General features: G+C 43.7%; 5 protein-coding genes and 1 long non-coding RNA gene across 10 annotated transcripts; 2 read left to right on the top strand and 4 right to left on the bottom strand.

Moving 5' to 3' along the window:
• Positions 1 to 3,237: 3,237 nt before the first annotated feature.
• On the bottom strand, positions 3,238 to 20,211 carry DCAF13 (DDB1 and CUL4 associated factor 13). Its single transcript, XM_081116869.1, has 11 exons — positions 19,888 to 20,211; positions 16,556 to 16,755; positions 15,877 to 15,984; positions 15,046 to 15,135; positions 13,384 to 13,539; positions 10,571 to 10,648; positions 8,743 to 8,825; positions 8,460 to 8,624; positions 5,557 to 5,692; positions 4,265 to 4,428; positions 3,238 to 3,413 (listed from the first exon to the last, which is right to left on the bottom strand). The coding sequence occupies exons 1-11, from the start codon at positions 20,066 to 20,068 to the stop codon at positions 3,326 to 3,328; spliced, it is 1,449 nt and encodes a 482-aa protein (XP_080972995.1). The 5' UTR covers positions 20,069 to 20,211; the 3' UTR covers positions 3,238 to 3,325.
• An 85-nt stretch (positions 20,212 to 20,296) lies between these two features.
• SLC25A32 (solute carrier family 25 member 32) lies at positions 20,297 to 30,240 on the top strand. The gene is made up of 7 exons (XM_081116870.1): positions 20,297 to 20,627; positions 23,731 to 23,881; positions 25,497 to 25,582; positions 26,713 to 26,873; positions 27,237 to 27,350; positions 27,680 to 27,825; positions 28,945 to 30,240. The coding sequence occupies exons 1-7, from the start codon at positions 20,474 to 20,476 to the stop codon at positions 29,078 to 29,080; spliced, it is 948 nt and encodes a 315-aa protein (XP_080972996.1). The 5' UTR covers positions 20,297 to 20,473; the 3' UTR covers positions 29,081 to 30,240.
• A 4,506-nt stretch (positions 30,241 to 34,746) lies between these two features.
• Positions 34,747 to 39,962, bottom strand: CTHRC1 (collagen triple helix repeat containing 1). Its single transcript, XM_081116860.1, has 4 exons — positions 39,649 to 39,962; positions 36,739 to 36,960; positions 36,133 to 36,349; positions 34,747 to 35,287 (listed from the first exon to the last, which is right to left on the bottom strand). Exons 1-4 carry the CDS (start codon positions 39,790 to 39,792, stop codon positions 35,145 to 35,147), a joined length of 726 nt encoding a protein of 241 aa, XP_080972986.1. The 5' UTR covers positions 39,793 to 39,962; the 3' UTR covers positions 34,747 to 35,144.
• Positions 39,963 to 52,072: 12,110 nt separating this feature from the next.
• FZD6 (frizzled class receptor 6) lies at positions 52,073 to 70,209 on the bottom strand. Of its 4 annotated transcripts, none has more exons than XM_081116253.1 (7): positions 70,099 to 70,209; positions 68,863 to 69,195; positions 61,921 to 62,117; positions 58,964 to 59,981; positions 56,207 to 56,355; positions 54,627 to 55,055; positions 52,073 to 53,531 (listed from the first exon to the last, which is right to left on the bottom strand). In XM_081116253.1, exons 2-7 carry the CDS (start codon positions 69,037 to 69,039, stop codon positions 53,363 to 53,365), a joined length of 2,139 nt encoding a protein of 712 aa, XP_080972379.1. In that variant the 5' UTR covers positions 69,040 to 69,195; positions 70,099 to 70,209; the 3' UTR covers positions 52,073 to 53,362. The 4 variants fall into 4 exon arrangements, with proteins under 4 accessions (XP_080972379.1, XP_080972380.1, XP_080972381.1 ...); XM_081116254.1 differs by lacking the exon at positions 70,099 to 70,209 and adding an exon at positions 69,899 to 70,018; XM_081116255.1 differs by lacking the exons at positions 61,921 to 62,117; positions 70,099 to 70,209 and having other exon boundaries at positions 52,074 to 53,531; positions 68,863 to 68,952.
• Positions 70,210 to 70,353: 144 nt separating this feature from the next.
• Positions 70,354 to 80,046, top strand: LOC308546827. Of its 2 annotated transcripts, none has more exons than XR_013997398.1 (3): positions 70,354 to 70,520; positions 77,950 to 78,089; positions 79,846 to 80,046. It is a non-coding gene; the product is annotated as an uncharacterized lncRNA (long non-coding RNA). The 2 variants fall into 2 exon arrangements; XR_013997399.1 differs by lacking the exon at positions 79,846 to 80,046 and adding an exon at positions 78,183 to 78,712 and having other exon boundaries at positions 70,409 to 70,520.
• A 13,327-nt stretch (positions 80,047 to 93,373) lies between these two features.
• Positions 93,374 to 117,837, bottom strand: BAALC (BAALC binder of MAP3K1 and KLF4). The gene is made up of 3 exons (XM_081116248.1): positions 117,596 to 117,837; positions 102,381 to 102,547; positions 93,374 to 95,617 (listed from the first exon to the last, which is right to left on the bottom strand). The coding sequence occupies exons 1-3, from the start codon at positions 117,717 to 117,719 to the stop codon at positions 95,507 to 95,509; spliced, it is 402 nt and encodes a 133-aa protein (XP_080972374.1). The 5' UTR covers positions 117,720 to 117,837; the 3' UTR covers positions 93,374 to 95,506.
• Positions 117,838 to 121,896: the final 4,059 nt, after the last annotated feature.

Raw genomic sequence — 121,896 nt, 5'->3', positions numbered from 1 at the left:
TTTCATAGAGATTTCGTAACAATCAGAGGCTGATAAAACAGAAGGTCATCTTTTCACAACTGCCACAATAAAGGACAGCCAAAGAGGCAGAACTAAGAACCTAACATCGGAACCCAGAGAAAGGAGACCTACTAGCTTCCAAACTCGGAAAATAGCCCATAATTGGCGAGCTTACTGTGCTGGGTACTGGAGAAAGTCTTTTACATACTTTATTGTCACTGAAATCTCACAACCATCCTGTGCAGCTCTTACTGCAGTTTGCAGATAAGGAGAGGTTTGTGAAAATCGCCCAGTGAAGGTTAGGTCCCTTCTCTGCTGTGCTCCACTATGATGATTCTAACAAATAATAACCACTCAGCCATCCTTGATTTCCTGCCACAAATATTTAATGTGTAACTATTGAGTGCTAGGTATTGTGCTGTCCGTCGGGCAAACCAAAATAAACAAGACCAACACGAGCCCTACGCTCACAAGGTTAACGTTCCTAGTTTAATTGTGGCACAGAGGCTGTGTTTAAGAAGTGATCATGGCAATAGGTGCACAACGTGTTATATACCAGGTGCTGTTCTACGATTTTGACATTTGTTGATTGATTTAATTCTCCCAAGAACCTACCACTTTACAGATGCGGAAACTGAGTCAAGGATGGAGACAGAGTCGTTTACCCAAGGTCCCACTCCTTGTGATGTTCAAAGTCAGAATTTGAACCCAAGCCACCTAACTTGGGGGACTGTGACCTTACCTACTGTCCTATTCTAAAATTACTTACTGAAGTAGCTTAATTAGAGGCCTCTCTCCCGGACTCCCAGGTTTGTGGAATGTTAACTGCAGAATATATTTCTCTGAGAGTTTGTAATGAGGAAACAATGAAAGGAAGGACATCTCTGAAAAAGGAAGGAAGGAAGGAAGGAAGGAAGGAAGGAAGGAAGGAAGGAGGGAGGGAGGGAGGGAGGGAGGGAGGGAGGGAGGGAGGGAGGGAGGGAGGGAGGGAGGGAGGGAGGGAGGGGGGAGGGAGGGACGGAGGGAGGGACGGAGGGAGGGACGGAGGGAGGGAAGGAAGGAGGGGGAGTTCTGTGGGATGTGAGAGGTTGAGGAGCAGGGAACCCAGCTGACAAGACAGGCAAGGTCCATGCGCGCTTAGAGCTTACAGTTGGCGGAGAAGTGCTCCGGGGTACGCAGGGAGGGACCACCTGCCCTGTGCAGTCGGGGAGGTTTTCTCTGAGATGTTTGAGACCTGAAGACAGAGGGACAAGCCCTGAGGGCAGAGGAACAATCTGCAGAAATCTTGAGGCAGGAGGAAGCACAGGGTGACGAAGGAGCTGGGAGAAGTCACCTTGGCTGAGCAGATGGAGCCGAAGCGGGGCAGAGCGCGGGGGCCTGGGCCAGCTGAGAACTCCGGTCCTGTCTCCAGAGGCAACAGGAAGCTACTGAAAGGCTGTTAAGCGCAGCAGGGACATGATGAACTTGGCCTTTTAAAAAGATGATTCTGGCCGAAGAGTAGAGCGCAAATTAAAAGGGGGAGAAATTCATGTAAAAATGCCACTTTTCGTGCAACGTAGAGGCCACTGTGAGTGGGCCTGACAGTGCGCTGGGCTGAGGTGCCGGTGGCGGGGAAGGGGAGGAGAGATCTCCAGACAATCGGGGATACTGAGGAAGCGACGGCTGATGAAAGCTCAGGGAGGAGCCAACACCCAAAAGCTGAAATTCAGCGTCGGGCAATCATCAAATGAATTAGGCGGCCTCGCTAGCTGCTAGCTCGTTGCAGGGCAGGTGGGAGCCCAGGGGGGTGCGGGAGGGCAGGGTGGCCACAGGAGGCAGGGGCTGACACCCAGGGTAAGAGCAGGAGGCCAGTGTTGGTGGGCCTGGGAGGTCTGCCAGCTGCGGAGGCTCCTGAAGCTCCTTTGGTACTTTTCAAAGCACTTCTTAACTATTTTTTACTAAAATTCACTTTAGATATCTGGTGTAGACTTACTGCTGAAGACAGAGTTTGAATATTTTTAAATGGAGAAGTTATTAGTCAATTCATACATTAAAATCATGTTACTATTTTCTTTATAAACACAAATCTACTCTGAGCCAAGGTCTCCTTATTGTCATCACTACCAACATCAGGACTCTTCCACTGCAGGGGCAGTCCCCAAGCCACCTAAAATCGCCTTACAAATGTTTATTGTTAAGACCACAGTACGACTCTTGGAATATAATTCCTAACAGAGCAAGTTACAAATTGTGGGTAAGTTCCCAAACCAGCTCATAAGAGTTTATTTTAAGCCTTCATATAGCTAGAATGGGAATCTGCATAAATCATGTTGAAGAGATCCAGCCATCCACTCAACAAACTCAGCTGAGCACCTATGACACAACAGGTTCTGTTTATATGTTGAGAAAACAATAAACAACACAAAGTTCCTTGCAGTCTAGCTGAAAATAAGGGACTGAGGATAAAAAGTTGTGACAAGAAATAATTTAGCAGAAATGGATCAAAGTTACAATTCTGAGAAAAAAGGATGTTTTATTATTGTGACTTGACCATAAATTATAATTATCATTTATGAAAGTTACATAAATGCAGGCTGATCTTAAAAACCTCAAAAAGTCAAATATAAAGTACAGAAAATAAATTCATTTGAAAAATGTACTGATATAATTCTTCAACATGTTACGTAAAATCCTAGGAGGAATCATTGCAATAATTATTCAAAGTAGTATTAAAGGTAACACAAGAGATGTTTGGTCTTAAATGTTAATTTACATGCATAGTATCTACAATAATAGATCAGAGTGAAAGTATATTTGCAATTTCTAACAGAAAAAGTTAGTTTGCAAATACTCTGTATTCTTCAATGAAATAAGAAAGCAGATCAAGGATAAAATGTTACATAGCTTTATCAACCAGGCCACCTTTGAAAGGCAATTTTGCAGGGTAGCTAAAATGAGCAATGGTAAAGCTCTACACATATAAATAAACTGTCTGTTTCACTAGAGCCAGTGCAGCTGACCCTTAAACAAACGCAGGGGTTGGGGTGCTGACCCCATGAGCAGTCAAAAATCCTCATATAACTTCGGTCGGCCCTCCGCACTCGTGGATTCCCAACCTCAAATAGAAAATAATGTTTTGATCCAAGGCTGGTTGAATCCATGGATGCACAACCTGGGACTGCAAAGGAAAACAACTGTATATTTACTAAAAAAAAAAATCCACATATAAGTGGATCCGGCCAGTTCAAACCCATGATGTTCAAGATTAATTGTATTTTTATTTGTAGAGTTTGTGAATCAAAATGTAACAAATGTTGTAAGTCAGTATTGGTAGGAACACCAAATATTATTTCACAACTGCCACTATGTGTTTCTTCTTCTCTGACACGATCGGCACAGACCCAGGCTTGCTATGTTTGAGACGATTCACTTCCCTGGAAATAAGACAAAATACATAAAATGTAAGCAAGTTTACGAGAAACCATCTTGACCAAAGAAAACTTTCTCAGAAAAATCACAAACCATTTTCTTTCACTGGAAAACCACTTATTGGAAAAGAAAAGTCTTCACAATGACATTAGGTAAAAAGTACCTAAAATAAACCTGTTAACCTAATTACTTGCTACTTCTCTTATTATAAAGCAGTGTCCTTCATAAGTTTAAAAATGTGCCACAGTTGTTAAAATACTTAAAAGGGACTCAAGCCCAACATCTGCCCAAAAATAATCATTTGTATAGTTTAATTTTAAAACAAGAGCTCCATTTCAGAATTCCTATTAATACCTTGCAAGAATTCAAGAACTGCAAAGAGAAGAATCCCACAGAGGAAACAGTGGTGATGAGTTCGGCTTTAGAGTCAAAATGTTAGATTCCAGATGTCATGATGAAGCACATTAGAAAAATTTTTATTTACGCAATGTGCACTAGGAGTTCTCTGCATTCTATATCTTGGAAAATATACAACACCTCTTAATTCTAGCTACATCATTTTTTAAAAACATTTTCTATTTACAATAGTCTTCTAGTATAGGAAGCAGCATTTTCGTACTTTGATAAAAGTCATTTTCACTGCCTGCCCTTTAAACATATTCTCAAAAATAGGTATTAGAAATTCTCACAATCTTATATGATTGTTGCTCTCCCTTTTATAAGGGGAAAAAACACATCAAAATATCTCAAATGTATAATAGCACGTAAACGATTCCCTTGAAAGGCTGGTTTTTGGTGACACGGGGGGTGAGTTAGAAAAAGGTACTGAGTTAGAGTCAAATGCCCCAAAACGTACTTCCGCCGCCGAGCCTCTCTCATGACGCGCTGCTCTTGGATCTGGCTGTAGATTGGTTTTGGCAGATGTCGGTGGCGAGCGATGCGTTTTATGTGAGGATGATGCTGAAATTTCTCCTTCAACTTCTGGTTATAATCTTTGGCTGCCTTTTCTCGTGACGTAAGCTGGGAAAAAATGCATTTTGATATTTAAATAAATGGTGTGTTCTTTGTTTTGCTTCAGTATAACAAAGCTAGGGAAACCCAAAATGTCCCAAAACTACACTCTTATGACATGCAACCCAAACTGCCAATGTAATCCTACCCTTTGCGAGGCTGTTAGCAGGACCAGCTCTGCGAGCACCGGCTCTCCTTCAGGCAGCACGCCCGCAATGTAAAAATGCCACCAGTGGAAAGCAGCAGTGCTTGTGGGCGAGGGGTTATGCAGACCACTGAGCTGCGCCTTCCCGAGGCATAACTAACAGAACCGCCTAAATTAATCACTCAGGGGTTTTCTTTCTGTACAAATTACTACTGAGACAAAAAAGTGTTCGATTCTGTACTAACTAGCACTTGTTTAACAGTGTTAAGGATGGTAAGCTTTAAAGGAACATTTAACGATGAACTGCACCTCGGTAGAGTGTACTACTTAGCAATCATTACACCTAAAAAAGAATTCTCTCTAATTACTGCTTATCATCTTGTGATTCTCCTACCAGGGCGAGGCAGAAATAACTCTCCCTAACCCTTCCTTCTTAAACTTAGTATGTTTCTGACATAAACACTCTGTATGTGTGTTAGATAAAACATGAGACATTTAGAAAAACATCAAGAGCAAAAATAGCCGCAAGTGCACAACCCAAAGGTAGCTAGCCAATGATAATATTTGTTATATTTTCACTGAATCTTTTTTAAAGTCTGAAGCTTTCTGTATTTTTTTAAAGTTAAGTGTTCACTGTGTCTTTAATATTAAGACCTGCGGACTTTAACCTGCCAGATAACTACCAGGAGAAACAGGTGTTGTAAGTTCTGAGCTTCTAGTCCCTACATTTTCTCTCCCTACCTCAAGGGAAACACAAAGAATCAAGAAGTCTCAAATATTATCAAACATCTGACGATGCCTCTGCCATGAAAAAAAGTAAATCTCAATACAACCTTGTCTGCTTTGGTGCTAACGTTTCTTTTTATTATAACTATGCCAATTTGATCAAAATACCTAAAACATTTCAAATAAATTCTCTTTACAATATAATGGTATCCAATAAAATTAGAAACTAGTTTTACTTGACAATAAAAGAAAATGAGGTCTCTTACCACACCCAATTTTTCAGAAGCATTAGCTTTCCATAGACGAATGTTCATTTCATCAGATCCACACATAATATACTTGCTGTCAGAAGTCCATTTGACACAGATAACATGCTGCATTCTCTTTGTGTGATATACTTCCCTATAGGAGAGCAATGAAGTTAAAACTCCTAGGATTCTGGTAAAGGTTTTCCTGAACCACTGCTTAGCAAGTCTCAGAATACCATTTTGAGCCCTAAGAGAGTGTAAGAGAAACTCAAATTCATTTTAATGTATTTTTATTGAACCAAATTGACAAGAGTCTATGCTAAGTGCTAAGGAATTAAAAATTATTCCTGTCCTCAGAGAAGTTACAGTGCAATAAGAAAAATATAAACAAACCAACCAAAACTAGATGCCCAGAGAAGTTCACAAAATAACTGAAGGCAGCTCCGGCTGGTTTGGCTCAGTAGTTAGAGCATCCGCCCGCAGACTGAGCATCGAGGGTTCAATTCCCAGCAAGGGCACAGACCTGGGTTGCAGGTTTGTTCCCTGGCCCTGGTTGGGGCGCCCGCAGGAGGCAACCAATCAATGTGTCTCTCTCACATCGATGTTTGTCTCTCTCCTCCTCCCTCCCTTCCACTCTCTCTGAAAAGCAATAGAAAAAATATCCTAGGGTGAGGGTTAACAAAAGAAAGAAGGAAAGGGGAGGGGAGGGGAGGGGAGGGGAGGGGAGGGGAGGGGAGGGGAGGGGAGGGGAGGGGAGGGGAGGGGAGGGGAGGGGAGGGGAGGGGAGGGGAGGGGAGGGGAGGGGAGGGGAGGGGAGGGGAGGGGAGGGGAGGAAGAATGAAGGCGTATAACACAAATAAAATATGTTGAAGCTGAAGAATTTTGTAACAAAAAATTGATTGTTTTTAAAATGCCTCCACCTACCCTCCAAATCAATTCTGGCCAATCATCATACTTTTCTTTTTACATTTTACAGGAAAACAAAATAAATGTGATGGCGTTCGAAGAGCACATCCTGATATGTTGATCCTAATATCTGATTTTTGTTTTGGTCCAACTGTTTAAAAAGCTTAATTAATTGAGGTGAGAGTTGATTTAACATGGTGAAAAGGGAGGGCTATAGAAGTGTCTGACGAGTTGAGGTAAGAATCACTCAATAAATGGAGATGTCAAATATCATACCTATTTGGAAAGGCTGTGAAACATGCTAAGTGAATTCACAGAAGATACTGTATTGGGAAGTGTGAAGAGCATTAAAAAGCAAGTAAAAGACAAAGTCAGAAAAAATAAAAATATGAGACTTCTGGAAAAATACATGTTCCTATCTGGATTTAAAATGATTCAAAATGCAGACTATTTAAGAGGAAGGAAGGAAGCTCAGCAAGCTGCACAGTAGGAGAAAACCTACACATGGAGACCAAGACAACCAGAGTTCACTCTGTAGAAGTATCTCTGAAGTACACTCACAAAATGAGTCTTTTACACTGTTCCTAACAGATATGTTTTGAGCTCTTAAATGAACATGTACATAAACCATAATAAATTTACTTCTAAAAGTCAGGAAATGGTTAGAAAGAATATCCTATAAAATGAAAAATAGATGAGATAGACTTTTTCTTCTCGCCATGCTCTGCTTTTACAAGAAACAATTCTTATCCTCTCTACATTTTAAAAAAATATGCTTTTATTGATTTTAGAGAAAGGGAGAGAAAAATATCAATGGGCTGCCTCCTGCACGCCCCCTACTGGGGATCCAGCTGGCAACCCGGGCATGTGCCCTGACTGGAATCGAGCCAGGGACCTACTGATAATTGGGACGATGCTCAGCCCACTGCGCTACACCGGCCAGGGCTAATCCATACATATGTAAGAGGCCTCTTTTCTCCCACAGCCACATAATGAATTTAAATTTTAGGAAATTCAATCAGGCTTTGGTGATCATTAAAAAATAACCTGTTCATGTATTAGACCGGTCAAATCCAATGGTTAGTCACTTAACGAACTTAGAATCCTCCTTACTGGTAAACTAGGCAGAGTTCTTAATTTCTAGATATGTTTATGTTTGTACATATGACAGAAATTAATTGCTCCATGTGAATGGAACTGATTTACTTGAGAATGTGCATCGCCCACCTCTTGATAATTCCAGGGCCACACCTACAAAGTACGGAATAGAGGGAGACTGATATTTTGCTCTTTTGTATTTTTACCTCAGTGTATAAAAGCTGAATTTGAATAAATAAAAAAATAACAAAATGTAAGGATTATTGATTACTCTTAAACTGTTATTAGGGAAAAACTTACATAAGTTCTTGATTATCAAATTAAAAATTTCTGAAAGTTTAATATTTTGGTATAACAATGGAATATGTCATTTTATACATTTGTTCAAACTGACAGAAGGTACAACACCAAGAGCAAACCCTAAGGTAAACTACAGATTTCGGGTGACTATGACGTGCCAATGTAGGTTCACGCGTGGTAACAAATGCACCACTCTGGTGAGTGATGGCGACAGTGGGGGAGGCCGTGCATGTACGGGTAGGCGGTGTACGGGAAATCTCTGTACCTTACTCTCAATTTTGTTATAAACCTAAAACTGCTCTTAAAAAAATAAAGTATTTATTTTTAAAAGTTTACTATAAAACTTTAAAATAATTCTAAAATAAAAGGCTTTGCCCTGAGGCAAACACTAAAATTTCACATCAACAAATTATATAAAGACAATACCCCGTTTAATGAAAGAAACTACACAGCAGTTTCACCCATAGATGGATGATACAATGAAAGTTAACTCCAAGTCACAAAACCAGGGTGTAAGCCCCATCATATACACACAACCAACCTTCCAACAAAGATAAATGATGACCCAGACATGGAAAATTCAAATAAAAATAAGTGGTTTATTGGTAGTGACATACCTGCTTCTACTTTTGTCCACAGGAAAGATTCGAATAGATTTATCAAAACTAGCAGACACAAACTCTTTCCCAGTGGGAGAGTAATCCACATCAAGCACCGCAGATACGTGATCCATGTGCACCATTACAGGAGTGTCCAGGGCACGCATATCAAAAGTATATAAGCTGTAAAAGGATTTTTAATTATGTCATACAAATTTCTATAAAACAAATATGCAGTACTAAGAGACACTGGTGAAAGTAACACCACTAGCTAAATAAGTTTTAAAAAAGGAAAACTTACTTGTAATCTTCATTTGCTGCAGTGAAAATGAAAGCTTCCATAGGGTTCCAACAAATTGTATTTGTTCTCATATCTAAGATGACCTGAGAAAGGAAGCATACACTAACCTATTACTATGAAATCAATTCCCTCTAAAATGAATACACTTCCCATTTCATCTGCTTTCTTTTTTTCATTGACTTAAGCAAATACTTAGTAAATACCTATTATGTGTTCAGTGGCTGGCTCAATACAACAGGAAAAGAAATCAATAACTGTTTCCTGAATACACAGGCAGTGCAGTAAATACTGAAAATATACAAACGTGTAATAAATGGTCCTCTGGCCTCAAATAACCTACAGTTTAATCAGGAAAATGAGACATGATTGAAGCTGACCTGCGAAGAACCAGTACATTACAGAGCTTCTCAACAGGAACATTCTGGGTAGGAAAATCTTTTGCTGTGTGTGACTGTCCACTGTAGAGGCTTAGCCTCTCAGGCACCTGCCCACTAAATGCCAGTAGCAGTCCCTCAAATGCCCCTCCCACACTTCCAAAAATATACTTGGTAGGGGAGGGCAATCCGACTGAGGACTATAAATGTAGGAGAGAAAAGATGAAAGAAATACTGATGGTCCAGTAGAAAAAACAGAGAGACAAAAGAAAATAGCATCTCCTCATTCATCAAGGCGACCTGCATGGGACAAACCCTATTTATATGTTGCCTTACTGACTGAAACAAATAAATGGAATTCATATTGGGACCAGATTTTGGAGAGCCTTGAAAATCAGGCTAGGCTCTTTTCTTCAACCTAAAAGTAAAGGAACACCATTCAAAAATTGAGAACGCAGGGGCAGAGGGGGCAGAAACTACTACTTACTAAACTACTACTTCATGTTAGCATTCTGCTAACTGCGTAAAATATCATGTTTTATTCTCACCGATGTACTGCAAGGTTATTAATATCACCCTTTTACAGGAAAGACACAGATCAAGTTACCTGCTTAAAGTCTAAAACCCAAGTTCATGTAGGATCTTCCCTCTATATGACATGAATGAGTGAAATGATTAAAGTGGTACTTTGGAAAGGTTACCATATTTATCAAGGTCAGATTGCAAAGAATATACTCTACTTCTAGTATTTCTAAATTTATTACATGTTATAAAAATGATTTAGGAACAACAAAAATATTAAAAGCACTTCTTTTGCATGTGGATCATGATAATGAACTCATGGTTCATCAATGAACTGGTGGTGGAACTGGATGCTCACAATTCCTACATTAGCACTCTTCTTTTTACGGACAGTATTTCTCTTCGGTTAGAGTTAGCCTACGGTTCTGTGAGCTTTGGATCTAACTCGTGGAATGACTGCTTAGCACTGTTGGGAAATCTGTCACCTTGCACAGAATAGTGTTTGTCCAAACAAAATGCGAAACTAGTACCTATCAGCACGTAACTAAACAAATAAAGCTGGTTATGTAAATTAGTTATAAAACTTTCTGGAATACTATGGTGTCATGTGATAATCATGGGGCCTGAAGTAAAGAGATGCAATACTTTTAATTAAAGGCCTTTCCATTTAAAAAGTACTGACTAGATGCCCCAAATTTACTGGCATTATGGAAGAAACAATGAAGCCTAGGATATAGTACCTAATGGAAATAAGGGTCTCTAAAAGTACCAGGGAGCCGAGAGAACGCCACCATGATCACTTTGGGTTCTAATAGCATCTCTATGAAAAATATTTTTTAATACGGAAGAAACAGTTGCTGTTTATTTTGTCGCTCAATTTACAGTGGAATGCGTGAACAATCGTATAAAGCAGAAGACAAACTGTAACTCACCTTTTTCAGAGGAGTAGCTTGCCTCATATCATACAGTACTATATTCCTGTCAGAAGCACAGCTTCCCAAGAGAAATGTCTAAAAATAAGTATAACAATCACCAGTTAAAAGCCAGGCTTGGCAGCAAACCCTGTCCATTCAGTGAACAAATCATTTAATTACCCTTGATGTTTATGTTTAGGATACAAAGTTAGAACATCAGAGTCCATTTTAAGAGGATACGATGAATCACTCTTAACCTTAGCAGCCTAAATATTTTCATTGTTAAACCCCCATGGACATGTTTTAGATGCCAGCAACCATGGTGTACAAGTAACTTTGTATTCCATTTTGCAACAGAACATATTCTACTAATTCATGCTTCAACTTAGACCTATTTTCTGTTTTTCAGTATTATAAGTAACACTTAAGTAAACACTTTCATACACTTAGCTCTTTTTTTCCTAAGGATAAAATTTCAGTAGTGGCATTACTGAATAAAAAAACATTAAAAAATTTAAGGCTTTTGACATTTAAGGCTAATCATTTTCCAGAGAGTTGTACAATATACAATGCACTGTGAGAATATGTCGATTTTACTACAACCAGGTAGCATTAGGTAGTGTCATTTAGAAGTTAATATCTGCATGGCAATATATTCTAATTATGTAAGTTATCTTATTAGTATTTAAACATGTCCTCGATATATTAGCTCTCTGTATAAATTAGGTCTATCCTTTGTTTAATTGTTTCATGATGTTTCAAATATTTAATTGTAAATCAGTTATAAACTTGCGAGGTACTTACATAACCCTTGGCATTTGGTGAAAATAAGCCCTCTAGCTAGCACTGGAGCCCCGAGCCCCACCCTTTGTAGCACACTCCTCCTCTCTCAGGGTTCCTGACGCTAATCACTCTTGGCTTCTGCCTACTAATTGCTTCATACAGCGAGTGTAAGAGGAACAAGACTTATTTACTAAATATCTGTAGGGCCAGCTCCTACTACATGTGTGTGCAAAGTTCAAATAAAGTATCATCATGACCTCCAAAACACTCTTTTTAAATCACTTTCTCTCTGAGACTTTCTCCTAGTTAGTGACTCCTCTCAACCTTTCTTCGTGTCTCCTTATGTCATCTTAAGGTCTGACCAGGCTCCATTTCTAAATATGAAGACTTTGATCTGAGCAGAGCAGATATTCTACCTGGACTGAAAACTGACTTTCACGCTGTAAAATGTGTCAATGCTTAATATAAACTTTTAGCTTTATTACAATTCTAGGCTTCAATATTTTAACTGAGAATGTATTATTAATAACTAGAGGAGACAAATACACTCCATTTGTTCACAGCGACATGCCCTTTCCATTAAGTTTAATACAGGAAAAGAGACATGCACACCATTTGTTTTTACCACTAAGTCCATAAGGTTTAAAAAGAAGCCGCACACACAGCTGAACAAATAGAGTTGTTACACACGCAAGTGTGAAAAACATGGTCATGGTCATGGTTGTAGGTCATCACTAATAATTATAACTTTAGAATTGCCCATCAGTTCTTCCGACACAGGTGTTCACCAAAACAGAGAAGCAAAAGATCTTCCCACAGAGAATCACTGTCTGATCTTTTTTTAAATAGTAAGAACGTCACCATCTTAAATTTGGATAGTACCTTTTAAAAATATTCACACACATTATCACATTTTAAACTGACAACAAACCTGTGAAGTACACTAAAGATATATAATTAACCTTATTTTAAAAATAAAGAAACAAATATAGATAAAAAGTCTGGATTGTATAAGGTCAAAGGCATGTGCAAGGAACGTTGGCAGTGGGTATGTGCTGGGGCAGGAAGAGGGGCCTCTGACTGACTTCTCAGCAGCACCTCAAAGCCAGGCTCACATCATACAGCAGCACCTCATGTTCCAAAACATCACACAAACAATTTTTATACCTTGCTATTTTGACTTGGCCTTTCTACCCTCCTTTTGCCAGCTGTGGGTCTCTCAGAGTATAAAACTTGCATCTCAGGGTTTTCTCTTATACTATCTAACATAATAATATCCTGATAACTTCTAAAATCAGCTTACACATGCAGCAATTTCCTTTCCTTTCTATAGGAAAAAGCATTTTACTGAGTCTCCTGGGCAATGAGTTCACCTATTATTATACATCCAGAGAAGGCTCAGGGAAAGATCTGGAGGCCAAGGGCTAGCCTAGCCTTCAGGGCAGCCTCCCTTCCCAAATTCGGACCTGACAGTAAGTAATAGCCAATCTCCAACTCTTTCCTTAGACCTGGAAGGAATGAGGAATCACAACTCATACTTCTTACAAAAGAAAAATATAACTAACTAATTATCATGCAAGAAAATATCTTACGTGCTATAATCAAGCACTTGTGCCCTTATCAATTACAAATAAAGAAAACAATGCTCAATTCTCTTCCTTCTGACGTCCAAGAGAGTTAAAATTTAACATTTTCCTGAAGGTAAAATGACATAACCTGCAGTAGATGAGTGCTGAAAATACCAGTAAAACTTAAGTGTCACAGTACAGCATCTGCTTGAACTCTACCCCAATGAGCACATGCACACACGCTCCTCTGACACTGCTTAATACCAGTACCTGGGACTAAACTCGGGCAAGTATGCTGAGATCTGACCAAAGATGTCAGAACTCAGATATAATTTGGAAAATTGACCAAATGCCAGAAACACAATAAAAACTCAGAGAAGTATTATATCACATTTAAAAGTTTCCTACACAGAGATGAAATTATTAAATAATAAGAAAACAATAAACAAAAAATATCTCAAAAAAAACACACCACATTACCTCAATTGGGTTAAATTTAACACTACTTATACTGTCAAATCCCCAGGTCATTGAACATATAGGACTGGTTTTCTGTTCATCCCAAATGTCTACTTGCTGTCCACATGTGGCAAAAATAGCTTCTTTCCAGTGATGATCAATTCCTGTATACACTGTCTTTAAAAGCAAAGAGATTGTTACAGATGGGTCTTGTCTACAGAATATTTTAATATATTTATCTATCCTCTCATTTTTTTGGAGAAAATCCCTGTTCACAAAGAAACTTCTCTAAAGCCCTTACTTAAAGGAGAGAATAGTACCATAAGGAACAACGTGTCTCAGCACACATTCTGGGAATAAAGAAAATGTTAACATGGGATGCATTTAGTTAAGTTTGAAAACAGATCACTGAAGCAGTTTTAAAATCATCATTGGCTATTGAAGGATCTAATGAAATACAAAGGTAATTTCTAAAAAACTTCATTCCACATTTACCACGTAAAGTAATGACTCCCAGGACAGAAAAATAGATACCAACAACTGGATTAAAATTTAGACAGAAAAATAAAATCAGTGCTAATATTGTTAAAAGCAATAAAATCTCATAAATTTGATTATCCACTTAAATATGTGATTAATCTATTCAGGTCCAGATTAAAGTATACCTTTGTACTATAAGGTAAAAATTGCTTGAAAAGCAAATTAGAGGAAAATATTTGGCCAATACTTTATGCTTTTAAGAACTGTTAGCAGCATCTGCAGGTTTCTAATTATTTCCTGTTCATGAAAGCAAGGCCTACAAACTTTTCCACAATTAGAATTAATTGTCCTACCACAGAGGTAGGGGTAAGACTAAATATTTCAAAAATCTTTTGGAATTTCTAGAGAAAAAGCATTTTACAACCATGAAACCAACTTTGTTTCAGGAGTTACTATTTTTTTTTTTACCACCTGCAAGTTATTTCCATCTCATACTCATACCCCACCTCCATGTCCCTTTAAGAACATTTAGAACTTCTTGAAACCTGAAAAGCAGAACCTAAATATATACTAACTATAACAGTGAAACGACAAAGTGAGTTTAAAAATGCATACATTTAAAGATTAAACCTAATTTTAGAATTTTGCTTACTACACAATGTAAGCATTATCAAATATGGGTAGCCAAACATTCTGAATTATACTTAAGTTATATAACTAAACTATATCATCTGATTTGCAGAATGTCATAGAAAATGTAAATGAGATTTATATAAAAAGCATCATCATATTATTACATTTCTTCATTTCCTAAAGGAGTCTTTCAACTAAGACATTCTGAGCGTTGTGTAAGATCTATGGTAAATCTGACAGAAGCTTGGAGCCTTATTTCCTCTGATCTTTTTGCCTTATAGATGTCCCCCCAGGGCCTTGCTAGAGAAAATGTTCCATTGCATCCTCCAGCTAACAACAGAAATTAAACCGACAACAACAAACACTTTTGTTGAATTTGAAGAACTGTTCAAATTCGTTAGCTGCAAAGGAACACTGCTGCATTAAACATTGCTTAAAATAGGTCACTTATTACAGCCTAAAGTCTTTGCTTTCTTATTTACACCTTTTTTGGAAATTAAAATTATGAAATAATTTGAAAAAGAAAGAAGAATTTTAATGGACAAAGTATGGGTCAACTTATTTTTGTACCTTTCCTAATATTGTATGCAATGGTTCTTCCTCTTCTCCAAAGCCTGGTCCATCCATTTTCCACTGCTTCACAGTTTTGTCATCACCGACCTAAAAATATTTATTATGGGATGATAATGAACAACAGTTACAACTTTTCAACCTGCCAACATATACATCAAACTATAAACACTCCAGTTTTAAAAAGAACACATACAATATTCGGCCAGTATCGTAATTATTGATGCATTTATTTCTCACCTTGTTATAGTAAAGATTTGTAACACATATAGCACATAAAGCTAAAAATAAAATAGCATGAGTAGAGCAAAATAAAATGAGTAGGAACAAAGTTAGGTCACATATAATGGCAAAAAAATGCACATTGCAACAGGATGGCATTTCAAATTAGAGAGAAACGTACACTTAAAAATGGTTACAATGGTAAACTTTCTGTTCTGTGTATCTTACCTCCCCCTACAAGCAGTGATTTACTTCTTCAGTGATTTCCAACTATCTGACACAATACAACTTACTCATCCCTAGCACTGGAAATCCTCCAGAATAAACTGAACTACCTTTCTAGCCTAACCTTGCATTAATCCCACTTCTCAGTGTTCTATAGGATATTAATTCACTATTACATTAAGAAATTATTTTAAAAAATCAAAAAGCATTGGGAAGGCTGGATTACATAAAGAAAACCAGTACTTTTCAAGGTTTTAGTAAGTTATTTTGCATTGTGAAACTCCAAAAGAGTCTTGGAAGAAATACATGAACACAGAAAATATTCAATTAGCTCAGTCTTATACATGTTGAAAAGAGTTAATAACTTAATTGTATTATACTTACAGTAAAAAAAGAACTCCCACAAAAACGAGTACATATTCCTCGTACAAAACCTTCATGTGCTTGTATTGTACGGATACAGTTTCGTTTGGTCAAGTTCCAAATTCTGACCTATGATAAAGTATACCAGGAAATTTTAGTAAACTGCAAATATAAAATGTTCAGGCACAGGAGTACTACATTCCAAGAAAAATAAATTCAACACTGAAAAAGCTATGAATTATTCTACCAGGCAGCTAAAAACAAAATCCTCTGGATTAAAATAATGCAATAATTAAGGCTAAGTATACCAACAAGCAGAACATTCAATCTGTTAAATACTCTGCTGATTCTAGTTTAAAGTGTTTCAAAGCTTGCTTTCTTTGCCGGAGTGGGAAATAATTAAGTGTTGAATCATTAATAACATCCTGTTATTAATAAGACTCACACTGAAATATCTTTATTATAAACATGTTTTATTACTTACTATCAAGTTAAGCCTTAAGCCACTACATTTTTAATTTCTTGGGTTTAGATAAGAAACTACAGAAATTACTAATTCAGTTTTGAGAATTAAAAGAAAACAGAACATATAAAAATGAAATCAAAGCAATTAAACCCAGAGTAACTCAAAGCTAAAGGAAGAACATTAGTAATATAATTGTTTTTAGTTTAAAATACCAATGTTTAGAGTGACACTTGCCTCTCCATCACATGCCCCAGAAAGGACAGTAGCCAGGCTCTTTGGATGCTTTGCCAAGCAATTGACTCCATCTCGGTGACCATCCAGAGAAGCAAGGAATGGCTTTGCAAATACCCGTTCCAGTTTGGTAGCATTTAAAGCTCTTACATATTCTCGTGGGACCTCAAAAGGATGTAAGGTAGGATCATAGTTTCTTGGAACTGAAATAAGAATGACTCCTCTTAATAAAACAATTCACATTTAATATTTCCTGTGGTCTTCATCAGCTAATCATTCAATTTGTTATTCAGCAGGGATCCTGTTCTATGCCTAGCACTGTGAAGAATACAAAAGAGCAGACCTTTTGTCCAGAAACCTTTCCAAAATGGCCCAAAAATCATGGAATGCATATATTTTGCAAAATAATTAGACCCCATATATAACACAGCTTTTCCTTTTATATGTCCTACTATACCCTTCAACCGGTTGTGAGCTTTCACTGGCAGGGCTTCCACTACATTCCTCACTTGTACCCCTCATGCCTAGCACAGTGCCTGGCACAAAACAAGTACATGACAAACGTTTGCCTGACTGAGCGCTAAACAACCTATGCGGCAGGAAACACTGTTAATCTCCGGTGCTAATCACTATAGTGACAGGCATGCACTGTTGTGATTATGATTACGGCTATTTATTGAGCACTTTTCATATTTGTTTACCTACTTAAAAAGAGTTTACCATGTGCCAGGCACTATTGCAAATACCTTATATTAACTCATTTACTCTCCACAGCACCCTATGGGTTAGGTTCTAAAATTGTTTTCCATCTTATAGATGGGAAAATTGAGGCACAGAGTGGTAACTTTTCTATGAAATGATGGAGTGAAGATTCAAACCAAGGAAGTCTGGCTCCAGAATCAATGTTCTTAACTATTATGCTATGCTGCCAAACAGGCTGTCTCAGTTAATAACTGCTTAGGAAATCATTCTAAGCCCACATGTCTACAAAACTCTCAATGTCTAAATGTAAACGTATCTTCGGGACTGAGGGGGACCAGAGAGAGAGAGAAATGTGAGAGAGAAACACTGATCTGTTGCCTCCCGCATGCACCCTAACCAGGGATCAGGCCCACAACCTGGGAATGTGCCCTGACTGGGAATGGAACCTGCCACCTTTTGGTCTGCAGGATGACGCTCCAACCAACTGAGCCACACAACAACCGAAGCTGATGTCTCTTCTTTCTGACTCCCTCCTAATAACGGTACTGTGGATAAAAAGGGGGGTTCTACAGAAAGTAACCTCACAAGGTGATCTGATCATAAATTCCCAAATGGGCAGGTCATGGAGTCACACCCCAGGCATATAACTTCTTCAGTAAAACGTTCATCTTTGCCTTAAGCAAGCCCTGTCCATTGTTTCTGTGCATCTAGGTTAACACACCTTTTAAATAAGCATAACCACCCCCAAGAGAGCACAAAATCTTTTTTAAATGTATAAAAGAAACTGCAAAACTGTAATTCTCCAGAGTATTTGAAATCTTGCTTCCCGGCAATCATCGTCAGTTTGGCTCAAATAAATTCTTATAAAAATTCTCTACAGTTTTGGAAGTTTCTTACATCGATAGTACTGTATCCAACATTCAATCAAGCTTAAAGGTCAGTCATTCTTATGTATTCCATCTTCCATATTACCCAGTGCCAAAATGTAAAGTCCTACTTAGACTCTCTCGGAAATACTTCTTATTCTTCCTTCCATCTCTTTTCCTACCTCTAGTAACTTAGTTTTAGTCCTTATTACTTTATATTTGAACTATAGTGATATCATCACTACTCTATTTGGTAGCAGTTTACACTAACACCAGATAAATCATTTTAAAACACAGCTTTTTACATGTCACTCCCATGCTCAAAAACTTTCAAGGCTCCCTACAGTGGTAGTCTTCAAATTCTTTTGATTGTGTGCCCCATTAGTAACAGAGTTTTTGACCAGATCTCTCATGGCATATTTTTATGTAATTTTTTCTCACATGTCTGTATTTTAACCAACTGTATCAAAAGAACCAACAGAGTTTTAAAAATACAGATTCTCTGATGCCCACCCCCAAGTCAATGACTGAAAATACTCAGATACGTATATGAACACTGCACAAAATAACAGCTAAACAAGAATAAAGGAAGGTAACAAATGTCTTCCTCATTTTGTTTCACAGAGCTCCAATATTTCTATTTTTCCACTTTGCTATTAACACTTCCACCATAAAGTATAAAGAAATAGAAAGATATATAAATACGACGCTTAACAAGATCAGACGACTAATCATCTCCTAACACGGAGATTCTAGGACAAGCCAGTCATTCACTCATTCCCACATTAAGAGAATGCCTGAAATGCACCCGGACTGGCAAGGTAAATACAAGCTACTCCTGAGAAAGGTAGTAACTGGCAACACGAGAGAGGAAGATGAGAGGCCAGGTTCAAGAAACAGAGATGATGTCAAATTCAAGTGACATAACTAATGCATGTCAGAAACATTATTACTTAACCTGTAAACATCTTGTGAGTAGACACTTAGTTCTGAGCAATGCTCATCCATATGCTAACCTCTACTACTCACTCAAAATAATGAACTATTGCTCCAGTCTCATCTTCTGTCACTGATCCCTTAGTCAAACTCCGACGACATGACCCCCACGTTCGTTTCTGCCTTAAGGCCTCTGACCTTGTGAATTCTCTTCACTTGTAACAGTCTGTTAACAATGGTTGGTCCCCTGTCCTTCGGATGTCATGAGCAAGTATGCACTTCATAAGCGGTCAGCGTGTTAACAGGGGAACAGATACGGATAAATAAAACTCATTAATTTCATTTTAACCATATCCAATTCCAAGAGTTGTTCGTAGAGAAAACCCATGGCTTTGTTTCACCTTAGTCTCTTCCTAGGGGGAGACGTTACGTAATTTTAAGTAGTAAAGCGGCCAGAAGTTAGAGCAGCACTAAGATATGAAAAAGCCAGTTTAATTGCTAAATCCTTCAACCCACGAGTTTGGGTCATTCAAGTTGCCCTTGTCAACAACAGGAACCTGAGAACAATCTCAGAGCAGCAGCTGGGGGGGGGGGGGGGGCCAAAGCATCCTCCATATAGCTAACTTCCCCACTACCCACCAGACAAAGGGCTTTCAAAAAGGACTTCAAGAGAGGTTATCTGCTACCCAGTCCCGTCACGCCCTGAACTGGAAAAAGTCAGCGTTGGCGAAAGAGTAGGGCAACGAGCCTACAGCCAGCCTCCCGCCAGCTTTCCTCGGGGGCAGCCCGGGCCGGGCCCAAGGCTGCCGGGCTCCCGCGCACTGGCCTCACCTCTCTGCAAGTCCAACTTGGTCTCGCGGACATAGTGGTCCGGGTTCCGGCTCAGCATCTTCACCTTCATCGCGGCGGCCGGCGTCTCACCGACTCCACGAGCCTCGGCCTCCGGGTTCCAGTTACCGCCCCCTCCCCTGGCACATGCCACTTCCGCTTCTTCCAGACTACTTCCTGTCATGTGACTTCCACGGCCCGGAAGCCGGCCGCCGGGGCTGAGCGCGCCCAGCGGCGCGCCGTAGTCGCCGACACGGGTCGGCCCGGAGCGGTCCTGTGCGCTCCAGTCCGCGTCCGGGTGCCCCAGCTGTGGGCGGGGCGGGGCAGGGCGGGGACTCGGCGGAGGCGGCGCCCCACCGCCTGCGTGCTCTTCGCCCGCGCGACGTGCGGCTGACCCCTCCCCCGTCACGTCCCGTTAGCTGCTGGGTCTCCCCGCTTCGCGCGTCCCGGTCCGCGCGCGGGTCCCGGAAGCGGGCTAGCGCCCCAGTGTCCCTGCTTCAGGGTGGTGACCGTCGCCACGGCGGGGGCCACCGCCTCGCCTCCCACCTCTGCGGCCCTAGGCGCTGTGGTGTCAGGAGGCCCCGAGCCAATGACGAGCCAAAACCAGCCGGTGCCCGGGTCGTCGGTGTGGAGCACGGTGTTCCGCCACGTCCGGTACGAGAACCTGGTGGCGGGTGTGAGCGGCGGGGTGCTGTCCAACCTCGCGCTGCACCCGCTGGACCTGGTGAAGATCCGCTTTGCCGGTGAGAGCCCGCCCTGACCCCGGGCCCCTTCCCTCGCTGGCACCCCGAGCTGGGTGAAAAAGATGCAGAAGGAGGCCCGGGTCTCCCCTGCTCCTTCCACACCAAGCGGGGAGCGTCGCAGCAGGTTGCTCGCGGTCCGGGCGCACCTGGAACTGGACTTGAGGAAAAGGGGGGGCCTGGTAAAGGGATCTGGCCGCGGTCGCCTGGGTTCCCCAAGACTAAGGGATGGGGGGGGGCATGAGTACCAAAGTCCTCACTGGTGTAGAATGCGGGACTCAAGCTGGTTTGTAAAATAAAGGGATTGTCAAGTTTGGGGCTGAGCAAAAACACGGGCAAAACATCCGGGGTTGAAGGTGCTTGGAAACCTCGGGGCGGCCACGTGTTCGGCGGCGCGGGGGGCGGGGGGGCGAGCGCCCGCGGGGGGCCGGCGCCGGCGGGTCCCAGGCAGGGCTCCTGAAGGTTGGTGTTTCAGCGTTTGTAGCGTGATCCAAGGGCCTGGGCAGGAATAGGCAGCCAGAATCCAAGCACTGTTTCTATTTATCCTCATGGGAGAGTATTATGTTTATTGATTTCAGATAGAGAGGAAGGGGGGGGAGAGAGGAACGTCCACGCGAGAGACACACGGAGTGACGGCCTCCCGGCCGCGCCCCCAGGGGCCTGAACCTGCACCTAGGTTTGTGCCCCGAGGGGGAGTGAACTCACCGCCTTCCCGGGTGCTGGGCCAGGCAGTTTTTGTCCAGGAACCGAAGCGATGTCAGTGGAGAAAACGGTTAAGGAATGGTGCGGTGGCCCAGTGAGTTTGAGAGCGTGCGGGAAGCCTTCCGTGCCTGCGGGAAGGGGACTCGTGGCCCCTGAGAAGGCTGGTGACCTGGATGGAATGGGGGAGCCTTAGGGCTGAGGGGACCGATGAGGCCAGTGAAATCGGAGAGCAGGACAAAGGTAAAGATCTAGGAGATGAAGCAGGGCTTTGTAGTCATACGGCCCGCAGTGTGGGCCGTGAGGTGGTGATAGAAAAGAGGAAATTTTGGCAAAATGGGCAACTGAAATCAAAATAGTTGTTTGGCCGTTAGCCTTGAAGCTGTAGTTTTTATGCTTTAGTAAAATTAAATGCTTGTAACAAAATCGTGGTATCTAGCGACAGGGGCATTAGTCTTGAATGTACCGTTAAATAAGACCTGGCCTTCTAGTGAGCCAAATGCAAGTTAAAACTCAAAGGTGTCCAGAGTGGTGGGAAAATTAGACATCACTTCATGTGAGAAATGACTGGAGGAACTAGTTTAGCTTGGTGGGGGGGATGGAGGAGCAGGGGATGGAGTCTAAGGTATTTAGGGAACTGTCAAGTGGGAAAGGGGGCCGCCTTATTTGATCTAAAGGGCAGACAGAAAGAAGTTGGGTGGAAATACAGGGAAGCAGATGTTGGCCTCGCAAAGTGGAGGTGCTCAGAAATGAAACCAGTGATGACTAGAAGTGTTCAGGGGCTGGATGACAGAGGTTAGATATTTTTGTATCGGGGGAGAAGACTGGGTAAGGTGATCACTGAGACTTCTGTCTTCTAACTTGAAGATATGCAGTTGTCCCTCAGTATCTGCAGGGGATTGGTTCCAGGATATCTCCCCCCACACACACTCGAACCCCCTATGGATACCAAAGTCCCCAGAGGCTTGAGTCCCTTATATAAAATGATGTAGTATTTGCATGTAACCTATGCACAGCCTCTTCATGTATGTTAAATCATCTCTAGATTACTGATTAATAATAGTTGTTACACTATCGCTTAGGGAATAATGACAAGAAAGCAAGTCTGTACATCTTCAGTACAGATGCTACCATTGTAGGCCTAATCACATAGGACATGTCAGCAACAACGCAGCTTTTTTTTTCTTAAATATTTTTGATCCTGGTTGGTTGAATCTGTGGGTGCAGAGGGTGGACTGGAATTTTAAATCATCAGAAATGATGAGAGAGCCCCAACAAAGAATACTATAAATGGGGTATAAAAATAGTAATTTTCTAAAATAACCTGGACACCTAATAATCCACATATTAATCAAGGAACCAAAATGTAGAGTCTAGTAACAAGAATAGTATACAGTTGAGTTTGGGTATAGTATTGCAAGAGCTAGTAGCATAAATTAGTACTTATTGAATGATTGCTACGTGCCAGGCAGGATTTTAAGGACTTTATATGCAATCCTCTGTACTTTCTAGAATTAAGTTCTATTATTTTTCTCATTTTGTGAATGAGAAAACTCAGTTGTGGAGTAATCAAGTAACTTACTCAGGGTTACACAGGAAGTGTTAGAATTGAGAGTCAAACCCAGTAAGTCTGACTCCACAGCATATGCTGTTAGTTTGAATCCATAGGTGGGTAGTTTGGTATAGCTAAAGGGTAAAATGCTAAAGGTGGGAATGAACACGATTCCAGAAAGTTAAGAAGCTCCCAGATGGACACATCCTTTATGCCATGTAGAAACGGAAGCCAGGTAGGGGTATTAGGAATGAGATCAGGACTAGAGATGTAGGAACTGTAGCATAGGGACAGCAATTTAAGCTACTAATTGAGAAACCATCCCAGTTGAGTGGAAAGGATGCTGATAAAAATCAGCATTTGAAAGGTGGGCAGAAGACAAGGAGGCTGCAAAGAAAATTTAGTGGCCAAAGAAGGAATACGAGGAAGAGCAGGAGAGGATGGTGTGCAGCTAGCCAACAACAGTGTTTGAGGAGGTAAACAATGGCAGGTGCTGCTGCAGCGTTAGTAAGTTTATTCTTTGAATAATATTTTTGATCATCTGAATCCTTATTCTTGGATATCTGTAACAAAAACAGAACTTGGGTTGAAACCTATTTACTTAAGAGGCTTTTTGATTATTTATTTAAGAGCTGCTACTCCAGCACTTCCTACAATATTATTTGAGTGCTCAGTGTGCCTTCAGTAAAAACTTGAATAAATTCACGAATGTGTTTTTTTAAATATTAAAGAATCCTGGAAAATAATTTCCTCTACCTAAATGTTTTTTTCTTCTGAATTTTATCTCCTTTATATGACTGTGTGATATCTGTTTATATGTGATTCTCTCATCTGACTTTGTGTCTTTTATTGCAGTGAGTGATGGATTGGAACTGAGACCGAAATATAAAGGAATTGTGCATTGCTTGACTACCATTTGGAAACTTGATGGAGTACGGGGACTTTACCAAGGAGTAACCCCAAATGTGTGGGGTGCAGGTTTATCCTGGGGACTCTACTTTTTCTTGTGAGTAGATCTATACCAACTAATAAAGCAAGATGAGTCATTTAATCAGTTTCTCTGAATCTGAAGGGTCAGAAAGAACAAAATGGCTTATTTCATTCTCTGTTAGCTGTTATCAGAGGCTTTTGTTCTGAAAGGAAGTTCTTAATAGGAAGAAGGCAAAGAGATGAAATAAAGAAATTCTTATAGAAGCCATTCTTGGAGGTGAATTCAGGAAAATGGCTACCAAAACACACTTGATGCACAGTGAAGTTGGAAAAGCAGAAGAGAACAGATCATGGGGTTCCTGTAAGAATGCGTACCACAGGAAAATCACTGCTGGAAACAGAAAGCAAAAGCCAGTGCATAACCAAAAGAATTTGAAGCATGTCCCTCCTTACGTATGATTTGACCTACTTCATCACTTTCCTAGCCCATTCATTTCCTTTCTCCTTAACTTGTAAGATATGTCACCATTTGAAATAACTGCTGTTACATGCTTACTGAAGAAGCCATAGAAAGCACCTATGGCAGGGACATTCAACCTGTTGAGTGTACAAGAGTGTGGGAACAAAGCGTCATCTCACTGCAGTGGAGGAGTATGTGCTGCTTTAAGTGAAAGCAAAATAAAATTCAGCTTTAGTATTGTTTAAATATTTTTTATTTTCAGTTTTAAGATAGAAGAGTGAAACGATATGTATAATGTTCATGCTATTATGAATTTCAGAGTTGTGTAGGTCCTCCAAAGAGTTTTTAAGGACAAGCCATATAAGGTTTGTGTGTTGAAAAATTTTTATAAGAAAACAGTACATTCCATTTTAAAATGGTATTGGTAAACCTTGGAAAGATTTATTTCACTGAAGTCTTTTCAAGAGAAAGTGGAAATCGGAGTTAGAGAATATAGGCTGACTTGACTCCCCTGCTCAGGAACACATTATGGTTTTCTATTTTCTGTCAAATAAAGTCCAGATGTCAGCCTGCCACTCACATGTGGCTCAGTTTTCCCTGCCTTCCCATTCATCCTTATTAACTTTTGCTCATGCTCATCTGTTCCCCTGTTGTGACTATACCTGTCTCTTCATTCTCAGCCAATGCCACTTTCTACACAAAGCCTTCTGTGATCTCAGTCATAATTTCTCAATCCCTTAGGATGGTTCTGTGTTATCTTTTATGTTTGTTTGTGTGCTGCCTGTGGTCCTCGTTAGTCTGCTGGGAAGGATCCATTGAGAGTTTATCTTTTTATCTGCTAGACTTGCCAACCATGGTGCCCAAACAGATGTTCAGCTCATATTTGTTAGGTGCCTTTTTTGGTCCCTTTTGCCTTGTCTGGCCAATCACTGTACCACCACTGCACCTTCCCCCTCCTACTTTTCCCTGTTGTTTTTATTAACTGATGAGTGTGATTAAAATATTTACATATGTATTCTAGCCGTATATATTTGGGGGGAGGAGAGGCATAATCTTAACAGTGAACCATTCCAGCAAATTCATTCTAGAAAAAGGTTTCATTTTGTCGCTGCATTATGCGCTGACTTACCTGTGAGGCATTATTTGTTAAGTTACACACCATTTTAAAACAGACTTTACCGCTTTATAATACCTGCTCAAATATTAAACTGCTTATATTTTATTCTTTTAGTTACAATGCCATCAAATCATACAAGACAGAAGGAAGAGCTGAACGGTTAGAGGCAACAGAATATCTCATCTCAGCTGCCGAAGCTGGTAGGACAGTGTGTGAAATTTAAAACATCAGATTTTCACTTTTGTTTTATTTATGTGCCTTTTTTCCTTTGAACACCAGAGTTTAAATATGCTTATCTAACTACTAATCAGTAGTCACGTGAAATTTCTTAAAAAGCAGGTATTATTATTATTATGTATAGATTTCAAGGATTCTGCTTGTCACCAAGGTAGTAAAATTTAGGAAAATTATAAGTCTCTGATAGTTTAAATGATTCAGTATAGTGTTTCTTCAATTAAAGTATAATTTCAGTTTTCAAATTATACAATTTAGTAGCCTTGTTTAATTGCCTCATGTGTGTATAATACTCAGAAGGGAAAAATAAAGTAAGGCCTGTACGTCTTTAAAACTCCTACTTTGATACTTTTCATGCCTTACTTTCTTAATATTGATTTTTAAGGCAAGAATTATCTTACTCATTTTTGAATACCTAGCTGCTAGCAGAGATCTGAATCACATGGGAAAAATAAATATTTGTTGAATAAAGGGCTACTTAGGAAGCTCAGCAAATGAGAAACTTACCCAGACTGGGTTTTTTTACAAAATTGTCACTTTCTGTAAAGAACATAAAATGATACTTTTATACTGTATAGTTCTTTAATTTGGGGGGTGTCGTCGCTACCTTGAATGGACTTGGCAAGATTGTGGTGAAGTTGAGGTGGATATACGTGTGCACATGCACACGTTACTGACGTGCCGGGCTCCTGGGCCTCTCCTAAACTTCCACCCCTCTGGGTTATACTGTGCCCTACTCCTGAGTGTCTGCATCTCCTCATCAGAGTGCTTCCTGGGACTTCCATCTGCTCTCTTACACCAGGTCTCATCGTCTAGGAGCTGGGACATCTTTACCCTCACACCTCAGAGGGAAGGTGTTTCACATTTCCGTCTCCCTTTTAATTTACCTCTCACTAATCACATGAGGACTTTTTCATGACCACCAAAAACTATGTGCTTTTTAGCCCTAACAATGCTTCAGAGACCGCATCTCACTGTTGCAGGTGCATACCCTGGGCAACCCCATTTTTGATACAAGTGGACTGTTCTTAATTTGGATTGTCATGAGTGAAAAAGTACCTGTATGCTGAGTAATTGTATTTAAATCTGCTTTTAGGAGCCATGACTCTCTGCATTACAAACCCATTATGGGTAGCAAAAACTCGCCTTATGTTACAGTACGATGGTGTTGTTAACTCCCCACAGCGGCAATATAAAGGAATGTTTGATACACTTATGAAAATATATAAGTATGAAGGTGTGCGTGGATTGTATAAGGTAATGAATTATTATCAATACATTTTTAATAACTGACCATTGTCATTTCCCTTGTCTCTACTGTCCGAGTTCTGAATGACCTATACTCAGTTCTAAAAAGAAGCCAAACTTAGGCAAGAAATAATTTAATGAAAAGTGAAATCTAGTTTACAGTATTGGACTTGTACTTTAAGCTGTGTGTCCCCATTACCGTAAGATGGATTATCATAACACGGGTGTGAGAACTGTCTAAAACTTTGTCGAGTAACCATTTCACTTAAGTCACGCATTGAGGTCACCCATTCCTTAATCCCCTCCCTGGAAACTGTATTCCTTTGGGAATTTGCTTAGTTTAGCTTTTTTTTTTTAATTGTTTCGTTTTAGGGGTTTGTTCCTGGGTTGTTTGGAACATCACACGGTGCCCTTCAGTTTATGGCATATGAGTTGTTGAAGTTGAAATACAACCAGCATATCAATAGATTACCAGAAGCCCAGTTGGTAAGATGATTCCTGAAAAAAATGTATTATTTACTTTTATGGGCTATAATATATGGAGATCTTGTCATGTTTACTTTGGGAGTATTGTTGTGGTGATGAGTACTGACTCTGCCACTAATTTATCTTATAGTTAAACATTTTATAGGCTAATGATACACAAATATTAAAAATAGAATGCCTTAATTGCTCAAAGTTTGTGTTAAGAGGGGAAATAGTATTTTTCACTTGCAGATCTATTTAAATGTTTGTTTTCCTATATAATTTATAAGTTTACATTTTTCAAGAAATCCTGCCTAAAGAAAGACACATGTTTTGTTTTGTTGTTTTAGAGCACTGTAGAATATATATCGGTTGCAGCACTATCCAAAATATTTGCTGTAGCAGCAACATACCCATATCAAGTTGTGAGAGCTCGTCTTCAGGATCAGCACATGTCTTACAAGGGTGTGTTGGATGTAATCACAAGGACGTGGAGGTGAGAACATGTAGTGTATCACAATGGCTCTTAGGGAGGCACCTTGCAAATCACACTGGCCAGCTGACATTTGTTTTTAGCCAAGGCCAGTGTGGTGTGGTGAAAGCATGGCTGGTGGCCCCTGCTTCTCCATTTCCCATTTACTACATGTAGGAGCATGAACTTCATCTCTCTAAGGCTTGATTTGTAAAATTAGGATATCTATGCTGACAAGGTTGTTAAAATCAACTGAGATCTGTGAAAGTGCTTTGACAAATTAATAAAACAAAATCTAGATGTTATAAAATATTTGAATGGCCTTGAATATAGGAAGTCTTTAAAAGACTTGGTTTAATACAATTAAGAAGGCCCCACACCTGCTACGGGCACCATCACTTTTACAAATATAGCAGGTCCTCGAATAACATCATTTCATTATAATATTGATGAGATGCTATACAACTTTCATTCTTGTTTATATCAATTAGCCTATGGTTTTGTTACACGGCATTTTGCTTAAAGTCATAGAACCGATCATTTACATTAAACGAGGACTTAACTGCACTAGTCTCCGCATGTGAAGAAATGCTTGTTTGTTGGCATGGGAATAAACTGTTATAGGTAGGTAGACATCCCCATATTTATCTTTAATTCTAAAAGGCCAGAGCAGAATATTTAGAATGTTTAAGTTCAATTTAGTAAATGTTTATCAGGAACCTAAGTGACAAATTCCAAGGCCATATTCCTATTCTAGGCAGTAAGGATGTAGTTTTATTTTGGTATGTGCTATATTTATGTTGTTTTGCATTTATATAATATATGAGGTTTTTGATGCCTACATTAGATCAGTTAATACTCCTGCATGTTTATACCTTTAAAGGCATTTGAAAGATGGTTATCGTTAAGTTACTTCTCAGTTCAGTTTTGAGGTTTCCCTACCCACTGTTCCCCAGCCAGCCCATGAAAGGAAGGTAAGCCCCTACAAATGGCGCATAAACTACATTACTTCAGGACATTGAAAACATGGTTTAATCGCTATGAGGTTTGACTGCTGGCTCAATGCCCTGTGTCAGTTAAACTTTTGTATCTTCCTCCTGGCTATATAGGAAATTAAGCATCTATCTGTTTTTCCCTCTAAAGGAAAGAAGGCATTGGTGGATTTTACAAAGGAATTGCTCCCAATTTGATTAGAGTGACTCCAGCCTGCTGTATTACCTTTGTGGTATATGAAAATGTGTCACATTTCTTATTTGACCTTAAAGAAGAGAAAAAGTAAGCTAAAAGAAGAAAAGTCCGGGACATCTGCCCAAGGCAGCAACACGCTCCCTTGTGTTTGAAATGTAAAACTCAAAATACTACACAGCAACATGGCTCATCATCAAAAGTGGTCTATAATCATTAGGGGTCAAAAAACTGCTAAGTCTTCACAATGTTTTTCGGCTTTTTTGCCTTCCCCATGTATGTGGAACTTGACTATCTCTGCCTGAACTATCTGCCGTCAATACAACAGTAAAGCTGACATAAAATGGAGAGTTTCATAAATTTCTCCATTTCACTGTTCAAGTAGAAGCTGATTTGCAGCATTTGCTAAATGGATTAGGTGAATGTACTTCTTTTCCTGAACTCATTTGCCTGAATTAGCTTTAAAATTAGCCTCTGTGCCATAGCAAGAAAATGGCTTCCTGTAAGAATGGCATCACTGTTTCTCGGGTAGATTAAACTTTAAGGATTTGCTGGAAAAGATGTTGCCCAAATCCAGACCATTTTAGAACTGGGAAATTTTGGTGAGAAAAATAATTTACTTTAAATGTGCGTTAGTTTTAATTTAGTTGGAATAATGAACTAGAGAAATTTGAGAAGTTATGTACTTCTCCCAATTTGAGAAATATCTGACATCTGTTGTCATTCCATCACTGATTTTATTGCCAGAGGTTTGTTTTTCCATAATTTAAATTGTAATCCTGGATCCCATTATTTTTTGGCATGGGCACCTAAGTGTCTTTTACATTTATAAAATCAACTAGAATCCAGCTGTGTCAGCCCTTATTTAGCATATAAATCACTTACTGGAGTTGTCAGTAGATCACCTTATACAGATACTGGGATGACTGGGATGTGTTTGTTGACAAACTGCATGGAGCTGAGAAACTTTAATTTCCTACTTCAGTTTTCGTATATATGGGCCCAGATCCCAAATAAATGACTAATCTACATTGGTTACTCAAATTCAGGTTCAAGTACAAATTACATTAATAGCCTTTCTTGGTTTTACTTTTATGAGTCATTGTAAATGTCTATAAATATAAAAAGTTCTGCCCCAAAAGGATGCCAGAATAATGCTAATATTTTTATTTATCATAAATATCCATGACTGCTATTGCACTACCATCTATTTGCTGTAAATAAAATGTGGTTTTGAAAGCCATATTTAAACAATCCTTTGAAAATAGATCTATTTTTTATATCTCAAAAATGGCATTGTTTTAAAAATAAAGGTGAAATGATAAGTACCTAATTATATTTACTATAGTTTCTTGTAACATGCCCAGGAATACTTTATAAATTAAATATGATGTGTTTTTCATACTATGATTATACTATAATTCATATGAAATCCTCACCATATGGAGAGACGAGCTACAGTCACTACTTGGAGTTTTGGAGATAGTGTCATTATTTGAATGCCTCCTATGTACCCCAAATTAATAAAACATAATTTCTGTCCTTTAAGAGCATATAAGCTTGCAGAATAAATAAGTAAACATTAAATAACAGTAATTCTAAGTTAAGAACATGCAAGAAAATTTCTGCAAAGCCCTATAAGAGGTCAGAAAATTCATTTCACTTCAACAAGTAGTTATGAGCTCCTGCCCTGTACCAGGTGTGTTACCAAGCATTGAGGATATAGTAATAAATAAGCCAGGCAACATTCCTGTCCTCAGAACTTTCATTTTAGTGTGAATGCCAGAAACCATACAAATTTAAGCATAATATCATTTCAGGTATAAAATGCTATAAATAAAACTAAAGCAGGGTGGGCAACCCACACCTGCTCCTGGCTGGGCTATGAGTGCACCAGCCCTGTAAAAGGTATCTGGGTGGGTCATCAACAGAATCTACAAATAAGGATATTGAAAGTACATAGGCATAGGATTACTGATGGATTAAATGGGTTAACCCAAGTAAAGTGCTTAGCACAGTCTCTGGGCTAGTAAACATCATCAGGGGCCAGCCCTAGGCCGTGGTAAGGGGTTTAGACTGCACGAGAGATCGTTCTAGTGGTTATGTGGAGAAACAAGCAGGAGACGGGCAAGAAGCAGGATACTAGTTAGGCTAGTTAGGAATCTGGTGGTAGTGTGGACCTGGCTGATGGAGGTAGTTTATAGCCTGGGGGGGACTAAAATAGGGTCCATGGAGGGGAAAACATTTAAGCTGTGCCTTGAAGGAAGATATTTCACAAGGTACCTTGGAACCATGGGGGAAAAGCACAGGTGACATGTCTTGAGCAGTGAGTTCACAATGAGGTAATGGAAGACGAAGCTGAAAGGTTACGACTAGAACAAAGCTCTCAAAGCTTTACTAAGCCTGTTTGGGTGTTTTGATGGATATAGAGAAGTGAGAGAAATTAATGGAACAGAGAGATATGGCTACATCTTGGGGGTGACAAAGGAAGACCAATCAGATAGGAGGAGCACGCTCAGAAAGAAGGGGTTATCAACCATGTAAATGTTTCAGTAGGATGAAGATCAATGCCACTGATAACTAGATTCAGATTATAGAGGCTGGAGACAGAATGCAAGCAGCGACCCAGGTGGGGCAGACTGCACGTGTTCATCTCACTGGGACTGCTTTCTTGGATTTCAGCAGGTAAAGGAGACGTAAAGAGCTTTAGCTTGGAAACGTGCTGGGAGTCTAGGAAGGCGTGGAAGTGGCGGGGAGGGCAAAGGGAGAAGCAGAGCATGATTGCAGGGAGAATGTGTGAAGATTTAAGGTAAGGTGGCAACAAAGCTTTCTGGAGCCGGGCACCAGAGAAAGAACCTGTGGCAGGCTATGGTCCAAGACCATGGACGCGGTGCCTGTGAGAAGACTATTACGTTTCAATATGTGCTTTTATTTTTTAAGAGTTTTCTTTTTTTTAGTTGAATTTGTTGGGGTGACCTTGGTAAATAAAATTATACAGGTTTCAAGGATACAGTTCTACAGCACATCCTCTGTGTATTGCATTGTGTGTTTACCACCGTAAGTCAAGTCTCCTTCCATCGCCATTTGTCCCCCCTTTACCTTCTACTTCCCCCTATAACTCCCTTTCCTCTTCATGTTGGTTTTTAAACACCGCACTAGAAAAGAACATCAACTAAAAGGTATTTTTGAGTTCACAGGGCATCAGAGAGAAATTTCTTTTGAACGTGGACACTTAACTGAATATAAAATCATCCAGATAAAGTGTGTATCACCACTTACATAGCAAAGTCTTTTTAGTGATTATACAATTACTCTATTGTAGAAATAAAGTACCAGGAAATGATTTAACTTTTATGTCTGTTTTCTAAAAATGTGTTAGGTAACATAGAGAATGTGTGTGAGGCAAGTTTTGGGTTAAAGTCTTAGATTTCTTTCTAAATGAGTAAGTAGGAAATAGACTGGAAGTACCTATAATGAATGCCTGTTATTGGCTGCCCAGCATCTATTTCTCTTCCTAGTAGCCCGAATTTCTTTTCAGAACCTACCTCCTCCCTTCATTCTCACCTTCGTGACTGAGATGGAATGGGCCTCACCTGCCCCAGAGGAGGGCCCTGGAAAGCAGAGCCAAGCTGGATGTGCCACCTCTATTCATAATGAATGGTTTGGAATTGACAGTTACCGAGGCTGGTCCAGCCAGACCGACTCTTAGAGACATCACTTTCTGAGTATACTTTCTGAGTATACTGAGTATACTGATTACTTTCTGAGTATATAGATTCTTTGCTGTTTTATGAATGAGGGTTCATATGGAAGCTGAGTCGTCAGAGGGGTTGATTGAGCCTCTTATCGGCTCCAAATTCATTCTGCTCTGGGATAATAAACCGGACTCTAGGCATTTCTCCTTTGGACTGAGCACATTAAGTAGAGGATACTGGAGGGACATTGCAGGAGGCAAGAAGCTTCTCCCGGCTTCAGTGTACTGAAATTTCTTCTTGCTCTTGCTGCGTGATGTCAGTGGCGGTGTATGTGTAAGTGTGTGGACCCTGATGGTGCTTTGCTCTGTTTGCGAACCCACAATGCACAGGCCCTCGACTGCCTCACAGCCCCAGCCTCTGTCCTTAATCCCACTCACTATTTATCAAAAAATTCACCCATCTCGGTTAACTTCCACCTGTCTCCAACATTTTCTCATCTAGACCCCCTCCCACCCACTTTTCATGTCCACATTATTTTGAAGCAAATTCCAGACACCATATCACTTTACCTTAAATATTTCAGTATTTCTAAAAGATAAGCACTATTTAAAAAACAGTATCATCACACCAAAAAAAGGTAATTTTTAATATTAAATATCTCATGTTCAAATGTCTTAAACTAAACCATCCAAATAAAGTCCAAAACACTGAAATGAGTTGATATATTAAGTCTCTTTTACTCCATTTTTTTTTTCTTTCTCTTTTCTTGCAATTTGTTGAAGAAACCAAGCTGTCTTTTGAGTTTCCCAGTCTATTTGCTGATTATAACCTTGGCATATCAATTAACATTTTCTTCTATCCCCTTTATTTCCCAAAACTTAGTGTTTATATCTGGAGACTAAATCAGACCCAGATTTGATTGTTTCTTGGCAAAACTACTTCTTGGGTAGTACTATGTACTTTCACTAGGCTTCATATAGTCTGGTCTTCCTTTCTTTTTGGAATGTTATCAGTCATTGATGATCATTGTTAGATCCCTTAATTCATGAGGACTTATACACATACACATTTCTATAAGGAAAAATTTCCCTTCATCAACAATTTAGTTATCCAGAGATATGGTTCATATAGAGAAAGCAGAATAAATACTTGGGTTTTTTTTATGTATCAATTTTCAAACTAACAATTTGGTTTGCTGGTGTCCTCCAAGTTAACCAATGAATTTTTCATTAATATCATTATGAACTCATGCATTTAAACATATTTGGTGTGTTTTGAACCATTACAGCTATTACCTTTATTAATGCTGAAGTTGTATCGTCTTTGCCAGTGGGAACCAATTCGAGTTGGCTCTTGGATCCTTGTGAGTTCTTTGCTAGTTGCCTTGTTTTCCAGTAGGCCACGATGTTCCGGGCTCATACTGTGCATTTCCTGCCCCAGAGCTGAAACCCCCCATTAATTCATGGAGCCTTAGTTCCTTCCCGTAGGAAATGGTATGTAAAAATCACAATCTGGGCATTACTTAATTGGTCATTATTTATAGGCCTTTTCAGTAAACAAAGCTAGAGTTTATTGTTATTGTCTTATAGCTTAAGATAAAGCACTTTATGAATTCATATTGATACTACCAACTCAAGCGCAGGATTTACTTAAATTTATCACTCTTATACCTGTACTTCCTTCATCGTGAATGCTTTCTGAGCACCTCAACCCGAATTGATAGATCTTCCTTTGAATTACACTGCCCCCTTCAACAACTGTCATGGCAATCAACATATAGTCTTTCATTTACTCTTATTTCTATTTATATCTTATCTTCCCTACTGAGTTATTTGAGGCAAGAATTCACGTCTTTTTACTCTCTGTTAAATAAAGATAAAATTCCTAAAGTGCTAGTGTATTTCCTTTCTATTCGTATCCCTCAAGATATGGAGCATTACTACACACATACTTTATATAGAATATACCATTTTAAAATGAATGAATACAAAATTAGGTTTATACTCCACTTTTCAGATATGAACTATTAGACACTCTAACGTTAGTAGGAAATAGGCTAAAGATATTAAAGTTGTTTGAAATAAGATTTATTTCACAGATATAGAACAGTTTTGAACATTTACAACTTGTACAAAGACTGGTAGCTTTTCTATTTTAAAAAAGTGCTATACTAAGGGAATAGGAAAAATTAAAGACCACAACGACATCCTAAATTACAGGCTCAGGGGATGGGACTATGAGGAAAGTACATATTCTCTTCAACTACAAAATCCTCAGACCATCCTCGATGGGAGGAAAATGAGTCATACTGGATTTTAAAACTGTGTGAAGTCACACTTGGGTCTGTAAACACACTTAGCTTTGTTTTTCATTCAGATGTGTACCTAAAAATTACATAGCATGTCACTAAAATTAACTTTTCAAAAGTATACTAAAAAAGAGGTAGGGGAGGAGAATGAAAGTTTATTTTGGCAGTTCTTCGATAATGATGCGCGACACCGAATTCCACCCGGTAGAGGCATCTCCTTTGGGGTAATCCGAACAAGTACCCACCCAGATAGCAACGTCCACTAAGCCGGCACCAATTCCTTCACAAAGTCCTTCCACTGCAAAACAAAGAGGAGAGGTCCACCTTTCTTTAGCAAACAAAACCTTTAGTTAAATTTTGTTACTTTAACAAGCTAGAGAATAAATCTACTTAATGTACAGTGAATTAAAATTCTGATACTTGATAAGTGTTTTGTAAAATTAAAGTCTGTTTTTCTTAGCACATAATTCTTTTTAAAAGACAATACATATCCATTCTATGATATAAGCTTCGCAGGCATTTTTCTTACAGGTTTTAACCATAAAACCAGAATGTGTTTCATTACAGAGATGACCTAAAACAAATAAGCAATTTATTTGACTAAACAAAGGGAAGCCTACACTTTTAAAAGCCAAGACTTTGATTTGCAAGTCTTTTTAATTTTTTAAATTTTTATTGAATTTATTGGGGTGACATTGGTCAATAAAATTACATAGGTTTCAAGTGTACAATTCCATAATATATCAGGCCCATTAAGTTGGACTCCCTAGGGGCGTGGTAACCAGGCCTGGGGCTGTTTTAAAGTTCCCCCAGGGAGCCCAGTTGTGTAGCCAAGGCTGACACCCACTCCTCTAGGGCATTACTGGCTGTTTTGCCATTTCATCTAACTTAGTGTCTTTCAACCTCGAGGATCTTTCTTTAAAAATACAGTATTACCCCCAGAGATTGTGACTTAGTTGGTCAGAGGTGGGACCCAGGCATCGGAATATTTTTTTAGAGATCCATTTCAAGAAATTCTGAAATGCAACCCGGGTGGAGCATCATGGACTAAAAACTGGGTGTCCTAGTGACACGTGACAGCGGACTCAGGACTAATCTTTGTCTCTAAAGAGCTGAGATGCGAGACGTCACTATTCTACATACCAGAAGAAGTGCGATGAATGTTAATTGTCGAATTGAGCTCAGGGCTTCCTTGGTCCAGATAAATGATGGCTTCGATGGGGAGCGGGCCGGAGCACTCGGCGCCGTTGAAGGTGAAATACCAGCGCTGGCAGCAGGCGCTCCTGCACTTGAGCCGGAGGGAGCCGCTGAACAGCACCCGCAGAGCACTGTTCGAGCGCATCTTCGTGAAGGTGCACTCCTGCCACAGACCCCCACGGCTCCCGTCAGCGTTTCCGAGTCGATTACAAACATGCTTTCAAATTGGGCTGTGAACCTGAACTAGCCCCGACCCCAAACAACATCCTAAAAGCTTAACTTTTACAGAGGGAAAAAGATTTTCTGCAAGACAGGTAGGAGGCTCTGATAGGAGGAACCCGAGAAACGCCAAATTATGGCATTCTTAGAATTACTCACCCCACCGAAGGTATCTTTCAGTTTTACCCAAAACAGCTTTAGTATGTAGACCAAACCAATCTACATATTTACCTTTTTTTTTTCTTTTCTTTTTTTCATCCCACTGAGCAACAGCAGCCAGGATTAAAAACCCTTGTTTTGCTTCAACTTTAAAATAATTCAGATTTCACTTACGGCAATTTTCCCAAGATCGATGCCATAATTCAGGGAATTCCACGAACACTGCTTGTAGTTGGGTGTCCAGGACTCCTCGAAGGTTTCCCTCAGGCACTCCCCCTTTTCGCCTTTGAATCCATCGCGACCTGGGATCCCAGGGGTCCCGGGGATGCCGTTGGCCCCAGGGCTCCCGTCTCGGCCAGGGACGCCCGCGGGCCCTTGCAAGCACATCCCGTTGTACTGCAGGGAAGAGGGATGGGCAGAGACGCACCACTTGAGCTCCAAAGACTCGACGGATTAGAACCACACTGATCTTGAGTCCTTGGAGGCCGGAGTCCTTCCTTCCATCCCACTTGCTCATGTTCTGGATGACTTACTATAGGGAACCAACTTTAAAATTATTTCTAAAATACTGCGATTTCTTTCCTTTTCTTTTAATCACACAGACTTTACATTTTCTACGTGGAGGGCAAGTCCCTGGGGTAACCCGTCTGACCGCCACCCCACTCCTCCATAAATGGCCTTATTGCAGGTGATCCTTATATCTCTAATGTTTGCCAATCAATTTGCTTTTCACACCACCAACTGGATTTTTGTTTTGAGGCACGATTTTTTTACTTTGACCAGTGCTCTTTTCCCGATTATAAGTGGAAAGGGGACACTGCTACTTATTTACTGCCAGAGAAAGACTAAGAAAAGCAACAAAATTGCAAAAGTATTAAAAAACATGCTAAAGTATAAAATATTCTAAAACAGTCTAGTTCATTTTAGACCTAATTTTCATTTTAGTAATTTCATTCACTTACAGTAGCAGATACATGTAATGTTTGGACATAGATTTCAAGTGAAACAGGAGAAACAATAAGACGTCTGGTATTCTTTGATTTCTTTACTATTATTCCCCTCAAAACAAGATGCTACACAAAGTTGTATTTTCATATGTGTATCGGTAGTTCTCAACTGGGGCCACTCTTTCCTTCAGGATACCTGCGATGGCTGGAGACATTTTTGGTTGTCACAAGTTGGGAGGAGGGACTTCTCTTAGCATCTAATGAGTAGAGGCCAGGGATGCTGCTAAATATGCTACAATGCACAGGGCAGTCCCCACAACAAAGAATTATCTAGCCCAAAATGTCTATAGTGTCATGGTTGAGAATTTTTATTCACCTTTTAATCTAAAAACTGCATTTCTGAGACCACATAACTTTATTGAATTTGGTCTCACGGGTATTACATCTGTCTTCTTTCACTTCAAAACGCTAACTCAGCACATGTTTAATATCTACCAGGTAGTGGTAAGGTAAACATATGTGGAATGAACCCGTTTCTTTCACTGGACCGGCCACCAGGGGGCAGAACTTGCTGGAAGCCTGAAAGAAATGCTTTGAAAGATCCTGTACAAAGAAGTTGCTTTATAGAATCTGTTGAAACTTTCTATGTGGACCTTTTTTCCCCCCCTGTAAAACCAGATCCAAGTTACAGGATGCACCTGAGCCTGGCTGCACACAGTAAGCTTTTCCAAGTCGGGCTAGAGTTGTGGGAAACCGCAGGTACTGTAAATCTTCGGAGGGAAAGAAAAAAATTGCTAGCTTTATGGGGAAAAGGGTTATTTTGTATATCGCAACTACAAATTCACAAAATGCTAACTTCACATGAACCACACTCAACTGGTACCATTTAAAACAATTTAGATACTTAAAATAGAACTGCGGCCCTGAACACATATTCTGCTTTTGTGGAGCAAAGTTGCACAGCACATCACCAAAAAGCGCTGTGTGAAATGCAAGACTTTTTTCCCAGGGCTTTTGAATCTGGTTTACAACTAACTGCCAGGGAGCTTGGTTTATTAGCTCAGTTTACAAGGGGAGCTTAACATATTCAAAACATTGAAAAAAAAAAAAAAGGTCCCTTCATGTCCTGCAAAGCCTATAAACCATATTTGTGTGCAATTAAGATTAACTTAAGGACTGAAGATATGTGCCAAGGAGTATGGTAGTTGTGAAAGGATCACTCTTGCCCTCCCCTGGGTTTGTTGACTTTTAGAGGGAAGGAGCTTTAAGCAAACACACTTTCCCATAGATCAGCCCCTCGGAGAGCACTTGGGCTATTGACTGGCTCTCCTGGAAACTGTCTTCTCAGCTCAACGGGGATGCTCTTACCCGGTGACCACAGCCAAGGCCCAGGGTGCCTGAAAGGACTCCTGCCTCCCTGTCTAGACAGAACAATGAAGCGGGTCCTCGGAGGGTCAGCACTGGGGCCTTCACCTTCCCTTCTGGCCATAAACCCTCCAAACCGTCCCTGGCCCCAGCTGTGGCCGTCCAACAAAGTAAATTGCAGCCCATACGCCCTCGGAGGAGGGCCCAACGTGACTCAGTCTTCAAGTTACAAAGCGTCGGATGGAGGCTCCGTGCTCCCTCCTGCGGGCAGACGTGGCCACCAGTCCCAACAAAGGACACGTTGCACGTCCCTGGCCCAGCCCACCCGGGGGTCAGCGGGCCCAGGCCACCCGGGGGTCAGCGGGCCCAGCCCACCCGGGGGTCAGCGGGCCCAGGCCACCCGGGGGTCAGCCGGCCCAGCGTCTCCCAAGCAGCCCCCAGGCCAACGTTCTTCATTCTGCGCTCACTGCTGCTCCAAGCCTGTCCATCCCTACCTGGGGGGGGGGGGGAGAAGGACAGAAACTATTGGGCAAATCCCTGTACTTTGGGGCGTCCCACCGTTGGAGGTCGCATCTCCGCTCAGCCCACGACCCCCCTCATTCTGGTCTCCCCGGCGAGCCCCGGGACACTGCAGGCACAGCCGGGGCCTTCCTTACACGTGACTCGGACAAAGCAGGAACCCAGGCGCGCGGGTCACACACACGCCCCGTCGTACAGCTGGACGGGCACTGGCCCCGCGAGCCCGCGGGCCGGCCCGGCTCCCCGCACTCACCAGGTCCACCACCTCCCGCGGCCGCAGCAGCGCCTTCTGCTTCACCTTGGGGGTCTCGGAGGCGCCCGACGGCAGGCGCAGCACCAGGAGCAGCAGGAGCCCGAGGAGCCGGGGCGCGCGGGCGGCGGGGCCCTGGGGGCGCATGGCGCGCGGCGGCCCGGGGCCCGGGCGGGACGGGCCGGGACGCGCGGAGCGGGAGCCGGAGGAGCCGGAGGAGCCGGAGGAGCCGGAGGAGCCGGAGGAGCCGGAGGAGCCGGAGCCCGGGCGCGATGAGAGTCTGGCCCCGCCGCGTTCCCCGGCGGCTCCGGCCGCATCAATGCGCCTTTCACCCGCGCGCCTCCCCGCCTCCGCCCCTCTCCCGCCCCACCCCTGGGCGCCCGAGTTTCCGTCCGGCCATAGGCTGGAGCCCCCACCCCGAGCCCGACGTGGGCGGGCCGAGAGCCCGGAGCCGGCCCTCCTCCCGGCCCGGACCAGCCGCCCAGGACCCCGGGATGCGCCCAGCGCCGGGAGCGCCTGCGGCGGAGGCGGGCGAGGTGGCCGTCGGGGCGCCTGGAGGGGAGACTTCGGGGACCCAAGTGGAGCTGCTGCCGCCTAAATGAACACTGTAGAGGCGCGCGCCTTCACGTGGGTCCAGAGACCGCCTTCAAGGGTTGTCAAACCCTGGCACCTTCAGGAAACTATTTGGGAAGGTGACTTTTTGGGGGGGAGGGGGCGGAGAACCATAGGTGTCATCAGGTTCTCCCTGGGGCCCAGGACCCAAATGATTAAGAAACGTGGTTTAGTAATAGGCGCCAACACTTGTTAAGCTCCAGGAACTACTGGCCTTTTACGCGTACTCTGTCCTTTGGGACGATGGGGTGGGGACGGCACCTCCTCACTCTGCGCCTTGGACAGATGGGGAAACTGATGCTCAGGGAGGTTAAGCAGCGTTCCGCGGTAGACGTTCACTTTAGAGGAATCACTCTTGATGTCTGGTGGATATATTTTTCTAACCCCTCTGTCCCCCTTTCCTTCCCCCTCTCCTTTATCCATCCTGGAAGAAAGCGTCCCCGGGAACCCAGGCCACTCGCCAGGTAGGGTCAGGGGCTCCTTTACGCACCACCGGCTGGCATCTGGCAGGACAGAAGTCTTGCCACACCTGTTAACATCCTGAAGGTTCCTGGCAGAATGGCACTGCTGCTGAGGTCAAACTCAACTCAGCAGGGTTCCATTTGGAGGCCCAGCCAGGTTTCTGGAAGTTATAGTGGGCTCAACAGATGGCTATTGGAGAGAAGGAGCAGTTTGGCAGGGGAGCAGGTCCGTTCTAGGAATGCTCACTCCTGGGCCAGTGCCTCTCCACAGGTAAATTTCATTCCCGTTTATTAGAAGATGCAAATATACAAATGGTTCTATCTCTCATGCATCAGTTGCTGATGAATTTCAAAGTATCCCATAGTCATTGCCTGCCAGTCAAAAATTTGGTGTTGCTATGTTTGTAAATAGTATTTATGCAATTATTTGACATCATACTTGCTATTATTTTCTAAAAACGAGCAAAAAGAAGGAAATGAAAAGTAGTGATATAAATGATAAGAGCTCATAAACTTACTGAAATTAAGGTAGAAGAACCTATGTGTCAGCCAAGGTCCAATCAGAGTAACATAGACCGTGCTAGACATTTCAACAAGAGGAGACTGAATACAGGAGATTGGTTACCTAGATGCGGGAAGCCAGGATGCTGAGGTAAACCAGGTGATTACTGAAAGAAGCTACCACCCCTAGGGCTGGAACCCAAAAGAGAAGAGGTGTCTTTAGGGGAGGTCCTAGAAGCTAGAGCTTGGGGGAAGTCCCATCCACATTTCAGGGTGCACAGTTGGTTCTCCGACTTCGGGTTGGAGCACCAAGTACACAGTATTCAGACTACCAAGGAGTCCCGGGCAGCTGGTACCCCTGAGGGGTGTAGCACAGCTGCTGCAAAAGCTGAAACTATCCTCTGCTTAGTGACTTACTAAGTACTTTTACCTGATAAAGTGCTCTCTCTCTACATATTAGCTTTTTAAAAATTATTATTATAGAAGTAGGGGCTTTCATGTAAAGTTAAGGATCTGTATCATTCCATGTATCATTCAGGATCTGATTAGGAGACAGAAACCACTGAGTGTTTCAAACAGAAGGAATTTAACGTAGGAAATTGAGTATAAAACCTAGAAGCTCAGCAGGCGACAATGAAGCAACCCAAAACTATCCATAGCTGGAAGCGGCTACCACCGTCCTTAACCGGAGAGAGACAGGTGACCAGTCAAAGCTGGAATCATATTGGGCTTGTCCAATGGAAGCTGGAGCCACGAGAGAGAAGAAGCCACCGCCAGAGAAGGAAGACCAGCCCTAACTTGGCTTCTCCGCTCTTCCCACCCTCCAATCTCTGATTAGCCAAAGGCAGCTAGAGGCCCCTGAAACGAGCCTGGGGACAGCCTGGGAGGTTAGTCAGCCCTTATGATGCAAATCAGAGCAGCAGAAGCACGAAGGATGGGTCTGGGGGCAGAGAGTACTGATCAGTCCTGCTATGGGGGACCTGAATTTCTCCCTCCACTGGCTCTTGCTCACGCCCAGTCAGCTCTAAAGCCCAGCAGTGCAGTGGCTTCGTCTGCATTCCTATACACCTAAATCACCAGAGCGTTCAGACTGGTCCTAAATGGTTAATCTACCCACACCCTACGCTAATAAGCATTAAGTATACAGCACACTTGCCATCTCATGAGTGAGTGGAATTTTTACAGTTCTAAGGAAAATAACAGTTGAGGGGAAATTATAGAACCTAAATAAACGTCATTCATGAAAGATGAGTGCAAGTCCCTCGATGTGACCACGGCCAGCACATCTTACATGCAGCCCTTGTTAGCTGGCCTTGTTATACAGCTGGAAGCTGGCTCCTTTGCGGTGCTCCGGGGCAAGCACTGGTCTGCGTTAGACCCAGAAGAGTGACATTTCATTTCTTCAAAATCATCGCCTGCTACGTGCTTTCTGCTTGGCTGGTCTTTCATTTCCCGTCGAATTTCTTCCTTTCTCTTAAGTTCCGCAAAGCTGTGCACTCTGTCCCCCCTTCATTACGCCCTGTGTACAGAGGCTTTGAAATCAGCATCCTCTGAACAGGCTCTGCATTGTAAGAAGTCCTCAGGAAATTGTTCACCATGGCGATCTGTGTTTGAAAACCGTCAAGATTAAAGACATTTCTGGGCAGTTCAGATGACTCCTTGCAGCCTGCATGTCTCTCTCAAGGCACAAAGAATGCCTGTTTTATGATAAAAGAAAGCCAAAATAAGCAGGATATTTGGAATTACATCTTAAAACATTTAGGTTTATGAAATATATCTGGCTCTCCCATCCCCCTAAACCATGGTTTCTTGTTATGTCCCCCCCGACAGCGCCTCCTGACAATTACAGATGTGATAATATTTTTGATATAAAGTCAGGTCATGGCAATAGAAATTACAACAAGCCAATAATATTAATCTCCTCCCTCACCTACCAGAGTTTTTATTAAATGACAAAGCAAGCTGAATGTAATTTCACCTCTTCCCAAACCGTCCAATAGAGAATGCTAAACAGTGACAAAATGGGACTCGACTGGTGACAGGAGGGAGAAAAAGGTCAAAAGGTTTGGATTCAAAACAAGAAATGGGTAACTATCCAAAGAAAAAAAGCAAGAGCTCATGGAATAATTTGTTATAATTATGGCATAGAAGTTACTGGTTTGAAGACTTGCCAACCACTGTGTATAAAATTAAAATTAAGTCTAAGAAAACTTCCTCCCCATGTTCCTTACCATGACTTGAAAATATCCCTTTGGCAATATTATCAGATACTTTGGCAGTATTATCAGAAACACCCTCTCGCTACCTTTACCTTTTCACTCTTGGCTAGATTAATGATTCCTATTTTTATGGACACCATTGACCCCCTAATTTATGTATGGCGTCTATAGAATGCATGCTTTGCAATTTATAGATGACCCAAAGCCAGAAGAATTAGCTCAAGCTGCTTGCACCAAAGCCAGAGGGGAAAGATCTGCTTGGTGGCAGTTTCGGAGAAAAAGATCAGGGTGGAGAGGTCTGGGGGTGGGGGGCAAGGGGGAGCAGGGCGAATATTGAATTAGCCACTTGCTAAATGAAAACCAAAGAATTGTCATGCAGAAGAAAGTCACCTGAGATTGAATAAGGGGAGATGAAAATTCTCACTATCCTTTAAACAGATATAAACATCTGCTGGCCTCAACCATACACAAATTTTCTTTTGGATCTTAAATTTGGTGCCTAGGTGCTGCTATCAGTTCTATGTGACTCAAATACCAGGGGTGATAAGAGATGCCCTGGAGCTTGGTCCCCTCATGGTTTCATTGTGACATTTCTTCATCAGGTAACTGTAGTCCTTGGCATGGGCCTTAAATTTTTTTATTGAGATATAATTGACATATAATTTATATTACTTTCAGGTGTGCAACATAGTGGTTAAATATGTGTATATATTGTTAGATGATCATAATAAGTCACTCATCACCTCTCATAAAATAACATTTAAATGTATGCATATAGAAAATTTGAGTTTTAATTAGAGTAAAAATAGTTTCATAGGAAGTACTTAGAAGGGAGACCACACATTTGGCGATTAACCTTTTATGTCCTTTAGTGTTGTCAATTTTTTTTCATTGCTATATTTTTGGTTTCCCCAAAGAATGCCAACATGGCAGGGATTGTATCTGACATTTCTACGTATCTTCCACAATACTTAAAACAATGTGTTGGGTATATGTTAAATAATGTGTATTGCATTGAACTGAAATTCTAGCCTTGCCTTCGTATGAGTTTCAGAGCATCTAGAACAGATGGATAGAGTCAGGTTGGAAAGAGGATTGATCTCTTTAGAAATCTGTCACCAAAACGAAGTTAAAAGTTTGGCTCAACAATAGGAAAACAAATAACACGATTTAAAAAAATGAGCCAAAGAGCTGAACAGATACCTCACCAAAGATGTTCAGATGGCAAATAAGCATATAAAAGTTCATTATATATTTGAAAGTTGCTAAGAGAGTAAATTTTAAGTTTTCATCACAGGAAAAAAAAATTGTAGCTAGGTATGGTGATGAATGTTAACTAGACATTGTGGTGATCATTGCAAAATATATACAAATACCAAATCATTATGTTGTATACCTGAAACTAATATAATGTTGTATGTCAATTACACTCAATTAAAATAAATAAAGATATGGTAACAAAGGTTTTTAAAAAAGCATATGTAAAGGTGCTTCACATCATACATAATTAGGGAATTGCATATTAAAACAGCTATGAGATGCCATGGCATACCTATTAGAATGGCCAAAATGCAGAACACTGACACCACCAAATGCTGACGATGTTGTGGAGCAACAGGAACTCTCATTTGCTGATGGTGGAATACAAATGGTACAGCCACCTTGGAAGACAGTTTGGTGGTTTCTTACAAAACTAAACATACTCTTACCATATGACCCAGCAATTACGCTCCTTGGTATTTGCATGAGTTGAAATGAGTTGAAATCTATGTCCACACAAACACCTGCACACGCCTATTTATAGCAGCTTTATTTATAATTGCCCAAACTTGGAAGCAACCAAGATGTCTTCAGTAGGTAGATAAAAGTAAACTGTAGTATGTAGACAATAGAATGTTATTCAGCACTAAGATTTGGAGGAAAATTAAATGCATATTATTAACTGAAAGAAGTCAATCTGAAAAGGCTACAAACTACAGTATGATTTCAACTATAAGTCATTCTGGAAAAGGCAAAACTATGGAGACAGTAAAAAGGTCAGTGATTGCCAGGGCTGGGGGGAGGGGGATGAGTGCACAAAGCACAGAATTTTTAGGACTGTGAAACTACTCTGTATGTTACCACAATGCTGGATAGATGCCATTATATATTTGTCAACTCGTAGGCTGCACAACACCAAAAGTGAACCCTAGTGTGTATAGACTTTGGGTGATAATGACGTGTCTCTGTAGGTTCATCAATTTTAACAAATATACCAGTCTGGTGAGTGATGGTTGATGAAGGGTAGGCTATGCCTGTGTAGGCCAGGAGGTGCAGTGTATGGGAAATCTCTGTACTTTCCATTCATTTTTGCTGTGAACTTAAAACTGCTTTAAAAAATAAAGTCTGTTTTTTTCAAAGAATCGGGTATAATTGGGTGAAATAGTACAGTGTTGACTGAGGCCCCCATAAGGTCATGGCTCTGGGTCAGTGTTTGAGCAAAGGCTTCCTAGAATTACCATTTCCCTCATAGCAAAAATCATTTTGGCTGTGGCACTATGCAAAAAAAAATTTTTTTAAAAATCCGTGGCATTTCTCTAAGTATAAAAGAGTATGGGAACTCAGGTCATAACCAAAAGCTTTAAACCCTTTGTTCTGGAGGCTCAGTATCTGTTTCATTTGCCATCACCAGCACTCAGACTGGGAAAAGCTTTCAGCTTATCGCTTATTTTCCTGCTGCGCCACCATTCCTCCATGAGAGCAGAATTTCCAAGGATTTCATACTGAAGGTTGAAGTCTCTGTAGGCACAGATCACATTTCCCCAGCCAGATGGTTACTGCTGCGTCCCTGCTGACTCTCAGCCGTCAGATGCACTCACTCCCCATAAATCCCACCATGTCCTTTCGCTCTGCAGAATAAACAAGCTCAAGTTCAGGCTTCCTTGGATGGAATGATGCAGCTCTACTTGAGGTCATCAGAGGGTCTGAGATGCACATTTTTATAATGTTTCAACAAACATTTGTTGAATGTCTTTTATGTGACAAACACCCTGTGTTGGGGGCTGTGTATCATCACCCCCAAGGAATTGATTGTGATATCCGTTGAGATGAACAGAGAAGTCAACTCAATGTGGCTTACCAAGAAGACATATTTTTTCTCTTAACAGGAAGCTCAGAGGGAGGCAGTGACTGAACCACATCATCAAGGATCCAAAGTTGTTCTATCTTTATGTTCTGCCACTCTTAGGGTTTTGGCTTTGTCCCCATGTCATCATCCCGCCTAGGGAGACAGCCCCTCCAGGTGTCCCTGATGGATATGACAACGTCTAGAAAAGAGCAGGACCATCTCTTGTGGTATCTTCTTGTTAAGAGGAAGATAACCTTTTCCAGCAGCTCCCTGGCCAAAAGGGAGTCACATACCCAAACCTAAAATAATTCTTCACCAGGGGAAGATGACCGCAGAGACTTAAGCAAATCCCCAGGAGACTCCAAGCAGAATAGAACTGCTGCTTTTGCAGACTGGGGTTCTGGAGTGCAGAAAGGTGGGGGGAATGGGTGCTGAGTCGGCACCAACAGCCTCGGCTGAGGACAGAGACGTGTAACAGGAAGTTAGAAATAACTGTTTCTTTTTCTCAGAACTTCGGATGAACCCAGGCCATACCCACCCATTCTACGGAGATTCTAGACGTGCCTGTGCCACCTTTTGACCCCCCAGCATCACTCATCACCTAGAAGATGCACTCTGTGAACCCATTTCCTTCTGGTTTCCTCCGCTGGGCATGATTATTTGAGATCCATTTATTATTGCGAGTATCAGTAGTTCGTGTCTTGTTATCACGGAGCAAAATCCCATAGTTTGTTCATCCATTTATCTGAGAAGTTCACGCCCCATCAGCATTTACAGTTCAGGGTGAGGACGTGTATCGGCTCCTTTCTAGAGAGCAGGGTTTGACCCTGGGGGCTGGGGCTTTGGGATGACCCCCAAAGCCAGGAATGTGCTGAGAGGCGATGACAGTGTGCCAGTGAGCACCCCCCGGATTTTCCTGGGGGCTCCTGGGGATTCCCTAGGAAGCTGAGGAAGAGCAGTGCCCACCCTCCATAATTTATGACCAGACTGCTTTTGTTCTTTATTTCTTGGACTTTGCATCAGAAGCAAGAATCCAAGTTACACCAGGGGCGGCTGCAAAGATATTTTCCCCGTCTACCAGACAGAGTCCTGGAAAACAGAAGGCCGAGGAGACAGGGAGGTTCCCCTCCTGTTGAGCCCCACAGGGTGCATTACTAGCAAACTCTTGGCCATGAAGTTAGGAGTCAAGTCCAGTAGATCTAATTCAATTCCAATTTTCTGTTGGAATTATAGTAATCCTAGACCTCAGCACGTCCAGAACTGTGAGCTAAACATTGAATTCCTCAGTATATTTAACTCATGTGGTTATGAGTCATTTTTAATACGTTCAACAGATATGCTGGTTTCCAAGCTGCATATCCAAAGTAAGGGTTTTAATTGTTTTCCTTAGTGATTTGCTCATGTCTGCATACCAGCCGTCAGGCCTGGCTGACCAAAGCCATCTTGAAATATTTAACTTAGGATTCAGTATAGGACTAAAACATCAAATATTACAAAGATCTCTATCCAGAGACCCAGATCATTCATCAAAGTTAAGTTCCAAACCAAGTTACAGTAGGAGGTAAAGTCAACCATGTACTTTATACATTATGTTCTATATGGAATGAATGAAATTTTACATTTCATGTAGGACATTTTTATGCATGTAGGAACAAGTTTAGTGTATCTTTTACAAATCTGGCAGGGAAGGAAATATTTACCTGGTGGGCAATACTTTTGAAAATTCTAGAATAATATTGAAGATACCCAGATTCATAAGGCTGCTTATCTTCATATTGATGTATACCTTAAACTGCAATGTGCCTGCATTTACTTGGAATGTCAAATTAAGCAAGTAATAGAAGTTTGCAGAACAAGTTGTTCTTTCTTACCACTTTGAGCAGCCCTCCCCACACACACACAAGTTTGGAGGTAGGTGGGAAATAGCATATGTTCATTTTGAAATTAAACAATATAGAAATTCATAAAGCAGAAAGTGAAAGATTTCCCTGTTATTAAACCTGACTGCATTCTCACACCTCTAAAATGGTTATTGCGCATAGTTTTGTACATATGTTGTTAGTCATTAAAAATACACACACAGCAGTATTTGAATATAAATTAAATAGGATTACTATATACATATGTGATGTTGTGCCTTATAAGAAATATATATTACAGTTTTGGACTTTACATTCATTGATCGATTTTGAGTTAATTTTTGTGAAGGGTGTGATGTCTGTGTCTAGATTTATTTTTTTGCATGTGAATGTCCAGTTGTTCCAGCACCACTTGTTGTGAGTTTTTTCAATCTTTACTTTTTACTTTTTCCCCCCAATCAACTGTGATTAGTAACACAGGGTTAAAAACAAAGCACAACCTGTTGTTCTCCATTTGATTTCTCAATAAATTTACCCAAAATCTCTATGGCTTGCCTGAGTAATTCCTCGTTTCACTTCACCTCCCCCGATTTTTGAGACTGTATGCCAATTTTTTGTGTTTGGGGGTCCCTAATATAAGAAACCTATGTCTGAAAGCAATTGAGACATTGACACAAGAGTCAGGTGGGTGAAAATAAGCCTCCTGCTTTTGTTAATGTTAAACCTGGTCCTGGAGAGTGTGAGCCAGATGGGCCTGCTTGTGCTCTTTTCCTCCGAATCTTCCCAAGTCTGGACCTTAGATAGAACAAGTCCCCCAGGGGCAAACTCTCAGTGCTGGGGTCAAATCAACAGGTGAACTGAAGAGAAAGACATAGGCCCAGAGGTTCTCAAAACACATGTGGTGACTGCCAACTAAAGAGAAAGTGGTTTGGGGGACAGAAAGCACAGGCTTCGGAAACACAGGGAGCTGGAACTGGATGAACCGGCGGCCTCTGGGGACCTCAGTGGTGTGGGCCGCCCCTCCCTGCGGGTGTGTGGCTCATATTAGTGAAGCAATGACCATCGATCCCAGACCCTCTCAGGCAGATGTGGCTGGACCCACTGAGTCACCACTAGCTAGACATGTGCTTAGTCGATTTTCCTTTTTAAAAAATGAGTTCTTAATCACACCATGTGATATAGTAATAGATCTTCCTTATAAAAAATTTAAGCCTCACATATCAGACAAAAGTCTGCCTTGGTCATTGCTACCCCGCTGATTCCCACCACAGAGATGAGCTGTTCTACCGCATTTCCCGCTCCTCCACTCCATAAAGCAAGCGTCCGGGCCTCTCCGTGCCTTTGGGGCTGGCCTGGAAAGCCCTGCCCGAGCCTGGGGACTCCGACCAAGAGGCAGTGATGCCTATCAGTGGAGGAAACACAGGCCTGTTTTGTTTCACTGCTTTTTATCCGCCCACAGTCTGGGACGAGGTGAGCCCTGGGGACAGGGGCCATGCTCTCCCCCGGGAACCCCGCCAGAGGTGGCGGTGGCACTTCCAGGGCGGGCCAGGCTTTGCAGGGCCCCACTCTGTTTGCAGGCTCCGAGGGCTTTCTTAGGGACAGGGTCCAGGGGGCCCCGACTGGCCGTTCCCGGGGACTACCCCCACCGGGGGCTCATACTTTGCTGGGGAATTCTTCCAGGTAAAGCCTGGAGACTACGTATTGATTTCTATCTTTCTCGATAGTGAAATGAATTAGATGCCAGCCTAGGCCCTGCAGGAAATAAACCCACAAACTAGACAGTTTTCATTTAGTTAGCACTCGGGAAAATAAGAGGGAGAAATACTAAGATTAAGATATTTTATTTTGAGTTTAGGAAAATCTTTTCTTTTTCTTTGATTTGAAAGAGAGAGAGGAAGGGGGGGAGAGAAACATCTATTGAACCTGAAACCTCGGTGTATCAGGGCAATGTGCTAACCCACTGGGCTACCCGGCCAGGGTAGGAAAATCTTTTTTTAAAATCTATATTGATTTTGTGCCTCTCTCCTCAGAATATTCTAAATGTAATCGTATACCCAAGTAATAAACACAGGGTTTAGTAGAGTCTCGGCAGCGGAAGCGAAACCAAGAAAGTAGGAAACACAGCGTGTTTAATGTATCAGATGAGTGACGGCGTGTGCCTTTGGACAGCAATTTATCTGGAAAACTTTCTCTAAGATGCTTCTACTGAAACTCAAGTAGGCGCGCCCTCTCTCCTCCCCTCCTCTTGTGTGGAAGATTCGAAAACCTATTAGAAAATTTTCCTGATTTTCCCCTTTTTCCTTCTAAAGATGGAAATTACAAGCAGATCAGTCTGCTGAACTTCGCTCATTCTCGCGGGCCGTCTCTCATTTCTTTTCCTTTCTAACCGGTACTTCGCACTTGCCTCTCATACTTTCTTGCCACTTCCATGTGTTTCTGCTCTCGGGTGGCGGCCACGCCACTCGCCGGCCCCTTTGCACTGGGCTTCCCGGGGGGCCCAGTGCCTCTGGGAGCCTTGGGCCAGCCCGCTGACCATTTCTCCTTCCGTCGCACTTGCCACCGTGCGTTAAGGGAACTGCGTTCTTTTGCACATGACGGGCCCCAGCAGCTCCTGCGAAAACCTTCGGCATCTGTAACTTGAAGCCTCCCATCTGCACTCCGGGCAGCGAGGCACGAACGACGGTGCTCTCCACGCAGAGCAGGGGCGCAGGGCTTCCGTGGGCATGAAGAACTGTCCTTGTTTCCTGGGAGCTGCGGTGCCCGCGCCTTGGCAGGGCTCAAACTGGAAACGCCCGCCAGGGGCACGTTTCTGAGACGGGGAGGGAAGGAGGCACTAGAGCTGCGATTCTGATGACGGGGGCAGCTACAGGGTGTTTCTGGTCCGGCTTCTTGAGGAAAAGTCGGGGGAAGATTTCCTCAGGACCATGAGCAGCAGAGCAGTAAGGGACCCAGCAGGCCCTTCTGGAAGGGACCCAACAGGTCCTTCTGGAAGGGACCCAACAGGTCCTTCTGGAAGGCGGCGTCTCATAAAACTAGTGAGGGTGTGCAGCCACCTTCCAAACTGCAACGCTGCTTGGTCACATCTTTACTGCTGTGTAGCTGCGCAATGCTGACGCCAGCCTTGTTATTATAGATGTAAATATGGGGTGTAATTTAGGTTCAAATTTCTTGGTTAAAGAATGCTATAAAATTTGTATAAACGTTAATGTCACTGCCTCTGAAATAGCAGATTTGTTTTGCATCAAAGACTCCGGTCCCATGCAAAAGGAAAACTGGTATTTTCTTTTGAGTTGAATGGTATTTTTGAAGTTTGCTGTTAAAAATAAATACTTTTAAAATTCAAGCTTACTGATTACAAATAGTATGCCCATGGTTGAGAAATCATTTAAAACATACAGCAGAGAGAATACGGTGAACAGTAATGTAATAACTATGTATGGTGTCGGATGGGTACTAGATTTATCTGGGAAATCACATCATAAGATATATAAATGTCTGATCACTAGGTTGTACACCTGAAACTAATAATATTGTATGTGAACTGTAACTGAAAAATAATTATTTAAAAATAAAATGAAAAGCTTCTGGCTTATTAGTCATTGAGCCACTGATCTGAAAAATTATACCACTTCCTGGGCCAGGACCATAATATATAACACGGAACACTCTTATATGAAGAAAATTTTATTACTGAAAAGATCACATAAAACAAAGTTTTTGTATACAAAGTTACCAAATGTGGAAAAGCTAATATTTACATTTTCCATACAGTACATGATATTTTTGTGTGCTTTAACAGAAGGCTGAATAGAAAAAAAACCAAAAGCATCAGAAAACTTGTTCAAGGAATAATACTTAATTAGAAACAATATTAAGAAAATTCTTTAGTATTTTAAAGTATGTTATATGAAAGACATTTTATTTATCAGGACTATAGCTTTTCCACTTGATTGGCACTAATATTGCTAACACACTTTTTAATGCTCAGCGAAGTCCTAATTAGCTGCAGAAATGAATTCTACGTAATATCTGAGAAAGATAACTGCACAAACACAAAGCATCTGTAGTATTCTGTTAAAAGACAAAAGTTAAAACAAAAGTATAAGCAACTGTAAATGGTCATAATACAATCTTGGGTGGTCATGAAACATTAAAAAAAAAAAATCAACTGCACTTGGCCTAATTTATAAAAGAGTAACATTTCACCTACTAATTCTTTAGAACATTTTTAAAATACAGAAGGATCAGCAAGCAATATAACACAACCAACATTAACTCTTTCCAAAAGCACCTTATTTCAGTTGTGTAATAGAGCTGTGAAATTCCTAAAATAATGAGACTTATAAAATTCACACACTGAAGTAGATTTTTTAGTTGAATTCCCATTATAATGCCTTCTGGTGTGCCAACTGTTTTTTATACTACAAAAGAACACAATTTTTCAATTTTCTTAGAAATTCAGTGTAAAAGCTACCAAAGTAGTGTGAAAATATCAGACTAATATAATAAAATATTTGAGTAGATTTTCCAGGATTTCTAAAAAAAGTTCAAGTACATATAAACTTATTTTCAAACGTATAAAAAAAGATAAAAGGATAAGTTTTAAATACTTCAGCAAAGAAAAATCTTGATTTTATATCATAAAAGTGAAATAGTATTGTATACCTTAAAATATTTTAATAAGAGTAGAATCTTCATAAATAAAAAAAGGAAGATTCCTCTAATTCCCTTCTCCCACACAATTTAAAAAATATTAACCTGCACGTTTCTGTTTTTCAGGTATACTGTCATTAACCTCTGTGTGAAATGAATCGTATTATTCTCAGCATCTTGTTTCCAGTGTAACAGCAGGCCATGGAAATTTAAGTAGAAAAGAAGACTCTAACAGTGGTTCTTATAAGACAGTGTACTGGTCTCCAGTGTAACACAAATCCGCTTCTTTAAGGGATAACCTGGTTTTCAAGTATCTGAGTGGCTGCCAGAGCCCTGCTCTTTCCTAACTCCCGCAGCCAAGTGAACGAGCGGTGATGTGGAGTCTTTCGGGCTGCTTGGCTCTAAAGGGCTGGGAACCTCCAAGTTCTTGCTCTGCACCAGGCCAGTTTCAGTAGCATCACTTTTTGGAGTCACCCTAGGTGAAGAACAAAAGTTGACATACATACAAGCACAAATGTGATGCCAGATGTCCTCATAACTGCTATGCACTTTCATGAGTTTTACTTCCAACCAGTGTCCACTTTTGTCATAGGATAATTAACTAAAACTCCTTATGTCTACTCTAACGCCTCAAAATACAAATACTTTATTTTCAAATAAGTTTTCTAACTTTGGAAACTGTCAAGCACCACCCATGCACAGGCTGAGCGTGGTGTCTCGCAGGGAATACAATTAGACGGGATTCCTGCCCTCAAGTTAGCAAATTTTACTGATTTCCCACCATGGATCAGACACATGGAAGCGTGGAGGTTGGGAATACAAAGACAGGACCTCAGCTCTGCCTTTAAGGAGTTTTCAAATGTAGCAGAGGATAAGGCAAGTATCTAACTACAATCCAACTGCTGCAGGAGCACAGAGGTGCATTTGGCCTAGTCTGGAACGGGAGGTGGGACAACCCTGAGACCTTCAGGTAGTTGTCAGCACTCTGACTAATTTCATGTGTACCTGTGCCTGATCACCTATGGCTACATGGAAAAACTCATTCGAGATAACATCAATATCCTTTCATGCTCGAAAATAAAAACATCTTATAATCATCTTTGTCTGAACTGACAGGTACCTTTTAGACACTATCGTAATGCAGTATAATTAAAACTTAGCCTGAAGATGGCGGCGAAGAAGCTGGAAGTTACCCTCGCCTCCTCCCAGGACCAAACTGGAATTACAACTAAAATATAGAACCATCAGCCTTAATAAAACTTAGCCTACATTTCTGATAAATCTTAAACATTTACCTAAATATACATGCAGCTCTTAACAATGACCACAGAAACGAACATCACTGTGCTGCTTGAACTACATATGAAGGCTCTTCGCCAAGCTAAGAATTACACTGCAAGAGCGTATTTTTAGGCTGAACTTCAACTTCTTAACGCCAAACTTCCTTGGATCAGGTGCATAAACCCGTCGCCTCATAGAATGCTTTCTTTCCAAACATGCTACGCTTCAATGAACAATGTACACTGCAGTCTGCAGAACAGTCATGATTTAAGACCAAACGAGCGCTCACCTCCCCTCACTCCGCGCACTTTCAGATACGCTGCTCCTATCGGTGGCGCCGCCCACCCGGCCTTGCCTGTGGGCCTGCTCCCCGCACAGTTTGGAGCTGGATACTGCTGGGGAGGCAGGCTCCCCGCAGTCCTGTTCTCTTGATTTGGGGGTGCTCACTCCGTCTCCTCTCACTTCCCTCACGGTCGTTTCTGGAGAGGTTGGGATTTCTGTCAAAGTTTCTTGTCCTAAGTAATCGTGGTTCGTGATGGCCACTGCAGAAGTGCTGTGGTTTGCCGAGGTTCCTGTGCTGGTTCCCATGGATTTGGAAATGACCTTTAGCTTATGTGAACTCGGCTTGTAGTGCTTCTTTTTGTGTTTAACTTTAGAATTGTGCTTTAAGAAAAACTCACATGACTCCTGTAGTACTCGTCGACTTTCACTGATGGGACTGTAAGAAAATCCAAGGACAGGATTTATGTATCAATGTTAAGTGTTATAGCAGAAGCCAAAAAGCGTATCACATAGCTGTGCTAAAAGTCCTTATTCAATAAAGTTAAAAATTATACAAGATTTATATTATTTACAAAATCTGGGATCATAAATACTATGAGATACAAGTAGACTGCTAAGAAGTGAAATCTTTTCTGTATACACTGTTAGTTGCTTTTATCAGCATAAATAGTAGACTGATAAAAAATTAAATGGGCAAAATCAAATCATATGTAAGTATATCAAATATCAAAGTAAACCAGAGGAGAGAGGACACAGAACATGATTAGTGGTCTTTGCTTAAATTCAATTGTTTTCTTTTTAACATTAAAGTTAGCAAGTTATACTGAAGTCAGTGTGGGTATATAAATATGGAACAGACATATAAGAAGAGTGCAAAAATTTAAAGTCCAGTTAAATACAATTCTTCAGATTGCAAAAACTTATTTGTGAAAAAGTCTACAGTTCTGAAATTTTTAGCACAAAAAAGTTCATTAATCAAACCAACAGGGATCGGTTTAAAAAACTCTCTTGTACACTTGATAGTACAGAGTACACAATGTATGTAAATAACTAAAGTGAACTATTCACTCATAAATGTAAATCTACTATATTGTTCTAGAATATTTCTTAAGTTTGAATTTTTACCATATTAGGCAAGATAAGTAAGGGAAATTTTAAGTCAACACTGTGTGTAATAAAACTTAAAGGTAAACAGTGATCGTAACACATCACATCTAAAGCATACTTTATAGATTTCCTTACATATACTTGATCCCATTTAATCTTTTAACATTGACAAAAAAGGAAAAAGTTCTTAAAAGTGCTACACCCAAAATAATGAATCCAATGAAAGCAGTAAGAATACTGGATATATTATAGGCCAGGGAAAGAAAATACGTATTTATAAATCTTTCATTCACATTTCAAGAGACTAGTGTATGTCAAAGACGATTATAATGAGTGCCAGAGCAAAGCATCTCTCTCCATGAGGTTTCCAAACTCGAAACACCTGGTATAATAAAGCTCCAGAACAATGACTCCAATAGTTCTTTGGTATTTGAACTATTTCTTTTTAAGACAGTGTCAGATAATTTGATAGGTTCTTACTCTCTCTTGCGATTACGTTTAAAAAACACAGCCCATTCTGTGCATGTCTTTTTGCTTCCAACCCAGAAGACAGCAGAGATGCCAACAATTAACGTCATCAGATATTTTATCATAAATAAGGCCAATTCTGGTCGAGTTTCTGCTTTTGCCTGTAAAAAAAATGTCAAACAATAAAAATGTCAGTGATACAGTCTAAGTGGAGAGAAGTCTATATAGTCGAAGTAAAACTAACAAAAAATATAAATCTTCAGTGTTTTTTATAAAATATTTGATACGACATATTATATAATGAATAGTGCTTTAAGTGTAATACATTCTTAACTTCTGAACAAATAACCTTATATATGTGTCAAAATATATAGCTAGAAAGGGGAAAATACTTAAATATATTTAGGAAGGATGTCCTTCCTAATCTTGGCTTGATTTCCTGAACTTTTTCCCCCCAAATATTTGCCTCTAAATATTTATCTTTTTCCTTCATTTTAATCTACCACAAACACACACACATTTAACTCCTTATAACAATATACTATTTTAGAATCTTTACACATTGTTGGTGTTTATGTTATAAAAACCTGATTTGTTAGAGCAAAATAAATATCATTCAAGTGAAAATTTCATAAAAATTCATACTTTTTTAAGTATAAACTTTCAAATATTTTTATATGTTATACAGGTGTCAAAAAACTATGCATTTCATAGTATATCTTGCTTTTTTCACTTACTAATATTTCTTGGAGACCATTCTTTATTGGTAGAAATAGAGCTCTTTATTTTAAAGGCTGTTCCATTGTGTGAACCATAATTTATTCAAGTACCCTTATTAATGGATATTTAGGTTATTTTCAACCTACTGCCATTGCAAATACTGTTTCAGTGACTATCTCTGTATGTATGCAATCACTCACATTTGCGAGCAGATTCTTCAATAAATTCCCATAAGGGCAGGATGAGAGAGTATGTGCATTTTAAATGATAGATACTGTCAAATGCTTTCCACAGAAGGTTGAACTAATTAAATAAAAAAGTCTGAGAATGTGTATTGTGCTAGTTTCACCAACACAGTGGCTATAAGACCTTCAGATGTTTGCCATGTCATAAGTAGGCATATGATTTTATTATAATTTTTTGTTGCTGTTGTTAATCCTCACTGGAGGATATTTTTTCCCATTGATTTTCAGAGAGAGAGGGAGGGAGGGAGGGAGGGAGAGAAACATCAATTGGTTGCCTCCAACATGCACCCCGACAAGGAAGGGGATCGAACCTGCAACCCAGGTGCATGGCCTTGACCGGGAATCAAACCTGCGACCCTTCAGGGCTCAGGTCGACACTCTAACTGCTGAGCGACACCAGCCAGGGCTTATTATAATTTTAATTTGCATTTCTCTTATAACATTTTGTACCTATTAGAGGGTTCCTTTTCTGTGAACCCTCTAACTTTCATTTTTATACCAGATTGTTACATTTTTCTTATAAATCTACAGGAAGTTTTTATAAATTAAGGAAATTAGCCTTTCAACTATGGTGTGATGTGTGAATCAATTTTCCCAGTTGGTTTTCTGACTTTGATTATGGCGGAGTTTTTTACCATGCAAAAAAAATTTTTAATAGTCAAATTTAGCAATCTTTTCTATTTCCTGAATTTTATATCATACTTATAAAGTCCTCCACTTTAAGTTTAGAATTTTCTCATTTTATCTTCTAATACTCTACAGTTTCTTTCTTTACATGAAACATAATTTTTAAAAATCATAGATCTTACAATTTTTGGCAGTATTTAATAGTTGTATTTTCCTTTAGTTTGCTGTAAATACTGAGGCATATAGGAAACGTTCACTATATCAGGATAGCTTTAAGACATAGCTCCCCTATTAAATACATAGTAAAAAGAACCTATTGATAACAGACTTTGGACAGTATGTAAGGCAAGTAAAACTTTTATTCCCACCCATCAGTATTTAAATAAGTTCCACTCTGTCAAAATGTAGTAACTTCCTAGAATATAAATTATGTAAAATAATTCAGCCCATATAGTGCCTGATTTGATACACTATGATGATAGTACTCATAATCAATATAACTTACATAATACCATATAAAAATATCCAAGAAAAATGTATAAAATCTATTAAAAACAAAAAATTTTCCATTAAAAAAAACCTCAACTAAAATGCTTAAAAGTTTTTCTATCTTCAGAAATTTACTTCTTTGATCTCAAAAATACCTCCTTTATGCTAATCATAAACATCAGGAACATATGAAATGCATTTTGTTTCTATTGTACTTTTTTCGGTTAAGAAATGACAGGAGGGTTTAGGCAAAAATCAAGTTCCGTTTTTATAAGCAAATAGTCTGCAAAAAATTATAAGATAATATGATCAAATTAAATATACCCAAATAAAGTTTTCCCCTATTAACTGAAGAATTTAAAACAACTCTCAATTCAAAAGTTAACTTCTTTCTCCCTATGACAAGACCTGTTCTTCTAAGTCTTTTCTTCATTATTATTAATCTGCCTCTGCAACCCCATGTAATTTTTAAAAGAATAGTTAAAGGAGGCACTTTTACTATTGCAACAAACTAAAAACCTTAAGACACTTATCCCAGTTTCAACTGATGCACAGGGAATTAATCCTATGTCTACTGGATTTCTCATCTGAAGTCTTAATTTATGTTCATAATTAATTCACGGATATTTCAGGAAACATTTTCTATGTTAAAATTAAATCATGAAACAATACAAATGATAGCTTTTACCTGATAAGGACAGGGGATATGGTACTGACGACAATGGTCAGAGACCCAAGTTATCTCCCAGGTAATCCTGTTCACTTGCTCATAGACGTAACACCCAAGAAGTGTCACTAATGGCACAAGATACAGGCCACTGAAGACTCCAATTCGAATCATAAATTTCTTTAGTTTCTCTTGGTTACGGCCATCGTGCTGTATCACTTGTCGAACGTGATTTAAGGAAATGATGCCAGCTAAAAGAAGAGATAGCCCGACAAACACACAAAGGCACAGTGGCAAGAGTACAAAGTAGCGAGAAGCATCCAGGTCATAAAGGCCGACAAAGCAAACCCCACTAATGTTGTCTCCCTCAACTTTGTTCATGGCAAGAAGCATAACAGTCAGAAAACCTGGTATTCCCCACGCAACAGCATGAAACCACACCGCTTTCTGTTCAATGGCTTCACAGCTCCACTTTCTTCCTGCAGCTAAGAACCAAGTAATGGTAAGAATCACCCACCACACAGTGCCGGCCATTGTGAAAAAATACAAAAACATAAACAAAACGGTGCAGGCCTTATTTTGGGAGCCTAGAACAACTGTATCACCAACGCCTAGCTTCTCATCTGCTTTATTGCAGGCTGTGCTATTGCCTAGCAAGAATCCAATAAAATACATCAGAGATACAATGCTGTAACAGACAGAGTAATATATAATTGGTCTCTCTGGGTATCTGAATCTTTTAACATCGATTAAAAAAGTAAGAAATGTGAACAGAGTTGCACAGAGACAAAATATTGAAACTATTCCTATAAAACTTTTTGCAAACTCTAGCTCATCGCTTTTAAAGTACATGTTGGGGCATGGAGGTGCACACTGGTCAATTCCCAGGAACTTATACCCTTGTCCCCCAGAAGTCTTAAGATGCCTTGGACACCAAATTCCAATGTCTCTTTGGACTTGTTCTGTTTTCTTCTGAGGACCAAGAAACTCTGTTTGTGGATCAAGAGTTACAGGAAAAGTCTCATCACAATACTGTAATCTGTAAAGATTATAAAAATTAAATATATAAAGTCAACATTTTTTGAGTCAATATTTTAATGCTATGCTTTCCAACTACAAAATATTTCCTTATGCATTCATAACTGATGGGAAGCACACAAACCTATAGAGATTACAGGTTAGAGTGGGGTAGAAAGTTTTGATATTAACTGAAAGTTTGTGGTTGTTCATGAGGCCTTAACACACTAACATATACTAAATACAAGGCAAACGAACATAAAAATTCCCTTACTTGGAAATCAATCCATTTAAGAATAATGTCTGCTCTCAAGACTAAATATTTAAGAAAAAATTATCTTGCTTGGTACTCTCTCACATCAATGTTTCCCTCCCTCCCTCCCTCTCTGAAAAGCAATGGGAAAAATATTCTCAAGTGAGGATTTAAAAAAAATGAGTGGAGGTTTTAACGAGAAAGCATTTTAAATATGCTTAGGTAAGAACAGAAAATAATAAAGTGTATGCCCATAAAACAAACACTCAGAATCTACCAACTTTTCCAAAACTTAGTATTATGTCAGTTTTGCTTTATCTTTTAAAATAAAGCAACATAACATTATAGATAAAGTCGGAACCCTTTTCTATTTTCCTTTCTCTCCTCAGAAATATTCATTATCACAAGTTCAGTTCTTCTCATGTATCTTTTAGTATTCTTACTACGCTATTTTCTAACTATAATGTTGCACAGTTGTTTCACAGGTTTTGAACTTTATATAGATGACATCATGCTGTATATATCATACTATAACTTCCTTTTTTTACTTAACACTGTAATTTTTAGGTTTATCTACACTGAAAGACATGGACCAACTGCACTCATTTCGTCAACTGTATAGTAGCATTCTAGCGTGTAAATATATCACCATTTACTAATTTTTACAACAGAATTTTTTTTTTCATTTAAAAAACTAGGAATGATGCTACAATCAATATGTATGATTCCTTGGTGTAAAAGTCTCTGTGAAAGGTTTCCTAGGTTGTAGGGTATGAGCATCTTCAACTTGACTGTATACAGTTGACCCTTGAACAATACGGGTTTGAACTGCATGGGTCCACTTATACGCAGGGGTGTTTTTTCAATAAGTCCTTTAAGTGTGTTTTCTCTTCCTTACGATTTTAATAACATCTTTTCTCTAGCTTGCTTTATTATAAGAATACAGTATATAACACATACAACATATAGAACAGCTGTTAAATGACTGTTTATGTTATTAGTAAGGCTCCCGGTCAACAGTAGGCTATTAGTAGTTAAGTTTTTGGGGAGTCAAAAGTTTTGCACAGATTTTCAACTGCATGGAGGTCAGTATCCCTCACCCCTGGATTGTTCAAGGGCAACTGTATTACTCAATTGTTCTTGAAAATAATTATTAATCTACCAGAAATGTATGAGTTCCATAAAGTTCCTTCAGTCTACAGACAAACAAAAAGGTAGCCAGCTTCCTTCCCAGATTGGTTATGAGTTCTCATTGTATCAGTATATTTCAAATTACAAGCTACCATTGTCCAGAGAAAAGGAAACAAAAATAATTAATCAACACCAACGTGCAACAAGGTCAGTGAATTGATGATAAGGTTCATTTCCCCCAGGTAAGGTCAAAGGCACCATGCATGTTCTCATGGAACTATGCAACTCTGCTTTCTTATACCTAAGCACAGCTGTAAATTTGCATTTCTTTGCATAATTATACTTGATTCCTCTCCATTCCTTCCCCCCACTGTAAATTGCCTGAGAATCAGAACCAAGTCTGGTTTTGCTCACCACTGTGCCCACTACACTCATCACCCCACGCCTGGCATATATTAAGGTGTAATACACATTTGTTGAATCAAACAATGAAAACCTGTCCTCTAACATTCTGGAACGCTAACACCAATATAAAAATGCCATTATCATTAGTGGTTTTCCGTTGAAAACAATTTACCTGTCACATTTAAGTTCCTCAGGCCATTGGATCCCAAAAGTGTCAATTAATTTTTTGCAATCAGAATATACTTTCTCACAAATTCTACGACAAGGTGGAACCACATGAATTTGCTCTGTGCAGGTTGGTACAAAAGCTTTGCAAAGGAAAGTTTCAACATTTGGTGAACATTCCAGATTTGCAAGAGGATGAAAGAGCTATTAAGAAAAACAGCAAGATAAGGTTAGAAAACTTTTTAATAACAAATGGAGAAATTAATTCATTTACGGCTTAAAGTATATACATTTTCACTTATACTCCAAAAGAATCTTTAAACATCACTCTCAATACAATCAAATTTTGAGATCATTTTGTTTAGTCTGTTAGATGTTGGATCCTGCAGACACAATGCAATATTATTTTACTCAATACATTTTTTAGAAGACATGCTTAAAGCAAATCAAAAGCATGAGTTGATTGCTAGGTAAAAATAAATTATACAAACGTCCAATTTATAAGTATATGCTGAAATACCCGAGCACTGTACTGAGTATTCTGGAGAGTAAGCAATTTGGGGGACAGAGGAAACAGCATGAAAAAGACCAAGAGCATGGTGCATTCAGGGCAAGAAGTTCAGTGCCTGGAATGGAAGGTCAGAGGCGTAATCAAGGTCAGACTAGAGAGAGGGGCTGGAGAAGTATGCTGGACCTGGTAATGGAGGGCACGAAGGACATGCTAAGTTTCTTGGATTTTAAAATAAAGGCATGAAATATTGGAGAGTTTTAAGCAGGAAGGAACTCTAGAGTCTGACAGCTGAGTGTGCATCCTAGGTACACAGAAAACCCTCAAATTACAATGAGAAAAAGGTAATCCAATTTCTCACTGACATCCCCAAATCTTGTCTGAGAATTTAAGTGCCCTGATCTAATGCTACTTTTAACAATACTGTAGCATAATAAATCAGAGCTCTGATGTATTCAACACTTACCATAAGCGAGGCCCTGTGCTTTTTCATATACCAATTCTTTTTACAACAACTTAAAACATCAATGCTTTTGAGATTCTACCATTCAACAATAACTAAAAGAGTCCTGTTGATTATAGGTTTAATGCTCAGCGAATTAAAACACAGGAAATGGCAAGTCCCTGGAAGAAATCTATGGTAGTTACCTATTAGTACCAGCAGGGACAAAGAAGAGGGCAATTAAAACGGCCACTGATACCTCCATTCTGAAAAGTAGACAGAGCCAAACTATGATAAATAGACAATGAGAACCAAAAAAGTGGAGCATTTTGTATAATCCTTGACTGGAAATAATGCCAGCATTATAATTCTGGTTATAGCTCTGCACTAACTTCCGGTGCCACTTTTGGCAGATAATTTTCTGTCTTTGAGTCCAGAACATCCATTAGTGAAATGAGAGTGATGAACCAGATGATCTCTAAGGACACTTTATGGCTCAAAAAGTTTATGAAGGGGATAGCAAAGCACTGAGTAGCAAGGCTGGATATAAATTTCAAAACTGTAGGTACTACAATGAAGTCTTCTCTTTGGTGGGTAACTCTGTCTTGTACTGAGCTCTAGAGTCAACACCTATCATTTCTGTCTGCCCAGCAGTCCTATTTTTGGAATTCCAAAGTAGGTGGGATGCTACAGAAGCTCAGGGAAGGATGCTATAGAAATGCAATCTGACAACAGAAACAGCTTGGCCATGTAGATGCTCCAGGTATTGTGATATTTTGGGAGAGGATTGTACAAAAGAACAGATACAGTCAGATTATTTGAGGCAACTGCAGTGGGCTTAATAATGCCCAGTGTCAAAATAAGTGTCTAGGGACAATGGCATTGACATTGGGGACAGACTGATCCTGTGACATGATCTTAGTTGGGTCCTGATTCCCTTGGCTCCTCCCTATAATCTGAACCTGGTTCTTCGGCCTTCCCATTGATTTGGCAAGCTATCCAATATCTGTCCATTTTCTGCTTAAGTTAGAGTCGGTTTTTATTGTTTGCAAGCAAGACAACCAACTGGTACAGCGATTATCTAAAGAATGGGTTATTAGGGATCTTGGTAAGAGGAATTCTGGAACTGGTTTTCTAGACTAACTGGAAATCTGACAGCCCATGGTATATGGTAGAAAAACAGCTGATTGTATAATTCTGGGGGTGGGGTCAGTGACCTATTTTAACAAACCTTTCCCATGATTCTGATGCACATCAAAGTTTGAGAAGCACTGCCTTAGAGGAATATCAGCTCTTCAGCTCTGTGCCTCAATTTCACTGCCAGAGGCTCTAACCGTATCACTGTTTGAAGGGACATTATACTGGCCCATTATACAGTCAAATCTTGGTTCTTGAACATCTCCCATCTTGAACAATTCAGTTCTCAACCAAGCTGTTCACAGGAAAAAATGTCTGGGCTGTCCTGACAACCCTTTCATGCTGATACCTGTATGATCAGCCCCGTGTCTCTCAGGCGACAAAGGCGAGAATGCTGGAGTATGAGTCAGTTTTCTGCTAAACCTTGCGTTGTTAACATCTCAGGAAATTGTGCTGTGAATATTTTCATGTTTTTTTGCTTTTGTTGCTGCTTATTATTAAAATACGTACAGTAAGTCACCATGGGTCCTAAGAAGGTTAGTGATAGCAGCAAAGTGAAAAGGAAAGTTGTGAGAACAATAGAGCTTAAAAAAGAAATAATTGTAAAGTGTGATAGAGGTGTTCATGTGTCAGATCTCACTACTGAGTATGGCGTGGGGAAATCTATGATCAGCATAATTTTAAAACACAAAGAGGCAATCAAGAGTGCTGATGTTGCCAAGGGTGTGACAGTGCTCACAAAGCAAGGATCACAGGCAACTGAGAAAGGTTAAAACACGGAATTATCAGGGGCCTGGACAGATTAATTCAATTTATATCATTTCAAACGGGAAAAAAGATTCAGTTTTTGAACAAATCGCTTCTTGAACAGGCTTCCGGAATGAATTAAGTTCGAGAACTGAGGTTCCACTGCATTTAGGACATAAAGCTGATGAGGCCATAAACATGTGCCAATGAGGAGATTAACCCTGCATAAATAAAAGGGGCTTTCTACCTTGGTTTTGCTAATACTTCCTAGTACAGCCTGGACCCAACTATGAGACACCTAGAATAGACAACCCAACTACCTCTCCTTAGCGGGGTGTTATCTAACTCACCTACTCATGACATCAGGTGTACTCAAACAGCATTCTATCTTCAAGTGGCCCGAGCAGAAGACATGGGAAAGAAGTGTGAGCACATCACTCACACTCTCAGAATGCCTACTTCCGCCATACTCCCACCTTTTCCTGAAAACACACCCACTAGTTCCCCTATGCTGTAATGACATGATGACAGAAGGAAACACAACAGGGGCCTGGGGTTTGAGGCAATGTAAGATCCTGAAGAGAAAGTCTGGGTTAGAATTCTAATAGAGAGGGATCAAAAGAGGAAAGATATTTTGATGTTTTAAAAAAATATAAAGCTAAACCTAAGCAGAGTGGTCCTGCATCAGTGTCTCGGCTGTGCCTTGCTTCCTTTGGTGCTAAAGGCATGAGATATGTAAACGTGCCACTTTTCTGAAGCATGAATGAGAACCCACTGGTCCATGGAAGCAAGCCACCTTACCAGTGAACAAGGCCAAGTGACTGCAAGCAGCCAAGTCTCACTTCAGGATTTATGCTTTCTACTCATGGCGGCATACACAAGAACTCTCAGGAAGTATTAAAAGCTGTATTTCTTTAAAATGGCACCAAAAAGAAAGATAGCTCCTAGTGATGGTAATGAAAATAGAAAGTGCTTGGGGGGGAAAAACTGATGGACCTTAGCTAGACAACAGAGTCATTAATGATCTAAAGGGGTCCCTAAAGGTATACGCCTCACAGAACAAATACCGTCCAAGTGGTTACAAGGGGCCTGCGGAAATCCTTTGAGAATATTAATGAGCTACTGTATAATAAAGTGGCAAAAACACTGCCACTTATTTCCATGAATGTGACCAACCACAGGCAAGTCAGCTTCTATAACAAATGCAAAGCGGAACCTGGAATACAAGAGAAGAATAAAAAGCAGAAATCTGCATTATTTCCATAATGGAAAAGTTCCTCTTTTTAAAATATTTCTTAGCAGAGAGTACTACTAATTTTTAATTATTTATCCAAAAGAGCTTTTCTTTGGAAATTAAACAAATATGCACAGTAACTGATTGGCACTACAGAAAAATCTGTCCACTCAAGTGTCATTTTTTTTCATTTAAAGCTTGTAACTTGCAAAACTGTAATTCAGGGGAAGCTCCACATTCAGGTAGACACTCAGTAAACATTAATGAATACATGAAAAATGTACAAACTAAAGTAATACGGCTTCTTTATCTACATGCCACATCCTCAAGAAAATACGGAGTCACAACATAACAGTCGCCCCATAGTCTCAAAGAACCACGTCCCTTTGTGGCCAGAATCTCCTGAGGGTGTAACTAATAATATCCTACACCCAGAATATCAGGGGATGGCTCTGCAGGAACCTGGTGCCTATCAGCAGAGCCTCCCAGAAGAAATACTGTCCTCCCAGAAGAAATACAGACCAGTCCTGATTCTGTGGATTCAGAAGTAGTGAATATACTTTCCCTACTACTGCGACGCCAGCATCACAGAGGAAAGCACGCTTGTGGTTGCTACATTTAAAACACAACAGTAGCCACTACACACACAACTGACTTGGAACACTTCTCAATACCTATTTCATTGTAAATGACTCAATAGCTCACTTTCAGAATACTTACAGCTATTTTCAGAAAGCCTTCCCTGAAAAATAAAGAGGTTGGTCACACTAAACCTTTTCTTGCCCATGTATGGGGATCTAGAGTAGAAAAGGAGGAAAAGACTGGGTTCACCAGACTTTTCTACAAGCAGAAAATGAAAATGTTTCAAAGCCACTGCCCACTAGAAACAGGTTTTTTCTTCAGTTTGTTTATACAGGTTTTCTCCATTCCTTTATTTTTAATTGAATAGAGACCTTTTAGTAGTGCACATTAACAGGTGGAAAGAAAAGGGCTTTTTTTTTCTTTAGCTCACTTCCCTTTAGACTTTTCAAAAGCAGAATGACCACATGCTGTTCCAAACATAATACATAACTCTGCCTTTGCCTAGACCTCAACGAAGGCAATTCAAAAGGAAAAATAAATGTTCCCGTTTCCATTTTCCCTAGATCAGTCTCTCAAGGGACTTCAGCCTAACAATTTGAGAAACAATGCTCCAGATATGAAACAAAGAGGGAAACAATGGGAAACCAGCAGCCATTTGTTTTTCCACCTGGGAGAATTAGACTGTACAACATCCTTTCTAAGAAGCCAAGTTATTATTCAGAATTGTAAATTAACTCCTTGTAATACAAATGAATTTAGCTTCAGTTAATAAAATAAGGAAAAAAACCCGAAGTCCCTGATTTCAAGCAATCTCTGAAATAAAACTAAAAAACCCATGATAGCCCAGTTCAGATCCTTTTGGTTAGTGATAAATTTGACTTAAAAAATTTCTGTGTAAATAACACATAACTCAGGTAACATGTTAGTAAGAATGCACAATAATGTTTATTTACACATGCTATATATGTATAATCCTTAAGAACATTTTCAAGTACTTTAAACCACTGCCTGTTTTTGTAAATAAAGTTTTATTGGAACACATCTACACTCATTTGTTTACATATTGTCTAAGGCTGCTTTCTACTGCGATTACAGAGCTGAATAGCTGTGACAGAGACTACACGGTTTGCAAGGCCAAAATATTTATAATTTGAGTCTTTATGGAAAAAGTTTACATTCCCTGCTCTGAAGTAGTGGGTCTCAAAATAGTTCTTATTAATCAATGAAAGTCTCACTGCATTATTTGCTCAGTGTTAAAAATCATATCCTGCACTGGTTTGAAAGACCACTGAAAGATTACAATAATGTAACTTGTACTGCCCATTTCAAGTACATTGACTTAGTATTTAAAAGCCTTCCTATTTTAGACATGAGTCTACCATGAGGTAGTCCAACAACTATTCAACTCAACAACAATGGAAGACTTTTGAAGCTGCAAAATCAAGTTTAGTCAGTTTTTAAAGTAGTGTCTATATTAAAATTATAGGGGTTTTGTCTCTTAGCAACAATTGTAGGGGAAAAGAAGCCTTTACCATCCCTGGACAGTTTTCCTGGAGAAACACTGCACGGACATTTGTCTTCTTTCCTTCCTGAGACGTATCAACCCAACAGACCTGTAGAGCAGGGCTGGTCACTATCTCTATAGGTAACTCTCTTCCCACACCTCCCTAGCAATCTGCATCTCTTTAAACCAACGGCAGGCAACTGAGGCACCTCAGGCAATCTTTAGGATCACTCTGCTCCTCCCCGACATGAGTTTTCTTTAAAAAAGCATCTTACAAAGAATATTTAAGTGCCTTAAAAAAGGTCACTTTTTAGCAAAACACTACCTACAAGCCCCCAAATCTTCCAATAACTGATCTGCTCCAGAAAACTGTGCCGAGTGAACATTACAACTACTTATGAAAATATATGGAGTCCAGACAATATAGGTTTGTGCGTTCAATGAATTTAGAATTCATTGAAGATTTCAGAATTCACATTAGAGGAACTACCATAAATTGATTCAGAAAAGCGAAGTATTTGCCAGGTGTAAGATATTTCTAAATCATTCTGAACCACACTTTCTATAAAACGAACCCCAAATTAAGCAAATCCACAAAACAGGGCCCCAAACACACACAAAACATAAATTTGTAGGGGAATTTAATTCTCAAAAGGATGTATTCCAAATGTGACTTGTATGCAACTGAAAGAATCCCTTACTGTCTTAAAAAAAAAAAAAAAAAAAAAAAGTCACACGTATAGTTCATTCCAGAACAGCGCACAAACGTTTCTATAAAGGCAGAAAGCTACTTGCCTCCATCTTCACAGCCGCCGTGCTCTGATCGTAGTGGCCCATGAGGTTGGGGAAATAGGTCATGTTGTAGGCCATGTTCATGCACCTGGGAACGGTGACCGGTTCACACGTGAAAAGGCTGTGCCCTCTCGCGAGGGGCAGAAAAACACACGTCCACAGAAGCGCCAGCATCCCCATCTTCCTCACATGCCTGCTTCTACCACATGGTTTGGCTCAATCGCTCTTTTCATTCTCCACTTTCCGTCCAAAGAGAAAACGTTCAGACTTCTCGTTTCGTTAATTTTACCATTTTGAAAGCAGCTCTTTTCCTGAAAATGGGCCCCGGGTCAGTCCCTGTAAAAACAACCAAGAGGGCGCATCAGGAACATAAACATAACCGCGGCCGCGGCCGCGCGAGCGCGGAGCTAAGATTTTCCCCCGCGGGCAGCCAGCCCCGGAGGACGGCGGAAAATCCCGGCCGTCGGGCCGCCGCCCCCCCCCCCCCCCCCCCCCGGCCCCGACCCGGCCGCCGAGGGCATCTCCTCTCCCCGGCACCAACGGCGGGGGTCTGTGCCGCAGGAGCCCGGGGGCAAGGGGGCGCTGGGTGAGCGAGGGGGGGAAAGGGGGCGCTGGGTGAGCGAGGGGGGGAAAGGGGGCGCTGGGGGGGCGAGGGGCGGGCGCCGGGGAAAAGCTGACGGGCGTGAACAGGATGAGAAAGTCCACGGGACGCTGCCGGGACCGTGCTCCCCACAGGAAAGCTGGTCCGGGGAAACCCTGGGGACCTCGAGCGCTCAGCTCCTGGGAGACTGCAGAGCCGTTTCTGCGGCAGCCCTCCGGGGCTCTAACTTCGCTTTTTAAAAGGGCGACTCGCAGGGCTCCCACCTGCGGAGGAGTGAAGCCGGTTTTCCCGAGCGGGCGGGAGGAGCGGGAGGAGCGGGAGGAGCGGGCGGGGGCTCTGAGGGCGCGAGGCTCTGGGCGCCCCCCCACCCCAACACGCGCCGGTGCCCAGGCTCCCAGCCCCGCACCCCACACCCTACACCCCACACCCGGCACCTGCCCCAGGCCTGGAGCGGGGCAGCAGCGTCCCGGGCCCGCGGGGATGCGGCCTCGAGGAAACTTCCACCGGAGCGGCCCGTCTCGCCGCCGCCTTCCCCGCACCTGCGGCTCCGAGCGCGCCCCGCCCCGCTCGAGGCCGCCCCGCTCACCCGGGACCCTCCCGGCCGCGGCCGCCCGCCCACCGGGCCCGAGGAGCCTCACCTCGGCGGCGGTCGAAGGCAGCCCCCCCGCCCCGGCCCCGGCCCCGGCCCCGGCCCCGCGCAGCCCGCCGGCACCCGCGAGCTGAGCCGCCACGGGGGAGGGTCCGGGACTCGGCCGCCCCCGAGCCGCGGGGGAGCGAGAGCTGGGCGATCCCGCGAGACTGCGCCGCCAGGTCGGCGGGCAGGTCGGGGCTCGCGGCGGGCGGCGGTGCCGGGCCCGGCCCTCCGCCCGCGCTCCGCCCAGGAGGCGCCGCGGGGCCCGGCGGGGGCGGGCGGGGGGGGCGCGGCGGTGTCCCCGCGCTGTCCCCGCGCTGTCGGGCGCCCGTCCACCTGGCCGCCCGTGATGGTACCTGAAGCGCAGGGCTGTGCCTGTTCGCGGTCGTGTCCCGAGGGGTGCGGCCTAGAAGGATCTGTTCAAACTCGGTGAGCCCCCAAATAACGCTTCCTTTTAAAGAACCCGCCTCGTTTTGGAGTTCAGGAGCCAGGACTTTTTTTTTTTTTTAATTTTATTTTTCAATTACAGTTGACATTCAATATTATTTTACATTAATTTCAGGTTTACAGCATAGTGGGTAGACAATCGTACAGTTTACAAAGCGGTCCCCCTCTGTTATTTCCAGTACCCACCTGGCCTTATAGTTATCACAATATTATTGGCCGTGTTCCCTGTGCTGCACTTTACACCCCCCTATTTCGTAACTACCAGTTTGTACATCTTAATCCCTTCACCCTTTTCACCCAGCCCCCCAACCTCCCTCCCCTCTGGCAAACCATCCCTCTGTTCTCTGTGTCTATGTTTCTGTTTTGTTCGTTTTATTTTGTTCTTTAGATTCTGCATATAAGTGAAGTCATATGGTATCTGACTTTCTCTGACTGGTTTATTTCACTTATCACAATACCCTTTAGGTCCACCTGTGCTGTCACAAATGGTAAGGTTTCATTCCTTTGTATGGCCGAGTAATATTCCATTGTATGTATGTACCACAGCTTTTTATCCCCTCTTCTATTGATGGGCATTCTGATTGCTTGTGTCTCAGGAGCCAAGACTTTTAAGCAGGGCCAGTTTGCTCTGTAAAGTCAATTGCCCAAGTGACCTTAGTTGAAAACTAAGTAACTTCCTGGATAACTGTCCTAAAAGAAGCTTTAATTCAGGCAGCCTGGTCATCAACTTGAGGCACAGGTAGCAATGGGATTCCAGCCCTGGCAGGTCCTACAGTTTTATCTATTCAAAATCATAATAGAAAATTGAACTGCTTTAGAAGTTAACCTAGTTTTTAGTACCAACTATGACACACGCAATCCCATGTGTTCAACCTAGTCATTCCTCCCCTCCTTCCCTGACAACCAGTTGTTGTTTTTAACTATTTCCATAGTTTTGCCTTTACCAGAATGTCATATAGTTGGAATCATACAGATGTAGCCAATCACACCACTGGCCTCCTTCACTTAGTAATATTCTTCCATGTCTTCTTATGGCTTGATAGTTCATTTCTTTATAAGTGCTGAAAACTATTCCATTGCCTGGATGTACCACTGTTTATCCATTCACCCGCTGAAGGACATCTTGGTTGATTCCAAGTTTGGGCAATTATGAATAAAGCTGCTATAAACATCTGTGTGCAGGTTTCATGTGGACATAAACTTTCAACTTTTTTGGGTAAATACCATGGAGCACAATTGTTGGAACAGTTTGTTTAGTTCTATAAGAAACTGCCAAACTGTCTTCCAAAGTGGCTATACCATTTTGCATCCTACCAGCACTGTTTGAGAGTTCTGGTTGCTTCATATCCTTGCTAGCATTTAGTGGTGTTAGTGTTCCAGATTTTGGCCATTCTAATAGGTGTGTAGTAGTAGCTCATTGCTGTCTACATTTGCAGTTCCCTGATGACATATGTGTGCATCCTTTCATGTGCCTATTTACCATCTGTATGTCTTCTTTGATGAGGTATCTGTTAAGGTCTTTGGACTATTTGTTAATCAGGTTTTTATTATGTTTGAGTTTTAAGAGTCCTTTGTATATTTCAGATAGCAATCTTTTATCAGATATATCTTTTGCAAATATTTTCTACCAGTCTGGTTTATCTCCTAATTTTCTTGACATTATCTTTTGCAGAGCAGAAGTTTTAAAATTTTAATGAACTTGTCAATTATTTCTTTCATTGACTGTGCCTTAGGGTACTGTATCTAAAAAGTCATCACCAAACCCAAGGACCTCTAGATTTTCTTCTATTTTACCTTCCAGGAGTTTTATAGTTTTATGTTTTACATTCATGTCTATGATCTATTTCGAATTAATTTTTATGAAGAGTATAAGGTTTGTAACCAGATCCATTTTTTTGCATGTGGATGCCCCATTGTTCCAGCACTGTTTGTTGAAAAGACAATACTGCCTTTGCTCGTTCATCAAAGATGAGTTGACTTTATTTATATTGATCTATTTCTGAGTTCTCTATTCTGTTCCATTGATCTTTATCCGTTCATTTTGCCAATAACACAGTGACTTAATTACTGTTATTTTATAGTGAGTTTTGAAATCAGGTAGTATCGGTCTCTGTGAATATTGTCTTGGCTATTTTGTGCCTTTTTCTTCCCTATACGAACTTCAGATTCAGTTTCCGTATATCCACAAAATAACTTGCTGGGATTTTGATTGGGATTGCATTGAGTCCAAGTTGAGAAGCACTGACATCTTGACAATATTGAGTCTTCCTGTCCACAAAAATTGAATATCTCACCATTTATTTAGTTCCTCGTTGATTTCTTTCAACAGAGTTTCATAGTTTTCTTCATGTAGATCTTATATATATTTTGTTAGATTTATACCTAAGTGTTTCATTTTGGAGGGTGTTAATATAAATAGTACTGTGGGGGTGTTTTCGGTGTTTTGTTGGTTTTTTCCAAATTGGTATTCTGTTTTTAATTTCAAATTCCACTTGTTCATTACTGGTACATAGGAAAGTGATTGACTTTTATGTTAACCTTGTAACCTTGTTAATTCTGTAACCTTGCTATAGTCACATTAGTTCCAGGAGTTTTTAGTTGATTCTTTTAGATTTTCCTACATAGACAATCATGTCTTCTGCAAAGAAAAACAATTTTATTACTTCCGTTCCAAACTGTATACCTTTAATTTCCTTTTCTTGTCTTATTGCATTAGCTAGGACTTCCTTCCTGGTCTTTCAGGAAGGTAAACTCACAAAAGTGTTGGGGTCCCTGAAAACTGAGTTCCCATGGAGTTTATAACTCTCAAGACTTGTCCAAACACCCCCAGCAATTCAGTTACAGTTCAAATTTTCATATCCCTATTGGTTCCTCTGGAGGTTTCTACTCATGTGTTTTTCTTACAGCAAGTTGTGATTCTTTGTATCTTCTTGTCTGTACCTCCAGTTTTGGAAGCAGTGATTTGCTGCTTAAATCTCTGACAGATCTAAAAATTTTTGTTTTTCAGTTTTTTTTAGCATTTTGCTTGTTAGGACGGAATGATGGCTTCTACACTACGTGTCAGACAAGAAACCCCAATTCTTCATTTTCTAAAACAAATGTTACTTTAAGAATGCAATTGAGCCCGGCCCGGCATGGCTCAGCGCTTGAGCGTCAACCTAGGATCCAGGTGATTGGGGTTGGATTCCCGGTCAGGGCACATGCCCGGTTGTGGGCTTGATCAATGACTCTCTCATCATTGATGTTTCTATCTCTCTCTCTCCCTCTCCTTTCCTTTCTTTTAAAAAAAAGAATGCAATTGACAATTCCAGTTGCTGCTGTCTTAACAGAACAAAGTTTCTCCAAGTTAAAATTAAGTTTAAAAATTTAAAGTTACAATAACTCAGGATTATATAATTTGGCATTATTATATTAAAATCTTGATTATAGCAACATTATTAAGTGATTTTGCTGAAACAAAAAGAAAACATCTTATGGGATAAATACATAATTTTTAAATTGTGTAAGTTTTTATTTTATTGCTTATCCAAACATCTCCAGCTTATCAGCAGGCTATGTGACCACATAATAATAATTAAATTCATTCATCTTTGATAGTTTGTCCATACTCACTAAAATATACAGTTAAAAAATTTATCTTAGGATAAAGGCAGGAGGACAGAACATTTTATTTAACAGTTTATTGGCTTGGTTTATGACTTTTAACTATGTAGACAAATGGTATGATGTCCTCCTTCATGCACTTGCCTGGAGTCTGCAGACATATGTGGGTAGTAGACCTGCTTGTGAGCACTGACCTGATGGCCAGGCATTAGTGGCTTGGGGAGCGCACAGCTGGAGGAAGCTGAGCTGAGCAGAGGCATAGAAAAGAACAGAGGAAGAGAGAGGAACTTGGGCTGCATGGGCTTTTTCCCCCCGACGTTCTCTCCCAAACTCTTCTTTGCCTTGCCCTTGAAAGCTCTACCCATGACTCCAGTCCCTCCAAGTGACGTGTGTAAATTTTATGGCTTATTTACTTAATTTAGGGGAGTCTATGAACACAACATAGAGGATATCCTTTATTTAAAAACTTTCACTTGAAGTACATTTACCTGTTGCTCCAGAGCCTGCTCTGAAATCTAATTGCTGCCTTGTTTGTAGCATAGCAATTAACCTTTGACTGTAGTTGTATCCATTATAGTTGGCCAAAAATAATACACCTTCTAATTACTACCTCCAGTATTACTGGAAAATAAATATTTCATTAGTAACATGACACTGCAGGAAAGAGCCACATATTTTAATGACAGTTTGATGTATAAGAGTGCCTCTTTGGAGCTCTGGTATTGTCATTTGCAAATAGATTCATAATGCTAAAAAAAGCACATACACAAAAAAAACAGGTTCATTTTATTAGTGCTTTGAGTTACATTTTGTGTCTGTGAGTTTACCCTTCTCAGTTTTGTTTTTAGTGGCTTCAATGTCTACCATCTGGCCATCTTTAATATTTAATATCAACCTTTTTTTCCAGCAGAACAGCCATATTAAGTCAAATATTAGAAATGGTATTTTCCCAAAAGCTTTTAGCAACTAGAAAAAGGCTTCTGCCTCAAATGTAGTGGTTTAAATAATTACTTAGTTTTTCATATGCAAAACCAACTTGACACCTAGTTGTGCATCATAGGCTGCTAATGACTATGTGATTTTTTAAAATTGCCTTAAAAACAAATGGGATAAATAGGTGTTATAGGGTGAAAGTGAAGGAAAACAGGGAATTTTAGAGAAAGTGGAATTAAAGAAATATTACTATTTTTGCAGTTCAATAAAAAAGATTTTATAGAGGGGGTGGGCTTTTGGGAGCAACTTAAATGTAAAGTTATTGAGAGATTTGGTGTCCCAGACATGGTATGTGGATCAGGAGGCTGTTTAGAGGGATAATTTAGTACAATAGATCTTACGTGTTTTCACTTGAAGACAGAGGTGGATTTACCATGAAACTAATGAAGCTTGAGCTTCAGGGACCTTTCTAAAGCTCAATCTAATTTTATTTTTGAAATCTCACACTCTTTTTCTTAAAAAGAATGTCTGCAATTATGTAAGCTTTGGGAACCTCACAGTCAGAATTCACTTCTCTTGAGAGGGGGAAAGTGGTATAATAGAGACCAGGGAAATGGAGGAGCTCAGGTGGATTTTGAGGCAGTCAAAAACTATTAAAAGAATTGATTTTCCCTAGAAAAGGGTGAATGGTGGAAGGGAAGGCTGCCGACCTATGTTTTTTTTTTTGAAGAGAAGGAGCTACTTTTTTTCTCTTTTTTAATATCTTTATTGATTACAGAGAGGACGGGAGAGGGAGAGAGAGAGGTAGAAACATCAATGATCGGCTGCCTCCTGCTCACCCCTGACTGGGGATGGAGCCCACATGTGCCCTGACCGGGAATCAAACCCCGATCACCTGGATCCTAGATCGATGCTCAACCGCTGAGCCACGCCTGGCCGGGCCCTATGTTTTTATTAATAATAAATGTAGCAGGACAGGTTAAATTTTGTCTGTATAGCTTTGACAAAACTTTAAACATTTATTCATTTATTTATTTGAAGGTAAATGGAGTGCTGGTCAGAACATGTACCTGCCAGTTCTTTTCTGCAGAGATCTTCAAACCAGGGGAAGCCCTGCCAGTCTTTGTCCCTCTAATCTTGCTGCCAAAGGGAGAGTTCGTGGCATGAAGAAAGTCTCTGACATTGCTCCTTCTGGCCTTTCACAGTTGTTCGTAAGGAAAATAATACAATAACTAGCAAAAATGCAAGAATAAACTCTGTGTTTCTCATACTTACAACTGTAAACCTACTTTGGCCCACTCTGTATACTACCAGACTGCAGAAAATGTTGGGATGGATGCATCTCTTGGCTTTTTTCCTGTTGGACTGGTTTAACTATGGTTGAAGTGCTGGCACTTCATTGAGCTCAAAGAAAATAGGGAAACTATATCAGACAGGAAAGAAACCAACACATCTTAGACACGAGGCATGATTATCACATCTACTCTTATAATTTATTTAGCATTTGACTCCCTGCTCAACCCTTTTGCATAAGCCCATCTCATATATTTCCTTAACCTGATTTATGTACATTTCTTTTTCTAGAAAAGATGGAAACTCTCATACTTGAAAATTGATTCTCTCTTGGAAAATTGCTTTCGTGCTTTTTGGTAACGAGTCTTTTAAAACATTTGTCTTGATCATGGCTTCAAGTATAATAGTGAAATTCCTTAGAAACAGGACGTAGGAAGCCTACTCTGAAGTGGGAGAAGCCTGGACAATGCACTTGATGTTTGGTGACATCCAGGCTTTGTAAAGAGCCTGGTGAAAGGGATTGTGGGAATCTTACAACTACCAGGTTTTCTGAAGATAAGTCCAGTCTCTGCAAACAGTCTCCCCCGTTAGGTCAGACAGCAAGAGGCAGTGCAGTGTGGCAAACAAGGGCTGTAGCTTTAGACTTCCTGGGCTCAAAACCTGGGCCGGACATTTACTGCACGCTGTACCTTGGGTAAGTTCCTTCAGTTCCCCACATGGTTTCTATGTCTATCAAATCAGTTCAATAATAATACATTTCTCACTGGTTGTTGTAAGGCTAAGAATTAATTTACATAAGGCATTAAAACTGTTGCCTGGCAAGTAGTAAGATGCCAGACTCATGTTGGATACTAAGTCCTCTGAGAAAGTCCCTGGAGGTCTCCTGGAACACAGGCGGGGGTTGGTGGCATGACCCATTCTGACCGGACATCAGGCATTCCCTACATCTTCCCTTCATCTCAGGAGGTGTTTTTGAGAATCACACGGCAACCATTTACTGTTGCCCCTGAGGTTACAGGTTAACTGGGTGGTTTCTCTGGTCTCAGCTATGCTCTGTCCTGCATCCGTGGTCAGCTACAGGTCAGCTGGTTGGCCGCGTGCTTCCAGAGCGTGCCTGGCTACAGACTGCGGCGCTTCTCTTCTCTGCATTGTCTGGCGTTTTCCAGCAGGCGAGCCTAGTGAGGATTTTTTCCCAAGGGTCTCAGGGTTTCTAGAAGAGTGAAACTATGCAAGCAAGGCCTTTTGAGACCTAGACTCAGAACTGGCATAATATTGCTTCTGTTGCATTATTTTGGATAAAGTGAGTCACAAGGCTAACCCAGATTCAAGGAGTGGGAAAATGTCAGCTCTCAAGGGGAGGCACTCCAGGGTCATCTTACAAAGGGAAATAAAGGAAGGGGAACAATCATCTACGCTACCCAATTTGATAGTTTCTTTTATAGCATTTCTGGCAGGTGGTCCTGTCGCTGGAACACCTTCAAAGAGGGGCAGGTCACTGATTTATAAGACAGCTCTCGCCGTTGGAGTCTCCTTTATTGTGCCTCTAAACGACATCGACTCTCATAGAATCTTTGAATCGTAGGATTGAAGGCCATCCAGGCAATGAAGCCAGATTCCTGTACAGGAAGCCATAGGAAGTCTGCAATTTCCACCGATTTGTCCCAGTTCTACCTTTTGGAGCAAAACAAAACATGCTTTTAAGAGATTCTAACCAAGGCCTAGGTGGGTATTACATAATAGATACATATTCCATTCTAGCCCCCATTTATTCATTTTTTCATTCATTTATTCCTGCATTCTGTATCTATTAAGTAGATTCCACGGGCCAAGCACTCGTCTAAGACGAGTAAGAACACGGTGTTTCAAGTCGCTTAGATTTAACTCTAAGTTTCGTTTCCACCACGTGTCAACTGTGTGACTTGCCTGATGGCTTCACATCGAGTTCAATTTTTCATCTGTAATTCTTACTTGTTGTCTCCACTTCTGTGAAGTTGCTGGATTTCAATATTTTGTGGGTAAAACACTTACCTCCTGGGTTGGGGAGGTCCGTTTCTTAGTTTTCCCCAGGGAACCCCCTACTAAATGGAGGACCCCAGCCTCTTGTGAGCAGGGACAGTTGCTTAGACCCCTTTCCATCCCTAGTTATCACGAGGCCTGTCTGACAGCAAGAGTTCAGAACACACCGGTTGAATGAATGAAGGAACGAATGAATGTTATTCATGAAACACATTTATTTATTCAGCATCAAAATGTTTTACATGGCAAATTTTAATACAAGAAATGCATCCCCGAAACTTCACCTACATTAATTTCCATACGTAAGAAATACATGTACTTAAAATACAGAGTGGTGTGCCACTTATTTTTTTCTTCTTAACCTCATCAATTTTTCAGGAACTTCCAGCAGATGGCACCAATAAATACTGTCATCACGGGACTGAATTGGGAATTGGTTGATATTTTTCAACATGAACTGCCTTTTGGAGCAAAACAAAACATTATGCTTTTAAGAGATCCTAACCAAGGCCTAGGTGTCTCAAACACTGTCAGTGTATTGAAAAAGGTTTTTTTAATGTACTTTAGATGTTTGTAAAAACTGCAACATAGGATGAATTCATACCTTGTACATAGCTCTATGGGTGAGAAGTTCCTATTGGGATAAGTCAAGCTTTGAGAGGGAGGATTATACTGATTCTTTGGTCTTATAAGAAAGGGATCTTAGAGAATAGTGATCAGGTTTGCATAAAAAGGGCCAGCTGAATTGTTTTGCAAGTCAGGAAAGGATGGTTTCAATGAGTCAGATATGGCAGTGTAACGGCCTGCAGTGGCCTAAGAGAATCAGCCTCATGCAATGCCCAGTACTCCTGGGATCTAATACACAGCATGGTGCCCACAGTTAACAATACTGTACTATACACTTGAAAGTTGCTGAGAGGAAATCTTAAATGTTCTCACAACACATACAAAAACAAATGGTAATTATGTAAGGTAATGGAGGTGTTAACATGGTTGTGGTAATCATTTCAAAATACATATATGTGTATCAGATCATCGCATTGTACCCCTTAAACTTGCACAATGTTTTTCAATTATATATCAGTAAAGCTGGAAAGTTAAAATAAAATACATAAAGTTAAATAAATTAAGTAAATAGAAATGTGCAGTACTGCCTGAGAGTATCACTGCCACCGCCTACCAGCTCGCCAAGGCCTAGCAGACGGGCCACTTCATTGGGAGAAATGGTAGTTTTACTACCTAACACTGGGTCTCTGCATGTACATAATCCAGTCTCAAGAACTTAACTGGCATGTTGGAGTTAATATCAAGGGCTGTCTGCACTGAGATTCCATGGTTTTCTTTTTCCCCTTCCATGCTTGGTTTAGCAAATTAGTGACCTTGTAGTTGAATGTATGGCTGCCATCTCTTTTTCCTGCCTACCTTACATGATGAACTTTTTTTTTTTTTAAATCCTCACCAGAAGACATGCTGAGAGAGAGAGAGAGAGAAACATTGATCAGTTGCCGACTTGGGATTGAACCTGCAACCCAGGCATGTGCCCTGACCAGGAATCAAACTGGCAACCTTTCAATGCACAGGATGACACTCAACCAACTGAGCCACTCTGGCTAGGAAAGGAATTGCTTTTTTAAGGCTTCAATAAAAATTCCAAAGGAATGGCTTTCAAGTTGATTTCTTGGGAGATATGTGAGAACTGGGGAGACTCTTTTCTCCTGATTGTGTTTAAGCCCCTCAGTATGGTAGACCCATGTCCCTGGTCCTAGAATCTTCACTGGGCTCAGGTGACTGTGTCTAGTGTTCAGATTTATAATCTTCTAAGGTAACATGCTGTACTGGGGGAGGCTAGTCAGACAACAGAAAGATCACCATGAGGTCAAACCTGTTTGTTTCCACCTGTTAGAGAAACGCTTTTCTTGTGCACAGAGCTAGAGACAGGCTTATTGTTCTGATGGAGCCGAGGGATGATGTCATCTCTGCTGACTAGTAATTGTTCAGGAATGTATTGATACGGTTTTCTGTAGCTGGGTTTATAAGTGCTTTGCTCGTAAATGGCTGAGGTGTGCAGGGGTATGTACCAAACTCCTTTCCCTTTCTTTTACTGTTTCTCAATTATTCCATGATTTAGCAGTCAGGATTCAGTTACAGATCAGACCACCTTTTCACTGATTTTAGCAGAAAGGGACTTAATATAAAACTCTGAGTGCTTGTAGAACTTCTGGAAGAGCTAGAGGGACAGGTGCTAGGCTACGCCCCCAGGAATGAGCTCCAGTTCAGCCCCACAGAGCTGAACAGGCTAGAAAATTGCTGTTTAAAAAAAAAGAGACTTAAGATCTTGGTCAAAGCTTTTGCTATTGATTAAATATATGGATTGATGTTGTTGCTTTATTATGTTACTGTTGGGGGGAAAACTGACCTTAGGCCAGGACAACATGGTTCTAGACTGGCAGCGTTGGATTCTCTGGGAGCTTGTTACAAATGCACATTCTCGGACTCCCCTACTGAGTTAGAAGCTCTGGGGTGGAGCCCAGGAATCTGTGCTTTAGAAGTCCCCTGGGAGATTCTGATTCGAGAGGGTGACCAACCAACTGTCCTGGTTTGCTCAGGACTGTTGAAAGAATTTATGTTGAAAAGCCCCCTGGGCAAGACAGAACACACCGTCTTCCTTAGATGCAGCTGAAGGCTTGGGAAGCCCATCCTAGGCCATCTGAGGAGGCGCTTGCTGGCAGGGAGTTCGAGTCCTAGATTCAAGGTATAGGGTCATTAAGGCAATGTGACAGCGAAATGCTGCTCACTCAAAATAGCTTTCGTTGAAACAGCAAAATGCTCATTTGTCACTACTTTTCAGGCACCACTGAAGAAAGGAGATGCCAAAATTGTAAGCCGAATGGCTTTCGAGAATGAGATATGACAGAGGAAACATGGGCTGCAGGTGAATTTTCGCAAGTCATCCATTCAGTTATGTCCCTCAAAATCATTTATCTTTGGTATAAATTTTATTTTAATTTCAAACCCCCAATCCGCCCGATAGCATAGCTTAATCCTGGCCATTTTAGAGAAAACTCAGTCAAATAAGTTTTCTCATTCAAATCGGGAACATTTTTTCAGTCAATTCAGGATTTTCACCCCTCCTCCCATTCCCGGGATTGTGCCTGAATTCCAGGGAGCTCTCAGAGAGCCGCAGGGCTGGATGAGAGGGCAGCCTGTGGAGATGGGCATCTGGGTTTTCCATCTGGCTTCTGGTTATTGGTCTAGGAAGGTCACCCCATACCCCTCTCATCTCAATCTCAAAGCACCTTCAGGCCTGCTGGCCTCTGTTACTTTCGAGCCTTTCGTAATGGAGTGGGGAGGGCTCGGGGACAAACATTTTGGATGCTCTTCCGCACTACTCTAGGGTCATAGGCCACCTCACAGTTGTGTCAGGCTGCCACCAGGATTACGATCTCCCACCACACATGTCAGGGGAAATTCCATGAAGCTGTCACCTCCCAGGTCTTCACCAAGGAGCAAAGCATAGAACCTCTGCTTTTGGATCCCACAATCAGATTTCTCTGGAGGATCCAGCGATGAATCTTCGGGAACAGGAACTTGCTCGGGGACCTACAATATCCATTTGCCCCTCACTTCCTTTCTCTTCCTGCCCTCGTCACCAGGCCAAAGGATGTTTATCTTATTTGAAAATTTAAAAAAAATTATGCTGCAAGAGCCATTATCAAGGACTATTCTCAATTTATATTTATGATACCAGCTTTATACCCAGAGTTCTTCAGGGATGGTGGCAGAGACTGCTGTTTACAACTCTATATCCATTCTCTCCTTCCACTTTTTTTTTTTTTAAATATATCTTTATTGATTTCAGAGAGAGGAAAGGAGAGGGAGAGAGAGAGCTGGAAACATCAATGATGAGAGAGTCATTGATCGGCTGCAGCCCACAACCCGGGCATGTGCCCTGACCGGGAATCGAACCCTGATCGCCTGGATCCTAGGTCGACGCTCAACCGCTGAGCCACGCCCGGCCGGGCTCTCTTTCCACTTTAATAACAGAGTGTGTCCTACAAAAGATTCTATTTTCTGGGCTCCCTTGCAGCTAAGCATGTCCATGTGACTAAATTCTGGCAAATGTAAGAATGCATGTTTTGTGGGCCTTCTGTGACGGCTGCGTGACCTGACTCAGCGGGAAGGGATACTCTCGCTTTTCCCAGTTCCTATTGCCTCGGATGCAGATACGACGGCTCCAGCTCCAGCAACCATCTTGTGCCAGGAGGTAATCTTGCGGCTGCAAGCTAGTCCTAGGAGGGAACTGAAATGCAGATAGAGTCTCAGTATCTGATGACAATACCAGCTCTACCCTACCAGACTCATTTCTTTCTTACAAAAGAAGTTTCTACATGTAAGCCTTTTTTTCTGTTTTATGAAGCCTTTTGTTTCTTTGCAATTATATTGTAACCACCCTTTGCTAAGAACCATCAGAAGGACATCTTCTTGCTGCCTGAATAGAGAGAAAAAAGCCAATGTTAGTATTTCAAATGTTATATCTTTATACATGAAATTTATCCAAGCAGTCACCGTGCCTTGGATAAAAGCTTGGAATTTAGAGTTTAAAGAGCTAAGAGAAGACCTACAGAAAAATGAAAAGTTATCAATAAATTTGATGATATCTGAAAACAGCTCTTCAGGAGTTTGTTTGAAAACAGTGGCTGAGAATCACATATTCTGAACTGCCTCTGGCAGCTGCTACTCAACACCTGCGTGTTCTCCCCTCAACATCTGTATCGTGTTTCTTTGTCTCTGCTACTGAATTTCACAGTACGCCCTCAGTTAACATTTGCTTACTGATCTGGAGCTTGTCTGGTTGCCCCGTTAATGAATGCACAAGTCATCAACCTCATGAATAACTTACTGCTCCTCTGTGTTGACAATTATAACAAATTCTTCCACCTTAAGGAACTAATGGCTATTCAACCATGGTTAACGGAATTAAGTTTCTGAAATGGGTACATAGCACAGGACATGTCTTTGTTTTATCTTTCCTGCAAGGTTGTGATTCATTTCATGACCTAATTTGGTGGTTTAGACATTGATTTAGCTGGGTAATCTGGAGAAATAGAATTAATTCCAATAAAAGTTCAGTTTATATTAGAATACATTCAAATAGAAGTCAAGGTATTTATGTTTCATCAAGACTATCCTCCCTTTGAAGATTTACTTTTTTTATTAAACATTCAGAAGACATGATCTCAAGTTTTGCAGTACATAAATTAACTGGTTCTTCGATCAGACACCACAGGCACAACCATGTCGACCAGAAGGCCATGGAACATGTTTTTTCAGGATAGCCTTGATTTTTTTGTTAAATTAGTATGTTTATACTCCACCTGTTCCACAAAAAATATAATTTCACTCACAAGGACATACACAATAATACCAATAAAATTAAATACAGGATCAGGATAAAAAAATGAAGAAAATCAAGATCAAATAAAATATAAGGACAGAAACCCCAGGAACCTGAGCCAGCAATTGTTGTTTCCCATTTGTCTCTGAGCTTCTGGAAAGCCAAAGCAAAAGAGAAAGCACAGTGTCACATAACTCTCATTATTTAAAAAAGGAAGCAGACAGCTTCCTCAGGAGGTGCATGTTTTGTCCTGGCACCAAAGTCTCAAAGAAATTTATCATTTGGGACTTTACAGGGTCCCTGAGCTGCACAGTGGAAAAAATCCTCAACGTAATTCACAAAGTAGCAAATTGTTGTGACTCACTTTCTTTTACCTTAAACCCAAGCCGAGGAGATAACTCCCTCAAAACTCAAAGAATGACCTCCCAAAGTGGTGTCCTGAGGAGCAATGCTCTGAAGGAAGCGACTAGGAACGTCACTTTTAAAAAAAGAATCACGTTCAAACAGGTTTGGGAAACACCGAGTTAATTAAAGTCCAGCAGGTTTTTTCGTTGCAGGATTTCTTGGAAACTTTGATATATTGCTGTGCTTGTAGGGGGAGGGGAGGATTATGTGATGCTTATTTTACCACAGAAGTTTTTCTTCTGAGGTTCACCTATGAGCAATCTCCGAATTCTCTGGCACAGAGTTTGGAAAGGATGAGCCATGGTAAACTGGTGGAAATAGTGATGAGAGGGCAGAACAGATGCTTTTGTGGTTAAAAGCATATGCATTGGCATTGGGCAGATTTGGGTACAAATCCTGTCTCCAACACTTACCAGTTACGTTGCACTAACTACTGAGCTTTCATTTCCTTACTCATAAAATGAGGTTTATTTTTCCAATATAATAACTCTAGGATTGAGCTCTCCAGGGCCAATGTATCTCTTCATGAATGTTGTCTGGGCCCGGGCTCTGTCTTTCCGCTTTGGCATCCTTAACACAGAGTCCTCTGTCTTCATGCTTGTTGCCTCGTGGTTGCAAAGTGGCTGCTGCACCCTCACCCTCACACCAGCACTTCAGTCATGAAAAAGCAGAAGCGATGTCAGTTACTTTCGAATAGCCAATCCACAGTCTCAGCCAGAGGGGGATGATAAGAGACCCTCCCTCAAATAATTATTTTGAGAATTAAATGAGATAATGAATGTGGAATATTTACATAGTGCCTGGTACTAGTGATCAATATCAGTTATTAATGTTCATAGGTAGCCTGGGCTCATTGTGATGCAACTGTAGCCATTGGAGCACTTGGAAGAGGGACAGATCATTCTTCAGCCAGTGACCAGTGAGTCTTCCTTTCCTCACTGTGGCTTAACAGAGACAAAAGATCAGACTTACTCCACGTGTTCTTATAAGACTCTGGAATACCGGTAGGGAGAGGCGCTACCTGAGAGCAGGTGCTCTGGAAAGCAGACAAGCAGGAGGGAAGTGGCATCCGATTGCACCAGTGAGACACCTAGCAGGCCTCTCCCCGGGGAGAGGCTCATTCCACCTCTAAATGAAGGCCTGGTATAGGGTTCCTAGGCTAGAACTGGATTAGAGGACAGTTTTGATGACAAACCTTGGTCAAATCCAATAAATTTCTGTATCACAGAATATAGACAAGATGGTTTTGGAAAGTCTCGATTCTAAATGTTCTATCCTGTTGTTAGGCCATGGATATAATGAGTAACTGTATTTAGAGGTAACATTTTTAAATATTAACTAACAAACCTATATGTTGAATATTTACGATAAATTCAATATTGTCTTGTGGCTGTGCGGAGCCGATTAACATTTGAGACTTTTGGGGAAATATTGGAAAAAATGTAATATATTAGGGAAAAATTCATTGGCAATTACAAGGAAAAGAAAAAGAGCTTGACAAAAAATTAACTTGGGACGAAACATTATCATAGGGAATGAAAGCCAGGCTACTAGGGTGACAAGGAGGGCAATGACATTGACTAACGGCTGAGGCTCAGTCGACACCTGCTATGTGCCAGGCCTGTTGTAAGCGCTTTGCAGACCACAAGCCATGGATTCTAAATAGGTGATCTCCCCTGGGCGTGACTGCTCTGTGTCCACACCAGCCCTGGGTCTGACATCAGATCTGTGATGTGAGTTTGCGCTTCTGTCATTCTCATTTCCTAGGAGAGCCCGACAGCATCTAGCCAGCACCTGAGGGGCCGGGGTTTGAACAGCCATCATCCTCCTGGGCCCGAGCCCTTACGATGTAAGATGTAGACTTGTGTGTGCACAGCTTTTATAGGGCATTTTTAACCACTTCTCTTAAAAAAGATGAATTTGAGATTTGTTGGGAGTTGAGCATTGCCCCACTGAGAGATGAATCTGGACTAGATGACCCAGGCTCTGTTCCAGCTACACGATTTTTTTCTTCACTACAGTATCTAATACCTGTTTCCTCTAACGCGGGGTGGGGGGAGGCAGGGCAACAATGAGTCATTCCCGGAGCCAGGCCAGCTCCTCCTGTGGTGCCCAGAGGAAAAGGGCCTGACCCAGAGCCACTGAACCGTTTGGCTCCGCTCCACTGCCTTCCAGCGGAGCAAGCGGCTGGGCCGCGCCCTGCGCCGCCCGATTTCTCACACAAACTCCAAGCTCCCCTTTGAATTCGTGTTTCTCCCTCCCTCGGCCTGTCCCGGGGTTTCTCTGGCACCTCAAGTTCATTGCCAGAGGTCACCTTGAGCCCTCAGAGGCGCAACCTGGAGCGTGAGTCACGTCCTTGGAGCAGGGCTTTAGCCGTTTCCTACGCCCTGGGCGGCACCCCTCCCTTCCCTGCTCTCAGTTCAGGACGTCAGAGCAACCTCAGGGCCACTCCACTTAGGGGGACGGAGCAGGAGCCCCGAGGGACAGGCGAGTAGCTGCAGTAAGTTACCTTCCGCCAAAATAACAGAATGAACATTATCTTGTTCTACTCAGCATTTTCAGATATTGTTTTGTCCTTTAAAGCCACATACCTCCGACCGCCAGGGGCCCACGGCAGGCTGCCCCAGGATCTCCCACACAGCATTTAATTACTTCAAACTATAATCTCCTGAGAAGGAGCAGGAATGAAAGGAGCCGACTCTCCTCTGTGCCCTGAAAGGGGGAAATAAATCTCCGGTGATGGGTGCCCTCCCCACCCCATCCCTGGGGAGCTTCTAACAACATACACCCCAGCCCCACTCTAGTCCACCTACAGAGTCTGGGATTGGGCCTGGTTGGTCCTTTCTAAAGCTCCCAGGTGATTCTAATGTGCAGTGAAGGTTGAAAAATCTGTGCTCTGTGCTAAACTTAATGTTAAATGTCAAGGTTGGAGAGTGAACAAACTGTTCCAGAGCCAAAGTACGCATGCCGAGTGTGGGACAGCCTATGGATTATGAATTATTTTGACACTCATACCCAAAGAGCTTGACTTCCGATTTCATTTGCTGCTGCTAGAAATGCAACCAGCATTGTTTTCTCCAGCTTGAATTCGGAGTAGGAACTGAGCACAAAGACTCGAGCTGTTTCCCCAGGTTGCCTCAGCAGTAAGAGGAGAACTTGGCAAGAGAGTAAGAACTTTCGGCCTTTTGTGGACTCCCCGGAGCCCCACTGCTCCTACTGACCGCTGCCCAGTGTGGCTCAGCTGCTTGATTCCCAAGCACCAGGGACAATGCATCTTAAAACTGGGGCAAGTCAGAAATCGCTTCCCAATGACAAGTAGAAAATATCTTCAGCACCCCGTTTCTGGGAGACTTAGTAAAAGCTAAGGAAAGTATGCCCCAGCTTGTAACAATTTACCGAGAAGGAAGAGAGAGCTTGCAAGCTCTACCAACTTCGGACGCATGGACTTGGAGGCTGGTTGTAGAAAAACCCATTACGCCCGGTGTGAATCCCCAGGGGCAGGAAGGTAGTGAGGTTTCTCTCATGTGACCTTTCTTTCTCAGGACCTTCCGAAAGTGTCCGGATATAGAATTCAAAGATCCCTGTGGTGGGACAGCTCTGCAGCAGGGGGAGATCAGGCAATGAGAGCTCGGAGGAGGCACTATTTCAGGGAAAGGGAAGGGACAGAACCCTCTGCCAGCCTCCCTGTTCCCGTGACTGCCCTTCCCTCTGCAGGTGCCAAGAGGAGACAACACTTGGAAGAGCTTTGCCGTCACGTGAGAAAAGGCAAGCTCCTTCAGCTTACGTCTTCTAGACCAAAGTGACTGAGGAAGGGGAGAGCCAGAGGCAGCAGACGAGAGGAAGAAGCCTGGAGCAGGGACGGTCTCCTAGTTGCCCTCAGGTCATCTGAGCGGGGTCGCCGGCTTTGCTTCCTGTAGAGCCAGGTGCACCATCAGAAGGCCTTCCCTTCGCTCAGGGGGCTCCATGCCAGAGCCCAGGGCTGGAGAGAACTAGCATCCTGGTGTGCAAGCGAGCGATAGCCATTCGCCCCGCCTTAGGGGGCAAGAGAAGTGCGCCCCACCTAACTGTCCCCACATGGCAAGTTGTTCGCCTTCCCAATGTCTCAACATAAGACATCCCAGGACTCAAAGCATCTTGATTTCCCCGAGAGGAAATTGGCATTCGTAACTGTCAGGAATATGATAGGCTATGAAAGCTAAATAAGTTGGGCTATTAACATATACTTTGAAATACATCTTTGAAATTGAAAAAAAAGCTTTTGTGTTTAGAAGAGGTCGTCTTAAACTTATCCTCATTGTTGGAATTGTTATAGATGTCCCCCTTTTTCCCCCCTGGAGAAGAGGGGTCATTTAGACTCGAAACAGAAGACTGAGTCCTTTTGGGGGACAGATCTACCTAGTCTTTCCCCCAGTAGTTTCCGATACCCACCCCTTCCGCCAGGCTTTGGAATTTTAAAGGTGTGGTCTTGAGAGAGGGGGAGTCAAGAGAACCCCAAGACATCTGTGGGATTGAAGTGAGACAGTGAGGAGAGGAGAGGTTCTTTCCCAGGCGAGCCCCCCGAGGCAGGGCAGACAGTGGAGAAAGGGCAGCATGGTCTGTGTGGGCTGGGGGCCAGGGCAGCCCACCGATGCCGAGCCCAGCCCGGAGCAATGGGAGCAGCTCACGGGCCCCAAGCTGCCCCGAGGCAGAGGGTCTCAGCAGCCCAGAGGTGCTTTCCTGCGCCCAGCAGGGCTTAAGATGCGACAGAATGTCTCCTGGGCACCCAAGAGAACGTAAGAGAGCCACAGGGTAAGAGGAGACCTTGGAGGCTGGAATGAAAAATCGTGCAGCCCGAAGCCCCCACGCTCCCTCTCCCACTCCCCGCCCAGCATTTTGGCGCTCCTGGTACGCAGCTACAGCTCAGGAAAGGTGGGAGCCCTAAATAGACTGAGATTACATTTCTTTCACCTGGGCCAATGAAGTCGCGACTGTAATCAAAACCAGAACTTGAATAAACCTGTTACATTTCTTGAATGCCTAAGTTTGCAGACTGATCTTCGTACCAGCTGCAGTATTAGGCAGGGTCCTCACTATTTTCCATGTGAGCTCAGAACCTGTCACTGGACATAGTTATCATGATACCCAGCTAGTCCAGCCACTTGTCCCCCCTCCCTGGCATGGAAAACATGCCTTTAGTGGAATTTAGAGGCCTTTGGGGAAAGACAGAACAATACAGTCTGCTCTTTACCCCCTCACATTTTTATACACGAATGAGAAAACATTTTCACATCGTATAATTTGTTTCTATTTTATGGCGAAAACATCTGTTTTAGGAATTCTTACATTTTATTTCCAGAAATCTATCTTCATAATCTTTCCATAAAGTCTCGAGAATGTTTTGCTTTTTTTTCCTCTAAGTTCTTTCAAATCACAGCGTGATGCTCTTAATGAGACTCTGAATTGCGTCATCCTGGGCTTACAGTGTCCTTGCATTTTCTTGTTCCAAGAGCTGGGTGGAAGCTGAGGTTAGTGAATAAAAACGTAGACCAGGAACAGGCCCCAACTCTTTTGTGGGAGCCCAGGTGCTTCAAAAGAGGCAGGATGTCAGGGAGGACACTGCGTTCAGGCTTCAACATGGTCCTTCTTTCCTGAGCTGTCAGCTGGAATATCTTCTTCCTGGTTGAATGATTTCTCTAGGTCTTACGTCTCCAGGCCAAGTATCTCTGCTTCCTTTGGTGTCTAGGTCTTCCAGCCAAGAAGCAGGTTCCCACAGTTCCACATCAACAGTTCAAGTTCCTGGAAACCTGTGCAAAGTGCAGGTGATTGCGGGCCCTCAGGTCGCCAATTCTTGCCTGGAAGGTTGAGATCACAGGCCAGTTGATATCACAGAATCCTGGGTTTAAAACTGGTTAAGAACTTCTCATTGTATGACCTTACCCAGGGTAGGCAACAACTCTTTTTTTGTTCTTGTCGTTAACCCTTACCCGAGGATATTTTTCCATTGATTTTAGATAGAGTGGAAGGGAGAGAGGAGACAGAGAGAGAAACATCGATGGGAGAGACATCAATTCGTTGCCTGTCACACATGCCCCAACTTTGGCCCAGGGATCAAACCTGCAACTCAGATACACGCCCTTGACAGGGAATCGAACCCATGACCCTTTGGTGTGCTGGCCAATGCTCTTACCACTGAGCCACACTGGCCAGGGTCTGATACCACAGGATCAGATCCCACAGGCAGGTAAGAAGTGCTAACCTTGAAAAAGGTACATTTGGGGTGCGTGAGAAGAAACGCTACTTAAATAGGATGCCAGCTCTCTGGTACATTTACCCTGAAGAGCTGAATCTTATATGCCAGGACTTGCCTGTGTCCTGAACATTTCAGGGCTGGGTCACAGTTCAACAATAATAAACAACCTCGTGTGTATCTTCAGATGCTGGGCACTGTGCTAAGTGCTTTGCATAGATATCCTTACTAAATGCTCCGGCTCCTAGGAGATACCATTAGCAAAGAGGAGCATGACAAGGTTAAATGAACTGGCCAAGGTCACAAAGCTAATAAGCGGTGAAGCAGATTCGAACCCAGGGGATCTGATTTAAGATCCCATCCTAGAGACACTGTGTGGTCGGCTGAGCCAGTGGTGCTCAGCCCGGCTGCACATTAGGCCCCCTGAGGAGTCTGACACATCTTGATGTCCAGATTGCAGCCCAGACCAACTGAGCCAGAATCTCTGGGCTGAGACCCGAGCATGAATAGCTGTGAAAGCTCCCCAGGTGATTCCCATGTGCCGGCATATTGCAAACCATGGTGCTAAGCAATCATAATTATTTCCAGCTGCTCCCTGTTTTTTAACTAGAAAACAATTCTTCTCCAGGCTGTTGCTTCCCACAGCAGTGGGTAAGGGGTCACCGTGCACAACGTGTGCTGCTCCTGCACTGTCCTTTCTCCTCGGGGACCCAGCTAGCCCGGGCCTTCATTCTCCTGTTCTGGAACGGAGGGAGGAGTGGTTACCATGGTCATCACTATTTAATCACTTAGATTACTATTGCTAAGATATATAATACTTAGGTTTGTAATACATGTTAGACTCAAAAGTTAATCAGTATTACCTTCAAAAGAATTTTAATATTGTGGCACAAATCAAAAGACAGCCACTGCCTTTGTTGCTGTTAAGAAAATCAAGTTAAAAGAAAAAAGGCGAACTTACGCAGATTTGTATCCAGGATGCTATCATTGATCCTAGCATTAGCACTGACAACTTGGAGGTGCTGAGACACTGACGCTACAAAAAGGGCCGTGAAATCCGTTGTGATAGGAAGGAAATTAACATTTATTGAGCACTTACTCCTGGTGCAGTGGACAGAGCATGGGTTGCTATAAACAGGCAGACATGGGTCCAAATCCCTGCTCTGCCATTTAGCAGCAGCATGGTCTTGGGCCTGTAATTCTCAGTTTTCTCATCTGCAAACTGGGCCTGAAAAGGCTCACCTGGTGGATTTAATTGATTAGAGGGAGTATGTGTGAAGCTCCTGGCTCTGTACCTGGCTCAGGGCCATGATTATTATGTGGCAGACACCATGTCATCTACATTGTTCTCTCGCTTAATCCTCACAATACACTCAAAAAGATGCTGTTATTTCCACAGACAGGAAGTGAGCCTCAGAGAGGCTCCTCTGCTTGCCCCAGGGCACACAGCTGTCAGATGCCAGGTTAGGATTAGTCTCCTCCACCCGAAGCCCGGTCTCTGTTTTCCTGGCTGGCTGGCTGCCACCTCCTGTTCCACAGGCCACCCTATGGCAGATTCATCTATAGAACAGAAAGACATACCCTCTGGATAATGAGGTACAATTAAATAGGCAAATAAAACTTTTCGGCTATCCCCTGGCACGTGGCGATGTCATGAAGAGGGCTATTTGGATCAGAAAGGGCAAAGCTCACCCTTTTCCTTTTCAAGAGGAGCTCCCCCTGGAGAAGGCCTGGCAAAGGAGCTAAAACTGCAAAGCTCGCTGTGCAGCAAATGCCCAGATTTAGCTTTTTGCTGGGTTAAAAAAAATCCGGGGAGCAAACCCTCAACTGAGACACGTGTCCTCAATGCTTCAGCCACTGAGGCAAACTGGCCAGGGCCTTGGCCATGCTTTTATAAGACCTTCTGGAAGCTTTCAGGCCTCACTCATTTCATTTCATGGGCCAGAACTCAATCATGCAGCTACTCCCAGCTGCACAGGAAGCTGAGAAGCGTGATCTTTATTTTAAGTGGGCATGTGCCCTGCCGGGGAAGACAGGGCGAATGGGTATTGCAGTTCTAGACCAGGAGTCTCCGCCAGAGCAGGTTTTTTCTGTAAATTTCTCCAGTTTAACACCATGACAGCCAAATAAAGCATGTCTGCCATCTGGTGTAGCAGAGCTGACAGTTTTATGAACCCTGCTTGCAGGAGCAAATTCAGATGGAATTCATTTCTGCAGCACGCAGGCAGCCAGTGAGTGCGGCTAGTGAAGGTCAGAAACAGGTGCAGGGCTTAGACAGATGGGCAAACAAGCGTGTCGGGGAGCCAAGGGGGGCCGGGGGAGGACTGTGGGGGTGGGCAGCAGGAAAAGGGAGAGAACATAGTCCTTCACCTGCGCACCCAAGGAGTGCCTGGGGCATTGGCAGAATGGGGAGGTCCCTGGCTGCCGTGGCTTCCACCTTTGGGTCTTAGCAGCGATTCTGAGGGGTGCAAGTTCAATCTCCTTTGGTGCACAATTCTCTTCTTTCTGACCTTCACCAAGGGTGCCCAGTTACAATAGGTCAGAGGCATCCCCCGGGGGGGGGTGTAAGGGAGCCTGAGCCAGACACAAACCCCCCAAGAGCTCACTAGCCCTCTGTAGTTACTGCCACCACCCTCTTAGACTTGGGCTCAGTGTTGAGTCTCCCAGCCAGGCTCGCCCTTCTTGCCAGGAAAGGCACCATGCTAAGTGGTGGAAAAAGTAGTGGGTTTGCAGACCAGCTCCCCTCACTTGAATCGCTGCTCCATCTCTTACTGGTTGAGTAGACCGTAAATACTCTTATAACTAACTTGGCGCTAACAGTGGTCTCCTTACCTACTTCACAGGGCTTTTTGGAGGATTCTCAGGGATCACTTATGTGAAAGGTCTTTGCTTAAAAGTGGAAAAAGTTTAAACAGCTCTACATACAAATTTAAGGTCCCAGTAAAGATTCCTTGTAACTGTCCATTGGTTTGAAATTGATGACTTTATTGACACAAACTTTGCAATAGAAAGTGTTATACTAATAGGATAGTAAGAATCAGTTCCTATATCACATATACATTAAAAAAAAAGTCAGATAAACTTCCAGCAACATTGTTTAACTTCTGATCACTGTCTTGGTGAAATCCAGACTGTTCTGCAGGGGGGCAAGATCATGTATACCCTTTCCTCCCTTCTCCCCGAGAAGTGAGAAACTGTTTCTATATAAAACAGAGACACCCTCTCAAGTTGATAAATCCCAAACAACATGTAGCAGCCAAGTGACGAAAAACAAGCTTGTAAAGAGAAACTAGGCTTAGCCTGTGGCCCACAGCAGTGACTAGCGAAGGAACCCCCTACACAAAAACACGGTGCGCGTGCCCTGGGAGAGTGAGCCCTTAAACCTGCAGGAGCGGCGCCAACCGGTGGCAGTTGGGGGCTCCTGCTGAGTAATGCCAGTGGGGACGTAGGAGTCACAGGTCTTGCTTTTATTATTATTACTATTATTTAAAATTTCAAAACATGAAGTTGCCGAAAAGCCCTTTCTCGAAGAATCAGAAAATGATAGAGGTTTGGGGAAACTGTAGTTTCGTGTGTGGTCAAAGTCTTGTAGAGGGATCGGGAGGACACCCAGAGTTTAAGACAGAAACCTGTTCTGAATATAAAAGTGAGATTCCACCGCAGGGCAATTCACAGCACACTGGACCTCAGGGTCTCAGTCAGTTAAGTCCACTGTCCGATTCAGGACACAGTGGTGACTGGCAGACTCCAGCTCTCTCGGCATTTGCATGGTGCCTGACACAGGATTGGCATTTAATGTTTAATGAATAAATATACAGTCTACTGAAGGGAGGGAGGGAGGAAGGGAGGCTGCCCACTTGTATTTGAGGAATAACAGTTGGCAGGAAAGGAGACTGAAAATTGGATTGTAACCAGCCGATGTCAATTCTCCGGGCTGTTACCTAAGCACACACCATCAGGCTCCCTGCTTCTGCTACACGTGGCGTTTATTGGTATCATTTGGTACAACTTTAGTCCTATCTTTCCCAAGCCCCTGCTACATGACTTTGGAGGAAAATATTTCCACCTTACCACGTTTAAAGAAATGCTAGAAAACGTCATTCCTATAAAAATTTTTTTTTGCTGCATCAGCTACCTGATTTCTAACGTGTGTATGTCAATCCAACGTCAATGCGAACGCACGTCCGCCAGGTACTGACTCTCTAAAGCGGTTCCTTTGCAGACGGCAGGGCACAGTCCCGGGGCTGCGCGCAGAGCGGGCAGGGGAGCCGCGTGGGCAGCAACGTGTCTGGATCACCTCCCGCTCTCTGAACGCCAATTGCAAATTATCTGAGTGAGAGAGAACACACTCGAGAACACAAGCGAAGGGAACTGGGAAGCTATGAAAAATGCAGCGTCTGGCTGAGCCCTCAGGGAGTCCTCGGCTGGATGTACCAACCGTGACTGTGATATTGTGGGTCAAAGGCGTGGGGGGGATGACGCTGAAGGCAGACGAGAAATGTGACTGCATCCTAGAGGCCTCCCTAAGACACGCCACGCCACGGGTTTCGGTGGGGTTGGTCTGAGCTCAGGAAACAAGAGAACAAGTTGTCGTCCTGTTTCTTCTCATATATCTGGGCTTCAAGCTGGGTGCGAGCCAACTTTCAATGGAACACGGTAAGCTCTGTGATGGTGGCATCCAAAAAGAAAGACTCAAAGAGCAAGCCTGCCTGAAGCGGCGCCCATGACCGCGGCCAGGACGGCGTCGAGCTGACAGTGACTCTCTCGCTCCCGGCCCACCCTTCGGCTTTCCCTGCTTCATGAACCGGCCCGTGGCCTTCGCTCCGGCCTTCTAAGCCAGGCCTAAGTGCAGACATTGCCAACAGCAAGCCGAACGGCTCATGTGCAGTTTATTACCACGTGTGAGTACTATGCCAACGCGTTTACGTCAAAAACAGGAGGCTGGGAGCGTCCCAGCAGCTCAGGCAGCTGGCAGCTGCCGGGTGAGACGGTCCCTCGAGGCCCTCAGCGGCGCTCACGGTCAGCACGGGCGCCCACGTCGTCAGGGCTCCTTGGGGGATCCAGCATGCAAGGGCGCCAGCAAGTCCAGCTGCCCTTCTAGTTGACGCAGTTCTTTGCGATTCTTCGACTTCTGTCCACCTGTCGGATGCTCTCTGTCACGTTAATGGTGACTTCTTTTGCAGGCATTCGCTTAGCATCTCTTTTAGCCTGTTAAAAAGTTTAACACAGTGAACTGAGTTACTGGGAGGTATCCCAAGGCCCTCACCTTTGCATTAGTTTCCCGAGATGGTTACACACACAGGCAGGCAGAATGACCCACAAGAGCACACGCACACGAGCTCCTTGTCATAGGCCTCTCCGTGGAATCTCTACCACCACACAGCCTGGCACAGAGCCGGGCAGGAGGCGTGCTCAGTAAAACGTGGTCGAGTGAGTGAGTGAATGAGCGAAGGTCCATCAAAGAGGAACGTGAAAGGGTTCACAGCTGGTTTCAGTAGAACAGTTAAGGGTTTGAGCTCTGGAGTCAGGAATTTTGGCTTAAATACTCACTATATAATTTCACTATGGGCAACTTTTTTCTAACCTCTCTAACCTTTAGTTTCCTCATCTATAAAATGGGAATAATAATAATAGTACCTTCGGAATAAGGTTATTATAAGGATTATATAAGGTAAAGCATGTAAGGTACTTAGTGCAATGGAAAGACTTGGTAAAATAACAAGTGAAAAACAGGCCAGCGTGTCCACTTCTAAGTGAAGAAAGACCAAGGATGAAATTCGTCTTCATGCTGAATAAGTACTAAAGCACTGACTAAGCTGCAAGCTCTTCACCCATCTGTGCCCCCTGCGCTCCCAAGAGAAAACAGCTTTAACAAGTGAGGGGCACTTCTCTGCCCATCCCACTCACTGACCACATGCTTGGAGAGAGAATGACATGCGCCCTGTGAGTCGTCTCCATCGGGGGGGGGGGGCAGAGATGTGCCACCTACCCCACCCCAGGAAGGACCTGCTGCCCAGCTGCAGGGGTGCCATCAGCAAAGAGCCTCCAGTTGCCCCAGCTGCAGGGACCCACCTCCCCCAGGGCCCTGCCCTTCCCGCAGGGGCCCAGGGAAGGGGGGTGAGTGCAGGGGTACAAAAGCCTGGCTATTTGTCCCAAAGCTCTGACAGGCCATTTGTCCTCAGAGCTCTGCATGGGGTGGGGTCGGCCGAGGCTGCTGTGGGGCCTGCACTGTGGCTCTTCTTCCCCCTCTGTCTGCTCCTGCTTCCAGCCCTCCCTCCCACGGGTGTTGCCAGAGCACTTCCCAAAGGACATCCTACTTAATTACATCTCAGCATCTGCTTCCTGGGAAACCCAGTCTGTCTCTGATCTGCAGGAGATCTCCCAAGGCGTGAGCATCTCCCCATGCTGGGTGTGAGTCTACCGATGACAGATGCGTATTTTTTATAAGATACAGCCCCTGAATTCAAGGCAACTACTTCATCTGTAGTGCATCCAAAGAAATGGTGGACTGTGCATCGCTGGGGAAAAAGAAATTGCTCTGTTGTCCTTATGAACAGATGACATGTAGGCTTCTATGTCACACAATCCCTGCGTCATAGCTGCTGGTGATGACCCTCTCCGATTTCCTTGACTTGGCTGGTGCCTCCGTCCCCCAGCTGCTCTGAGTTTCGGCTGCTAACTGCTCAGGGCAGCACCCTTCTTTGGAGAACTGCCTTCATCTGATGGGAGCCACTTCGCTGACTGGTGCCCAAGAGGTTACACCCTAACTCCTGAAGGCAGCCCAAAGCCAGTGCCTCATGGTAGCCTATGTACAGGGTATGTACATCTCTGACGTCACTCGTGCTCCGGAGCTCCCATGGGATCGCGCTGAGGCTACACTGCGGTGGTGCGGCTGGGGTGATGTGTCTGCTGAACTTGGTCCTCGGGCCCACCCTGCTTCCCCCACTCCCACGGGTTTCACCTGAGACTCTGATTTCAATCGCTCGCTCACGTGAGAATCCTGATCGCAGGCTCTGCCTCTAAGCAACCTGACCTCAGGTAATACCCTACTGGCGATCTGAGGGGTGTTTAAGGATCCTGTCATTTTGACTATAGTCACTGATTGCATGGGATAGGATTTCACTGTTCTCTTCAGGGTCCCGGCGCCTAGCATGGTGTGAGACATAGGAGGCTCTCAGTTCAGCTGTGGCTGGATAAACAGATGAAGGGGTGCATGGCACACCTCACTGACCCGCTCCCCTTGCTCTAACAGCCCGCAGCCAGTGCCCACTGAGGATTCAGCCCACACTCGGCTCTTTCAAGCCTGAACTGGCACCAGGAGCAGCAGTGACGCCTATGGGTTTATTTTCCCGAAAAGCAGAGAACTCATAAAGTCCCACAACCAAGTTTGTTTCCTAAAGAAAATTGTGGCAATTACGAGGCTAATTCCATCTGATTTCAGGTGTTCTTGCATAAAATCTCTGAGGACCGGGGATGGAGGAGAGACACAGAGGCCTGATTGAAAGGAGCCAAGCTCACAGCAGCGCTCCCCTCAAGCCGGTGGGCAGTGGGAGAGCTTTCCAGAATGGAAATGTAAATTTCCGGAGCTGCCCAACTGCTTTCCTTAGAGTTATTGGCAAGATTTCAAAAACGGTTATTAAAGATTATACACAGAAAATGTTCCGCTCTATATTTCGGTCTGTTTTTCTAAGCTTAAAAATCTAAGCAAATATTCAGTAGTTGGTTGATTCTTAACTTCCCAACCTGTTTAAGTAAAGAGTCAAAGGCTACAAAATAGTCATTCCCAGAACAGCCAGAGGCTATGTATGGAGTGATTCTCAAGTACAAGGGGCCGTTCCTTAAATCTGTGCATCGAAAGCCAGCACCAGCGAGCAGTTCAAAGGACAAGTCTGGGGGCCAGACAGACCTAGATTTAGCACAAGGCTCTGCCACCCACCCCTTTGTTGTCACAGACCTGTTGCTTTAACGTCCGAATCTCAGTCAGTCCCCTTCCCTGAAATTGGGGAAATAATGCCTGCTTCTTAGGGTTTTTTTCTGAGAGAATGAAGCATGTCACTTAGCATTAATAGGGTGACCAACTTCTCCAGTTGGCCCAAGACTGACCTGTTTAAAACGGAAAGGCCCAGGCCCTGGCCGGGTGGCTCAGTTGGTTGGAGAGTCGTCCCGCACACCAAAAGGCTGGGGTTTGATTCCTGGTCAGGGCACATACCTAGGTTGACGTGTTTGATCCCCAGTCGGGGCGTGTATGGGACGCAGCAAACCCATGTTTCTCTCTCACATCAATGTTTCTCCCTCTCTCCCTTCCTCTCTTTCTGAAAATCAATAAAAACATATCCTCAGGTAAGAATTAAAAAAAACCAAAAAACTGAAAGTCCCACCTTCTGGGAGCCTCCCCAGGACAGAGAATCACCCCAGTGATAGCCATCAACATTAATTCTACCCACAAAACGATGTCAGCCAAACATACCAAATGGACACAGAAAGCTTAAGTCTTCTGAAACTATGACTATTGCTACTGCTACTTTTAAATAACATCAATAATAGGAATTGTATAAGACATGCACTTGGATAAAGGACAAACTGGAGTTCTGCCTTCCAATGATGGGCACTGAAGGATTTGTGCCCCACGCAAATCCATTTTCAAATGATTAATTTTCTAAATGTGATACAGTGTAAACAACGAAGCATTTTATAAAAGAGAAGCTTTCAAGTCTGAGGCACCAGGGGGAAGGTGCCCACCCCTTTCAGAGCCGCTCGGGTATTCAGGGCTTAGTCATCAATGTAATTCAGTTACAACTTGGAAACCTCAGGTTATTTTCTCTAGGAGTTTGGAGAAGTTGCTTTGCCCGCCTATGAGCAAAGAGCAATATAGATACAGGAAACAATTATACCGTTTTGTTCCTCCGGGGTCTATGACACTTTCTATACTATAGATGTTTTCCCTCTGATGTGGTTTTCAACCAGCCAAACCTTTTTATTTAACATCCTACCCTCTTTAATTAATGACAGGAAAATAAAACGTGTCCTTATTGCAATTACTGGCTTTAAAAAAAAAAAATCTGATGGTTCCCAACTCAATGATGACAGGAGCCTATTTGCACCTTGAGCTTTTTTGGCTGTCTGCTAATTCAATCCTGCTTCCACTTCTAAAATTCTCGTTCTGTGAGTTTTAGCACCACTGACTCTTGTTAATGGGCCACCTCTTGTTTCTCACCCGGTTTTACAGCTTTTCAATCCTTCCCTTGCCTCATTTTAATTTCTGCAGCGTTAGTACTCTGTGAATCATTGATTTTAGCCCTCTTAATACCGCCTCTTTAATTAAAAGTAATTCATCGGCTGCTGTTTCTCAAGGGTAACCAGATTGACTGATAACTTCCTGGCAGCCTCAAACCCAGACGGACTTGTTTCTCTTGGGGCTTAAAGTCAACACCCCCAGCCACGTTGGCTGCGCCCCCTCACCCTTCAGAAAGCAATTTGAACCATGGGGCGATCCTATCTATGTTAAGTAGAGTGGTTGCTATTACCCACCAGTGGCCTTTTATTTCCTTCACAGAGCCATTTATTTTATATTATCTGGGTCCCCACCCTCACCCCCATTAATACTTGGCAGCTCCTTCAGAGCAAAGGACATGTATGCCTTTTCCACTCCTGGGTGGTTGGCACTGGAACCTGGACGGTGCCTGGTGCCCAGACGGTGCTCAGTAAACGAATGTCAGATGAATGAGCCCAGAGAGTGCTTCTGGGAACCGGTGAGGAAATTTCCAGGCCTAGCAAGGATCGTCCTGACCGCACAAGTGTGTCTGAAATCTGCATGGGGATGTTGCAGTGGGCACGAGCTTGAGGACGCGTGCTCCACAAACAGGTTCCTCTGGAGAAGGGAAGCTGTGACAAGGTGCCGCAGAGCCATCAGCCAGGTGGCCCGATGACCTACGGGTGTGTGTGTGAAATGCTAATAGGTCAGCTTCCCGGAGCGAAGGAAGACAGTGGGCACTGCCCGAGCCAGACGCTGAAAACGCAGGAAGCTATAGCCCCGAGTACAGGAGACAAGCTAGGAAGAGACTGTCAAAGGCCCTGGCGGGAATGGAAGAATATTAATTTCCTTGGGCAGATTCTAGTAGCGAGAGCTGTGTTGGTATGAGATGGCTCTACTGAAAAAAATCTGAAATCAGGGGTAAACTTGTCTTGTAAACGGACATCTTAGGTGGAAAACCTTTGCCAGGGCCTTCCAGGGCCCTCAGGACATCTGGTGGCTGGAGGGGTCTCAGCATAGACCACTGACGCACTTCAGCGACAGTCTGACAACTTATAGCTAAAGTTATCTGCTCCCTGATCTTCGTTTTGAATAGTTCCAATGTAGCCATTGTTCACTGAATTGTGAAAACAAAAGCAGCCTGGATGACTTATCGGTATGAGACATCTGCCTCGTGGTGCTTTGTGAGTGTGGTCCTCGCTCCCTGCGACATTTCCACTGCTGCTGGGGTTCCAGGGTCTGGCTCCTTGTGGCCCCACTTTAATTACCACACAAGAGCCCAGAGTGCATGTGGGTGTGGACTGAGGGGGTGCTTCCCTTAGCTATGTCTGCGGCTCCGTTGCCATTTGTGGACTGGAGACAACATTAGCAACATTTTAGAGTCATTGTTGAGGATTAAGTGAGATAATATAACGATGTCTTTGCAGCCTGTGCTATGTCTAGAAGGGCTGAGCACAACTAACTGGCTTTAAATTATTTTTTTAAAATGTCTTTATTGATTTCAGAGAGAGGAAGGGAGGGGGAGAGAGAGAGAAACATCAATGATGAGAGAGTCATTAATCAGCTGCCCCCCCACCATATATACTCCCTGCTGGGGATCGAGCTCAAAAACCCCGGGCATGTGCCCTGACCAGGAATCAAACCGAGATCTCCTGGATCCTAGGTCGATGCTCAACCGCTGAGCCACGCTGGCCGGGCTTTAAATTCTTATGTTCCATAACCAGAACTCACATGCTGCTCTTCCATTTTGGTATTATTCCCACTGTGTGGATAAGGCACCCGAGACTCAGAGATTAAGTGATTCCTTCAAGGCTTCTTACTTTAATGTATTAGAGCTGAAGTTGCTACAGGTTTTTGACCAAAGCTTAGAGAGGTAACTCACTGATAAGAGCAGGAATTCCATCATTAGAGGCGCAGCTGTGCCCTGAGGAAACAGGTGGCATTGGCCTGAGGGGACAGGCCTGGTAAGTTTTGACAGGGCCGAGGGGGGAAATGGGTTTGGAGCACCCGATAAGCAGTGGCCTTTGAGTGGGGGTGGGGCGGGGAAGCTGAGGAAGTGGGAGGGAGAGACTGGGTGGGAGCCCAGCCTGCAGAGCCTGGGCCTCCTAAGGGCATCCGTTCCCACGGGAGGAGCCCTTGCCAGCAAGAGCTCTGAGAGGGACGAAAGGATCAGAAAGGATGCCAGCTGGGCCAGGGACGCCACAGTGCTGCTTCCTTTCTGACAGCGACATTCTGCAGCAGGAGTCCCCCAGCCTAGGGGCGTTGGCCTGCCCGCCTGGTTGGAGGGTCTGAGGTAACACGCCGGGCTTGTCTCCTACTGCATTGGCATCTCCTTCCCTGCCTGCTCCTCACGCTGCCAACCCCCAGACTGCCGCCTGCCTGGGGGCTACAGCCAGGAGAGCCCTCGTTATCAAGATGGTAAGGCTACACAGGAAAGGAGAGCCTCACAAAGCTGTGGTCAAGCAGACACGCTTCCCTTAGGGGGCAGGCACCAAGGCCCCATCTCAGCCCATTCAACGCCTAGCAACCCTCAGGGCAGGGCTTGGGGGAGGAGGGGGTCTTGCTATTTTGCTCCTAACAATTTTCACATGGGTGAGGCAGAGAATGTCCAGTGGCAAGGTGAACCTTCACTGTCCTCTTCTGGGGACAGTCAGGCTTGGCCCTGCCCTGAAGCAAGCCTCTCTCCCTTTCTCCAGTCCCAGGTTCGTGGCTGTGACCTACCTCGGTGGTCCGGAGGCCGTTGTGTTTCTGGGTCAGAGTGCCCGAGCCGAGGCCCTGAGGATGGGGACACTGGGTGCCACAGCTCATCTTCTTCTCGGGGTTGGATATTCCATCTGGGGCTGCAGATCGGGGCACACCATTGGCAGACAGTCCATCTTCCAGCACACCTGGGGGAGGGGAACAGAGAAGGGTGCTAGAGTCTGGCACGTGGCAGTTGCTACAAACAATCGCCAAGAAGAAAGGAGAGTCCCCAGAAATCCCACCGGGCCGAGTTACCCTTTTCTATAAGAACATGTGTGTTGTTGTTTTACAAAAGTGAGATTTTAAAAAATAATTTTGTAACCTGAAAATCTTATTTAACACATCAATGGCATTTTCCCATGCCATTGAATATTGTCATATTATTTTTTACACAGTCTGCTCTTATGTGAATATGTCACCATTTACTTTACTAATCCCTTCTAGTAGAATATGTTTTCAGTTTTTCAAAATAAATGTTATTGTGATGAAGTTATTTGTAGTTAAAGCCTTACTTTTTTTTAATGGCTTCCACCTTTTCACTCTGAGACACTTCAAGACTTGCACCTGACCCCAGTCCTCCCATGCCCATGGCCAGGCCCCTGTGGGGATTAGAGGAAGTGCCTCAGAAAGGCCAAAAACTTGCTCCAAACAATCAACCAGCCAGTAGTGGATCCAGGACTTCAAAACCCAGATCTGGCCTGGCCGGTGCGGCTCAGTGGATGAGTGTCGACCATGCACCAAGAGGTCGCCGGTTCAATTCCAGGTCAGGGCACATGCCCAGGTTTCAGGCTCAGTCCCTGGAAGGGGGCTTGCAGGAGGCAGCCGATCGATGTTGATGTTTCTCCCTCATCGATATTTCTCTCTCTCCCTTCCTCTCTCTCTAAAAACCAATTAAAAAAATATTAAAAAAATCAAAAAACCCAGATCTGTGTGACTCCAAAGATATCTGTTCCCATCTACTGTCTCTGTCATTGCCCTGCTACTTAGCATCACTAAGCCTCAATTTCCTGGGGTATAAAATTAGAATTATGATATCTGCATCAAAGACTGGGGGTCAAAGAGAAAGAGAAGGTAAGCCTGGCTCTGAGCCTGGCACACAGTGGGGTTCATTTCACAGCTTCCTGAGTGCCAGGCACTACAATGTGCCCAAGGCTGACTTTAGATCCTTCCTTGACAGCGAGGGGAGGGCACTAGGTGGGTGAAAGAAAATGGAGAAAAGACATACGAACAAGAGAGTCTCAGCAAAGACCAGCTTCGCCAAGTCCACAACCCTGTCCCAGATCTGGTCAGGGTGCAGCAACTCCTGAAGGGTCTCAGGCCCAGAGCCTAAGGGGCCCCAGGAGGCCAGAAGGTTGAGCTGAAGGGGGAGCCCCGGGCAGATCACTGTTACTTAGGGTCTGTTCACTGCATGTTATCCAAGGGCTGGCACGTGACACATCTGACAAGGACAAGCCTTCACTGTGTCTCACCTTCTTTAGAAGGACAGATAATCTGGAGTTTGGCCAGCAACTGGGCCTCTGTTGAGCTGAAGAGAAATGGACAGAAACAGAAAAACAGACCACGGGAACAGTTCATGCATCCTGAGTATTTACTGCATCCCTCTGCGGCACCAGGCTCCGTGCCAGGCCCGGAGGCAGAAGTGAGAGACAGAGACTCCGTCCCTGCCATCTGGCTGTGATGGCTGGGACGCAGGGAGGAGAGTTGTCCAAGAGGTATTGCTCATGGCAAAGAACAAAACAGGCCAAAGAGAGGCAGAGGCCAAATCATGGGCGGCCGCATGGACTTGGTTAAGGAGTTTGGACAGCGTCGGGTGGGCAAGTGCAGCCTTGGAGCAGTGTGGGGGATCCCTCTCAAGGGCTCCAGCCCGGAGGCAGGGAGGCCAGCGAGGAGACAGCCTTGCCCTTAGGGCTCCTGCTCTCCTAGAGGTTCCCTCTGCGGTCTTCCCAGCTGGACTCACCAAATTGGAAAAGAAACCGCTCTCAGAAGGCTGCCCCTGGAGGTTATGCCACTTCAAAGAGATGGCTTTGGCCAAAATACACACCTAGTAAGTGCAACTGAGTATTTAGAAAGAAGTGGGGGGCAACAGTAAATTAATTAGGATGATCATCTACAACCACAATCCAGATGAAGAGGTTTCAGTGCCAGTTTCAGAGGGACACAGCCAGAATGAACGGCATTAAGCTTGACAACCACCTCGCCGTGTAGCTCACTGTTAGCGTTTAAGTAGCTGGTGACATCCAGAATCTCTTCTGTAGCAGCTGCATAGGGCAGAGGTGCTGTGAGTTTTCTACCAGAAGCATAAATAAAACTTCAATTGGCCTGATTTGATTTTGTGTTTCTTTAATGCAATGATTAGCTCTCAAATCCCCAGTTCCTGTCTCTGCAGCTTTTCCTGGATACCTTTAAAAGCAGGTTTAAGCTTCCTTTATTTGTTTCTCAGAAGTCAAGTTCAAGCTCCCCCTTTTGACAAGTTCCTGCAAGGTTCTGGGAGTAGGTACAGTTGGCTTTGATCTACATCAATTACCGTTCTTGATATGTACGCAAGGAGGTGGCTTTTCTAATGGAAGAATTTGGACAACATGATCCGTCAGGTCAACAGCCTGCTTGTGTGGCCTGATCCCACCCCAAATGCACAGATCAGCCCCAGCCCTGCTGGGCTTGGTATAAGAGACCCAGAGGACATGAGGCCTGAGAAAAATCAATATCCTTTCTGGGTATTTTCCTCTAACGCAGCTTTTCTTCGGTGTAAAATAAGAGCAAAAGTGATTTTCTTCAAGTTTCCCATTCTAAATATCTAGATCGGACCACAGGGATTTATAAGAAGGCAGGCAGCCCTATGGAAAACTTCATGAACTCAAGGTCATGCAGGGACTTAGAGGATGCATTCCAGGGACAGGCTCACTCAGGCCCCGCACCACTGACCCAGGGCTTTGCAGCGCCTATCCAGAAAAATCGGTACATGGGGCTCAGACATCACTGAGAAGATGGCCACTCTAAAAATCCTGGTCCCCACTCTTTGCTCTAACATCGTCTCTCTCAGAGAGCACGGCCAACTTCGCCAATCTAGCTCACATCTGATACCCAGCTCTCTGCTCCTATCAGTTCATCTCAACCAGCATCTGCTGAACCCCAGCACAAGCCAGACATTTCACCACGCTCTGGGGCTCACAGAGGGGTACATTACGGTCTTCACCCTGCAGGTATCACACCTAGTGAGAGTCAGGAAAGGAGAGCAACACAGCCCTTGTAAACCCAGTCATTAGAGTGAAGGAAACAATGCTCAGCCCTCCTAAATGTTAGAAAGCACCGCCTTTGCCCTAGAACACTGGGCAGCTGTACTCAATAAAGGCCAGAAACTCGGGCTCCAGAGGAGCCCAGGCTGCTGAGAAAGGCAGGGGATTGTGCACGAAATCGGTGACTCGCGGAGAAATCACCTCTGAGATCCAAATACCGCCCCCCCATCTTATTTTTAGAGTTTGAGAAGTATCCCTCTGAACAGCAACTTCAACAACAAAAACTCAAAAGAAAACCTTTGTAAAAATGAGTGAAAGGACATTTTGTCTAAATTTTCTTCCCACGCAAAGCTGGGAACACATGGGGAAAAGACACCAGTACTCCCCAGCTCCGGCTCATCTGGCACGGGGGGGCAGCACCGCAGAGGGGCAGGATGGGGCCCCCAGGGCCTCTGCCCTCAAAGAGCCAAAGTATTGACTCATGGTCCCTCCTTAGAAATATTGATTTAAATGGAGGCCCAATAAGAAACTTCCTGGATCATGTCTTAGGCAAAGATGACCTCCTCTGGCCAAGACAGATCTGCGTCTTGTACCCACAGCGTGTGGTCATTTCAGGGAAGAGGGAACATTGGAGAGTCCACCAGGAACTCTGAAAGGAGTTGAACTTGTACAACTAGAAGAACAAACTGAGAACGGATCATTACAGGGGGGAAAGTAGGCACCTGCATCACCTTTTCAGGGAAAGCAAATGGGCAGTCAGGAAAAGTTATTCTTTATAAAAGAATTCCAGCCAATAGATGTTGAAGAAATGTTAGAATATCACCATTTTGCAATTCCCAATGAAATAATTCAAGTAGACGGCGATGATCTCTGACTGAAAGCTGATGAGGAACTTTATAATGGATGGACTGGGCTGTCTCAGCCAATGTTAACGTCACAGAAAGAGAGAGAACCGGATAAATACCAACCAAATACAATGTGTGGGCACTGTCTGCATCCCAATCCGAATGAACCAATTATAGAAAAGACATTCATGAGACCATTGGTGAAATTTGGACAATGACTGAATTTTGGTGACATAAGTATTAGAGGAATTTTCATTAATTTTTAGGTGTGATAATAGTATTGTGATTATAGTTCATTGAAAGACATAGAATTGCCATTTCAACCTACAAAAATAACAATTTCATATGGTTCAATCTTACATATTTTTTAAGAGTCCTTATTTTTTAGAGATCCATACTGAAGTATTTACAGATGAAGCTACAGGACTTCCGGAATTTGCTTCAATAATTTAATTGGTGGAGGTAGAGATGAGACAAGATTTGCATGTGCTAATAATTGTCGAAGCTGGATGAGGTTTATTTTACTATTCTCCCAATTTATATATATGTTTGAAAAACGTGTTTGTGTAGTTTTAAAACTTTTATACATATGTGTTTGAAATGTTATATTTAAAAAATACCTATGGCTACAATTAAGGGATTCCAGGAATGTTTAGAGCAATTGCAACCCCACGGTGTCTGCTGGGAGGAGACACTGCTCAGGTGAATACATAGCCTCTGGTGTATGTGGGGCGGGGGGGGGGGGGGGGGGGGGTGTTAACTCACCTTCTTACATAAGTTTTTGTTATATTTCCCACTGATTTTTAGCTTATGGCTATGGGATTTGGGGATTCTAAGAATACTGTAGTCAGTGTTTGCATTTGGAATTTATGTGCAAAAGACAAAAATAAGTCTTACAGGCATGGGCATGCTCCCTGGGGCCCTTTGTTAGCATTTTTGGCAGCTCTCTTTAAATGATGCCTTTTCTCTACGTTCACGGGATGTTTTCTGAAGCCTTACGTAATGGCTAGAAGCCTCTGTCTCTACAAAGGGATACCTGATTCTGGAAAGTAAACATCATAACAGCAACCTATTCATCCACTGCCAGCCCCACAACCAACCAACCAAAGTGGTGGCTTTTTAAACACTCCAGCTCGGGCCTTACAGCCTGTGGCAGTTAGCACAGCTCAGAGAGGCACAAAGAGATGAGGATTCCCCACACCCCACGCCTCCTGCAGCAGCTCCACATTCTTGCAAGTGCCCTCGGCAAGTGCCACAGCAGCTGCCCTCGATCCCCTGAACCAAAAGTGACCTGCGATGAAGGGTCAGGAGGATCTCAACATTCCTGGGAGCCCAAAGTTGGTAGAGCTCCTGGGTGGTGCCACGATACTGTTTTCTTCCCAAATCCCATGCAAGACAAGAACATGGCTTGCATAATAAATTATCTAATGCCTTCATGACCTAATGTTATCAGTAATACTTTAATAACCTTGAAAACTGCCTTCAAAATGAGAAATGTGCTTCGTCCCATTTGTTTGCTCATTCCACACACATTGTCTGAGGGCTCTATGTGCAGAGCTATTGACAGGCGCGTTTGAGGGCTGGGACTAGTAACTAGTCCTGTTCTTTCCTCTCTTCCACACTTTCTTCCCGAGTAGATAGTGGCTCTTAAACCTGGCTGTCCCTCAGAATCAGCAAAGACAGGAGCAAGCACTGGCACACAGCCATGCTCACTCGTAGCTGTACTGTCTATGGTTACTTAGGTGCTAAAACAGCAAAGTTGAGTCATAGCAACAAAGAGCACGTGGCCCCCAGAGCCTCGAATGTTTACCATCTGGCCCTTTACAGAACAGGCTTGCCAGCCTCTGACCTAGGAGAGGTCAAGGCGCCAGCAGCATCAGCATCACTTAGGAGCTTGTTAGAAAAGCAGGATCTTGGGTCCCCTCCTAGACCTATGGAACCCACTCTGCACCGACCCAGAGAACCTGTTAAACATGCGGGGTTTTTGGCCCCACCACAAGCTACCATCAGAAGCTGCCAGCGTGGGGCCTTTACTTACGTTCCCCAAGTGCATCTGAGAGGTGAGATGTATGGTCCCTGCCTGCAGAGGTCGCCGTGGTGCCCCTGGGGCGCGCCCTGCAGGCCTGGAAGAAGTGGCCCCACCCAAGGGCACTTCCCCTTGCTGGAGGCAGCCTGCCTCTCATACCAGGTTGAAATAGGGGAAACCGCCTCTCACTACCATAGCTGAAGAAGTGTGGGGGGCCGTGGGGTCAGGGGCTTCAGACAAAGGTAGCCCCTGAGTCAGGCTGAGTGGAGCAGACTTGCAGGCAGCCAGTGGAAGGTGAGGCTGGAGAGAAAGCGTTCAAAGCCAGGCTCAGACATTTGCATTCAGTGGGCAAAGGGAAGCCATGAAAAGCTCTGAGCAGGAGAATAACGCGATACTGATCCCAGCTGTGCTTCAGGAATCGTCACCTGGCCATGGTTTGAAAGGGACTGGAATGGCCACGACTGGAGGGGGGGCCCGGTCAGAAAGCCGTTGCAAATGACATCTAGGTGAGAGGCAATGAGAACAGGAGCTAGCGATCAGTCCAGGGGCTCAGAATAATCCAGACCTGCCCTCCAAACCCCCCTCACCCACTTACACCCTGCATGCACTTGGGCAAGTGCCTCCCCTTTCTGACTTCCCCCATCTGTAAAATGGGGGTAACAGAATCAGGCACTAAATACGTAAAGCCGGCACCTGCCGGGCGTGCGATTCACTGAGCCACGCTCCTGAGGCAGTGGCTGTGTTCATTTGGGTTTGCACACACGTCACCTGTCACCCAGCAAGCAAACCGGAGCCTGTGCTTTGAAGACTGTCCTTGTAAAGTGATTATTCTTGGACATAATCACTTAATGAGGCATCAATTTCATTGTTCATTGAGGTGCTTAAACCTGAATCGTCCCTCTTACGGTGCACAGGGGACCCCACTTCCATTGTAACTGCTGCCTGCCCTGTTGTTATGACGACTGGTTTCCCAAACAGCCCCCCTATTTTCTACACATCCTCTCGGCTTCCTCATGCCCGAAAGCCCATGAGCCCTAGAGACAAGAGCAGGGTGATTTTTTTGAGCTTCCACAGGAAATACTGTCAAGTCTTTAAATTAGCCAATTGGCTATCTGGGGCTTTTTGCGTCAGCATCAGAGTGACCCTGACAGTGAACCTCCGTAAATGTTCCTACGAGCTAGAAACTGCGCCACAGAAGATCAGCTGGCATAGCAGTTTCCTGCTGGCATTGACTTTGCAGGAAAATGAAGCAGAAGTCAGAGGAACGTCCACCACGAATCTCACGCACACATCAGAGTCTGATGTCAACAGATCATTCTAAAAAATTCAAGTTTGGGGTATTGTTGCATTATTTCTAAAACTAATTCAATATTAACACATGAGTGTGTGTTTTCAGCAAATACTGAACTCACTTGACACATGGGAATGTTAAAAACACAGTTATTAATGCGGCTAATCTTAATACCAGTCATGTGTCCCCATGGTTTCTGGCAGAGCACCTCCCCCTCCTCACTTACCCACTTCCTTTCCTCTCTCTCCCTTGCTCCTATTCACCTTCTTTCCTCTCTGACATCCCTCGGGATGAAAGGTGCAGTCACCCTGCTCGCAGCCTACCCGGTATCGGTCCCCTTTTTTCCCCCGCCAAAAGGACCCAATACTTTAAGGGTGGTATGTGTCCAGCTAATGTGATTTCCTTCACTCCTGCATATAACATAGTCCTGGCCAAGGGGACTCAAGCAAAGCTTACTGGGTTTTGGGAAAGCTGTTTTACAGATTTAAAAAAAAAAAAAAAAAGACAGGTGGATTGCTCTTCTCTGCATTCCTCCCTCTTCCTAGTTCAAAGATGCTGCAGCATCTTGCAGCTAAATGAAACCCACACACCAGGCTGGAAAGAATAAACTCAAAGGGCCCAGGTCCTGGAGAGCATCCTTGAGCAGGGCAGCTCCCTACCTCCAGAGTTTCTGTCACGTGCAAAAGTAAACCCTCTACTTGCTAAGCCACATCTGTCTGGTTTCTGTTCGTGCCACCAAACACAATTTCTACCCGATACAAAAGTGAGGAGGGTTCCCTTCACTCAACAAATATTCACTGAGTGCTTACTCTGTGCGGGGCCCCGTGCTGAGTAAAGAGATGGACAATAAATGAACAGGACAATGACAGGCTGGGGTATTAGGAAGGAAAAGACCAGAGAGTAACCGGGGAAGGCTGGTCTCTCTAAGGAGGGGACGTCTGAACCGAGAGCTGAAGGGTGAGGTAGACTCAACCATGTGATGAGTGGGAGGAGGGAGAGCACATTCCGGCAAATGCAAAATCCTGGTGACAGGAAAGTGGGGGGGCTGTTCAAAGGACAGAGAGGAAGCCAGTGTGGCTGGAACCCAGGGAGGGAGAGAGTGGGGATGGCGGTGAGAGGGAGAGAGAGGGCCTGGGCCGCGCAGGCCCAGGGTTGGAGTTGTATTCTATGTATAACAGAATAAAGCTACCAGGGTGTTAGATAAGACAGTGGCAGGACCTCATATATGTTTTAAAAACGTTCTGCCTGTGACATGGTGAGTGACTTGTCAGGGCAAGAACGAAAGCAGCTGCTGCAGAGGTCCAGTGAAAGGTAACGGTGGCTTGGGCTGAGGCAGGGCCAGCGGGGATGCAGAGTGGACTGTCGCCCTGATGGAACTGCCTGTGATGTCCTCACAGCCTTGCCAGTGCCCTTCGAACCCAAACAGGCAGATTCGAAGAGGGGCTGGAGAAAGCTGTTTTTAAAATGCTGAGGCGGCAAGAAGGAAATACAATTAAAAGGTAATTGGAGAAAAAGATGGGTGAATTCACAGCCAATGTTTTGATATTTTTAGTATTCAGAGGGAAAGAATAGGAGAGTGGCGGGAGCTATTACATGGGGACTGTCCCAGCATATAAATAAGGAATTAACAGAATTTCCAAGAGGTGGTAAGAACACTGAGGTCCTAGCTGGCCGACGTCATGACTTCCTCCAGCAGTGCGGGCTGCTGAGAAACGGGCCTGGAAGGAGCCGAGGGGAAGGGCGGCCCGGGTCTGTGCTCAGGCCGAGCCCAGCGCTGGACGGAGGAGCGAGGGCCCGGTGCCTGGGTGGGCAGCACTGAAGCACTGCGCCCTTCGCACTGTGCGCACCCTGACTCTTCAGTGATCCCCAGCCTGCATTCCAGAACTGCAACCCGGAGAAGCTGAGCAACCCGCTCACTGTCACACAGCTGGTAAGGTCTTTTGTTCAAGTCTAATTCCTTAGCCACCGAATATACTGTCTCCAAGCAGAAAAACACGAAGATGCTGGTGAAAAGAGCAGGGAAAGGTCCGGGCACCGGAGGGCATGGTGTGTGCGAGAACCGCTTGCTGAGGAAGGTCTCCTGTGCGACGCACAAAGAAGCCAAGGCTAGGGCGCTGGCTTTTGAAGGGAAAAAAGAAAAAAAATGCTTTTACTGCGAGGTCGACCAGCAAGGAGACAGAAATCAAGGCTCCAATCTGCCCCAGGTGAGATTTAGGGGTTTCAGCACCAGATCCTCCAGGACAACGGACCCTCGGCTTCTGAACATGTCCAGGCGTCCAGGTGCCGGTCATGTCCCGGTCCCTTTCCGTGTGGGAGCAGTTAAAGTTTCACAAGTATTACTCTTGTTCACAAGTGTTACTCATAAACTTTGGTTCTGGATACTGATAGATACAGGACAGGGCCAGTTTCAGCTGGTTCTATGGTTACACATCAGGCTCACTGGAGGGAAGCGCATGACGCTGTGAACAGAGGCCCAGACCTGGCTGGGTGGTTGCCTGGGTGTGGCTGTGCCACAGGGTGGTGCCCTGGCTGGGGGAAGGTCGAGTGGCTCTGGGCTGGACTTCCGGGCTGACGGGCATCTGGCCAGCAGCCCCCGACTCGGCCTTGCTCAGCCGCCTGCTCAAATGCCCATGAAGTCAGAAGACCAAGGCCCACAACATCACCCAAAACAAAGACCGACAGACAACCTAATCCCAGGCTCTGGCACCACTTATAAAGCAGATGGATCTAGATTAAGAAAAATCTACTCAGGTTTCTTTGCTTCGTTCCACAGAAGCCACGTGGCGAGATGTAGGCAGATACTCTGTGCTGACCCCATCTGACATGGAGACGCACAGCTGGAAGCATCTGGGGCTGTTCTAACCAGAACACTGGGCAGCCAGCCGGCATGACCTTAGGGGCATTTCAGACTCAGACAGAGAGCTGGTTCCTACACACACTCACACAGCACAAACACCATCACACACCACACACCACACGCACTCACACAGACCACACTCATATCACCACACATCACACACACACACACACAGGCCATGTTTCTACATCCATAAAGCGACTATAAATTCCAGAAAACAGCTGGGAAGAATATAAACAGCATACTCAGCTGACCCAATTTTGGAGGGTGGACGTGGGAAGTGGGGGACCCAGGGAAATTATACACTGTGGAGTCACAACTTGCATTTACCTGGTATGTAATTTACCTGAATCCAACTGACAGTCGTTCGGTATTGAAACAGAAAAGGGAGAAACCCCCGTTCACTTCTCCATGGCCTTTCCCCCAGCTCTTCCGCCCTTCAAGCTAGTTTAGCTTTCACAAACTCCAGATATTTTCCTAAACACAAAGTTTACAAAACAGTTCATTCCGTCAGCTTTGAGCTTCCAAGCAATTAAAAGGATTCTCCCAGACCTTCCGACTCTAAACATGACCCCCAGCAAAGAAGCAACAATGCACCCTGGACACGGGACCCCAAGGAAGGGCTTAAACGCTGACAGAGATTGTTTCCTTCTGTCCGCTCCTCTATACTTTCTACATTTTCTATAAGCAGCATGCATTACATTTGAAACCAGAAAAAAATGTTATTCTGCTCAAAGACTGTTCACCTTTAATGAGCCCATCAGGTAACCAGGATGCAGGTGATGTTCTGAGCGCCCCCCGCAGCCCTGCTCAGGGACTCGGCCCAGGGAGGGGATGCAGGTGGCCCTCCAAGGACTAGAGTCCTCAGCCTTGAGGATGCTGGCAGGAGGCCCTCATGCCAAGTGGTACATATTTTCAAGAAAGCCAAAGGCAGATGGCCGTGGGGGAGGGAAGTAAATTCGTGCTTCGCAGTTACAGTAAAACGGACTCCGGCCGGATTTAGAAACAAGAGGCCTGAATTCTGATCCGGGCTCTTCACGTCTTAGCTGGGTGACCTTGCTCAATCTCTTCCTCTCACTCAACCTGTTTCCTCACCTAGCAAATGGTGGTAATAATGGATTTTAAGGTTAGAGAGTTATGTAAGCAAATGTCCAAAAGAAAAATTCTCACATATAGCAGATGCGCCACAAATGCTATCTGAATTTAAATAATAGATCCAATCTCAGAAAAAAAGTGTGAAGTAGTGACAACAGAAATCCTCTTATTATTTTGAATGTTCACAGTGTTTGTGCTCAAAAACATGTTTATATTAGTTTTCTAGCCATAGGTTCCCTTGTATCGAGAGGGGCTTTGACAAACCAAAAAGTGTTAGAAGAATATTAAGCCCACAGAGGTCTGAGAAATGACTGGAGGGCCCATGGTGAGAGGAGATGCGAGAGCCGTCTTCCAATACTGAGAGAGCTGTCTGCGCAGGCTCGGTCCCAGGGGCCCGCTAGAAATCACAAGGTTTCTCACAAGGGTAACTGCCCCACGAAGGTGTGGGGAGGCCTTGTTCCCTAGGGAGTTGTATCCCATCCTCAGTGATGCAGGAGAAAACTGTGCTGAAACCAGACTAGACTATCGAGCGATCAGACTATTCTCTGAGTCCCATCCACTGTAAAATCAAGAATTCTATAGTTAACCCCCCATTAATTAGAAAGGCAGTGTTCAGGAGTGTGGGCTCTGGATTCTGGCCCTGGACTGGGACAAGTTACTGCACAGTCTAAATCTCATCCCCTCACTTGTAAAAGGGGGACAGTAATAGTTCCCACCTATCCCAGCCGTGAGGATGAACCCAGGTGATTTACGTAAGTGCTGCTGAGACCGTACCTGGCCCTGGGTCAGTCATCAGCACAAGTTAGCTAATGGTGATATTAAGTGCCGTTCATTTTATTTGCCGTTTCCATTTATTTAGGTCAGTCGTTTTGCTGCAAGTCTCTAATTCCGCAATCTTTCATGTCACATTTACTAAATCAATTATTATAGCAATTTAAAAGTGGAGGCGCCTTAGAGAAAATTGAAATGTTTTATTCTCTGGAGAACCTAGAAAAAACAACAGTACAAAAGGGGATGTTTAAGGATGTAATTAAAGGGACTTGTGATTAAATCGAAGCGAGGCTAAGAAGCTATTAACCTACAGAAAGGCTGCGCTGGGCTGGGGCATGGCAACCTCAGTCTCCCCTTCTCCTCGGGAGACCCCCTCAGACAACAGAAGTAAAGAATCAATCCAGCAAACCGATTTTATGAGGCCTAAATCACGCCAGACCAATTTAACTTCCTTCTGGGGCAGGAGGACGGGTTTCGGGCACACGGCGAAGCAACGGGTGTCAGATCCGGTGGCCTCAGCTAAGTCTTCAACTCCAGCCCACGTAATAGCTGAGTCTCAACACGTAACCGAATTCTGCCGGCTGCTGGAAATGATCCCCAGACATGGGAACCAGAGGCTCAGGATCACTACTGGAGTAAGGAGGAAGCAGTGGTGGGACTGGCAGAAAACCATGAGCCCCTTCCACCAGTATTTACGAAGGCAAGCTCCCCACGGTGCTAGCACAGAGGACACAGAGTGAGGAGTCCACTCCCTGTCCTCACAGCTCCTGAGGCTGGGTGGCCAGCGCAAAGGGGCTTCGATTTGACACTATAGGAGAGTGACCAGGGGCTCAGAAAGAAGGGACCTTTGGAGACAGAGGGAACTGGGGGTGAGAGCTATGAAGTAGTTGAGAAAATGTCTTGACCGGGCAATTTAACTGAGTCCCCCTTGCCTTGAATAGGTGACCTCCAGAGACCTCCAGCTCTAGGATTCTAGTAATGAAGCCACTTTTGTGATTTTATGATCTGGACTGTCCTGAATCCAGCCTTTCCTTTTGCCCCCCCGTTGGAAAAAGGTTGATGGAAATGGGGAGAAATTTCCTATCACAACACACTCACCGTGGGCTGTAGGTGCCCCCCAGAAGCCTGGGTCTGAGTTCATGGGTGGAACACTGGTGGGAGTGGGTGAGACAGGGGCAGCAGGGAGGAAGAGTGAAGAGCCCTGGCTAATCTCCCAGGGTGGCTGAAACCCAGGAGATGCGTAGTTTTCTCAAATGACCACTCTAACTAAGGATGTCCAGTTCCCAGCCTGAAAAGACCACAGGGATCAAGCCACTTTTCTCAAGGCCCCGCGGGACTGCCAGTGGGCCTCCAGGGAAGCCTTGTTTCCATATTGATCTTCAGAAACGTCCCTCTTCCCTGGGGCTGACGGAAATTTCCAGGGAATTGAAATGATCCTGCCCATCTAAGAGTCTCGCCAAGTTTAGGCTGCTTGCTGTCCTGGGGCTGGAGCTGAGCTCTTGCTCTGAACGACGCAGGTCTTCAGGAGCCGCTGCTGGCAGGGCTGTCCTGTGTCTGGCTGGGTGCACAAATGAGCATGCTTGTCCCAGGCCCCACCTGTTGCAGGGATCAGACCTCATGATGCACGATGGGGTCTGATTCAGGATGGCAGAGTGATAAATGCATAAGCTTTGGAAATGAATAAACATGTACACATTTCGCCAGCACATAATAGCTCTCTCATACCCATAAATATGAGCACACAGGACACACACACACACACACACACACGAACCCTACACTCCCAGTCACCAAGGCAACCATTCCCCGACTCTGTTCTTTCTCACACTGGATCTTTTTAGGGTTTCCTTGGAGTGCGGCTCCGGCCTTCGACTCTGCTGAGGAGAGCCATCCCTCCTCGGGAAAGGCCGTGACATATGTTACCAGGTCCACTGCCAAGGCTTACTATGTCCTGTCCTCATGTGGACGCTGAATGCAGCCAACACATCACTTGGAGAGTCACTAAGAGCATCAGCAACACAAAATCACCGTTCCGCTGCTACCGCGGGTCAGAATAACTGAAGGCCAATAGAGCGTCATGCCTGGCAGCGTTTTCACCGACAGTTCTCACTTTTTTTTAATAAAAAAAAAAGGGAATCACAAAGTTCACATGCAAAGAGAGCCAGCGCTGGTCCTACAGATGGAGAGACCCATTCTCAAGATGCAAGCGACGGCTCTTCTTTAGAAAGCACGGCTCGGGATCACCGACCTTTTGAGTGTCGGTCACCTTTCTTTCCTCCTTATTAATACACATTATACTTCAAATTAACCTCACTGTCTACTTTAGATGCCATTACTCAAAAACGCCCAAAGCATGAAAGAGTCAAGAAAAGGTTAAAACATCTTAACCCAGATACTGATCTGGTTTTTGACAACAGCCTGGTAACAGGTACTGAGACTTCCTTGCCTTTTCGCATCAGCACCGGGCTGATGACACAGGCCCCCTGCAGCCCAGTCTGTCCGTCTGTCTGCCTCTCTACCCTGCGACTGTTCTGTGCCGGCTACAGTGTCAGCAATGAGCCTGACCCGGGGCCGGGCGGGAGGTCCTGGGCGCCCCTGGGTGCCGCCCGCCCGGCCTCGCCTAAGGCCCGGGGGGGGGGGGGGGGGGGCAGGTCCCTCGCGGGGAGCAGCCGCCCGCGGGGGGAGCCTCGCAGAGCTCCTGGGCCGCCCGCGGCGTCGGCTGCGCCCTGAGCCGGGGTTCGGTTTGGAAGCGCTGGGGGGGCGCCCTCCCAGGGGGGACGAAAGGGGAAGGTGGTGGGGGGAGGCGCCGGCGGGGCCCAGGGACGGGGGGGGGGACCCCGCGCGGACTCAGTGGGGGCGGGGGGCGCCAGGTGGGCTGCCCCCCCAGCCCCCCCCAGCCCGCCCCGGGCTCCCCGAGGCGCGAGGGGACCGCTCGGCCTCCGCAGGGGCCCGACTCGGACCCCGCCGCCTGGGCCTAGGTCTGGCCGCCCGGCGCGGACTGTCCGTCTGTCCGCCCGCCCCCTCCTTCCCTGGCCCCCGCGTCCTCGGGGGACCCCCGGGTCGGGGCCGCGCTCACCCTCGGCGCTGCTGGGCGGCGCGTCCGAGTCGGTGCAGGTGAGCCAGGTGGACTCGGTCTCGCGCGTCCAGCTCTCGTAGTAACGGGGCTCGATGGCGTCGGCCCGGCTCCCGCCGCAGCCCATCCTCCCCGCGGCCGCTCAGCCCCGGCCGAGCCCGGGCCCGCGACACCCGGGCGGCGGCATCGCGTCCCCGCGCCCGCCCGCCCGCCCGCGCGAGCCAGGCGCCCGCGCCCCGCGCCCCGCGCCCCTCCCCTCCGCCGCCCAGGCCCTCCCCTTCCCCGACCCGCGCCGCCCCTCAACCCCCCCATCCCGAGTCCCCTCCCCGCACCCGCCCTCGGCGCCCCGCAGCTGGCGGGGAATGGGGGGGGCGGGTAGGAGCAGTGGCCCGGGATGGGACTGGGGGGGCGGAGGGGCAGAGTTGGGCTCTTGTGCATTCACCCACCCATCCACCCATCCACCCATCCATCCACCCACCCACCCACCCATCCATCCAAACACCCACCCTCTCTCCCTCTCTCCCTCTCTCCCTCTCTCCCTCTCTCCCTCTCTCCCTCTCTCCTCCGGTCCCCCCTCATCCACCCTTGGGGAGAGCTGAAGCACTTAGCAGGGACCCCAAGCTTTCTGGCCACTTGTCTCAATGGCAGCGGCTACTGCTCCCCTCATTTCCAGGCTCAAACAGAAAGAACGCCCGAGCTGGGGAGGTGCCGGGCAGCTCTTCAAACTGCAAGAAGGCCCCTGGAGCTGGTTTCAACCCTGGGAAACTGAGGGGGGGGGGGGGGGTGTTGCCACTAAGAACTGCAGAGCAGCCACAGTCCGCCACAGTCCGCCCCTGCCCTAGCTGGTTTGGGAGTAGGGAGTGGGACCTGCGGTTTCCCAAAGAGCTGGCCTAGACTCTGTCACTAACACCCTTTCCAGGTCGGCCACTTCCTGATCCGAGCTTTGCTCTCAAGAAAGCAAAAGACGACCAGGAACCAACCGTGTGGCACCTGGACAGCCTCTGAATGGCACTGGAGGCATAGCTGGCCTCCCTCCAAACCCACCACAGCCTTGACATTCCAGGGCCCAGCTCTCAGCCTTTTGTTCCCTGGCACACACTCAGCTCAGACTTGGGTGGGAAAACAAGTTCACCTGCCCCAAAGAAGCCAGGGCAGGTGGTGGAAGGAGGAAATGCCCTTAAAAAGAGGGCTACAAAAGATGAGTCCTCGATGACCAGGCACTGCCAGAATACAGGGTGTTGAACGTTTCCACTCACTCAACACATATTTACTAAATACCTATGGCAAAACACTGCTAGTAGATATATCACCCATATGCAATATTTGTGTATATTACCGGTTGTCAATACACTGTAGTATGTACTGTTTAATACGTCTTATAAAATATACAGAATATAGGTATATTCATTATATCCTATAAAATTATAGATTGTAGACGAGAGTACATTGTCTATAACATTTAGTTTGTAGCATCCAGTAAACAGGCATTCATTGCCTGGCACACAGTAGGCCCTCAACAAATGTCCACTGAATAAATCATCTTTTTGTAGTAATTCAGTTCACTTCAATCATTACAGTTTAGGCTAAGGAAGACCCCGGTTAGGGGAGAGAAGTTACACATTCCTCCGGCAGGCACAAATCAGACCAGGGCCCCCTCCTCCCGGTGCTGAGCCTGCTCCCCCCAGGGCCCAGGCTGCCTTTCCCCTGCAGGCTTTGCTTCTCCTTTGATGATGCCCCAGCAGGTAGCCTGGGTTCAGCCTTGTGGGGACGTGGTGGTGCAGTCATCCGGGAAGTTGCCCCAGCCCCTTGGAATTCAGATGCCCTGTGCCCTTTTTTCTTCCCCCTGAATATTTTGGTTTAAGGACCAGCTCTCTGGGACAGAGCATTCTCAAGATCTCTGAAGCAGCCTCTGCTTCCCCGGGTTTTAGGGTGCAGTGCACCTTTCATAACCAGCTACTTTGTGATGTCACCACCTGCAGAGTGGTCCAAACAGAAAGAGTGCCTGAGTTGGGGAGGTGCCGGGCAATTCTAGAAAATAAAAGGCGGCCCCTGAAGCTGGAGCATGGAGAGCAGAGGAAGCGAAGCGCGTGAGAGGAGGCGGCGGGGCCATCCCATGCAAGGAAACAACCGCAGAGAGGGATCTGGCCTTTATCCTAAGAGCAGTGGGAAGCATGGGAGGGCTTTAAGCCACGCGGCCAGCATCAGATCTGGTTTAGCAAACTGTCACGGTGGGGGCAGGTGGAGGATGGGTGGGCAGAGAGGCAGAGTGGGTTCTGGGGGAGCATTAGGAGACCCCCAGAGGGAGGCAATGATGTGGGGGGAGCTGAGGAGCCGGGTGGATAGGCCTGTCAGTTACTGGGGACAGGAACACTAGAGGCAAGCCAGTATTGTCTCAGCCTGGAGAGGTCTGGAAATGGCAGGTCAGTGAGGAACGCTGTTCTGATTGAATCTGAGACACCCATGAGATTTGAGTTCGAATATGTAAAGCAATTAACTTAGACCCCCAAATGTAGCAAAAGTAGCTTTATAAGTGCTAGTTTTCATGATCACATGGCTCTAAATCTGGAATTCGAGAGAGGTCTCCTCTAGAAAAATGAATTTAGGAGGCATCAGCCTATGAAAGATACCTGAAGAAATGTCTCTTTTCCCAAATATCTTGGCCTTTGCCCTTTTGGTTTTCTAGCGCTCAAACTTCCCAACTCCTGGCGCCCCACTCCCTGCTCAATCTCTCCTGTCCCCAGTCTTGCTCCCTTTTTTATGAAAGGCAACTTATCACTGTCCCAGCATCTGACTCCAAGTTTGATATTCCAATCATGCTTAACACTTCCTTCAGGTATATCAAAGACTTGGTGGATGAAGGTGTTGTCCACACTCAGCTTCGAAAGGCCAGCCAGGTCCCTGTGCCTCAGTTTTCTCGTCTGTGAATGGGGGTAATTAATTGTGTGAGGATGTGTAACGTGCTTGAAAGAGTGCCTGGCACATAGAAAGCCTCAATCCTTGTTAACTTGCTGTACTTCTGGAGCAAGGAGCAGCAGAAGAAATATCTGAAATTAGTGTTTTCACATGAGATCAAGCCTCTGAATTTGCTTTGCACACAGCAGAAGACTTCTTTTCCCTCCATGATGGTACTACTGACAGCCTTTCTGCAAATAAAATTTGCTATATAATCATTATTGATGGAATAAGCATCTGGGTTTGTGTGTTTTTTTCATGGAATCTCTTCTTGCTATTACATAAAACCATAAATTCAGAGAAATTTTAAACCCAGGAAAACTTAGAGATCAGTTGATCCAGTCCTTTGATTTTACCAGCTAGGAAATCATAGCTCAGAGAGGTTTGTGGAATCACCCAAAGTAAGATGTTGTCTCCGGTAGAGCTGAAGTTTCAATAGGAGCTTGGGGCTTCTAACTAATGGCTCAGTGTTCTTTTAATTACAGCTCCTTAGCTGGTGTTGAATTTTCTCCCAACACTTCAGGGATAAATATAATAAATATAAATATGTAAAGTGTAATACATTATCTTAAACCATCTCTTCAGGCTGAATCTTTCCTAGTCCCAGACTTGCTGCCTTTCCTATGAAAAGCATGGTCATTTTTCCCATCAATTTTAAAAGCAACAACAAAAAATAAATTATTCTAAATGGGGGGAGGTTGTAACAGGGAACTGAAAAACCTTAGCCAAAGCCATCCAGAGCAATACAATACATTATGCTTTTAAAAGCTCTTTCCGCATGGTATTTGTTACCTGGTGGGATTCTCAAAATAATTAACTGTGGCTTTCAGACCCTTTGTGGTGAGTACTGCCCCTGGCTCATTTCTATGGAAACAGAAGCAGTGGGCTAGGGCCCCGAAGCCATTCCACCTCCAGGTCTTATTTCTGTGGCCCAGCATCTCTGGGCTCTGTCCAACTATGGTGAGGCGAGGAAGGACAGGACAAAGCAGGCTCCACAAGACTGTAAACCTGCTGTCAGGATCGCTCATCTGAAAAAGAGTAAAGAGAGATTCACTGCCTTATAAGTTTCCATTTTCCCAAGTGAAAATGAGGGGCAGTAGCAGCAGTAATTCTGGCCGATGGGGTGCAGACTCCAGAGAAGTCTCTAGTCCTGAATGCTGAACCTCCGCAAGCACCCACCACGCTCCACGCCCGCTCTCTGGAGGGTTTGAAAGCAATTTCCACCAAGCACCCCCTCCTCTCCCCCCAGTCCCCAGCCCTGGCTAGCTGACACATCCTCACTGATCTAGAAATTGTAATTTTGTGGTAAAGGAAGAGAGCTTGAAGTTAGCACCCCAAAGCACAAAACCTGA

The sequence above is a fragment of the Miniopterus schreibersii genome, assembly GCF_964146895.1.
Source record: "Miniopterus schreibersii genome assembly, chromosome: 17".
NCBI lineage: Eukaryota > Metazoa > Chordata > Mammalia > Chiroptera > Miniopteridae > Miniopterus > Miniopterus schreibersii.
Note: the sequence above shows the minus strand (reverse complement) of the source record. Positions and strands in the feature narration are given on the sequence as shown.

What these genes read in the sequence shown, in the direction of transcription:
- SLC25A32 (XM_081116870.1), top strand. Translation starts at nt 20,474, where the DNA reads ATGACGAGCCAAAACCAGCCGGTGCCCGGGTCGTCGGTGTGGAGCACG. An exon ending in TGGGGACTCTACTTTTTCTT is followed by an intron (nt 23,882 to 25,496) that starts GTGAGTAGATCT and finishes TTATTCTTTTAG; the next exon opens with TTACAATGCCATCAAATCAT. An exon ending in GATTACCAGAAGCCCAGTTG is followed by an intron (nt 27,351 to 27,679) that starts GTAAGATGATTC and finishes TTGTTGTTTTAG; the next exon opens with AGCACTGTAGAATATATATC.
- DCAF13 (XM_081116869.1), bottom strand. Translation starts at nt 20,068, where the DNA reads ATGACAGGAAGTAGTCTGGAAGAAGCGGAAGTGGCATGTGCCAGGGGA. An exon ending in CAAGTTGGACTTGCAGAGAG is followed by an intron (nt 16,756 to 19,887) that starts GTGAGGCCAGTG and finishes TTCTTATTTCAG; the next exon opens with TTCCAAGAAACTATGATCCT. An exon ending in CTGGGGCATGTGATGGAGAG is followed by an intron (nt 15,985 to 16,555) that starts GCAAGTGTCACT and finishes ACTTTATCATAG; the next exon opens with GTCAGAATTTGGAACTTGAC.
- BAALC (XM_081116248.1), bottom strand. Translation starts at nt 117,719, where the DNA reads ATGGGCTGCGGCGGGAGCCGGGCCGACGCCATCGAGCCCCGTTACTAC. An exon ending in GCCGCCCAGCAGCGCCGAGG is followed by an intron (nt 102,548 to 117,595) that starts GTGAGCGCGGCC and finishes CCCCTCCCCCAG; the next exon opens with GTGTGCTGGAAGATGGACTG. An exon ending in ACGGCCTCCGGACCACCGAG is followed by an intron (nt 95,618 to 102,380) that starts GTAGGTCACAGC and finishes ACTTTTTAACAG; the next exon opens with GCTAAAAGAGATGCTAAGCG.
- FZD6 (XM_081116253.1), bottom strand. Translation starts at nt 69,039, where the DNA reads ATGGGGATGCTGGCGCTTCTGTGGACGTGTGTTTTTCTGCCCCTCGCG. An exon ending in CGGCGGCTGTGAAGATGGAG is followed by an intron (nt 62,118 to 68,862) that starts GCAAGTAGCTTT and finishes TTTTCTTAATAG; the next exon opens with CTCTTTCATCCTCTTGCAAA. An exon ending in AGTGCGCGGAGTGAGGGGAG is followed by an intron (nt 53,532 to 54,626) that starts GTGAGCGCTCGT and finishes TTCTTCACCTAG; the next exon opens with GGTGACTCCAAAAAGTGATG.
- CTHRC1 (XM_081116860.1), bottom strand. Translation starts at nt 39,792, where the DNA reads ATGCGCCCCCAGGGCCCCGCCGCCCGCGCGCCCCGGCTCCTCGGGCTC. An exon ending in CGCGGGAGGTGGTGGACCTG is followed by an intron (nt 36,961 to 39,648) that starts GTGAGTGCGGGG and finishes TCTTCCCTGCAG; the next exon opens with TACAACGGGATGTGCTTGCA. An exon ending in CATTCATCGCACTTCTTCTG is followed by an intron (nt 35,288 to 36,132) that starts GTATGTAGAATA and finishes TTTGTTTTGCAG; the next exon opens with TGGAAGGACTTTGTGAAGGA.